Genomic DNA, 144,179 nt, shown 5'->3' with positions numbered 1-144,179 from the left:
CACTGGGTCCTCAGGGTTCATTCCAGAATATTTCCGTATTGAGTACCTTAATCTCTGCAGGAAAGCTGAGGGAGTCTCATCTTTCTCCTGTCTAACTTCAAAGGCTTTAGTCAAATTCTGTGACTTCGGAACTGCCTCTCTTATTCCTTTTAGAATCAGGTCTTACAATTCCCTCATTTCTTCTCTATACTCCGGGTTTTGGTTTCCCCACTGGGGGTCTTTGAGGGGAAACTTCACCTCTCCCTGTCCAGCATCCCCATCTCCAATCGGGTGTTCCCTGTCCCATATTTTAATAGCAGCTCCCCGTATAAGTCCCCTTTCTTCCCCAGAAAATAGTATATTCAAAATAGACATTAACTCAGCCCAGGTATACAGACTGGGCCCCAGAAAATGAACAATGTGTTCAGACAACCCCACCGGATCCTCAACCAAGACCTTCATTTCCTTTTTAAATGTTCTGACCTCCCCACTAGTGAGGGGGGCACTTACAAACCCAATCTCTTTGTCCCCTATGGGTACCTCCCGAATGGGATAAGTCATTACGTTCTTCCCCTTTTTCTTTTTTTTAAAAGAAATATTGCAATATTTCTAGCTCCCCATAACTTCAAACACCAATTCATCAATTCATGCTTGACTAACCTTTAAAGCCTGTTCCTAACTTATTAATATATTTATATATTTACGTTCATTTCTTCAGTATTTAATAGTTAAAATGCAAAATGCACACAGTCCCCAATTTTGCAATTCACTGTAATTATCCTGTTTTAGTCCTTTAATTTAGATCCAAAATTAGTTTTTTTAAATAGTCCTGACCGATCATTGCTCAATTACAATACTATAGGTCGTAAAGTAATCAGAGCTGCCTTAAAATAATTTGTCTACTCAAGTTTTTTTTAAAAAAAAACTTCTAATGCATGAACAATGGCTGAATCCAAGGTCACAGATATTAACCATAGAATTTTGCTTTTACTACAATCTAATGTTGAACTGAAACTTCAACTGTCCTCCATAAATCGCTTTTATGTAAAAATAAAAGAGATTAGGTAGAAACTGATAGTAAGGCAGTCATGATCTGTAAAAAGAACAGGAGTTATCATTCTTTTTTTTTCATAATCTCGATAGAATCCTTAACCTTAAAAGAAATCATGTTAAGTTTCCATAACAAAAATCAGATTCAAAACAGTCCTGGAACTCAAGCTCCAGGGAATAAAACACAAACATTCAATCACCAACAAACAAATGTTCACTCAAACCAAACCAAAGGGTTAAACTTCCTACCAGCTGTACAGCTCTTTACATTCTCTCTCTCTCGCTCACATTGACATATAAACTCAGATATTTACAAACCCAGTCTTCGTCCGATCTGTACTTTGGCCAGAAGACAGCGGGACGAAGAATGGATCCCTTAGTCCATACAAAGCAACAATATTTAATCATCTTTCTCCCTTGTACAAGTATTATTTTGCCAATTTCCACAACATCCTGCCCAAAGGACTTTCCGGAGGAATGTTGTAAGGGACCCCGCCTCCATTTCCATTGCCTTTTCCTTACTTTGTTTCCCCGGAGGCTTTTTCCCTACCCACAGCACAATCCATATTGAGTTCCTTCATTAGTCCCTTATTAACTACTAAAACTCAATCCCGGCCACCAAGGCAATACTTAAAAGTCAATTTTCTGACCTTGGTCTGTGTACAGAGTTGCCTGGCCCCTTTTTTCCGTATTGTCTATCGAGCTCCTATCACTGTCTGATTCAGATGTCTCACTTATAGGATTCACATCAGTCACCCAAGGGAGCAGACCAAACCGGGACACGAGACCGCACCTCAATGGGGAACGGGACGCGTCTTCCCAGTGTCCAAGGCCAACCACTCCCCCCGGTGATGGAAGAAAATCCCGGACACGAGCCCCCAATTGTGAGAAAAAAAAGCTCACTCACTTTAATAATTTCAGTCCGAGACCAAATATCTGAATCAGAGTCGTTTATTTGTACACCTATAGGTGGGTGCCTTGTCTAATTGCCAGGTAAGGCAATGACAAATTCACAGTTTACACCAAAAAACTCTTGCAATTTATACAGTTTTTTTCCCATATGTTTTCCTTATTCCATTGTTTGTTCCCTGCTTCGCTTACGTCACTCATTTCCTTAAGACTTATCCCACAACCTCTGTTTATCCTGTCTTGTCCGTGACAAACTCTTATCTCTGACTACCATAAGGGTGTTCGACGTCAGTCTACTGTAGGTCATTGATTAGGCATATCTTTTCTTCTATCAGCATCTATTTCTATCCAGAGGCCACTTTGACCTCTTTAATTAGGGTTTGTTCCTGTGTCTCCGTGCAAGTGGGGAAAACAGATGTTTTTCCTGTTTGCCCATACATCCACCATTGTTCTGTAATCACGTCTCATGCTAACATATCCTTTCTTTTTGCTGAATATATATTTTCTCCTTCCTGTTCTGTATCAGAATTTATAGTTGCAGAAATAACATTAATTCATTTATATCCCACTTGGGGAAGGAGAACAGTGGTGTTCCACACGGATCCAAGCCTGAAAGGGCTCTCCCTCCTCACTTGGAGTCACAGGCGAAAAACCCGTCCCATAATAACTGGAAGAGGAAAAGATGACCCAAAGACACTGCACAATCTGAACGTGCCTGCAACACATGCAAGTCAGGCGTCTCCATCCGAAAAAGGCTTTGGTACCACAACAGACAACAGATCACTGTCGTAGAGTGGCGAAACCACAGCGGAGGAGGGGGCAGAAACAACAGGAAATTGTTGCATAGCAAGACACTTAACTAGAACTAAAAAGAGGTAAAGAACAGCAACAGACAAAGGCAACAACAAGCACCATAAAACTCGCAAAAAAGCCAAGCTCAGGGAACCAAACCCCCCGAATGACCGACACACCAGACAACGAGTCAAAGACCCGATGCCTGGACCCCGTATTCTCCTTACGCTCCTTCCATATAGTCTGCAGCTGACCATCGCCTGAGTAAATATCTTTCCGGGCCAATATTATTGGGAGTAAAGGTACAGCAACATTTTCGAAACAACACATAAACCACACATTTCTGAGCCAAACTCCAGTCCAAAACCCGCCTGTTCTGACGCGCTGTCCGACTGGTCCTATCCAATTCCTCAACCAGTGCAGAGAGGGCATCTTCGAGTAATTAATAAATGTCTGGTGATTGTAAAGTATATAATTAATCCGCTTAGCATTCTTGCTAATCACTATGGCAGGCATAAGCAACTCCAAGCCCACGGCAATCGCATTCCTGGCCTTGAACACATTGGGGAGACCCCTTGGTTAACCTATACCAAAACGTGTGCTGCTGGATCAGGGACAATCCCCCGTTTCGGACGGTGCAGAGTCGGTTGTAATAGGGCATTGACACGACCAAGTGAGATCCACCCGCTGAAGCAAATGGATGGCATCTAATTGAGCAAAGGAGCCGAAAGTTTCAGGACTGGGGAGGGGGCCTCAGTGACCTCTCCCAACCAGTCCTCAGTCTCACAAGCAGGATAACGTTCTCCTTCAACAAAAGTATAATCGAACGTCTTCGAGGCGCATAACCCCCACAAGCCTCACTCACCGACTACACAAGGCAATGGAAAGGACTGATGGGCAGCAGCAAGCCTTCCAACCGTCGCAGCCGCTTCTCAGCCCTCACAAATCTCATCCTGGAGTCCGTCTGCGCACGTGGGAGCACCCTGTTACAGTGACAGAAATGGTATCATGCAGATCGACCCATCATTGTAACGGCCTCGTTACTGAAAAGGGACAACCTCCCTTCGGCTCATTCCATTTCCTCGGGAAAACACATGTACATACACCTGACCTCCAGCTCCAATAGGCCTCTCCCAGGTTCCAGACAATGTGTCCCGCAGTATTTCCTGTGTGTGGATTTACTCATGAATCATAATTAGTTGTTGCACCTACTACTTAAATTCAAATTCAAATCGCTCGATTCCAGGCCCGTCAGATGTACCCCTCCACTCAGACAATGGCATGGGTCCACTTGTCAGCATTTCATCATGCGGTTAGTTTGCATACCATAGCTCATTAGTGCCAACGGCAGCGCATCTACCAAGTTAAGATTGGTGCTCGCACAGATATTTTTCAACTTAGCCATTAAAGTACCGCTATTCTACTCCACCACACACTGCGACTAGGGACGATGCACACAGGCAAATCTTAAGCATAATCCGCAAGGTCTGCAGCACCAACTGAAAAATCTTCTGGACAAAGGCAGATCCATTATCCGAACTGATTCCACATGGTATGCCAAATCTTGGAATAAATTCAGTTGTTAAAAATATTGCCACAGCCCCTGTCCATGAATCTAGTGAAGGGGTCGCTTCTACCCATCTACTATATCGGTCAATAGCCACCAACATATATGTCTGCTTTCTCACCATTCTTATAATGTGCACATCGTCGACACCAAATGCTTAGATGACCCCTCAGGTCCAGGCATATGCCCATGTAGTGGTCGCTGACGCTTTCTGACATTTGTTTGAGCACAAACACCACATTGCAATAATATGTAAACCACCAAATCCCAGTAGTAATGTGACCAAACTCCATCCCTCATTATCTTCCTCAGCACTTCGCCTCGAGCACAGTGATCCAACTCATGTGCACTCTGAACAAAGAATGGTCAACAAAATGGTCGATGCCACCCAGAAACCTTCCTCTGTGCATCTCAGGTCATCCGGGTCTCGCCTGACCTCCCCCTCCTTTGACCCCACAACATTTGCTCAGCTAGGATTACCTCACCTTGCGTGATGTTGGCTGTGTTGGCTTTGCGGCACTCCGAGAACTGAAGCGCACCCAGCAACCAACCAAAAACCCTTCATCTGCTGCCTGATTACCGTTGACCACCAAATCACCACCTGTCTTGTGCACCGGACACTTTATAATTGCAAACGCTGCAGGCATCATCAATGTGGTCTACAACTCGGCAATCCGCTGACAATGTTGTTTAGGACCCCCATTGCTCCTCCAAAAACCCCTATGCTTACTTATCAACACAGCTACAGTCTATAAATGATGCGGGGTGACAACCTTACTGTGCCACCCTAAGCCTCATGGGGATTCTCGCCAAAAGTCTCTGTACAATGCAGCTCAGACTAACGTGGCTCAGCCAAAGGCAGTAAAGCTAAAGCATCTGTCCTTCCTTTCTCCCAAATCACCCAAGATAACCATCTATTTCCCCTATCCAATATACATTAACCATCCCGGCTCCCTGCAACGCCAACTGAGATCTCACTCTATCTGCACTACAAATTCTAACTTCAATAAAGCAACCCTTCCCAGCAATTTAATTAGCGTCCCATTTAATACTAAGAAAGGCAATGCGACTGACTTCCTATCAATTTGTAGATTTAATGGAGCTGTAAACATTGTCAACTGCAGATTACCAGGACCCTACAATCTACATATATTTACCCGGCATAGGGACGTGACCAGCATAGTGCGGTTGGACACAAATATATCTAACTCCAATATCTATCATCATAATTGTCAACCGTCCTTTTACATTAACGTGTAAAATTGTTTCTTGTTCAGCGTCCCGTGTCATCATCGGGTATAGCCCCTTCCCATTTGGGTTCTCTGGGCATTCCTAACACACGCACATGGATTTGCAGGCCCCGTCGGGCCAGTAGGGAACTGTGCCACGACAGCCGGAGCTTCCCGACTCATAGGTCTTCGCTGTGGCCAGGAGGTCTGGGTCCAATATGTACAACTTCTCTTCAAATTACCTAGTTGATTACACCCCCAGCACACTACTCTCGATCCTCTCTCAATCTGACTTCAAATTGTCCAACTGTTCCCTTTGCCCCCCCACCCCTCACCCCACAAACACCTCTCTGCATCTGTCCGTGGAGATCCCAGTTCTGTCTCGGCTGTTGATTAATTGTATGTTGCGTTTGATGTGTGACTTGTGGAAATGTCCCTCCAAAAACATTTGTTACCAGCACGGGATTCAGTGGCCCTTGCCAGATGGCTTTAGAGTATTCTCCCTGTGCCGGCATGGTGATAATTGCATTAGCGTCGACAAACCCAGATGTCAAAAGCAAGATGATCTCGCTTTTGCCTCTTTCTTTTTTTAAAGATCCTCAAGCTGTATCAACTAAACTTTCATTGTACTTCCTCCTGCTGTTCACCAGCCTCTTTTTGTCTTTCCAGAATCTTTCGAAAAAAAATGACTGCATGATCTCTATATTCCTGGCGGGTCATAGATATTAGGCCGACCATCTTCTTTCACTTAGATTTGATTTGAAGTGCATTGTCTCGGCAGTAGCAGTCCAGAACGTTGCAGTTAATAGTTGACGATCTTCCATAATGTGTTCTGTTTGAAACTTCCACTTTTTCAACTGGTTTGCCAAATAGGCTGCAAGGTATTCAGTGTCTCCCAAAGGGGCCCCACTCAAGGCTTTGGGAACAACCTGGGACAGATAACAGTCTAAGGGCCTGCCATAACCTTGTCTTACTCTATCAAGGGAGTAATCATAGGATTGCCCACAGTATTCTTCAGGTCAGTCCATTATCGATCTTAATTGTGGGAGCCCGACTACCTGTATTAGCAGTACCTTCAAATTTCCCAGCGCCAACAGCTGCCCTGTGGTTACGTATTCAAAGGGTCGAATCCATGTTCCTGTTCCATCACGTAAACTGGACAACACATTTCCTACCCTTTCGAGATCCTGGGTTTCCCAAGGAATGTAGAGCGGCTTACTTTTATAAACAATGACAGCATCTTACACTGGGGGAGCTTCTTTCCCTTCGTAAAATTGCGACATTGTGATTCCCCAACAGATACCAATTCCAAACTAACTTGTAGTTCCTCACATCACCCTGCCTGTATCGCTGGCTCCTCTGCTCACCTCCCCAATAACTCTCTCCCTGTCTCTGCACTACATTCCTGATATAACTTATATGTGCTTCAGAGTCATTTTGTTCTCTTAACATGCACAATGTCTGAGCTTCTATATCTTACAGAGAGGGGTGTGCCACAGAAAATAAAAACAACACGTGGAGTTTTGTCTGAATCACTTTAATCTATACTACTCCTCCCCCTGCATAGTTTTACTGTACAATCCTCAGCGTAGCCTCAAAATTTAATTTACCATCCTCTCTCGTTCTTTGGTTCGGAGAAACCCAGCAGCGGCTTTCTTAATGATTCTTCGTTCTCGAAAAAACTCCCTTATTCGACAGAATATAGTCCAAATTAACAGCAAAAGCCAACCATTTTCTTTTTTCATCTAACTCAGAAGAACTCCCGGTTTAACTGGGAAGTGCCCTGCAGCTGCAGCCTATTTGCAGAGGAAATTGTTTTTTTTCCCACTCCTGTCTGGGGTGCCAAATTTGTTGTGGAAGAATCACTCAGTGTTATATAAAAAATACCAGGAGACACAGAAAATTCTTCACGAAATTAAAATTTGATCTTGCAAAGCCAAATCTGTGGGAGCCAGCAAAATGTCTTCCTGGCTCCCCGCATGCTCTTTGTTGTCCAGCAACTGATACAATTGTTCTTCCCGAGCATATTGGAGAACGTTAGCATAAGCAATCATTCTGGCTTGCTTTATCTTTCTCAACTAATCATCGTCCGCCATACTGATTCCCTCCATCACACTTAACCTATCGCATTACAACACCGTCATTTTCAGCTCATGCCCCAATGATACAGATGCCCTATCAAAACGCATTACCATTATCCGTTACTTGTACCCTTATAGTGATCCCGGGCTTGCATTACAACATTAAGTTAACTGCATAACTGCCAGAGTATCTTCCATAAGTCTTGCTGAAAAAAAAGTTTTCCAATCTAAACTGTTCCTTTTTGGCTGCGTTTGGCCCATATACCTGTAAAGAATTACTATTTGGGTACACATCCAAATGGGGTTGAAACGTAAATGCATCTGCATTTACCAGTTCCTCTGTCAGGTCATTCAATATGGGGACCACTATCCGTGGTCCTACACCACTTGTTTAAATCTTTTACCCCTCACCTTAAAATTATGGTGAATTTTGAAAGGCTGAGCAGCATTGAATGGCTGAATAGCCGACTGTTGCTCCCATTTTCGAGATTTCTGTCAGAAGCATTAACCAGAATTCGTGCTCTTTTTATCCTTGATATTGTGCTGTTGGAAAGATGGGAAGCGTTGTCAACAGTATCACAAAATGTACTGCGTGTGAACTGACAGCTTAGCGCTCTCCTTCCCAGCTACGATTTCAGATAAAACCAATCATAATAAGGGCCGAGTTCAATCTTATCACCGCGCGATAATTTGCACTGCTTCCTTCTGCTTTCATTATATTATTCACAAATTTTGGATGTCTGATGTATTCAAGTCTAACTCTGCCTTTGCTAAAGCCAAGCAAAATTATTCTATTCTCACTGACAATTCACACAGTTCTCAGCACTGATAAACCAAAACTGCAATGTGACAGAGCTGCCTTATTCGACACAAAGCAAGTCAGACTTGTCTGTTCTCACGGTTTACGCAGAATTACTTGGTCCCATTTAGGAAACAAGTGAAGTTTCGGACAAAGACGCTTGTTTTGCAAGTCGAGTTGGTTGCACCGTTCGTATTACTCCCAACGCGCTCCCTGTTGGCAGAGTTCTACACGTTCCTTTTGTTTGAATTCTGTATTATTAGAAGGTGGAAGGGTCAATTATGATAAGACACTTTTATATGATGTTGGTGGTGGGTGGCGTGGTGGTGTTTTATTGAGATGTGCGAGGTAGGTTTTTCACGCAAAGGATTCTGAGTGCCTGGAACACGCTGACGGAGGAGGTAATGCAATCCAACACAATTGAAATACTTGAGCAAACTCATGAATAGGAAAGGAATAGAGGAATACGTATCACATTAGTGTGGGAACTTATAGTATGGTAAGGCAAAGTGCGTCAGCAAATATTTGCGAACTGTAGGGCTTGTTCATGTGCTGTATTGTTCTTTGTCTTATCTTCAGTAGTAAAGATACAGCAGCAGGGCGCTCGGTCCAACGTTTCTGCACTTGCCCTTCGAAAGCATAGCATGATTGAATGACAGTGTCCTTGCATTTCGCTAGCACAATACGTATCCATTTTTCGCAAATCTTCTTCCAATATCTCTTTTGAACTCCTCAATAGAGCGTACCTTCGATATACTCAGGGCCTGTGCATTCCTGTACAAAATTCCGTGGTTTGCAAGATAGATTGTTTTCTCCATTCATTTGTGTTGTTTTGCAATTACCTTTTATTCTGTATCTGACCCCATTTTCCCGGTTCTCTGTTCATTTGCAAACGGGAAGATATTTTTGCGGCACTCCGTGGACCACGTTCCTCATGAATTTGGCACTCCCCTGTCAAATCCAACAACCATCATCACTTCACCCCGACACTCCCCCTTTTACCTGTCTCTTGTCCATAGAAAGAAGTCTCGCATTCTGCAAACCACAGAAGTGAGGCTTTTCTTTTTAACCATGAAAACATTCGCAAAGCTCTTCGGCACTCTCTATCTCTCTAAAATGTTCATATGCAGCCCAGAGTGTGATGTCCAGAACTATAGGCTAAACCCCAGCTGAGAATGGAAGCTGCAGTGAAGACAATCAATAATGAAAAAGACTGGGGGTGGGGATGCGGAAACTGAATAGGATTATAAATACTGAATTTATCCACAGTTAATCACATCGCATGACCAGATATTTGTCCACCCGTGACCATAATGGACACAACATTTGATTTGCAGGTGCCGGTTTGAACTGGGACGGACAAGGTTAAACATTATGCAACATCAGGTTATGGTCCATCAAACGCAGACTCCTCCAGACCCACACATTCACGGCGTAACCTCTCTCACGCTCATTTCAAACGCACACGCCTGCACATCACACACAGACCCACACACGCACACTCTCACAGATCTACAAAACATTACACCCACTCACATAAGCACGCTATTTCACAGACAACCACACGCCCCTCACACACTCCAATATACACACGCCCACTGGCTACCCCCTGACACACATAAATAAATTTGTGGGGTGAATTTGCATTTGCAGCATTAAATTATATTTTGCTCAAGAACTGCAGAAATCCATGTAAGATTTTTAAAGTAAGTTTTTTTAAAAAATAATGTCGGTCTAACCTAACATTTGAACACGCACAGAATTTATCTTCCCACCTATAAAGCATTATCTGATCTGAAAAGGAAACCTATTGTTAAAAACTATCCTGAGAATTTAATTTTAAAACAAGTTCTGGGATTTAGATATGAAGGAACCGGAACAAAAAAGACGATTCTAAAAAAAAAACGAAAGAATTAACCGAAATTTGTATAATGTTATATTCCATAGCACTGAAATCCTGTTGCTAAAAATTCTGTGTCCTATGATTCTGATCCAGAAACACCTGATTAAGACGTAGCACTTCGAAAGCTTGTGCCTCCAAATAAACGTTCTGAACTATAATCTGATGTTGTCTGATTCTTAACTTTGTTCATCACAGTCCAACACCAGCACTTGGAAATCATGAGTGTCTGAAGCTTCTGTTCCGACGTAATCTACTCAGACAAAAAACACTTATTTTTGCACTATATTTGCGAACTAATCTGATGTTCATGTGTTATTCACTTATTGTTCCCACAGATAGATGATGAGCTATTGGATCATATTCAATCACAGATCATTAATTTCAATTCAGTGAAAGGTTTTCACACCTGATGGCGATTGTTCAGAAAATGAATAGCTTCAGAGGCAATTATTTAACAAGTCAACGTTAAATATGTCCTGTTTAACCGTCTAGGCATAAGAATCACGCAGAGCAGGAGAGCCACGGAACGAGGTGGCATGAGGCAATATGGACAAGGAGAGGGGGAGCAAGGATTGATTGATAACGACGCGAAAGTGCAGACTGAAGTAGCAAATAGAAAACGACACAAAGACGAGTATGGGCTGACGGGTAGGTGGAGAAGGGGAAAGGCAGCGACTGAGAAAGAAGAAATAAAAGGACAAAATACAGTAAGGCAGAAGTACACATACACTGTTGACATAGAGACAGAAAGGTGGAGAGAAAGAGGGATATAATTAAAGGAAGTGAGACGGAGACAGAGAGTACATTGAGATCAAAGCTGAGATAGAAATAAATGGAATAAAGGATGAGAGGACAGTATACAATCGTGGAATCAAAGAAACATCCCGTTTAGAAGAAGCCGTTTCGTGCCTGGATTCTGTACTGCTGTACTGCCAAAACAGGGAATGTGTTGGAAGAATTGAACGGGAGAGATGCAGAAAGAAATTTGAGAAAGAAATGATGGCAAAGATACATGCGAACAGCATTTTCAATTTCACTTTCCGGCTCCAGAACGTGCCAGAGTACTGCGGATGAATCGATTCTCTGTTGTATGTTTGTCAATGTTACAAGATCGCATGACCATTGTGCATTTCTCTCTCACTCTTATTCTCTTTCTATCAATATTTCTCACTTTCTCCTTCTATCTTATCATTTCTTCATTATAGGCCTTGAAATAAAACAGTTTGGACAAGTTCCTGGTCTCCTGCCCATTTTGGCGTCATTTATTTCAGTTGCTGCTGAGTGACATCCTTGGGCTACTTAATGATGTTCTTGACATCGATACAATTAATTGAAAACGAAGCGAAGAGCTGTTCACATGGGCTTCCATGAGAGGCTTTGAGTCAAGCGCAACCCAGGATTAGATTGGCAATAATTCACGAAACCGACTCTTCACTACATTATTGAAAACAGATTTGTCTGGGAAATGAATGATGGCTCAGACAGAGACTCCCAGCTAAAATCAATGAATTAATAAAAGCCGAAAATTAAATTCAACTTCAAAGAATCACCTTGGCAGGGACACTTTCAACATTCTCTAACTCGCATCAATTGTATTTCAATGGACAGTGTTGGAAAGGATATCAGACATATTGAAATATAAGAGGTTCTCCTTAATTCAGAAATGCATTTAAGTTATAAAACATGCGTAACACAGGTGAGTTAAAAATGTGCGATGGCGAGAGTTCTGTGATCCATGCCCATCAGATCAGAACCACAGTCTATGCACACCTCGTAGTGAGCTTCGGTTACAAAAATGGAAAGTGAATGAGAATCCTCATACTTCCCCATCCTGGATGCTGGGCGATCTCAGACCGTCAGTGACATACACAAGGCGTAAGTTCTTCTACAAATTTTTATTCATTGTCTTCCTTAGTTAGATCACATCTGGAACACTATATAGTTCTTGGCCTAATATCCGCAAGTTGCAGAACACTAGCAACATTGAGTGCAGTTCTTTTAGATTTACACTTCAGTTAAAAATGCATCATACCACTGACGATATAATGTACAGGTGTCGTTGTTGGACTGGGGGTGGAAAAACTTAAAAAGCTTACGACACGAGATTATAGTCAAATAGGTTTATTTGGAAGTGCAAGATTTCAGAGCGCTGTCTCGAAAAAAGCACACAATCTGTCGGCAGTTAGTTAATATGACATGTCAGAAATTCCAACTTTGGAAACAGAAACAGTCTCAATAAAGTTTGAAATAAAGCTGGTTTCTAGTATGACACCTTTAATTCATTGTCTGAGCCCAGCTGACACCTTTATTTTTTTATAAACGCTTAAGCTCTCTCGGGAATATGACTTGAACGAAGTTCTAAGATTCACATGTTAATGAATCGGAAACTGCAACCCATTGGAAGTGATTAAAGACTTAACAACAGTCTGAGTTTTTTTTTCATTGCGTACCAACAATTGTAAGACACTATGATGTTTTGCGAGAACTTCTGTGTCCTATTATCCTGCCCCACTAACTACCTGATGAAAGAGCAGTGCTCCGAAAGCTTGTACATCCAAATAAACCTGTCGGCCGATGAGCTAGTGCTGTGTGATTCTTTACCAATAACTTAAAATATGTTCATTTTCGTCCATGTTATTTTGCTTGTAACACAGATCGGACCCAGCTTCCCCTACTGTGAGACAACGTTGGACAACGGGACCTGACAGGGATGAAACATTCAATTTCAACATTTAGTATCTCCCTCAAATTCACCCTCCACTTTCTTGACCTTTGTCAGCTTGGTGAGTGAGGATATAATACGCTTGGGAAAATCCCGAGACGAACACGCCCCGCTGAACCTCACACTTCTATGTTCTCTTTTATTTGTCTCTGGTTGGTATGTGCTGCCAATGGGGGATGTTATCCCCAGGGACGGTGGTGGAGGTGATCAGTACATTGGTGTAAGGTATGATTCCCAGAGGATGTCTGTATGCGACCTACAAAATATCAGCTTGGGCAGGTATTTTTTCGGATATCCCGTCCCACCCAGACTACAGTGAGATAAAATAATCAAAGTTCAAAAGGAGAGATGGTCAAGAGGTGGTGATCAATGCAGTGAGTTTTATTCCCATCTTTCAGAAAGGAGAGAGCGAATGGATCGTGATATTGATCAATGGAGCATAGCCTGAATTCGAGAAATCAAAAGTGAGCCTCCTTCACAGTTTTAGTCAATTTTTTACTCGGAGGTGTTCCCGTTATGAAGCTCTTTTTTGACTCGCAGCACTTGAAAATCCAGAAACATCTGAAAGGAACCGTCTTCTCACCTTTATTGCATCGGTGCTGCCTGCAGCTCCCTGCTTGGCATCCTGTGAAATAGAAAGGAAGATATAGTCCATGCCATCGTTCAGGACTCTCGAGCATCTAGGCTGGTACCGACAACAGAAACATTTCAAATATTCCCTCTTGGAGATATCTAACTAATGGTTTAGTGATTGCAGCTGATTCCCGAGTTGTCGGGTTAACCAAAGTGCGGTAAAAACAATGAGTGCAGATGCTGGAAAGCAGAGTCTAGATTGGAGTGATGCTGGAAAAACACAACAGTTCAGGCAGCATTCGAGGAGCAGTAAAATCGACGTTTCGGGAAAAAGCCCTTCATCAGGAAGACAGGCAGAGAGCGTGAAGGGTGGAGAGGTAAGTGACTTAACTCTCCACCCTTCAGGCTCTCTGTCTGTATTCCTGATAAAGGGCTTTTGCCCGAAGCGTCGATTTTACTGCTCCTCGGATGCTGCCTGAACTGCTGTGCTTTTCCAGCACCACTCTAATATAGAGCCTAACCAACGTGTGTACGTATGTACAGTGCCTGACAGTAGTTTGGCCCTCGAGCTCGTCGTCACCAAGTGGTGAGAGGGGACAACTGTGTACAGTGCTCCAAGAGTGACCTCTCGAATGTGTATCGAGTCATAAAGTCAAAGAGATGTACAGCATGGAAACAGACACTTCGGTCGAATTCGTCCATGCTGACCAGATGTTCCATACCAATCTTGTCCCAACTGCTAGTATCCGGCCATATCCTTCCAAACCCGTCTTATTCATAAACCCATCCAGAAATCTTTCAAATGTTGCAATTGTGCTAGCCTCCACCACTTCATCTTGCAACTCTTTCCACGCACGCACCACCCACTGCATGAACAAGTTACCACTTAGTTCTCTATTATATCTTTCCCCTAACATCTAAACCCTATGCCCCCCATGGAAAAGACCTTGTCTATTTACCCTATCAAGATCCCTTATGATTTTATAAATTCCCATGACGTCGCGCCCCAGCCTGCGATGCTCCAGGAAAAAAAAACAGCCCGCGCCTATTCAACCTCTCCTTCGAGCTCAAAACCTCCAACCCTGGCAACGTCCTTGTAAATTTTGTTTTGAATGCTTTCAAGGTTCACAACATCCGTCCAGTAGGAAGGAGAACAGAATTACACGCAATATTCCAAAACTAGCCGAACCAATGTCCTGTACAGTGCAACATGACCTTACAATCCCTTTAATCAATACTCTGACCAATAAAGGAAAGCATACCATACGCCTTCTTCACTAACCTATCTACCTTTCACCCGACTTTCAAGAATTTATAAACCTGCATTTAAAGTTCTATTCTTTCAGCAACACTCCCGAGGACCTTATCATTAAGTGTATAAGTCGTGCTAACATTTGTTTTCCCAAAATGGAGCACATTCTAATTATATAAATTAAACAGCATCTGCCACTCCTCAGCCAAAAGACTCATCTGTTCAAGATTCCGTTATAATCCGAGGTCATCTTCTTCGCTGTTCACCACACCTCCAATTTTGGTGTCATTCGCAAACATACTAACTATAACTCTTAAATTCACATACAAATCATTTATATAAATGACGAAACATAGCTGACCCAACATCGATTATTGTGGCACTCCACTTGTCACAGGTCTCCAGTTTGAAAAACAGCCCTCCTCTATCTCATTCTGTCATCTCTCTTTGAGACAGTTCTGTATCCAATGGCGAGTTCTCCATGTCTTCCATAAAATCGAACCTTGCTAATCTTCTCCCATGGGTAACCTTGTCGAGTGCCTTACTGAAGTCCATATCTATCATGCCAACCGATGTGCACTCAGCAATCCTCTTTGTAATTTCGACAATGAACTCGATCAGGTTTGTACGACTGTAATTGTGCAAACTGCTGCAAGTGAGATGCAACCCAATCAGCAATATACTGCTTCGAGGAGCTGAGTGGACTGGTCCTCTTTACTGGAACGAATTGGTACATTGTTCACTGAAATACATTCTCATCTATCAGACCATAACAAATAGGAACAGGAGTAGGCTACTCCTTCCCTTAAGTCTGTTCGTGCAAGAAATCACGACTGATCCGACACACCTCATATCCAAGTACCTTCCCTTGCCACAGAGGCAGTCATTCTGTGAGTGATCAAAAATCTATCCCTCTTAGCCTTAATTGTAAATTTGGAAACTTGCTGGAAAGCTCTCCATGACAAGTAATTCGAAACCTGTGAGAGAAAATTTCCGCCCATATCGCAGTCTTAAATTGGTGCTCCTTCATTCTGAGGCTATGCTATCTGAACCTTGTCTATCTTTTGAGTGGATACGTCCCCTCTGCATTTACCCTCAAGACCGCTCTAAACATAATTCCTTATTTTACAATGAAATTACCTCCCATTGTTGTATATTCAAGTGAATAGAAGTCCACACTGAAATATTTCTGCGTGAGACAATACCTCCATGGCAAAGATAATCTCAGTGAACATTCTTTGAACTGCCTCTAGACAAATGATTGTCTTAAAACGAGAAATACAACCTTCTGAATACAGAGCGCTTACTCACTGCAGAATGGGCAGAGTCTGCATTAGCCTCAGGAAAACAAAAACAAAGAGTAGGACTTCCCTCGTTCTCCGCTTGCTGCTGGCGTATTCACAATGCAACGATTTAGGATCGAATGCTCTTTGGTATGAAATTCAAATGAGTGAAGTCGCAAATTATTTAAGATTGAATTTCGTAAAACCACGCACTGGAAGACGTCAATGGCCTCATCATGCACCTGGTGATGGGTTTGCAAGTACTTTTCAGAGACATATACTTACCGAATATAAACCTTGGAATCAGTCTTTCATCAGCAGTGATTGAATCGACAAGCACGAGAACGATGAGAAGCTAAAGCACTGCTTTAACCATTCTGCTGAGAAAGTCCTGAGAGTCCTGCAGGAATGATTGGAACACTGAGGCTGTGTATCAGAAAAGAGAGGCCGTTCTGTAGTTAATGATCACAGATGAACTTTGAGGATTGAATACAGCTTGTGCTCATTCTCAAAACAGTTCACTCACTGAAACAAAATCAAAGACTAAGTGTTTCTGCCAAGACAGTTATTTATTAGTGTAAAGAGACACTCAACTGTATTATGTGCGAAGTGTGAAGGTTTGAGTAAAATAACTGCATTGTCGAACTACTTTTCTGTAGTTATGGAAAGTATTTGGCGATTTCGTTTCCTGCTGACTCTGAGAAAATCACTCACGTTGCCAAAATATTGGGACCCAGATTCCCAGCAGCTTGTGAAAGTTTCAGACAGGATGGCAACAGTTTCTGCTTCACAGGTAAACTTTGAAAGAAATACTAACTTTTCAGAAGGAATGTTTGACCTTTTGTGTTGGTTTAATCTGAGGGCCATCACATCTCAGGCGTCTGTAAAGCTTCAGAAGTTCGGAGACGCACAGCATCAATAACTTGTACCAAGAAAGTGAACGTTCTGTTGCCAAAAATGCAGACGACATAACAATAGGTTGAAACCATGATCCTGCTAATGAGCAGAGCAGCTTTTATGGGCCAAATGGACGATATTTCTTCATGTCTTATTGTCTTTACCACGGTTGATAGAGGAAGTGAAACTTCATTTAAGACAATAGACAATTGACAATAGGTGCAGGAGTAGGCCATTCTGCCCTTCGAGCCTGCATCACCATTCAATATAATCATGGCTGATCATCCTTAATCAGTATCCTGTTCCTGCCTTATCTCCATTACCCTTGATTCCACAATCCTTGAGAGCTCTCTCCAACTCTTTCTTAAATGAATCCAGAACACCTATTAACTTTTACAGATTCATCATAGAATGCATTTTAACCAAATGGACTATGGCTCGGTATGCCAATTTCTGTGCCTGCATCGTAAGGAAACAATATGAATATTGTCCGCTGTCATGGAAAATCAACCATCATCATTAAAGATCACTCCCACTCCGGAAATAATCTCCGCAAACCACTTCTGTCAGGCAGAAGATACAAAAACTAAAACAGACAAAACAAACAGATTCTTCCTCGCAGTTACTAAACTTCTGAGAGGACCTCTCAAAGTTCAAGTCCACACTTTCATTTTAGCCCTAATTTTGTATTCCTCACTCTGTTCAATCACCCTCTGATCCTGGTGTATTTGTGTGTTTTTGGTGGCTGTATTTTGCCAGAGCAGCGAGGAGAGAAGGTGAAGTGAAGCGATGGGTGCGGGACGGGTTCGTTTTCTCGCTTAAAAAATAACTTATCAAGGGAGTCGGGCCTCCATTTTGCCAGAGCGGCGAAGTGAGAAGGTGAGGTGACGGTCGGGCTAACGGGAAGTTAAGGACTTAATTTATATTTGGGCAGTGGCTAAACCCGAGATACTACACTTGTAGTGTCTCTCTCCCGCTCCCCGTCCTCGACATAGAAGAAAAAGACTCTGGAATGTAAGGCTTTTATTTCTTTCTCATCTTTGTTTCATATATTTAAGTGCTTTGTTTTGTTTTAGTTTCTTAATATGAAGCTAAGCATACAATGGCATGGGATCTCAGACCGGTGGCATGTGCCTCTTGCCTGATTTGGGAGTGTCGGATCTTGTCCAAACGTTCCTGATTCTTACACTTGCAAGAAGTGTGTCCAACCGCAGCACTTGTTTCATCGCATGACGGCTCTGGAGCTGCGGATGGACTCACTGTGGAGCATCTGCGATGCTGAGGAGGTCGTGGGTAGGAAGTTTAGTGATCTGCCACACCGTAGGTTAGAATTGCTGAGGGAGAGAGTGAATGGGTGACCAAAAGAGAGAAGAAGAGTAGGAAGACAGTGCAGGATTCCCCTGCGGTCAACTCCCTCCAAAACAGGTATACCGTTCGGATACTGTTGGGGGAGATGGCTCACCAGAAGAGGGCAGCAGTTGTCAAGATCATGGCACCGTGGCAGGCACTGAAGTTCTGAAGGGCTCGGAAAAGACTCGTAGGGCCATAATCAGAGGGGGTTCTATTGTGAGTCGAGTATATAGGCGTTTCTGTGGCCGAAAACGGGACTGCCGGATGGTATGTTGCCTCACTGGTGCTCGAGTCAGGGATGTCACTAAGCAGCTGCAGAGCGTTCAAAAAGGGGAGCTTGAACAGCTAGTTTTCTTGATGCATATATGCAGCAACGATATAAGTAGAAACCGAGATGTGGTCCTGAAAGAAGAATTCAGTGTGCTAGGAGAGAAGTTTAGGAGGAGGACCTGAAATGTAGTGATCTCGGGATTACTACCAGTGCCACGTGCTCGCCAGAGTAGAAATGAAAAAATAGACAGGATGACCACGAAGCTTGAGAAATGGTGTCGGAGGGAGGGGTACTGATTTGTTGGGCATTGGGACCAGTTCTGGGGAAGGTAGGGCTATTAGAAAATGGACGGTCTACATCTGATTCAGACCAGAAGCAATGTCCTTGGGGAAGTTTTTGTTGTGCAAGGATTAAACTGATGTGGCAGGGGACTGGGAACCAGAAGTGAAAACAAGTCGGAAGCGAGGTGTAAACTGGGGACTGTATTAATTATGAAGATAAAATTAATGAAGTGAAGAATAGGCAGATAAGGACAAAGGAAGTGGTGGCCTGAAATGTATGGACTTTAATGCAAGGAGTATAGTTTGTTCGGCAGATAAACTTATGGCTTGGATTGGTGTCTGGGAGTATGGCGTTATTGCAATAACAGATACTTGGTTGAAGGAAGGGCATGATGATTGGGAAGTAAATGTTCCAGGATATAGACGCTTCAGACAGGACAGGGTGGGAATTTGAAGGGGAGTTGGAGTTATGCTGCTGGTCAGGGGCAATATCATGGCTGTACTTTAGGAGGACACTATGGAGCTCTTGAGTAGTGAGGCATTATGGGTGGAGTTGTGAAAAAAAGAAGGGAGCAGCTAAATTGTTTGGGCTGTATTACAGGCCTCCCAACAGTGAACGTGAGGTAGAAGAACACATTGGTAAACAGATGTCGAGGTAATAGGGGTGTGTTGGTGGGAGATTTTAATTTGCCCAACATTGACAGGGATACAATTAGCGTCAGAGGTCCGTATGGGGGAGAAGTAATAAGAAGGGTCCAGGAGAGCTTTCTAGAGCAGTTTGTCTATAGTCCGACAAGGGAAGGGGCCATACTGAACCTGGTAATGGGGAACGAGCCAGGACAGGTGGTAGAAGTTGCGGTGGAGGACTTCTTTGGGAACAGTGACCACAATTCTGTAAGTTTTAGAATAATCATAGAAAAGAAGAGAGTGGTCCTAAGGGAAGAGTACTAAACTGTTCCAAGGCCAATTATATCAAAATTAAGCAGGAACTCGGAAATGTGGATTGGACACAGCTATTTGCCGGGAAGTCCACATTTGAGATGAGGAAGGCTTTGAAGGATAGGTTAAAGATAGTGCAGGATAGGCATGTCCCTCTGAAGGCAAAGGATATGAAGGGCAATATTTGAAAAACGTGGATGAGAGGATAAATTGTTCGACTAGCCAAGAGGGAAAGGGGCGCATACATAAGGTCTAGGCAGCTAAGACAGAACGGGTCCTGGAGAAATATCGCAAGAGAGGACAAATCTTAACCAAGGAAGCAAGTGGACGAAAAAGGGTCATTAAATAGATTTAGCAAGCGGAATTAAGGAGAACCCAAAAGCATTTTATTCTTATATGAGAAGCAAGAGGTTAACCCGAGAAAGGATTGATCCACGAACGGATAATGATGGAAGTCTGTGTGTCGATACTGAGGGAGATTCTGAATGATTACTTTGCATCAGTGTTTACTGAAAAGAGGAAAATGATGAGTCTTGAGATGAGCAATAGAAGTTTGATTAGTCTGGATCACGTTGGCATAAATAGGGAAGATGTGTTGGGTAGGCTAAAGGTTATTAAGTTGGACAAATCCCCAGGACAGGATGGGATCTTACCAAGGTTGCGGAGGGAGACGAGAGATTAAATAGCTGGAGCTCTGATAGATATATTTGGGCATCCTTAAATACCGGTGAGTTGCCAGAGGACTGGAATGTTGCTCATATTGTTCTCCCATACAAGAAGGGTAGTAAGGAAATTACGGATAACTACAGACCAGTGACACTGACGTCGGTGGTGTGAAAGTTGCTGGAGAGAGTACCAAGGGATAGGATCTTTTTGTATTTCGCAAAGAATGGACTTATCAGGCAACATGGTTTTGTGTGGAGGAGATCGTGCCGTACCCACTTAATAAGTTGGTAGTGACCAAGTTGATAGATGAAGAAAGGGCTGTTGATGTCATATACATGGACTTTAGTAAGGCGTTTGATAAGGTTTCCCACGTTAGACTAATGAAGAAGGTGAAGTCACATGGTGTGCAGGGTCGCTTCGCTAGGTGGATAAAGAACTGGTTGAGCAACAGGAGACAGAGGGTAGTAGTTGAAGGGAGTTTTTCGAAATGGAGGAAGGTGTTCAGTGGTGTTCCACAGGAGTCAGTGTTGGGGCCTATGTTGTTTGTAATGTACATAAATGATTAGGAAGAGGGCACTGTTTGTATTATCAGTAAGTTTGCAGATGACACGAAGATTGGTGGAGGATCATAAAGCATAAGAGTCTATCAGAGAATACAGGGGGATATAATTAGACTGGAGAGTTGAGCGGACAAGTTGCAGATAGATTTCAATCCAGACAAATGTGAGGAGATATATTTGGGAAGACTAATACTAGAGCGAATTATACAATGAACGGAAGAGCCTTGGGAAAAGTTGATGGGCAGAGAGATCTGGAAGTGCAGGTCCATTGTACCCTGAAGTTTGCTGCACAGGTGGCTAGAGTGCTCAAGAAACATATTGTATGCTTGCCTTCATTGGACAGGATATTCATTATAAGAGCTGGCAAGTCATGATAAAATTGTACAAGATATTGGTTCCGCCGCATTTCGAATACTGTGTAAAGTTCTGGCCCCCACATTATCAAAAGGATTTGGACGCTTTGGAGAGGGTGCAGAGAAGGTTTACGACGAAGCTGCCTGGTATGGCAGGTGCCATCTGTGAAGAGAGTTTGAGTAGATTAGATTTATTTTCAGTAGAAAAATGAGGTTGGGGTTGTGCTGATTGAGGTTTACGAAATCATTAATGGTCTAGACAGAGTGGACAGCGACAAGCTTTTTCCCAGTGCGAAGGATTCAATAACAAGATGTCACGCTTTCAAAGTGAGTGGTGGGATGTTTACGGGGGATATACGCGGCAACTACTTCACACAGAGTGTGGTGGTCGTTTGGAACGCCTTGCCAGCAGAGGTAGTAGAGGCAGGCGCGGCAGATTCTTTTAAGATGCGTCTGGACAGATGCATGAGTAAGTGGGGAGCAGAGGGACACATACGCTTAGGAATTGGCCGACACGTTTAGACAGTACATTTGGATCGGGTCAGACTGGTGGGGGGGGCGGGGGTGGGGGGGGGGGGCGGCGAAGGTCCTGTCCCTGGGCTGTAAATTTTCTTTACTTTTTGTTCTTTGTATGACACGCACAACATCGCTCTTTCACTCTACTTATGTAGGTGTAACCGTAAAAATCAAATCAAATCAAAACTAACAAAATTCACTGAAGGCATCACTCTGCATTATAAACCAACCAGCGTGTCAACTAAGCACTGCAAGGCCAGCATCGGCACAAAAGCATTCTGAAGATAGAAGGCTGAAAGAGTGATCCATAAGACGAAGGGCAGGGTACAAGCAGGGTAAAATTATTGAGAAGGTAAAATGAGTAGTTTGTGGGACTCTAATGTGGAAGGAGAAAGGGAGAGATAGAGAGTAATTGACGAGATATTGTGAGATTGAGAGAGTGAAAACACAGGGGCAGCGAACTGGAGACGGCCAGATATTTAGAGGCAAGTAGGGGGTGGGAGAGAGACAGAGACAGAAGTAATGTGAGCTGCTGAGAAGGTTACAGATCAGGAAAGATGCAGCAATAAAATACATAACTGAAAGCACCTCTCAGAATTCCAGATCATCTCATTGACCTGGCATGCTCTTACAAGGTCCGTGCTGCCAACGTATTATTAAAGCAGATAAAGGCAGCCAACTTGCACGCAATCTACTCCCAATATTGATCTATTCGAGAAGGATTTGTTTGTGCAAAGATCTGTGTGGATAAGGGTGGGGTGCGGCGAGTTTACATGTCGATATCTGTTTTCAAGAATTGCTGTCGGTTTGGGGGTTCAGGAACTGGTAGATAAAACAATGGAAACTTGGAGATGTTAAGTCGAAAAATGAAGGAAGTTGCTTGAAATGTTGATGAGCTGGAAGCTGACGTGATAATGGAAGAAAGAAGCAGCGCGCCCTGGATAGTTGTAAGTATGTATGCAATCAGAAAAGAATGCCACAACAGAACCATCGGTGCAGGGAATTGACCGTTTTGGCATATTCTTCCAGCTACTTTGAAATAAAGAAATACATTATTATCTGCCCAATTGTAATGGTATTAAACACAGACACAGACTATTGCTGTTTTCCGCAATGCAATTGATGGCCTTAACTATCTGCAGCCATAACATAAAATGATTTCAATGTTAGTTTGATGCCTGGACGAGCTGAGTGGTCATCCAGTACTCCTCCCTCAAGTTCTGCACTATTTTCCGAACACTCTCGCCATACCTTATATAATTGAGCATTTTTGTCTCACCATGAATTCCCTTTTCCCAGTGCATTTTCTGGCAATAATCCTTCAGAGTATATGTCTCCTTATCCTTCAGCATTACAAACTGAAAGAATCCTGTATCCCTTAATAGTATAACCTATTCACTTACGACCTCTAGCCTATGTGGATATACATTATCTTTGCTGGTTTTCTTTTTATGAGCAGGTCTTCCACTTCGTTCTAAATTAACTTCTAATCATCTTGTACACTCTAACACAGTTGTCTCATTTCTCTTGAGCTGTTTGTTACGAGTTCAAAAAGACTCTCACTCTTATCCTGTTTTCCTACATATGGCTTTCGCCTCGGCCACCAACAGCGTGATTTTATGTGGTCCACGTTATTACATTGAAAACATCGCAGCCTGTACCTTCTTTGTCCCCTTCAAGGGTTTCCTTTTTTACCCTGTGGTAAGGTATCCGTATGATCTTCACTGAGATCTACATTTCCTTTTCTTCGTGAGTCTCTCTCTTTGCCCCAGTTTCTATCAATCGCGGATTTAAATTGATTGTTTGAAGCCAAATCGTGTTTTGTGGGTCAGCTCATATTCATCGGCCACTTCAGCTGCTAACTGCGCCGTTTTAACTCTCCACTCTTTCGCAAGTTTTTGCGCTGATTCAATAAGTGAATTTTTGAATTCCTGCAAAATACTTACCTCTCTCAGGGCATCGTAGGCTTGCTGGATTTTTAAAGCTCTTTTCCACCGCTCATAATTACACTGCTTGATCATTTGAAACGCAATAAAAGTTTGACCAGGGACCCTCCAAGATTCCTGAAACATCTCTGCAGGCTTCTTGTATAAGCTCATATGCATTTAAGATGGCGTTTTCACCACTTCATATTCTGCAGTTACTCCTCTGATAGTGATGCCACGAGTTTAGTAGCCGTATTTTGATCAAGGAAAACCACATTGCCACTGACCTCTGAATTTGTTTCGTGACATTTTCAAATGAAATGAAAAAGGCTTCGACATCCCTCTCAGAAAATTTCAGCAATACTTGAACATACTTCAGCAGTTTCTCACTCGGTTTTTACCCACTATGGGGTTCCTCACTCCCACTCTCGTCCTCACGATACTTGCTTTTAGACTCCATCTCCATCCTTTTGATCTGGCTTTCCTTTTTAAGTGTGAAGTTTTGAATTTCAATCTCTCTCGTTTCCTTTGACACCTGCTAAAGCCCTTTGTTCTTTTCCTTCTCTTATCTCCTAACCGTAACTCAACTGTTTTATTTCTGCTGCCCTTTCCTTCCCTCTCGCCTTGAGCTCAAGCTGCATCATTTGCAATTCAACTTTTGCAGTCTCCAAAGTTTCTGATGGTTTATCCAGCAAGTTTAGTTGCTGAGCTACTTCTTTAATCATTTATCCTTTACTCAAAAAATGAGGCAGCTCGAATCCCAGTTTGTCTGCGAATTGCAGCAGTCTGGCCATATTCACCTTTTGTAAAACGTCCAAAGTCACTGTGTCCAACTCTAGATAACACTTGGCGTACGCAAGTGCCAGTGTTGTTCCAATATTTGTCTATCCAACAAAATCAATACCCGAAATATAGAGACTGGTACCTACCACTTGCTGTTTCAAATCACGGACGCGCACCCAATCAGTTATGGACAAGGTCAGTCCATGCAACACATTATTCAGCAGCAAGCACACACTGTAACGTTGCAATTTGTTGAGGTAAGTATACAGTAAAAATCACCCAGCCTTAAAAAAGGACAAAATGTTGTTAACAAAATTACAGAACGTAACAAAAATAACAGAATATAGAATACCCATCGAACGCAGTCTATCCAAATGAGGCTTACTTATGCTGCTTCGAATGCACACAACACTCCCAATAAACACACACCTTAAAAAAGTGAGTAAAGCTGAAACAGAGGCACACACGTCAAATTACAAAAGGCAGCAGGACAGAGGGTTGAGCAAACTGTTTCCATTGCTGAACTGACTTAAATGAAACTTCAGCTTTTCGGACTAACGACTCATGTGTCTTTATGCAGGTCAATTCTAAAACATAAAGGCTTTAGCCTAAAGTCTTAGCTGCTTATACATGAACAAAACAAAAGGCCGCTGAGCACCATTTGATCTCTTTACCAAACCAGCCGTTTTGGCCCCCAGAATCAATGCAAACTGCCCTTTATCTAACAATGCCGTCACCTTATGATGCGTGCACAAGATCATAGGATGGCCCATCGTTCCGGAGGAGGCCTTCTCATGGGCAAAATGAGTCGTCACCAGCTCCTGGTAACGAGTGGATACCCCTGAACCACTCCATCAAGTATGTTGCTATAATATGCATTAGGTTGCTTAGCGATCCACTCCTCCCACGCCAAAGCCCGTCTCTTGTGCGAGTTCTGCAGCATAATAACCTGCCTGTCTGTTTAACACTTAAAGTTAGAAACGTTTCTCCAAATTAGGCAGACCCAACACCCGAACCGACTGCAATGCCTGCTGAAGAGTATTGAAAGGTGCTGCAGCGTCCTCATTCCACTGCAGCACACTCTGCAGACTCAGTTGACGTGACTCCATCATTATTTTCCTCAGAGGAGCCTAAATTCGACACACTCCTCAATCTAATCAGAGTTAAACTCTATCATCCACTAAATTGTCATCATCAATCCAACTTTCACAGGCGTGAGAGCCAGAATTGTTGCCGAAATCTGATCAGGTGTTATCACGTTACTTCACTTTGATATACGCCTACCCAAATCCTCAGTAAGCTGCTTACAGTATTGTAGCTTCTGCCTAGCCATCTTATGGCCAACACAGGCCAAGCTTTCCAGAATAGATGTGGTTTCACGCTCACCCTTGACTGTAAGAGCAAACTAACAAATCATAAACATACTGTATTAGTGTACTGTCCAATGGCAGACTCTCCAGATCCATCTTCAACACCTGAATAAATATATATGTGGCAACTGCTTATTCCCCTGTGGCGTAAGATTATGAGGATACTGCCTTGCCCTGTACATAAAAACGAACAAATATTGCCAGTGGAAGACTAAAGGCAGCTGGGCTCAAGTCAATCACTGAAAACCAATGTCCTTCCGGTAGTACATATGTTAGCAAAGAATGTGGGTTTGGAACAAATGCTAGCAAATCTTACACAATCTCATTAACTGCCATAAAATAATGTACAATGTTATTTAAATTTAGACTTTTCCACTTTTTGCAACAGGCCGCAAATGAGTATTACACGGGCTGCATGTTTCCCTAAATACTCCTGATTCCAACACTCCCTGTGCTGTTGTTGCCTCAGCTATCCAAGGATACTGAGATCTTGTTTTCAAAATTTCCCCCGGTTTTAATCTTATTTCCACTGGATTCGGTGATTTCACTCTCCCCACATCTGCACCATGTACCTAACGTGGGAAGGTGTGAGGCATATGCGGTTTAACACAAATATACGTAGCTCCAGTATCTATCGTCATAGGCCTCAACCGCCCTTCGACACTAACCTGGACAAAAGTATCATGTTCAGCTTCCTGCGTTATCATAGGATATTGCCCCTTCTCACTCGGGTTCTCTGGGCAATCCGGGCACATCATATACAGATTTACATGCTCCCTCGAGCCTGCAGGGATTTGTGTCAGGACAGCCGAACCTTAATGACTGATTGGTCCAACTTGGGACCAGGAGGGCAAGGGCCAGTAAGAGCAATTTCGTCTTAAATGGCATGGGTCACAAGACCCGAACACACAAGTCCTGATCCTCTCTGTATCTGACTTCTCGCCATACACTTTGCTCCACCCTCTCCCGCCCCCCCGCCCCCGCCCCAAAGTCCCATCTATGCAGTTAAATTCATTTTGCTCTTGGTATGGTAACTGTGGAAAAGTCCCTCCAAAAATGTTTATTATCTGATCAGCATTTTTTGGCCCTTGCCAGGTAGCTTTAGATGGTTCTTCCTGGAGCACTATATTACTCATCATATTGGCGACAATCACTCCAGTTGTCACCGGCAGCAGTGTTTTTTCTCTCTCTCTTTCTTTTTAAGTTCCTCGAGCTGCAGCAGTGTCAAATTTCTTTGCACTTCCTCCTGCTGTTCAACCAGCATCTTCTTGTCTTTCACACAAGTCTTTTGAACGTACGGATTGAATAACCTCGGAATCCTGGCGGGCCATGTAAGTCAGACCCTCAACTTCCTCTAATTTAGATTTGACTTGAGGGGAGATTGCTTCAACAAAGCAGTCCAGAACATTGTGTTCAACAGCTGACTCCCTTCCAGATTTTGTTCTGATTCAAGCCCCCACGTTTTCAACTGGTTTTCCAAATAAGCTGACGGGTTTTCAGTGTATCCCAGTGGATCCGCTGTTCAACCTTTAGGATCAATATTAGGGGTATAACAATCTCCACGTGCCCTAATGCATTCTGTCTGACTCGATCAAACCCAGCATCATCAAACACCGGATTATATACTACATTTTTCAAGCGTGCGCAGTTTATTATCTCTCTTAGTTGTGACAGTCCCATTACCTTTATTAGCAGTACCTTCAAATCCCCCAATGCCAAGAACCGTTCTGTGGTTTCGTCCTCAATGGCTGTAATTCACTTTCCTGCTCCATTATGTCAACTTCTCAACACATTTATCAGTTCTTCCAGATCCTGGGCTCCACAAGGAATGTATTGTGGCTGTCTTCACCCTTTTATGATCAAAGGCATTATGTTCCCAGGTGGGGTTTTATTGCCATTATTAAAGCTGCTACATTGTAAATTCTCATCAGAATCCACTTCAAACCATAATTCTATCTGTTGATATTCTTTTTTTCTGCTTGTTCTGTTCAGGCTCATTTTCCTGATCACAATACTGCCTCCTAATCTTTCCTTCCCCGGTCACTCCCCTATAACTCTCCGACTGTTTCTGCCTAACATCCCTGCTACGATTTAAGTATGTCTCCTAATCCCTTCCTTCTCTTAACCTGCATAGCTTCTGAATTTCCCCTCGCAATCTCTCTCTCTTTACAATCAATAGCTTCTAATTCTGTTGCCTCCTCGTCTGTTTCTCTAGTTTTTCTCTAGTTTTATTCTTAACACATTCTATTCAATGTAGGCTTTTTTCCCAATTCAATTTCCCATAGAGCTGGATTGCACAGCCCAATAAAGAACAGTGGGTTACATTCTGCCTACCTAAATAGCGGGGAGGGAGGTTTCCAAGTCTTCCATCGTGCGATATAAAACATGTCCCCTGCTGGGCGTCCATATATGAAGGCTCTTTATTCTGCACTGAGCACGGGGACATAGTCTCATCACCAGCCTTTGTGCACAGAAATTGCTTATTCTCCTCTCTGGCACCTCCATCAGTTGCAACTAATGCCTGACAAACTTTCTGCTACTCATCTCCTTCAACAGCTTGAAAGTTTCCACTTCTTCTTCCCACTTCGGTATTCTGTTCTTTGAATTATCCTATGTCTATAATTCTGAATTCATCCTTCCATTTCATCGCACATATTTACGTCAAAGGTACTCTCTTCGGCCATTTAGTTCATAAATCCATTGTTTTTCTTTCCCATTTTTCAGAAGACTTAACAGTATTATTTCATGCTCCTGGAAATAGCTTACTCAGTGTTTCAGTTTCAGTCCCTTTATTCATGCATTCATGCTGAGATACACACACACACATATACATACATACATCTCTCAGTGCAGCTTATCTATTATCTCTGTTCTCACAATGTTCCCTTATGTCTTACAAGTCGGTTCCTGCCTCGTCATTTATTACAGGTATTCCCGAACTCTACAACTTGCAATCTTCCCTTACCAATCTATCGGGAGAAAGTGAGGTCTGCAGATGCTGGAGATCAGAGCTGAAAATGTGTTGCTGGAAAAGCGCAGCAGGTCATGCAGCATCCAGGGAACAGGACAGTCGACGTTTCGGGCATAAGCCCTTCTTCAGGAATGAGGAAAGTTTGTCCAGCAGGCTAAGATAAAAGGTAGGGAGGAGGGACTTGGGGGAGGCGCGTCGGAAATGCGATAGATGGAAAGAGGTCAAGGTGAGGGTGATAGGTCAGACTGGGGTGGGGGCGGAGAGGTCAGAAAGTAGATTGCAGGTTAGGAAGGCGGTGCTGAGTTCGATGGATTTGACTGAGACAAGGTGGGGGGAGGGGAAATGAGGAAAGTGGTGAAATCCGAGTTCATCCCTTGTGGTTGGAGGGTTCCTAGGAGGAAGATGAGGCGCTTTCCTCCAACCGTCGTGTTGTTGTGGTCTGGCGATGGAGGAGTCCAAAGACCTGCATATCCTTGGTGAAGTGGGAGGGGGAGTTGAAGTGTTGAGCCACAGGGTGGTTGGGTGTTTTGGTCCGGGTGTCCCAGAGGTGTTCTCGGAAATGCTCCGCAAGTAGGCGGCCTGTCTCCCCAATATAGAGGAGGCCACATCGGGTGCAGAGGATGCAATAGACGATGTGTGTGGAGGTGCAGGTGAATCTGTGGTGGATATGGAAGATTCCTTTGGGGCCTTGGAGGGAGGTGAGCGGGAGGTGTGGGCGCAAGTCTTGCACCTCCTGCGCTTGCAGGGGAAGGTGCCAGGAGTGGAGGTTGGGTTGGTGGGGTGTGTGGATCTGACTAGGGAGTCACAGAGGGAGTGGTCTTTACGGAATGCTGATAGGGGAGGGGGGAAATATATCCTTGGTAGTGGGGTCCGTTTGGAGGTGGCGGAAATGACGGCGGATGATGCGCTGTACATGGAGATTGGTGGGGTGGTAGGTGAGGACCAGTGGGGTTCTGTCCTGGTGGCGGTTGGAGGGGCGGGGCTCAAGGGCAGAGGAGCGGGAAGTGGAAGAGATGCGGTGGAGGGCATCGTCAACTACGTCGGGGGAAAATTGCAGTCCTTGAAGAAGGAGGCCATCTGGGTTGTATGTTTTTTGGAACTGATCATCCTGGGAGCAGATGCGGCGGAGACGAAGGAATTCGGAGAATGGGATGACGTTTTTACAGGGGGCAGGGTGGGAGGAGGTGTAGTCCAGGTAGCTGTGTGAGTCGGTGGGTTTGCAGTAGATGTCCGTGTTGATTCGGTCGCCTGAGATAGAAATAGAAAGGTCGAGGAAGGGGAGGGAGGAATCTGAGACTGTCCAGGTGAATTTGAGGTCGGGGTGGAATGTGTTGGTGAAGTGGATGAAGTGGGAGCACGAGGCGGCGCCGATAACGTCATCGATGTCCCGGAGGAAAAGGTGGGGGATGGGGCCAGTGTAGTTGCGGAAGATGGACTGTTCCACATATCCTACGAAGAGGCAGGCATTTTCGTGCCCCCACCAAAACTCTTACAATAGCTGAAAAAATGTTGGAAACAGCAAACGCCTTTCATTCTTCTCCACAGTCAGTGCTGTCAGTAGGGTTCGACCAAGAGATAGGGAGCACGACACTGTGCAGTGCAGTTTCACAGAGGGAGAGGGAAACAAGAGCTATCCAAAGTGCTCAAAGTGTGTTCTAACCAATACTGAGAATAGAACTGTGCACTGTGCTAAAATGTGGCGAAATTGAGTGATATCGAGAGCAGAATTGCGCATAATGCTTTAGTGTGGTGTAACTGAGAAATATAGATAGCAGAATTGTGAACTGTTCTTTACATTTACTGCAGGTGAGTGATATTGATAGCAGAATTCTGCACTGCGCATTTTATGAGGTACAATTGAGAAATATTGAGAGCAGATATGTGCACTGTGCATTATATGTGTTGTAAGTCAGGGACATTGAGAGCATAATTGTGCATGCTGATTTCTGTATGGTGTAACTGACAGATATTGGGTGCAGAATTGTGCAGGCTTCCTTATATGTGGTGTAATAGAGAAATATTTAGAAAAGAAATGTGCACTGTGTTTTCAGTACGGTAAAAGTGAGGGATATCAAGTGCAGAATTATGCAGCTTGATATAAAGATATCAGCACTGATATATAACGTGGAGATGCATCGTTATGCCAAATGGAAATCAACTTTTCAATCGGCTAAATAAGAAAATTTAGTGTGGAGACGGGGTGACTTTTACCTGAGATATGATAATCCATCTGCTATGGCGACTTCTAAAACAATTACACGTGCTATCTAAACTTTGAAATTGCATCTTCCCAAGAGTTCTTGTGCTGTGTAAGAAAGCTATTTGACTTTTTTGAAATGTCCATGTTGTTCGTGTTAATTCTATACTTGGAACATCTTCTGAATACATCCATGGATAAGCCTCAATGATAAGAGAAACAAAACAATTTAACAGCTCTGGCGTAACAAGCTAGGTTTCAGTGTGGAACCTAAACTTTTCCTGTATGACCACGAGCTGGGATCATTTCAATTTGGAGATCAGAGCTGTGCAATGTTCTCCGACTGAGGTCAAACGATTGGGAGTAAAATACTGGGAGAACAGACCAGCTCATATTGAAGCAGGGATGTCTGGAAATCTCCCATGGTACATCACGGGAACATGTGAAACTAATTCTGGAACAGGGCTCAGGTATTGCATAAACATTACTTTGTTTCAATAAATGGCTTCAAGGCAGAGAGATAGAGAGCGAGAAATAGACAGCGAGAGACAGGGAGAGAGAGACGCAGAGACAGAGATAGTGACAGAGGGAAACAAAGATAATAAATAGAAGCAGCTAGAGATAGGGATAGAGATAGAGAGAAAGAGAGACAGAAAATGAAGATATGCAGAGACAGAGATAAGGATAGTGATAGAGACAAAGAGAGACCATAAAGTGAAGCAGAGATAGGGATAGAGATAGAGAGACATGGAGAGACAAACGGAGAGACTGAGAGCGGCAGAGATTAAAAAAGAGAGAGAAATAGAGAGATCGAGACAGAAAATGCGTGTTTGAGAAAATGTGTTTGAGAGAGACAGGTGAGGGGGGACAGTGTAAAGGAGATTTAAGGATCAAGTTTTCATTGTACTAGCTCCCTCTCAACTTAAACACATAGCCACTAGTATTAGACATTTTAACTCTGGGGGGAACATAACTGACAGTTAACTATCTATGCATCTCATGATTTGATAGACTTCGACCAAGTCTGCACGCGGCCTCTGCCCTCCAGGGAAAACATTTTTAAATGGAGTACAGGTGCCGGTATTGGACTGGGGTGGACAAAGTTAAAGAGTGGACAACACCAGCTTATAGTCTAAGAGATTGGTTTAGAAACTTTGTTTTCGAAGCGCTGCTCCTTTGTCTGTTCGCTCGTGTGGCAGGATCTTAGGATACAGAATCCATCGAATATGATCTAAGTATTTCCAAATACAACTGTTGGACTATAACTTGTGGTTGTGTGATGCTTAACTAAGTTTTTTCTGCCTCTCCTTCATCGTTCACTTCCTCTAATCCAGGCAACATCCGGGTAATCATCTCGCACATGCTCTCCATTGCGTTCACATCTTTGAATTAATTGTGGTGATCCACATTGAAAGCAACATTCTAGGTTTCGCTCAAGCAAACTCTTATAAAGCTACGACATGATATTCTACTTATTTTACTCAATTACCAGACCAAGATGCGATCCTGACATATTCCATCTTTACGACCTTATCAACTGTCATAGCTCCTTTCAGGGAGCTATTGACTTGAATCCCAAGATCCCTCCGTACATCAATGCTGCTCAGGTCCCTGTACACGTCTACATAATAATTGATCTCCCCAAAAGAGCAGCACCCCACGCTTACCGTCATTCGGCGTGTCGAAGGGTCAGAGATCGGGAGACTTGTAATCAGGAAATGAATCAGAGGTGTTGCGGAGAGGCCTAAGAGTGGAACTGAGGATGATCAGTTCTGCCACGATGTCCTTCAACAGGGGAAAGGATTAGATGGGCCAAACAGCCTATTTGTATTCCCTACACCTTATGATTAATGTACTGTACACAGCAGCTTCTCTGTGGGTGGGGGAGGTGGGTGGGGAGGGAGTGAAGGAGTTCTGAACGGAGATATGATTACAACGTCAAGGAAGCACCTGCAACGCAGATGGAGACCGTTCGGCCTGACTTGTCCATGCCAGCTCTGCAGGTGGGCAGTTAACCCAACGGCACTCCGTAACCTCTTCATCATTCCTTTCCAAATAATCTCTTCCAGGACGCTACTGTTCGACACCCCAACCCCATCGGGTAGGACCCTTGCTCTGTATTTCTGTCTCCTTTACCAATTTCCTGAGCCCTCGAGTTGTTCAAGATCCTGTTTAAGAAACCGAACACGCGGTGACACAGGAGTTAAGAGTAAGGAACTTTTTGATTGCGCTGCACGTTTTCACCTTAACAACTAAATGAGATGCGGCAGAAACAAGCCAAAGCAGCCTGAACAAAATAAAAGGCAGCACAGGCGAAAGGCGAAATGGCATCTTTGCCTTCTCCTCTATTCCCACACCCAGAGTGCTCCTTGCGATTTGCACTGACCTCTCAAATAATTGCGGCTTCGCAGTTCCCTGTCAGCAGTACTGAGCTGCGCCAGCATCAAAGCCCAAAAAAGCAAAATCGGAGATGTCCACATCATCAGGCTTGCTGCTCCGAGCAACAATTAGCAGGCTAGCATATGGCTGTTGTTTATATGGACTAGGCGAGTCTGCTGTGGTTAATAATAACCCATGTATGAACTAATACACACACACACACACACACACACACTCTCACACAAACGCATACACACAGAGATACACAAAGACACACATGCACAGACACACGCACACGCAGACGCACACACACTCACAGATACACACACACGTAGACACACAGAGAGACACACACACCAAGGCAAACACACCCCACAGTCACATACACACGGACACATACGGAGACACACACACCAACCCCACAAACACACATACAACACACAGAAACACACACACAGAAATGCACAGTGACACGCACCAAGAGACACAGACCCACCACCCACACAAACACAACACATCCCACATGCACACTCCTCCGCACCTACCCCCCAACACACTACCAACTCTCACAGACCACCACCCACCCACACTCACAAACACAAACACATCTTACCAACTCCCCCCACACATGCATACCCACACACAAACACCCACATGAACCCATACACGTGAACATATTCCCCACCCAACACACACAAACACACACGTCACACACACATACTTGCTTCCAGACATACACGCACCCCCACACACATACACCCCGCGCACACAGACACATACCCAGACACACTCTCACACATACGCTACCCCACACTCACACAAACACGAGCACACAGGCACATCACCCACAGAGACGCACATTTATCCAAAACCTTCTCCCACACTCACTGTCTCAAATACATGCAGAGACTGTTTTCTAACACTCACATACACAGTGGCTCACGCTTAGAGACTCTCGCTCCACATTCGTACATTCAAATACACATGCACAACTCTCTTCTCAATATCCAAACACTCGCATATACACCGATCCACTTGGAATGGCTGTCGACCCACTCACACACGCTCAGGCACACTCACCCACTTACACAGGTCATTCTCCCAAGTAATCACAGAATCATATACATTGAGAGCACCTCCTCCTTGGCACGCACTCACGTACACTCTCATATGCACACACATACCCAGCAGACGCTCCTCTCACCCTCAAACTCACACACTTATGCACACACACTCTCACACACACATACACAGAAACTTCACCCCCATGCACACGAACAAACATCGAATGACTGAGTCTCACCCGCACACATCTCAAAACACGGACAAATACGCAATCACGCACACTGTCACAGACACATACACACTCCTCCTATACACGCACACATACTGGCACACAGTTCCACAGTCCATCTCCCGCACACTCCATATATGCACAAGCATGCACACACACGGACACACACACACACACACACACTTACACATACGCTCTCAAATGCACTCTCACTCACACACATACACCAGCACCTCATACACCGACATTCCACACATTCACTTACACATATACTCTCATGCACACTTACACACAGACTCTCTTTCACTTAGACATTTACACAATTACGTAGACACTCCTCCCAACAAACGCTGAAACTCTCTCACAAATAAATATTGACACTCAAACACACACTGTCATACACACGTTCAGAGACACTGCAGCGACACGCACACACATACTGACACACATCTCCACATTCTCTGTCCCTCACACTCATATACTGAACAATACTGACACACATAGACCCATACTTACACAGATGCTTCTCCCATTGTCTCAAACGCACACTAACAATCTCCTCTTCTCACACACACACACACACACACACACACACACACACACACACACACACACACACACACACACACAATCTTACAAAGACGTTCTCACATTCATTCACACACACACCTGGTCCACCCTCTCTCACACATTCAAACGCAATTCCACAGAACGTTTCACATAGTTTCAAACACAAGCACGTACAGACACCCGTGGAAATACACTCCTCTCTCACCGAGACACATTCACATGCACACACACACTCACACACTCACAAGCACATTCACACGCACTTACATAGACCATCAACACACACCCACACACACTAAAACACACTTGCACAGACCCTTCTCCATCAATCACACACACCCACATACCTAAACAGACCTAAACGCTCACATATACGGACGCACACACATATCGACGTGTTTAAATACACCCCCAAAATGCACACAAACTCACAATCACACAGTCAGACACACGTACACAGAGCTTCTGATAGTCACACGCGCTTACACAGACCGTCTCCCATACTCACACTCACGACCTTACACACCTTCCTCCAATACACCCTCTCTCACACACACACAAACGGTGCTCGTCCATGCACTCTCACACACTTGCACAGACCACAGTCCACTCTCTGACACACTCACAAACACATTGAACCTTTCACAAAGTTTCGCATACTCTCACACACACGCACTTACACGACACTCCTCCCACACCAACATTCACATGCACACACATACACTGACACACACACAGACCGTCTCCCAATCACTCACTCAGACTTACGAAAACTCTCGTCACCTACTCATCCTCGCACACACTTACATAAATCCTCTCGCACACACTGACACATACACGTGTAAACTTGCACAAACTGTCCACCCACAACGCACTCACACACATTCACATATACACACACACAATCGCACTTCCTCACCTAAACCCATTCACACACATTGGAATAGACCATGTCCCCACACTCACTGAGAGACTCACATTCACACAGACTTGCATAAACCTTCTTCGGACACACATATACACATGCACTCACACACACATACATGCTCTCCAAAACACTGAACGTTCTTTCACACACACTTACATAGACATTCTCCGACAATCAGACTCTCTCACACAATCCCACGCGCACACGAACTTACAAGTACCATCTCTAACACACTCAAACAGACCTTCTCTCATGCACAAATGCACACTCACAAAATCATATACGCTCACACACTCACACTCACGCAGTCACAAACTTTCACATGTACCCAAACACTCACGCACACGCTTAAACATACCCTCTCCCACACTCACATTCACTCACTCTCATATACACGGATTGACAAATACACACACAAATGCAAACAGGCACATACACAAACTCTCCTCCCACACCTACATTCACGTGCACACACACTTACCCTGACCAACTCCCAAACACTCGCACTCACACAAACGTACACAAATTTTCGTCACCTACTCACGCTTGCAAACACTTAGTCAAATCCTCTCCCACACACTGACACACAGGCATATAAACCTGCTCAGAGCATCCGCCCACAACGCCTTCAAACACATTCACATATACAAATACACATTTGCACATACCTAAACACACTCATACACACTAGAAATGACCTTCTCCAAACACTCACAGAGACACATTCACATTCACACACACGTACACAAATCTTCCTCCCACACACATACGCACATGCACTCTCACTCACATACACACTCTCCAACACACTGACACTCTCTCTCTCTCACACGCACATTTACACAGACATTCTCCCACAATTAGATTCCCTCACACAATCCCACACACAAACAGGCACACAAACATACACAAACCATCTCCCTCACACAGTCCCTCACGCATGCACAAATACACCCTCTCAAAATCACATACGCTCTCACACACACCCAGTCACAAACACTCATATGTACACATAGACTCACGCACACGCTTAAACAGACCATATCCCACATTCACATTCAGTCACACTCATATGCACAGATACACAAATACGCACACACATGCAAACAGACCATTACACAAACTCTGCTCCTACACAATCACACTCACACGTACTCACACGCACTTACACACTCTCCAACACACTGACGCTCACACACACTCACAAACACACAGCCACTTGCGCAAACTTAGACAGACCGTCCATGGAATCACATTCTCTCTCACACACTCACATATACTTGGACAAACCTCCCTGACCGCACACACATATTATGTCGCACTGACATGCACACAAACTCTCACAGACACACTCACGCGCACTCACACTTGCACAACCCCTCCACCAATACTCGCACACTTACACACACACCTATAAAGGCCCTCATGCAAACGCACTCAAACACTCACTCACACACACTTAAACAGACCCTCCGTCCTCACTTGCATACACACACATTCAAGTACAGACCCTCTGCCAACCAATCACGCTGACACCCACGTAAACTGACACTCTTTCCATTCTCTGCCTCACACTTGCACTCAAACATACTTGTACAGACATTCCTCCCACATACACTCACACACTGTTACACAGAGCCTCTCCTACGCACACAGACAAACTCACATACACACACGCACTTACACAGAACCTCCACTTGCATATACACACTCACGCTCAATCACAAACACACAATCACCCACACTTAAAAAGACCCTCTTCAGACACACTCACACCCGAGCACACTCACACAAACTTAAGCATACCCTCTTCCACACACTATTACTCACACACCTACACACAATAACACACATTTACATTGATCTTCCTTCCAAACATTCACACTCAAACATACTCATGTACACTGGCACAGACTCCTCCCATGCACTCGCAGTCGCACACACGTAGACAGACACAACTAACTCATGCACAAAGTCACCAACACTTACTCAGATACTCGTCCACCCACTAACACTCTCACACATGGTCAGATAGATGCACTCACACTCACACAAACACATCTCTGGCGCTCACACAATCACACATTCGTACACCGAAACTCATTCCACACACACAATCACACACACTTACATAGACATTCTTCTGCACTCACACAGTCGCAAACACTTATATAGAAATTCCTTCCATACTCACACACATTTACACTCATCTGCACAGATATACCTGTCACAAAAGAAGAAACATACACAACTTTTTCCAAGCACTCGTACTATCTCTTTCTCACACATACACTCACATATATACACATGCCCAGTAACATGCACTTACACAGGTGCTACTTGAGTATTCACACGCTCACCCACATTTATACGGACACTCTCCCACAGACATTCACGCATACCCACATATACACTCGCTCACTCATACACACTGATAATGACGCACCTCTAGCACGCACACATTCACTGATACTACTCCCACCCCGCCTACACACGCATTTTGACAGACCTTCCTCCGACACTCACACAGTCACACACACTTTCACTGACACTTCTCCCACGCACGTACACACAACTACACTGACACTCCTCCCACACACACACTCTCACACAGTTACACAGACCTTCCTCTCACACTCACATAGACACTGAAACACACTTCCACATTTCTCTCCAATCCACACGCTTTGCACTACACTGACTTTTCTCTGACGCACGCACTCACTCACTCTTAAACAAACCTTCTTTCCACACTCACGTACACTTATGCACACATTCACTGTCCCTCTCCCACATATACACTTACACACAACTACACTGACCACAGTCTCACACACTCTCACACACTAATGTTTCACACATACTCACATTTACACATACCCTCAACCCACACTCACACATACATTTACAGACTTATGCATGCTCTCTCCCACATGCATACTCACGCAAACGTAGGCAGCCTTGCTTCTGTCATTCGTACACACACTCACACACTCACGAAAGCTTACAAAGACTCTGCTCCAATTCACTCTCACTCACACTCACACTCATTTGCATGCACATGGACAGTAAATCCCGACCACACACACATATATTTATTCTTCACCCACAGTAACACACAGAGACTCATACATCTATGCATGCTCTCTCTCTCACGCACACGCTCACACCCACTTACACAGATTCTCCTCCCACACGCACACTCCCACATAAACTAACACAGACGCTTTCCCACACGCACATTTGTATAGATCCTCTACCGACACACTGACACTGACATACAGTCATATAATCTGGCACACAATCTCTTCCCACGCACGCTTATACACTCACACATTCAAGAACACACAATCTTACACAGACACTGCAACCACACTCTCACACTCACACCCCTGTACAAACCCTATCCAACACGCACTCACAAAAATTCCTACTAACTTTGACAGATTTACCTCCTCCACTTGCACACACTCTCACCCACACTTACACAGACGCTCTACAACATACTCACTCGCATTCACTCACACACACTTGGAAATGCTATCTTCCACGCACTAACATATACTTATTGGGACTTTCCTCCACAACCTCACACTCACTCACACAGAACCTCTCCCACACACTGACACTCTCACGCACTCCCGCACACAAACAGACTTACACGGACCGACGTCCCATTCACCCACAAACACGCATGTACATTTCCATAGACTCTGGGCCCATACACACACATTCACATGTACACACACACACACACACACACACACACTTATACAAACCTTCCTCTCCCATTCACATACACTTACATGGTCCTTTCTCCTATACTCATTCACACGCACAGGTTCTCCAACCCCACGCACATACTCACATTTACATAGGCACACTTACACACTTCTCCCACATACAAACACTCAAACATACACACATATGCACATATTCAATTCCATCGAACCTTAACCAACACGCCTGCATGTACTCACACATACTCACAAATACATTGACCCATGATCACACAGTCACACACACTTACACTGTTCCTCTCGCCATACCGCACACACTCACGTAGACACTGTTACACACATTGACACAAATACCCACACACTCACACATACTTACTCAGACGCTCAACATTCGCCCAATCACTCACCCTCCCACTTGTACAGAACTCCCTCCGAAATTCATACAATCTCAGGCACTCATATTTACATACTCACATCCTCATACACACGTAACCATGCACACTCTTACACAGAAATTGCACACGCACACACTCACACACAAACACTCACATCCTAACGCACACTTGCACAGACCGTCCACAAACACAGATATTCACGCACAGTCACATACCCTTGCACAGACCTAAACCCCCACACGCACTCTCACATACTCACTCATGCAAATGCACACTCCCACACACTCACTCTGACACACTCTCCATCCACACTCAGATATTGGCACGTACAAATCTGTACATGCCGTCTCCCCCCCACACACTCACAGAGGTGCAAACACACGTCGTCAGAACCTCCTCCTGCACTCACACAAACACTTAGATAGACTCGCCCGACTCACAAATTCACACATACGTACACCGACGAACTTCCACACAAACGCAGTCGCACCCACTCACACATATTTAGACATACCTTCTCCCACACACACTCACAAACACTTCGGCAGACCCTATTCTGATGTACTCACATGTATGACAGAGACATGTCTCCAACATACTCACGCTCACACACACTGGCGCAGATCCTCTCCCACATACTGACACTCAAATTCACTCACACACTCACTCATACAAATATACACTCCCACACACTCACTCTGACACACACTCTCCATCTGCACTCAGATACTCTCACTATCACATCTGTACAAGCCCTCTACCACACATACACTCACAGAGATTTGAACACACGTAGGCAGAACCTCCTCCTGCACTCACACAAATACTTACATAGACTCGCCCCACGCACAAATTGACACATACATACACAGACGAACTTCGGCAAACACGTATTCGCACCTACTCACACACTTTTAGGCAGACCTTCTCCCTCCACACACACTCACAAACATTTAGTCAGACCCTAGTCTGATGCACTCACGTGTACTTACAGAGACCTTTCTCCCACTTACTCAAACTCATCTCACACACACTGACACAGAACCTCTCCACACTCACTGACACGCACACGCACTCACGCACACTCACACATTCACGTCAACTCACACAGATAGTCATCCTACACACCCATCACACTCACATACCCTTTCACAACTTCGTCCCATACACACTCTCATGTACACATGCACACTCACATATACCTTCCTCCCACATTCATACATAGTTACACAGATCTTCCTCCCACACTCACACACGTACACAGACCCTCCCGCCCACAAACAGACACTCATATGTACTCAGACGCATTTATACAGACGCTCTCCCACATGCACTCAAGCACACTCACATGTACCACATATTCACTTACATCGAACTTTAACCAACACACTTACACACGCTCACATAATCTCACAAACACTCACAATCACACAGTCACATACTTACACAGATCCTCTCCCAAACACACACTTACACAGACCCTCTGCTACACATTGAAACAAACACTCACACACCCACGCCAACTTACTCAGACTTACCACATACACACATTTACTCAACCATAGGAGAAAGTGAGGACTGCAGATGTTGGAGATCAGAGCTGAAACTGTGTTGCTGGAAAAGCGCAGCAGGTCAGGCAGTATACAAGGAGGAGGAGAATCGACGTTTCGGGCATGAGCCCTTCTTCAGGAATTCTTTTACTCAACCAAACACTTGCACAGAACCCTCTCACACATTCAAACACTCTCACAGACTCACATATCCACATGTAAAAACTCATACAAACAGACTCATACATACTCTTATACAGTCCTTCCACACACACTCTAACACACGTAGGCAGACCTGCCTTTATCCCTTGTTCACACACCCACACCCAGTTACACAGACTCTCCCTATCTCTCTCTCTCATACACACAAACACATACTTTCACTGAACCACTGAACCACACACACTTTGTCACAATCACATCCCATTAAATACACAGAAACTCACACAGGACCTCCTTCCACACTCACACACTCACATTCTCGAACACAGACCCTCTCCCACACACACATATACATAACAACATCGACCATTCTCCCAAACATGCCCTCACCACTCTTACACATAACCTGTCATCCACACACACACTCACATACACACATGCACGCACACACATACCCTCTCCCACACACAGTTACACAGGCCCTCCACCCACACACATATTCACCAACAATTACACACCTCCTCTCCAACACACTCATACTCACATATGCACACATACTCAAACCCAAACACTTCCACATTCTCACATCGCACACACACACACTTAGACACACTCAGATATACGTACAAATTCGCAAACGCAGAAAATCCTCCCACACACACGCTCACACACTTACACAAAACTTTCCCACACACACATTCAAACACACTCACATGTGCACGCACACTTACTCACACCAGCCTCCTACAGACACTCTGAGACACACTTGCATAGACCGTCCCCAACACTTACAGTGACATACACTTATACAACACTCTCCAACACGCACATGCACACTCACATTAAGACAGAACCTCCTCCCTTGCTCTCAGTGACACAGAACATTCTCCCATGTGTACACTCACACTCGCACACACTTACACGGACATGCTCTCTCTCTTATATACACACACACATACCCACATGCACACATGCACAGATCCTCTTCCACACGCACTGTCACGCACTCACATATATACACGCATTCACATACACCCACACTGACCCGCCTCCGACACACGGACTCACACTCATCTAATCTAAAACAGACACCCACACACGCAGTCACACGCGCACACCAACACCCATAGACACGCACATGAACACATATGCACAACCACACGAACACACACATTTACACACACAATCACACACGCCTACGCATAACTTCTCTCCAAAGCAAAGGCAAAATCTTACAGGAACACTCTCACACACACAAGCTGACAAATACTCACGTCTCCTTACAAAGATCCTCTTCCCACACACTCACACACAAAGAATCGCATATAAACATACACTGACACACACTGATGCCGACCCTCCTCCCACGCACAGAGACTCACATGTGCACAGATGCTGTCCACACACGACCATTGAGGAACACTCACATGTGCATATATTCATACACATTTACACAGTCCCTCCACTGAGACACATGGTCAGACACAGTTACACAGACCCCTCTCCCACACATGTCACACTAGCACACGATCACATATACACATACAATCAATCACACCGACAGAGACCCTCTTCACTCTCACTCACACTCACACACACTTGCACAGATGCTCTCCCACACACTTACAGATACTCACATGTAGCACGCAACCGCACACACTTGTACAGCTGCTCTATTGCACACTCATGCTTCTCACGTATCATACACATTCATACACAATCGCCCGGTCCCTCAACCGACACATTTATACTCACTTTCACAGACGCTCCTCTCACACACTCACACTCACACATTCGCATATACACACGCACACACACACTTACAGAGGCACTCCTTCTCGCACTCACATTCACAAGCACTCTGTCATGCTGACATACATACGCACACATAGTCACACATTCACACACAGTCACACATGCTTACACAGAATCTCACTCACACGCTGACAAACGCTTATGTAGACCCTCCTCCCACACAATCACACTCACACATGCTCACACACACGCACACTGACACAGAACCTCATTCACAGACTCACATTCACACAAACTGACATATAACTAAACATTCACATACACTTACACAGACTCTCATCCCACATACTCACACACTGACATGCACTCACATAAACACACACGCTCACACATTCTCACGCAGAACCTCCTCCGACCCACACACTCATACACACATACACAGACTCTGTCCCCACATGATCAAACACACTGACACAGACCCTCCTCCCACAGACTCACACTCACACACACTCACATGTACACAAGTTCACACACACTGACGTAGGCCCAGTCGATCAGAAATGCACACACAAAATCATACACACTGACACAGAGCTTCCAATCACAGACACACATTCGCATATGCTCACGTTAGCACACACACTCACACAGACCCTCGTACCGCAGGTTCACACTCTCACACACTTACAATATACACACATGCTCACACACAAACAAACGCTGAAACTCACTGATACCGACCCTGACCCTCACATACATAGTCACGTACGCTTACACAGACCTACCTCCAACACACTCATACTCATAAACACTGACACACAGACCTCCTGCCTATGCACTCACAAACATGCACGCAGACCTTCTTCGCATGCACTCACACAGACGCAAACACACACGTTCATACTCACTTACACAAACACTCTTTCACACACTCACTGACAAACTCTTATGCAGTCCCTCTCACTCACACACATAACATACACATTCACGCACACACTCACATGCGCATGCACTCTCCCACACACTTCTTCAGAGCCTCCTCCCATACAAGCATGCACATACACGCAGACATATAGATGCACTCTCACTCACTCTGACACATGCACACCCATTCTTATACACATGCACACATATGCACAAGCACTTACACGTATAGGCACGGTCTCTGTCTCTCACACACACTCACAAACACAGACACGTGCACACATACATGCACACAGACATATGCAAACACGCAGATACACAGGCATGCACACACGGACACAAATTCTTTCAAACAGTCTCCCTGTCTCTCATGCATAGTCTTCTAGCTCTGTATTGCAATCTCTCTGTGTCATGCACACAGTCCCTCTCTCTCTCCCTAACACTTAATCTCACAGTCTCTCTGTCTCTCTGACACAGTCCCTCTGTCTTACACACACTGACTCTGACACACATTCTCTCTGTCTGTCATTCAAGTCTCCCTCTCATACACTGTATGTTTCATAGACCACAGTCACCTCTGCCTCTCTCTAACACAGTTTCTCAGTCTCAGGCCCAGTCTCTGCCTCTTATACACAATTTGTCTGCCTGTCTGACACAATCTCGCTGTCTCTCATACACGGACTGTCTGCCTCAGACACACAGTCTCTCTCTCTCTCTCACACACACACACGCAGTCGCACTGTCTCTCACACACAGTCTCTCTGTCTCTCTTCTATCGTCTGTCTGTCTCTCTCACACACACTATCTCTCATAAACAGTGTCTCTATCACTCTCTGGTCTCTCTCTCTCACACACCATCTTTCTCTGTCACATACGCAAACACACAGTCTCTCTGTCTCGCACACAAAGTCTCTCTTTCTCACGTACACTGACTGTCTTTGTCTCTCTAATAAAATTTCTGTGTCTCACAGGCAATGAATCTCACACATAGTCTCTCTGCCCCTCTAACACAGTCTCTGTGTCTCACACACGCTATTTCTACCTCAAACACACAGTCTCCCTTTCTCACATATACAGTCTCTGTATCTCGCACACAGCCTCTCTCTCACACACACCTGCACAAATGCACATGTGCACACGTGCACACATACACAAACACAAATATTCTCTCTCACACACACACACACAGTCTGCCTTTCACCCCCATAGAGTCACACTCTCGCACAAAAACACGGCCTGTTTTTGTCTCTCTAACACAATCTCTCTGTCTCACACACACTGCCTGTCTCTCTGTCTCTTGCACAGTCTCCCTGTCTCTCTAACACAACCTCTCTGTCTCACACACACTCCCTGTCTCCCTCTCGCTCTCTCTCTGTCTCTCTCTCAAACACACACAGTTTCTCTGTCTCTATAACACAGTTTGTTTGTCTCTCGCACCCACACTTATCTTTCAGACTGAGAGTTCGAAACTTGATCAATCGCGCGAATAGAGAGACATATCGAGAGGAAGGAAAGTGAATGGGTGGAATTGTTGGACCAGGGATATTTCTACCTCAAGGACGAACAGGATGGAGGGGGCTGTAAGGTCGAATGATGTGGCTATTACTTCCAGACTTACGATATCCACATTCTCTCTTCCAGTTTGTCTGTACCTCCTCCTCATTTTTGTCTCTCCCTCTGTTTCCATATCTTAACAGCTGTCTGGATTCTTAAATATTTCTATCTTTGAGCCGTGGTTGAGTAGTAAAAAAATTCCCCTCTGAACTGAACTCCCTTATTCCCGGACACCAGCCAGTCTGAACTACGCCAGTGTAATTGTCAGGAACGAGCCATTTATGGATGTAATCCAGGAGGTCGCTGCCTTTCTGTGCGAATGCTCAAATACAGAGTGAGCAGTTGCCATCCAGGTTTCATATAGTCAATTGGAGAGGACGGTGATGCGGATAGATGGGAAAAACAATGAACAAATCAAGGGGACATTATTGAGTTGGAAGGTTGGATCTAGGAGATGGTCGGGTGAAGTGGAACATGGGAACCTGGTGAAATCCAAATTGATCCCTTGGGATTGGATGCACCTGAGGCGGAAGATGAGGAATTCTTCTTCCAAACGTTGGGTGGTTAGGGAGTGGCGATGAAGTATGCTCATGACCTGCATGTCCGTGGTAGAGTGGGAGGGCCAGTTGAAGTGTGAGACCAATGTGTGACGGGATTGATTGTTGCGGGTGTCGGATACGTGTTACTTGAATCGCTCCACAAGTTGGTGTCCAGTCTCAAAGACTTCTTTCACATTTGACAGAGATTTACCTTCAACTCCAATCCTACTTCACTACGGACGTGCAGTTCCTGGGCCTCAGCTATCTTTAAACCCAAACCATCCGAAGCCTGGAGGAAGAACGCCCCCTTTTCTGTCTTGAGACGCTCCAAAGCCAAGGAATCAATGGGATTTTCCATGTTTCCTGATTTCCGCTCTCTTCCACCTTATCCCAAATCGAACTCCTAATGATCGTCTCTCCGATTTATCTGTCTATGTGTGTGTGAGAGAGAGGGAGAGAGATAGAGAGAGAGAGAGAGCGAAGCTCTGGCGTGGAGAAGGGCCTTGTGTGTGTCTATGTGTGCAAGAGAGAGGGAGACTGATAATCAGTGGCTTGCAGAACAGTTTTAGGTCTCTGTGTGAGAGAGTGTGTTTAACCATTGCGATATTGTTTGAAAGCACAATTGATTGTTGTTTGTTAACTATGTGTGGCTTTTCCCCGGAGCTCGAGATGCGGGAGTGTTTTGCTTTTATTTTACACTGTAGGGATTTAAGAGTGTTTAATTGGAGATGTTATTCAAGAAACTATTAATGATGTAGTGCATTCTGCTGATGAAGCACTAGAGCAGTTTAGTCAATACGAATGTAATTGGTTGTTTTAATTCATTATCTGAAACGAAGCAAGTTTAGTGACTGATAGATTGGTAAGCGCTGAAAATGTGTTGCTGGAAAAGCGCAGCAGGTCAGGCAGCATCCAGGGAACAGGAGAGTCGACGTTTCGGGCATAGGCCCTTCTTCAGGAATGTGGAAGGTTTGTCCAGCAGGCTAAGATAAAAGGTAGGGAGGAGGGACTTGGGGGAGGGGCGTCGGAAATGCGATAGGTGGACCTCCCCCTCACTTCCCTCCAAGGCCCCAATGGAAACTTCCATATCCGCCACAGATTCACCTGCACCGCCACACACATCATCTATTGCATCCTCTGCACCCGATGTGGCCTCCTCTATATTGGGGAGACAGGCCGCCTACTTGCGGCGTGTTTCATAGAACACCTCTGGGACACCCGGACCAACAAACCCAACCACCCTGTGGCTCAACACTTCAACTCCCCCTCCCACTCCACCAAGGATATGCAGGTCTTTGGACTCCTCCATCGCCAGACCACAACAACACGACGGTTGGAGGAAGAGCGCCTCATCTTCCGCCTAGGAACCCTCCAACCACAAGGGATGAACTCGGATTTCACCAGTTTCCTCATTTCCCCTCTCCCCACCTTGTCTCTTAGTCTGAAATATAAGGACTCTGGACCACATCCCCATCACCGCGATCTTGCATTCAAAAGGCAGATAATCCTCTGAGAGAAGTACTTCTTTTTTTAACTTTATTCGTTAATTTGCTTGCCTATTTCTTTCCTGAGATGAGGCCCTTAGGTCCAGCACTCACCCACATAGCGAGACACTAACAAAGCTTTAACCCGGTCAAGCCACTTAAGAATCCTCTGCGTTTTGATTAGATCACCTCTCAATTTTCTGAACTCAATGGAAGAGAATCCAAAATTTACTCAGAGAATAGTAGGGGCGTGGAAAGCCCTGCTTACAACCAGTAATAGAGTCGCCAACTTTAAGGGTATTTACATGGGCATTGGATAGGCATACAGATGTGAATGAAGTAACGTAGGTTAGCTGGGCTTCAGATTGGTTTCACAGGTCGGCATCACATCGTAGGCCGAAGGGCCTATACTGCGCTGTAATCATCTATGTTCTATGTTCGAACTCGTTTCACCTTTGCTTTTAATATATGAGAAGAACAAGCTGCGAGAAAGGGTGAGAGAGGCTAAAGGAATGCAAGTGTCAGACACACTTGGAGAAGAGCAGGAGAGATAGAGAGAGAGAGCAAGAGACAAGAAAAGAGGGGGAAAAGAAGAGATGACGACGTGTGAGTGCAGAGGAGATGACGGGATTAATACGGATTGAAAGAAATTTCGGCATCGGTTACTGCCCCAGGATATCCCAGAGCTTTCTTTCGACAATTGAAAAGTTGTAAATATTGCAAATCCTGAAAGAAATCAGTATTTTCTTTTACCAGGGAGAATTCTCCAACTCCACTCCCATCAGTGCCCTGGAGTGTTAAAATACGGACGAGTTCAGTCGGCAGGAGTTACCCCAAACGTCTGGCCTGCTCTTGTAGCAATGAGTTTGGTGTAGCTGTTTCAGTTGCTTTCTGATCAAAGGTTACCTCCAGGGGTTTCCTTGTGTTGGAATCGGCAATGGGAATTCCATTGGATGTCAAGGTTTCTCTGTGCCTGTGTGTGTGTGTGTGTGTGTGTGTTTCTGTGTGTGTGTGTGTGTGTGTATGTTTGTGTGTGTGTGTGTGTGTGTGTGTGTGCGTGTGTGAAAGAGAGAGAGAGAGAGAGACTGTGTTACAGAGACTGGCAGACTGTGTGTGAGACAGTGAGGCTGTGAGTCAGAGTCAGTGTGTGTGAAACCAAGAGAGTGTGAGAGAGATAGTGAAAGTGTATGCGAGACAGAAACTCACACTCACCAATTTCTCTCTGATTAAAGCACCTAATACTTTGGGCCAGTTAGCATGGCAAATTTACCTAACCTGCTCATCTGGGAGGAAACCGGAACAGCCAGAGTACACGCATGCAGAAACAGGGAGAATGTGCAAACTCCATGCAGAACACCGTCCAAGGTTGGGATCGAATCCACACCTTTGCAACTATGAGTCAGCAGCTCTAACCAGCGAGCCACCGTGCTACCGTTGTGTGGGAGCCAGAGAGACTGTGTTCGAGTGACACAGAGATTGGCTGTGAGGGACAGTGTGGGTGCGAGAGACAAACAAACTGTGTTATAGAGACAGAGAAACTGTGTGTGTTTGAGAGAGAGACAGAGAGAGAGCGAGAGGGAGACAGGGAGTGTGTGTGAGACAGAGAGGTTGTGTTAGAGAGACAGGGAGACTGTGCAAGAGACAGAGAGACAGGCAGTGTGTGTGAGACAGAGAGATTGTGTTAGAGAGACAAGACAGGCTGTGTTTTTGTGCGAGAGTGTGACTCTATGTGGGAGACAGGCAGACTGTGTGTGTGTGTGAGAGAGAGAATATTTGTGTTTGTGTATGTGTGCACGTGTGCATGTGTGCATGTGTGTATGTGTGTGTGTGTGAGAGGCTGTGTGCAAGATACAGAGACTGTATATGTGAGAAAGGGAGACCGTGTGTTTGAGGTAGAAATAGCGTGTGTGAGACACAGAGACTGTGTTAGAGGGGCAGAGAGACTATGTGTGAGATTCATTGCCTGTGAGACACAGAAATTTTATTAGAGAGGCAAAGACAGTCAGGGTACGTGAGAAAGAGAGACTTTGTGCGAGACAGAGAAACTGTGTGTTTGCGTATGTGACAGAGAAAGATGGTGTGTGAGAGAGAGAGACCAGAGAGTGATAGAGACACTGTTTATGAGAGATAGTGTGTGTGAGAGAGACAGACAGACGATGTAAGAGAGACAGAGAGACTGTGTGTGAGAGACAGTGCGACTGTGTGTGTGTGTGTGTAAGAGAGAGAGAGAGAGACTGTGTATGAGAGACTGTGTGTATGAGGCAGACAGTCCGTCTACGAGAGACAGCGAGATTGTGTCAGACAGGCAGACAAATTGTGTATAAGAGGCAGAGACTGGGCCTGAAACTGAGAAACTGTGTTAGAGAGAGGCAGAGGTGACTGTGTGCGTGAGACAGAGGGAGACTATATGAAACATACTGTGTATGAGAGAGAGACTTGAATGACAGACAGAGAGAATGTGTGTCAGAGTCAGTGTGCGTCAGACAGAGGGACTGTGTCAGAGAGACAGAGAGACTGTTTGTGAGAGTCAGTGTTAGGGAGAGAGAGAGGGACTGTGTGCATGACACAGAGAGATTGCAATACAGAGCTAGAAGACTATGCATGAGAGACAGGGAGACTGTTTGAAAGAATTTGTGTCCGTGTGTGCATGCTTGTGTATCTGCGTGTTTGCATATGTCTGTGTGCATGTATGTGTGCACGAGTCTGTGTTTGTGAGTGTGTGTGAAAGACAGAGACCGTGCTTGTGCGTGTAAGTGCTTGTGCATATGTGTGCATGTGTATAAGAATGGGTGTGCATGTGTCAGAGTGAGTGAGAGTGCATCTATATGTCTGCGTGTATGTGCATGCTCGTATGGGAGGAGGCTCTGAAGAAGTGTGCGTGAGAGTGCATGCGCATGTGAGTGTGTGTGCGTGTGTGTGTGTTGTGTGTGTGAGTGAGAGGGACTCCATAAGAGTTTGTCAGTGAGTGTGTGAAAGAATGTTTGTGTAAGTGTGTATGAACGTGTGTGTGTGCATCTGTGTGAGTGCATGCGAAGAAGGTCTGCGTGAATGTTTGTGAGTGCATAGGCAGGAGGTCTGTGTGTCAATGTTTATGAGTATGAGTGTGTTGGAGGTAGGTCTGTGTAAGTGTACGTGACTATGCATGTGAGGGACAGGGTCGGTAGGAGTGAGTGTCAGCGTGTGTGTGTGTGTGAGTATGTGTGTATATTGTAAGTGTGTGAGAGTGTGAACCTGCGGTACGAGGGTCTGTGTGAGTGTGTGTGTTAACGTGAGCATATGCGAATGTGTGTCTGTGATTTGAAGCTCTGTGTCAGTGTGTATGATTTTGTGTGTGCATGTCTGTTCGACTGGGCCTATGTCAGTGTGTGTGAACGTGTGTACATGTGAGTGTGTGTGAGTGTGAGTCTGTGGGAGGAGTGTCTGTCTCAGTGTGTGTGATCATGTGGGGACAGAGTCTGTGTATGTGTATAAGAGTGTGTGGGTCGGAGGAGGGTCTGCGTAAGTATGTGTGAGCGTGTGTCTATGTGAGTGCATGTCAGTGTGTGAGTATGTGGGATGAAAGTCTGTGTAAGTGTATGTGAATGTTTAGATATATGTAAGTACGTGTGAATGTGAGTCTGTGAATGAGGTTCTGTGTCAGTGTGCGTGTGTGTGAACATGTGTGAGTGTGATTGCGTGGGAGGAGGGTCTGCATAAGTGTTTGTCGGCGTGTGAGTGAGATTCTGTGTAAGCATGTGTGACTGTGTGAATGTGTAGCTATGTGTGCGTATGTATGTCAGCATGACAGAGTGCTTGTGAATGTGAGTGCGAGAAGGAGTACCTCTGTAAGTATGTGTGTGCGTGTGTATATTCGAATGTGTGAGTGTGAGTGTGTGAGAGGAGCACATGTTAAAGTGTGTATAAGTGTGTCAGATGAGGGACTGGTCAAGTGTGTATGAATGTGTGTGATACATGAGCATGCATGAGTTTGCAATAGAGCAGCTGTGCAAGTGTGTGCGATTGCGTGCTACATGTGAGTATCTGTGAGTGTGTGGGAGAGCATCTGTGCAAATGTGTGTGAGTGTGAGTGAGAGTGAAGAGGGTCTCTGTCGGTGTGATTGATTGTATGCTTATATGTGATCGTGTGCTAGTTTGACGTGTGTGGGAAAGGGGTCTGTGTAACTGGGTTTGACCATGTGTCTCAGTGGAGGGACTGTGTAAATGTGTATGAATATATGCACATGTGAGTGTTCGTCAACTTTCGTGTGTGGACAGCATCTGTGCACATGCATGTGAGTGTCTGTGCGTGGGAGGAGGGTCGGCATCAGTGTGTGTCAGTGTATGTTTATATGCAATTCTCTGTGTGTGAGTGTGTGGAAAGAGGATCTTTGTAAGTATGCGTGAGTATTTGTCAGCTCGTGTGTGAGAGAGTGTTCCTGTAAGATTTTGCCTTTGCTTTGGAGAGAAGTTATGCATAGGCGTGTGTGATTGTGTGTGTATGTGTATGTGTTCGTGTGGTTGTTGGTGTGCGCGTGTGACTGCGTGTGGGTGTGTCTGTTTTAGTTTGGGTGAGTGTGAGTGCGTGTGTCGGAGGCGGGTCAGTGTGGGTGCATGTGAATGCGTGTATATATGTGAGTGCGTGACAGTGCGTGTGGAAGAGGATCTGTGCATGTGTGCATGTGGGTATGTGTGTGTGTATAAGAGAGAGAGCATGTCCGTGTAATTGTGTGCGAGTGTGAGTGTATACATGGGAGAATGTTCTGTGTCACTGAGAGCAAGGGAGGAGGTTCTGCCTTAATGTGAGTTTGAATGTGCGTGTGCGTGTTGGAGAGTGTTGTAAAAGTGTATGTCACTGTAAGAGTGGGGGACGGTCTATGCAAGTGTGTGTCAGAGTGTCTGTAGGAGGCCGGTGTGAGTAAGTGTGCGTGCACATGTGAGTGTGTTTGAATGTGTGTGTGGGAAAGTTTTGTGGAAGTGTGTGAGCGTGTGTGTGCGAGGATTTTCTGCTTTTGCGAATTTGTGCGTATATCTGAGTGTGTCTGAGTGTGAGTGTGTGCGAAGTGAGAATGTGGAAGTGTTTGGGTTTGAGTATGTGTGCATATGTGAGTGTGAGTGTGTTGGAGAGGAGTTGGGAAATTGTTGGTGAATATGTGTGTGGGTGGAGGGCCTATGTAACTGTGTGTGGGAGAGGGTATGTGTGTGTGTGCATGTGTTTATGTGAGTGTGTGTGTGGATGACAGGGTATGTGTAAGAGTGGTGAGGGCATGTTTGGGAGAATGGTCGATGTTGTTATGTATATGTGTGCGTGGGAGAGGGTCTGTGTTCGAGAATGCGAGTGTGTGAGTGTGGAAGGAAGTCCTGTGTGCGTTTCTGTGTATTTAATTGGATGTGATTGTGACAAAGAGTCAGCCTAAGTGTGTGTGGAGCAGTGGGTCAGTGAAAGTATGTGTTTGTGTTTATGAGAGAGAGAGAGAGAGAGATAGGGAGAGTCTGTGTAACTGGGTGTGGGTGTGTGAACAAGGGATGAAGGCAGGTCTGCCTACGTGTGTTTGAGTGTGTGTGGAAGGACTGTGTAAGAGTATGTATGAGTCTGTTTGTATGAGTTTGTACATGTGGATATGTGAGTCTGTGAGAGTGTTTGAATGTGTGAGAGGGTTCTGTGCAAGTGTATGGTTGAGTAAAAGAATTCCTGACGAAGGGCTCATGCCCGAAACGTCGATTCTCCTGCTCCTTGTATACTGCCTGACCTGCTGCGCTTTTCCAGCAACACAGTTTCAGCTCTGATCTCCAACATTTGCAGTCCTCACTTTCTCCTATGGTTGAGTAAATGTGTGTATGTGGTCCGTCTGAGTATGCTTGCGTGAGTGTGAGTGTTTGTGTCATTGTGTAGCAGAGGGTCTGTGTCAGTGTGTGTTTAGGAGAGGATCTGTATACGTATGTGTGACTGTGTGATTGTGACTGTTTGTGAGATTGTGTGAGCGTGTGTAAGTTTGTTGGTTAAAGTTCGATGTAAGTGAATATGTGGTACATGTGAGTGTGCTTGAGTGCATGTGGGAGAGCGTCTGTATAAATGCGTCTGAGTACGTATGAGTGTCTGTTTGTGGGCGGGAGGGTCTGTGTACGTGTGTGAGTGTGGGAGGAAGATCTGTGTAACTATGTGTGAATGTGGGAGGAAGGTATATGTGAGTGTGCATGTGGACATGAGAGTGTGTATGGAACAAAGTCGTGAAAGCTTATGTGAGTGTGATGGGTGTGTAGGATGATTATCTATGTGAGTTGACGTGAATGTGTGAGTGTGCGTGTGCGTGTGCGTGTCAGTGTGTATGGAGAGGTTCTGTGTCAGTGTGTGTGAGGTGAATGTGAGTAAGTGGGAGAAAGGTCTCTGTAAGTACACGTGAGTGCATCAGACTAGGGTCTGACTAAATGTTTGTGAGTGTGTGTGGAGGGAGAAGGTCTGCCTAAAAGTGTGTGAGTAGGTGCGAATGCGTGTTTGCCGAAGTTCGTCTGTGTATGTATGTGTCAATTTGTGCGTGGGGCGAGTTGATGTCAGTATTTGTGTGAGTGCAGGAGGAGGTACTGCCTACGTGTATTTAAATCTCTGTGAGTGTGTCTGTGGGAGAGGGCTTGTACAGATGTGATGGTGCGAGTATCTGAGTGTGGATGGAGAGTGTGTGTCAGAGTGAGTGTGTGGGAGTGTATATTTGTATGAGTGAGTGTGTGAGTGCATTTGAGTGTCAGTATGTGGGAGAGGATCTGCGCCAGTGTGTATGAGCGTGAGTATGTTGGAGAAATGTCTCTGTCATACATGTGAGTACATCAGAAGAGGGTTTGCCTAAGTGTTTGTGAGTTTGTGTGGAAGAAGGCATGTCTAAGTATGTGTGAGTGGGTGCGAGTGCGTTTGTGTGGAAGTTCGTCGGTGTATGTATGTGTGAATTTGTGAGTCGGGCGAGTCTATCTAAGTGTTTGTGTGAGTGCAGGAGGAGGTTTTGACGACGTGTATTTGCACCTCTGTGAGTGTGTGTGGGGGAGAGGGCATGTACAGATGTGTGCGTGCGAGTATCTGAGTGTGGATGGAGAGTGTGTCAGAGTGAGTGTGTGGGAGTGTGTATTTGCATGAGTGATTATGTGAGAGTGCGTGTGGGGGTTAGGTCTGTGCAAGGGTATGTGACTGTGCGTGAATATCTGTGTTTGTGGACGGTCTGTGCAAGTGTGCGTTAGGATGTGAGTGTTTGTGTGTGAGTGTGTGCGTGTGCAATTTCTGTGTAAGAGTGTGCATGGTTACGTGTGTATGAGGATGTGAGTATGTAAATATGAGTGCCTGAGATTGTATGAATTTCGGAGCGAGTTCTATACAAGTGGGAGCGTGAGTGATTGGGCGTATGTGGAACGTCTGAGTAAGTATGTGTGAGTGTGTGAGTATTTGTGTCAATGTGTGTAACAGTGTCTATGTGAGTGTGCGCGGTATGGCGAGAGGAACAGTGTAAGTGTGTGTGACTGCGTGATCATGGGTCAATGTATTTGTGAGTATGTGTGAGTACATGCAGGTGTGTGGGTTCAGGTTCGATGGAAGTGAATATGTGCACATGTGCGTATGTTTGACTGTTTGTATGGGGGAGAAGTGTGTAAGAGTGCCTCTGTACATGTGAGTATGTGTGTGGGGTCGGAGAACCTGTGTCTGTGCGTGTGAATGAGTATAGGAGAAAGGACCATGTAAGTGTGTGTGAATGGGAGAGGGAGGTTTGTACAAGTGTGTGTGTGTGTGTGTGTGTACAACTGAATATGTGTGTATAGGCCCGGAGTCTGTGAAAATGTACATGAGTGTTTGTGGGTGAATGGGACGTCGGTCTGTGTAAGTCTGTTTGAGTGCGGGAGTGCGTGTGTCAGTGTGTTGGAGAGGTTCTGTGTGAGTGAGTGTGAGGTTGTGGGAGGAAGGTCCCAATAAGTATATGTTAGTGCGTGGAGGATAGCATTTCTAAGTGTGTGTGAGTGAATGCGAGTGAGTTTGTTGTAAAGCGTCTGTGTAAGTGTGCGTGAGAGTGTGTGCGAGTGGAGGAGGTAAATCTGTCTAAGTTAGTAGGAATTTTTGTGAGTGCGTGTTGGATAGGGTTTGTATAGGGGTGTGAGTGTGAGAGTGTGGTTGCGTGTCTGTGTAAGATTGAGTGTATGGGATTCTGTGTTTTTGAATGTGTGAGTGTATAAGCGTGCGTGGGAAGAGATTGTGTGCAAGATTATATGACTGTATGTCAGTGTCAGTGTGTAGGTAGAGGGTCTGTACAAATGTGCGTGTGGGAAAGCGTCTGTATTAGTTAATGTGGGAGTGTGCGTGTGGGAGGAGAATCTGTGTAAGTGGGTGTGAGCGTGTGCGGGTGAGAGAGAGCATGCATAGATGTATGAGTCTCTGTGTGTTACTGTGGGTAAAGAATAAATATATGTGTGTGTGGTCGGGATTTACTGTGCATGTGCATGCAAATGAGTGTGAGTGTGAGTGAGAGTGAATTGGAGCAGAGTCTTTGTAAGTTTTCGTGAGTGTGTGAGTGTGTGTACGAATGACAGAAGCAAGGCTGCCTACGTTTACTTGAGTATGCATGTGGGAGAGAGCATGCATACGTCTGTAAATGTGTGTGTGAGTGTGGGTTGAGGGTATGTGTAATTATGAGTGTGTGTGAAACATTAGTGTGAGAGTGTGTGTGAGACTGTGGTCAGTGTAGTTGTGTGTAAGTGTATATGTGGGAGAGGGAGAGTGCATGCGTGCATAAGTGTACGTGAGTGTGGAAAGAAGGTTTGTTTAAGAGTGAGTGAGTGCGTGACGTCAGAGAAAAGTCAGTGTAGTTAAGTGAAAGCATGTGGATTGGAGAGAAATGTGGAAGTCTGTTTAAGTGTCTATGTGAGTGTGAGAGGAAGGTCTGTGTAAGTGTGTGAGAGTGTGTGTGTGGGAGGAGTGTCAGTGTAGTTGTGTGTACGTGTGTGGGAGAAGTGTCAGTGAAAGTGTGTGTGACTGTGTGAGTGTAGGAGGAAGGTCTGTCAAAATGCGTGTGTGTGCGGGGTGGGAGTAGTATCAGTCAACATCCATATGAACGTGTGAGTGCTTGAGGTGCGTCATTATAAGTGTGTATGAGTGAGCGAGTGTATGTGTGAGTATTCGTGAATGTGTGTGGGAGAGTGTCCATATAAATGTGGGTGAGCGTGTGACTCGAGTAGCACCTATGTAAGTGCATGTTACTGAGCATGTGTATATATGTGAGTGTATGTGTGAGAAAGAGATAGTACGAGTGCTTTGAGAACGTTGTGTATCTTCCTTCTATTGTGACAGGTATATCTGTGCAGATGAGTGTAAATGTGTGTGAGTATGGAAGGAATTTCTATATAAGTGTTTGCGACTGTGTGAGTGCAGAAGAATGTCTATGTAAGTGTGTGTGATTGTGTGTGTGGAATGAGTTTCTGTGTACGAATGTGTGATTGTGTGAATGTGTGAGCGGCAGAGATGTGTTTGTGTGAGTGTGAGTGTATATATCTGAGTATGTGTGAGGGTGTGAGTGGGTGGACGAGTATCTGAGTAAGTGTTGGTGACTTTGTGCATGAGGCAGTTGTGTCTGTCTACGTGTGTGCGAGTGCGAGTGCATGGGAGGAGTCTGTGCCAGTGTACATGAGTATGTTTGAGTGTGAATGTTTGGAAGGAAGACCAATGTAAATGTGTGTTATCGTGTGTAGGTGTGTGAGTAATAGTGTGTGGAAGAGGGTATGCGTAAGTTTGTGTGAGTGTGCTCGGGTGTGAGTGTGTCTGAAGAGGGTCTTTTTAAGTGTGGGTGATTGTGTGTTTGTGATTGAGCGTGAGTGTGTATATGCAAGTGGAGGTTCTGTGTAAGTGCGTGTGTGTATTTGAGTTTGTCTGTGTGCGTAGGAGAGGCTCTGTGTAACAGCGTGTGAGTGTATGTGGGAGGAATATCTGTACAAGTATGTTTGAGTGTAAGTGTGAGGCAGAGGGTGGGAGGAGTGTCAGTTTACGTGGGTGTCAGCGTGATTGGTTGGCAGAGGGTCGGTACTTGAATGTGTGTGTATGCAAGTAAGGAAGGACGGTCTGTTTAAGTGTGTGTGAGTGAGTGTTTGAGTGCGTTTGCATGAGGGCCTTTATAGGTGAAACTTTATTGCTGGAACAGCACAGCAGGAAGAAGGGCCTGTGCCCGAAACGTCGAATCTCCTGTTCCCTGGATGCTGCCTGACCTGCTGTGCTGTTCCAGCAATAAAGTTTCAACTTTGATCTCCAGCATCTGCAGACCTCACTTTCTCCTCGGCCTTTATAGGTGTGTGTGTAAGTGTGCGAGTATTGGTGGAGAGGTTGTGCAATTGTGAGTGCGCGTGAGTGTGTCTGTGAGAGTTTGTGTGCATGTCGGTGCGACATAATATGTGTGTGCGGTCAGGGAGGTTTGTCCAAGTATATGTGAGTGTGTGAGTGAGAATGTGATTCTATGGATGGTCTGTCTAAGTTTGCGCAAGTGGCTGTGTGTTTGTGAGTATGTGCGAGCGTCAGTGTGTTGGAGAGTGTGTAAGTGCGTGTGAGTGCGTGTGAGTGTGATTGTGGAGGAGCAGAGTTTGTGTAATGGTCTATTTGCATGTGTGTGCGTATTTGTGTATCTGTGCATAAAAGTGTGACTGAATGTGAATGTGGGATATGGTCTGTTTAAGCGTGTGCATGAGTGTACGTGTACATATGAGTGTTTGTGACTGGGTGGGTGTGAGAGCGTATGTGATTTTGAGAGCATGTATTTGTGCATGTGTGAGGGACGATGTGAGTGTGAGGCAGATGGTTTGTGTATGTTTGTGTGCCTGTTTGTGTGTGGGATAGTGTGAGAGCGTCTAATTTTGGGTGAATGTCTGTGTAAATGTGCGTGTGTGAGAGAGAGAGAGTGTCAGTGTGTTGGAGAGTGTGTATGTGAGTGAGAGTGCATGTGCGTATGTGTGTGGGAGGAAGATTTGTGTACGTGTGTGTGAATGTGAGTGTGTCTCTGTGAGTGTGTGGAGAAGGTCAGTTCTAGTGTGTATGAGTGTGTTTAGGTGTGTGCAAATGTGTATTTGTATATGTGAATGTGTTTGAAGGCGTTGTGGGCCGATGCTCTGAGCAGGTTTATAAGCGTGTGTGTCAGTGTGTGGGAGAGGATTTGTCTAAGTGTTTGCAAGCGTGAGTAGTTGAGGAACATTTGTGTACGTTTGTGTGAGTGCGAGTGTTTGGGAGTTGGTCAGGGTAAGTGTGTGCGCACGTGAATGTAGGTGTGGGAGGAGCGTTTGTGTCTGTGCCTGTTTGCATGTGTGTGTGTATTTGTGAATCTGTGTATATGAGAGTGAGTGAATGTGAGTGTGGGAGAGGGTATGTTTAAGCGTGTGCATGAGTGTATGGGTACATGTGAAAGTTTGAGACTGCGTGAGTGTGAGTGTGTGAGCGTATATGATTTTGTGAGTGTGCATTTGTGCATGAGAGAAGGTCTGTTTGAGTGTGTTGGAGAAGGTATGTGTAAGTGCGTGTGCACGTGGGATTGTCTGAGAGAATCTGATTGTGGGAGAATATCAATGTAAATGTGTGTGAAAGAATGTGTCAGTGTTTTGGAGAGCATGTATGTGTGTGTGTGAGTGCATGTGTATATGTGTGCGCGAAGAAGGTTTATGCAAATTTGTGTGAATGTGAGTCTCTCAGTGAGTGTGTGGACAGTGTCTATTCCAATGTGTGTGAATGGGTTTAGGTGAGGACGTGCGATTGTGTGTGTGTATATGTGAATGTGTGTGAGTGCGTTGTGGGTGGACAGTTTGTGCAAGTTTACACGTGTGTGTTTCCGAGTGTGGGAGAGGATTTGTGGAAGTGTGTGCGTGGATGAGTAGGTGACGAGAGTTTTCGTAAGTCTGAGTGAGTGATTGGGAGACGGTCTGTGTGTGTGTCAGTGTATGTGTGTGCATGTGAATGTTGGTGTGGGAGGAGTGTCGTGTAAGTGCGTGTGTGTGAGAGTATGTGAAACTTTGTGAAAGGTTCAATGTGTTTGTGAGTGTGTCAGAGAGTGGACTGGGTCTGTGCAAGTGTGTGAGTGCGTGGCAGAGCATCGTTTGTGTGTGTGAGAGAGAGGGTGTGTTGGAGGAAGGTGTGTGTGGTCGTGAGTGTGAGTACGGAGACGGTCTGTGTAAGCGCGTGCGACTATCAGAAGCTCTGTGTACGTGTGTCTGACTGTGCGATTGTGAGTTTGTGTGCACTTTGGGGGTGTATTTAAATACGTCAATATGTGTGTGCGTCCGTATATGTGAGCGTTAAGGTCTGTTTAGGTATGTGGGTGTGTGTGATTGATGGAGAAGGGTCTGTGCAAGTGTGTTTCAGTGTGTGTGGGTGTGTGTTTGATGGTCTATGTAAGTGCGTGTGAATGTGCTTGTGAGTGTGTCTCGGTGAGAGAGGAGTGTATTTCTAAGGGTGTCTGTACGTGCTTGTGTTTGAAAGTATGTGAAAGGTTCTGTGGAAATGCGTTTGAATGTGAGAATGTCTTTGTAAGACTGTGTGTGTGTGTGTGTGTGTGTGTGTGTGTGTGTGTGTGTGTGTGTGTGTGTGTGTGTGTGTGTGTGTGTGTGAGAGGAGGAGATGGTTAGTGTGCGTTTGAGACAATGGGAGAAGCATCTGTGTAAGTATGGGTCTATGTGTGTCAGTATTGTTCAGTATATGTGAGTGTGAGGGAGAGAGAATGTCGAAATGTGTGTCAGTATGTGTGTGCGTGTCGCTGCAGTGTCTCTGAATGTGTGTATGACAGTGTGTGGTTGAGTGTCAATATTTATTTGTGAGAGAGTTTCAGCGTTTGTTGGGAGGAGTGTCTGCGTAAGAGTGTGTAAATGTCTGAGTGAATGAGAGTCTGTGTGTAAGTGTGCATGAGAGTGTATGTGTAAGTGAATGTGTGGAATGTCGGTGTATGAGGTGCTGGTGTGTGTGTGAGTGAGAGTGCATTTGAGGAGCGTATGTGTAAGCGTGTGTGTCCGTGTGTGTGCATGCTTGTGCATATATGGAGTGTGCGGGAGATGGACTGTGGAACTGTGTGCCAGTATGTGTGAGTGTATAGGAGGAGTGTGTATGTGTCTGTGACTGTGTGTGTAAGTGCGTATTTGTCCGTGTTTTGACATGTGTGCGGGTGAGACTCAGTCATTCTATGTTTGTTCGTGTGCATGGGGGTGAAGTTTCTGTGTATGTGTGTGTGTGAGAGTGTGTGTGCATAAGTGTGTGAGTTTGAGGGTGAGAAGAGCGTCTGCTGAGTATGTGTGTGCATATGAGAGTGTACGTGAGTGCGTGCCAAGGAGGAGGTGCTATGTAAATGTATATGATCCTGTGATTGCTTGGGAGAATGACCTGTGTAAGTGGGTGAGTGTGCCTGAGCGTGTGTGAGTGGGTCGACAGCCATTCCAAGTGGATCGGTGTGTATGCGAGTGTTTGGATATAGAGAAGAGAGTTGTGCATGTGTATTTGAGTGTACGAATGTGGAGCGAGAGTCTCTAAGCGTGAGTCACTGTGTACGTGAGTGTTAGAAAACAGTCTCTGAATGTATTTGAGAGGGTGAGTACGGGAGAAGGTTTTGGATAAATGTGCGTCTCTATGGGAGATGTGTCTGTGTGCTCGTGTTTGTGCGAGTGTGGGGTAGCGTGTGTATGAGTGTGTATCTGGGTATGTGTCTGTGTGCGCGGGGTGTATGTGTGTTGGGGTGCGTGTGTGTCTGGAAGCAAGTATGTGTGTGTGACGTGTGTGTTTGTGTGTGTTGGGTGGGAAATATGTTCACGTGTATGGGTGAATGTGGGTCTTTGTTTTTGGGTATGCATGTGTGGGGGGTTTGGGCAAGGTGTGTTTGTGTTTGTGAGTGTGGTTGGGTGGTGGTGTGTGAGTTGGTTGTGTTGGGGGGTAGGCGCGGAGGAGTGTGCGTGTGGGATGTGTTGTGTTTGTGTGGGTGGTGGGTCTGTGTCTCTTGGTGTGTGTCTCTCTGCGTTTCTGTGTGTGTGTTTCTGTGTGGGGCATGTGTGTTTATGGGGTTGGTGTGTGTGTCTCGTATGTGTCCGTGTGTATGTGATTGTGGGGTGTGTTTGCCTTGGTGTGTGTGTCTCTCTGTGTGACTACGTGTGTGTGTATCTCTGTGTGCATGCGTCTGTGTGTATGTGTGTCTGTGCATGTGTGTCTTTGTGTATCTCTGTGTGTATGCGTTTGTGTGAGTGAGTGTTTGTGTGTATTAGTTCATACATGTGTGATTATTAACCACAGCAGACTCTCTGAGACAATATGAACAACAGCCATGTGCTAGCCTGCTCATTGTTGCTCGGAGCAGCAAGCCTGATGATGTGGACATCTCCGATTTTGCTTTTTTGGGCTTTGATGCTGGCGCAGCTCAGCACTGCTGACAGGGAACTGCGAAGACGCAATTATTTGGGAGGTCAGTGCAAATCGCAAGGAGCACTCTGGGTGTGGGAATAGAGGAGAAAGCGAAGATGCCATTCCGCCTTTCAGCCTGTGCTGCCTTTTATTTTCTTCAGGCTGCTTTGGCTTGTTTCTGCCGCATCTCATGTTAGTTGTTAAGGTGAAAACGTGCAGCGCAATCAAAACGTTCCTTACTCTTCTTTCCTGTGTCACCGTGTGTTCGGTTTCTTAAACAGGATCTTGAACAACTCAAGGGCTCAGGAAATTGGTAAAGGAGACAGAAATACAGAGCAAGGGTCCTACCCGATGGGGTTGGGGTGTCGAACAGTAGCGTCCTGGAAGAGATTATTTGGAAAGGAATGATGAAGAGGTTACGGAATGCCGCTGGGTGAACGGCCCACCTGCAGAGCTGGCATGGACAAGTCAGGCCGAACGGCCTCCATCTGCGTTGCAGGTGCTTCCGTGATGTTGTAATCATATCTCCGTTCAGAACTCCTTCACTCCCTCCCCACCCACCTCCCCCACCCACAGAGAAGCTGCTGTGAACAGTACATTAATCATAAGGTGTAGGGATTACAAATAGGCTGTTTGGCCCATCTAATCCTTTCCCCTGTTGAAGGACATCGTGGCAGAACTGATCATCCTCAGTTCCACTCTTAGGCCTCTCCGCAACACCTCTGATTCATTTCCTGATTACAAGTCTCCCAATCTCAGACACTTCGACACGCCGAATGACGGTAAGCGTGGGGTGCTGCTCTTTTGGGGGGATCAATTATTAAGTAGACGTGTACAGGGACCTGAACAGCATTAATGTACGGAGGGAACTTGGGATTCAAGTCAATAGCTCCCTGAAAGGAGTTCTGACAGTTGGTAAGGTCGTAAAAATGGAATATGTCAGGATCGCATCTTGGTCTGGTAATTGAGTAAAAGAAGCAGGATATCATGTTGTAGCTTTATAAGAATTTGCTTGAGCAAAACCTAGAATGTTGCTTTCAATTAATTCAAAGATGTGAACGCAATGGAGAGCATGCACGAGATGATTATCCGGATGTTGCCTGGATTAGAGGCAGTGAACTATGAAGGAGAGGCCAGAAAAAACTTAGTTAAACATCACACAACCACAAGTTATAGTCCAACAGTTGTATTTGGAAATACTTAGATCATATTCGATGGATTCTGTATCCTAAGATCCTGCCACACCAGCGAACTGACAAAGGAGCAGCGCTTCGAAAACAAGGTTTCTAAACCAACCTTTTAGACTCTAACCTGTTGTTGTCCACTCTTTAACTTTGTCCACCCCAGTCCAATCCAGCACCTGTACTCCATTTAATTTTTTTTTCCCTGGAGGGCGGAGGCCGCGGGCAGACTTGGTCGAAGTCTATCAAATCATGAGATGCATAGATAGTTAACTGTCAGTTATTTTCCCCCCAGAGTTAAAACATCTAATACTAGTGGCTATGTGTTTAAGTTGAGACGGAGCTAGTACAATGAAAATTTGATCCTTATATCTCCTTTACACTGTCCCCCCTCACCTGTCTCTCTCAAACACATTTTCTCAAACACGCATTTTCTGTCTCGATCTCTCTATTTCTCTCTCTTTTTTAATCTCTGCCGCTCTCAGTCTCTCCGTTTGTCTCTCCATGTCTCTCTATCTCTATCCCTATCTCTGCTTCACTTTATCATCTCTCTTTGTCTCTATCACTATCCTTATCTCTGTCTCTGCATATCTGCATTTTCTGTCTCTCTTTCTCTCTATCTCTATCCCTATCTCTAGCTGCTTCTATTTATAATCTTTGTTTCCCTCTGTCACTATCTCTGTCTCTGCGTCTCTCTCCCTGTCTCTCGTTGTCTATTTCTCGCTCTCTATCTCTCTGCCTTGAAGCCATTTCTTGAAGCAACGTAATGTTTATGCAATGCCTGAGCCCTGTTCCAGAATTAGTTTCACATGTTCCCGTGATGTACCATGGGAGATTTCCAGACATCCCTGCTTCAATATGAGCTGGTCTGTTCTCCCAGTATTTTACTCCCAATCGTTTGACCTCAGTCGGAGAACATTGCACAGCTCTGATCTCCAAATTGAAATGATCACAGCTCGTGGTCATACAGGAAAAGTTAAGGTTCCACACTGAAACCTAGCTTGTTACGCCAGAGCTGTTAAATTGTTTTGTTTCTCTTATCATTGAGGCTTATCCATGGATGTATTCAGAAGATGTTCCAAGTATACAATTAACACGAAGAACATGGACATTTCAAAAAAGTCAAATAGCTTTCTTACACAGCACAAGAACTCTTGGGAAGATGCAATTTCAAAGTTTAGATAGCACGTTTAATCATTTTAGAAGTCGCCATAGCAGATGGATTATCATATCTCAGGTAAAAGTCACCCCGTCTCCACACTAATTTTTCTTATTTAGCCGATTGAAAAGTTGGTTTCCATTTGGCATAACGATACATCTCCACGTTATGTATCAGTGCTGATATCTTTATATCAAGCTGCATAATTCTGCACTTGGTATCCCTCACTTTTACCGTACTGAAAACACAGTGCACATTTCTTTTCTAAATATTTCTCTATTACACCACACATAAGGAAGCCTGCACAATTCTGCACCCAATATCTGTCAGTTGCACCATACGGAAATCAGCATGCACAAGTATGCTCTCAATGTCCCTCACTTACAACACATATAATGCACAGTGCACATATCTGCTCTCAATATTTCTCAGTTGTTCCACATAAAATACGCAGTGCAGAATTCTGCTATCAATATCACTCACCTGCAGTAAATGTAAAGAACAGTTCACAATTCTGCTATCTATATTTCTCAGTTACACCACACTAAAGCATTGTGCGCAATTCTGCTCTCGATATCACTCAATTACGCCACATTTTAGCACAGTGCACAGTTCTATTCTCAGTGTCGGTTAGAACACACTTTGAGCACTTTGGATAGCTCTTGTTTACCTATCCCTCTGTGAAACTGCACTGCACAGTGTCGTGCTCTCTATCTCTTGGTCGAACCCTACTTACAGCACTGACTGTTGATAATAATGAAAGGCGTTTGCTGTTTCCCACGTTTCTTCAGCGATTGTAAGAGTTTGGGTGCAACTTGAAAACAAAGGCAGTGTGACAACAGTGAGACTACTCTCAATGGAATATGTGCCGGGAACAAGCACTGCTGTTGGCATAGCTGAGGAAGGAAAAACCGAATGTGTCGCAGGGTGAGGCATGACTGAGGTCCAACTGATGCTGTCTGCCCATTCTGAAATTTGGGCTCAGCTCAATCACGTAGACACGATAATATTTTGACCCACTGTTTTCTGAATAAAGGCAACAAAATTCATAGCATTGATCACTGGATATTTTATGTCTCTCATTACTCACTAGGATCTGGGTGTGCTCACACTGACCAGTAGTTAGGGGGCGTGGGTGGACAGTAGTTGGGAGGGGAATGCCGGAAAATGGGGGTGCATGTTCATATCTTGCACCTCCTACGTGGCAAAATCCCACATTCACCCATTGTTACCCTGTTCAGCTCCAAATGTAAGAATAGGATGGAGACAATCATCACGATGTCTGGGGATTTTCAGTCCTCTCAGAGGTGAGTGTTTAGGCATCTGAACACTGTTGGGCAGTCTATCCATGGTGTTTCAGGACTGTCAGAAGCACAGTGGTGAGGGAGCGGCCTCTGACGGAGGGTCCATGCTGAGGGACCACAGTGCCGTCAGAAAGTCAGTGCCAATGGAGCAACGCACTGCTGGATGGTCATTACTGAGGAAGGGGGCATTGACAGAGTCGGCTCTGTCAGACACGCTGTGTTCAGGAATAAGTCTCGATTAGAGGCTGAATGCTTGGGAAGCAGGCCCTGTCAGATGGTCAGTGCTGTGTGTTACAACACTATTGGAGGGACAATGCTGAGGACGTGGGCTCAGTCAGAAGTTCGATAGTGAGGCAGAGGGTGTTGTTGGTTGGTCAGTGCTTAGGTACAGTGTATTGGAGGGCTAGTGCTGTGGGAGCACTGAGCCGTGTGAGGGTCAGCATTGAGGGAGCGCCGTACCATTTGAAAATCAGTGATGAGCAAATGGGCATTGATGTAGCGGCCACTATTGGATGATCAGTGCTGCGGGACTGTTGCACTGTTGGAGGGTCAGAGATGAGGCAGTGGGTACTGTTGCATAGCCAGTGCTGATGGAGCGGGCACCGTCTGAGGGTCAGCGCTTAGGTTCCTCCCTACTGTCGCGGGCCAGTGTTTACTGGGTGCTGCACTGTCAGAGATTCAGTGCCGAAAGAATGGGTACTGTCAGAGGTTCAGTACTTCGGGACTGCCGCACAGTTGGACAGTCAGCACTGAGGATATGTTTCACTGTTGGAGAGTCAATGCTAAGGGTGTGTTGCACTGTCATAATCTCAATGCTGCAGGAGTGACGCACTATCGAGGGCCAGTTCGAAGAGAGCACTGCATTGTTGTAGTATCAGCAGTAAGGGACCGTGTACTATCGGAGCGTCAGCACTGAGTACAGATGGCACTGTTGGAACATCGGTGCTGTGGGACAGGGCATTGTCAGAGGGTCAGTGCTGAGGAAACATCGCACTGTTGCAGGTTTGGTGCTGAGGGAGTGGGCATTTTATAAGGGTCAGTGCTGAAGGAGTCGCGACCTGTTAGAGGGTCAGTGCTGAGGGGATGCTACACTGTCGGAGGGTTGTTGCTGATGGAGTGTTGCACTGTTTGAGGTTCGGTATTATGGGAGGGAGCATTGGCGGATTGTCAGCATTGAGGGAGTACTACTCTGTTGGAGGATCAGTGCTGAGGGCACGTTGCGCTCTCGGAGGGTCAGTGCTGAGGGAGTGATGCACTGTCAGAGGATCAGTTCGAAGGGAGCACTGCATTGTTGGAGGATCAGTACTATCGGACTGGGCACTGGCGGAGCGTCAGAACTGAGGAATATGGCACTGTTGGAGGGTCGCGGCTGTGAGAGTGGGCACTGTTGGATTGTCTGTGCTAAGAGAACATTGCACTGTCAGAGGGTCAGTGCTGTGGGGGAGCTGCTCTGTTGAAGGATCAGTGCTGCGGGAGCGCTGCACTATCAGAGGGTCAGGGCAGAGGGAACGCCAAACTGTCGGAGGCTAAGTGCTGAAAGAGCAGGAACAGCCAGAGGGTCAGTGCGAAGGGAGGTGCCACGGTCAGAAGGTCAGTATGGAGGGAACCATAAAGTTAGAGTGTTGCACTGTCGAAGAGTCAGAGCAGAGGGAGTGCCGAACATTCGAAACATCTGTGCTTCTTCACTATCGGACAGTCAGTGCTGAAGCGAATATCCCACAGACGTACGTGCAGTGCTAAAGGAGCGCCTCTCTGTTAGATGTTCAGTGCTGTGGGAGTGCGGCATTGTCAGAGAGTCCATGATGTGTGAGTGCGACACTGATCGATACTCAGTGCTGAGGGTTCTCCGCACTGTCAGAGTGCCAGTGTTCATGGAGAAGGCACTTTCAGAGGGTTCTTGATGAGGGATTGTGGCACTTTGCGTACAGCCCTAAGGCGATACCACCCTGTTGAAGTGTCTGTGGTGAGGGAGTGCTGCTGAGGGAGCTCCATACTGTTGGAGGGTCAGTGCTGAGGGAGTGTGGCCCTGTTAGATGGTCAGCCTGAGGGAATGACAATCTGTTGGATGGTGAGTGATGAGAGTGCCTCACTGTCCGAATATCTGTGTTGAGGGACAAACACGCTTTTGGATGACCAGTGTGGAGTGTGTTCCACGCTATCAAAGGGTGAGCGGTGACAGAGTAAGTATTGACGGAGGGTGAGCACTGAGGAAGTGTCCTATATTTGGAGGGTCGGTGCTGAGTGAGCATTATTCGAGGATAAATGTTGTGAGAGAATATGTTATGTTATGAGTTGTGAGAGCACCACATTTTCGAAGACTCGGTGGTGAGCCCCGCTGTATCGGAGTTTCAGTGATGAGGGATCTCCGCACTTTGGGAGGGTGAGTGCTCACGGAGCTGCACACTGTGGGAGTGTCAGGTCTGAGTGACCGTGACACTGTCGCAGGGTCAAAGCGGAATAATTGCCGCAGTGTTGCAGGTTTTGTGCCATGGTACTGTCAGACTGGCAAATTTTCAGTGCTGAGTGCTCTCTTGATTTTCAGAATGCCAGAGTTGAGGGACAGCGGAACCTGTCATTGGATCAGTGAAGCCCCAAACTGTTGGTTGGTCAGTGTTGAGCGAGCACCACACTGTCGGAGTGTCAGTGCTGAGGGAGCGCAGCACTGCTGCATGGTCAGTGTTGTGGAAGTGGGTACTCTTGAGCAGCCAGAGGTGTAGGTGTGGCTTCTTTCGGATGTTTAGCACTGAGGAGGTGGACACAATCAGACGGTCAGTGCTGAGGGAGTGCCGCACTCTCAGAAGCAAACGCTGAGTATCCCACTGTTGGGTGATCAGTATTGAGGAAATGCCTCATAGTCAGATGGTTAGTGTTGAGGGGTTTCCACAATGCCAAACAGACAGTGATGAGGGAGCTCTGCACTATTGGAAGTTTAATGCTGAAGGAGCTCCGCCTCGTCAAGGATTCATAGCGAAGGTCGCCAAGCACTATCGGAGGGTCATTGCTGGGGAAGCACAGGTTAGTGCTGAGAAAGTGTCGCACTGTCAGATGATCGGTGCTGAGGGAGGTCCGCTTTGTCAGAGATTCAGAGCTGAGGCAAATTCCCACTGTTAGATGGTCACTGCTGAGCTAGCAGCGCACAGTTGAAAGGAAAGAGTGGACGGAGGGTGCGCCTTTATGGGGTCAGTGTTAAGGGACCGCTGCACTTTTGGGGGGTCAGAACACAGAGAGAGCCACAGTGTTGGAGGGTCAGTGCTGAGGGAGTTCCCCACTATCAGTGGGTGAGGACTGATGGATCTGCGCACAGTCAGGGGCTCTGTACTGAGGGATCACACAGTATTGAGGGCCAGTGCTGTGGGAGCAGGCAATTCGGAGTGTCAGTGCTGATAGAGCGCTGCACTGTTGGAGGGTCAGTGCTGAGGAAACGTAAGTTAGTCCGAGGCTCAGTGCTGAGTGACTGCTGCATTGACGCAGGGTCAGGCTGAGGGAGTGTGGCTGAGTTGGAGGGCCAGCGCTGAGGGAGTGTCGCACTATTGGACGATCAGTCGTGAAGATGCGTGTCACTGTCAGCGGGTCAGTGAAGGGCGAACGCGGCTCTGTCATTGATTCAGTGCTGAGGCTGCTTCGCTCTTTTGCAGGGACTGTCCCACTGTTGTCGGGTCAGTGCTGTGGGAGTGCCACACTCTCGAGCACTTCCGCACAGTTTGAGTGTCAGTGGTGCGGCAACGTGGGACTTTTTGAGGACTGAGGGAGTTGACACTGTTTGGGAGACGATTTGTAGCTCGGGTGCTCGTTGTTGTGGTTCTGTTCGCCGAGCTGGGAATTTGTGTTGCAGACGTTTCTTCCCATCTCTAGGTGACATTCTCAGTGCTTGGGAGCCTCCTGTGAAGCGCTTCTGTGATGTTTCCTCCGGCATTGATAGTGATTTGTACCTGCCGCTTTCGGTTGTCAGTTCCAGCTGGACACTATCACACCGTATGTGCTGAGGATGTCTGCACTTTCGGAGTGTCAGCGTTGAGGGAAGTGCAATCTTGCAGGGTCAGTATTGATGAATTGACACACGGTCGAAGAGTCAGTGCTGAGTCAGTGGGCACTGCTGGATGGTCAGCGTTAATGCAGCGCCACACTGTAGGACTGTCACTGCTGAAGAATTGCCGGACTACCGGACGGTCTTTGCTGAGGCAATGGGCACTGTTGGACGGCCAGCTAAGGGCACACCACACTGGATGACGGGTCATACTGAGGTAATACGGCACTGCCAGAGGGTCAGTGCAGAGATAGTGTCCAACATTGGTGTGACAGTGCTGAGGGAACTCCATATTGTCCGAGGTCCAGCGCTGAAGGGGCTCACATGGTCAGATAATCAGGGCTGAGGGCGTGCCGTACTGTTGGATGGTCAATGCTGAGTGTGTTTCGCAGTGTCGGAGGGTCAGTGCTAGGGAGTTCGACGCTATCAGATGATCAATGCTGATGCAGCTGCACAAAGTTGGAGTTCAGTGCGGAGAAAGCACCATACTGTTGGAGGGTCAGCTTTAAGGGAGTAGGCACTGCCAGAGCATCAGCACTGGTAGCGTCCACACAGTCGTGGTGCCAGTGCTGAGCTAGTGCCACACTGTCGGAGGTTAGTACTGATGGAACTTTGCATTTTTGGAGGGTCAGTGCTGAGGGAGCACGCACTGTCAACGGTCAGTGCTGTGGAAATGCATACTTTGTAGGGTCAGTGCTGATGAGCGTTGCACTGCCAGAGGGTCACTGCTGTGGGAGTGCCACACTGTCGGACGATCATTGCTGAAGAATTACGCACTGTCGGAGGGTCTGTGCTGAGGCAGAAGGCACTGTTGGACGGTCAGCGCTTAGGGCGCACAACACTAGATGAGGGATCACGCTGAGGTAGAATGATACTGTCAGAGGGTCAGTTCTGAGAAAGTGTTCCACAGTTGGTGGGGCAGTGCTGAACGAACTCGGCATTATCTGAGTCCCAGTGCTGATGGGGCTCACACAGTCGGACGGTCAGTGTTGAGGGCGTGTCATAACGTCGGAGGGTCAGTACTGAGGGAGCTCTGCACTTTTGAAGACTCAGTGCTGAGGGAGTTCTGCACTTTCGGAGGGTCAGTGCTAAGGTAGTGCCACAGTGTTGGAGGATCAGCACGGGGCAGTGTCACACTTTCGGAGTGACAGAGCTGAGAAAGTGCCACACAGTCGGAGTTTCAGCGCTGAAGGAACTGCGTATTGTCTGAGGGTCAGCATTGACGGATTGTGCTGAGGGAACACTACACTGGCGGAGGCTCAGTGCTGAGGGAGCTCCACTGTGTTGGAGGGTCAGCACTGAGGGAGTGCCCTACTGTCGGAGTGTCAGTGCTGAGGGAGTGCAGCACTGTTGGAGTTTCAGAATTAAGGAAGTGCTGCACTATCGGAGTTTCAACGCTAAGGGAACGCTGCATTATCGGAGTGTCAGTGTTGAGGGAGCTCTGCACTGTCTGAGGGTCAGCATTGACGGAGGTTGCATTGTTGGAGAGTCAGTGATGAGAGAGCTCCACTCTGTTGGAGTTTCAGCACTGAGTGAGTGCTGCACTGTTCGACGTTTAGTGCTGAGGGAGTGGAAACTGTCGGAGGCTCAGTGCTGAGGTAGTGACACACTGTCGCAGGGTAAGCGTTGGGGAACTGCCACACTGCCGGCGTGTCAGTGCTGAGGGATTCAGAACTGTCGAAAGTCCATTGATGAGGCAATGGGCACTGTTGGTGTGTCCGCGCTGAGGGAATATGCATTTTCGGATGGTCAGCGCTGAGGATGTAGTTCCTTACCCGATCAAAGGATCATTGCTGTGGAAGCTCCACGCTATTGGGGGGACTGTGCTTTGAAGGAAGTGAATCTATTTCGTTCTTTACCGTAGCGGGCTGACGATGCTGGGTTGCTGAATACATTCAAGGCTGAGAAAGTGAGAGACTTTTAATGAGTGAGGGAATTGTGGTTTAAGGGGAAAGACAGGAAAGCTGCAGGAGAGGTTAGTCAAATCAACTGTGGTCCCATTAGATTGTGCAATTGACTTGATGGGTTGAATGGCTACTTCTGCTCCTGTGGTGGGAGATATTCTCTGGATCGCTGTCTACCAGGAGCACCTGCAGTCATTTCGCTCTGTGGATAGCACTGCTGCCTTCCAGCGACAGGCACATTCGTTCTATTCTAGTCTCTGGGAACTGTCGGTGTGGAGTGTGCACATTATCCCTGTATCGGTGTGGGTTATCTCCGGGTGCTCCAGTTTCCTCTCACAGTCCAAAGATGTGCAGGTTCAGGTGGACTGGCATTGGGAAGTTTACCCACAATGTCACAGTGATGTGCAGGCTGGATGGATTAACTCTGCAAAAATATAGGCCGGAATGCAGCTTGGAGCATCAGTGTAGAGTCGATGGGCGAAATGGTTAAAGACATTGGAGGAGAAGATAGGCCATTCAGCCCATCGAAACCACTCCACCATTCACCCGTGTCTGATTGGATTTTCTACCCCATTCTACTGTCATCTCCCCATGTCCCTTGACCCCTTATATGGTCAAAATCTTTCTATCTCTGTATATGACCTGATCTCCACAGCCCTCCGTGGTAATGAATTCCATAGATACGCAACTCTGTGGCTGAAGAAAATCTCATAATCGCCGTCTAAATATCTTCGCTTTATTCGAAGGCTGTGCCCTCGGATACTAGTCTCTCATACAAATGAAAACATCTTCCCAACATTCACTCTGTCCAGGAAATTCAGCATTCTGCTTCTCCACCGAAGAGATTCTAAACAGAAATCTTCAAATACCTATTTATTTGACGTCCTGTGATATTGGGGAGAATGATCAGCAGTTTGACCGAGTGATGGAGGAGGTGCAAATTCGGCAGAGTCTCTGAAATGCCGACGCAGTGAGTTGTAACAAGCATGGGTTGTATCAAAGTGTGAGTACAGATGTTAATGATTTTAAAGGGAACACGGATTCAGCCTGTCAAGTTCCTTACTCCAAGGAACGATGGCACTCTCATCGTCTTCTAGTGGGGCTGTTAGGTTCAGATAAACTCAGATGCACGGTGTTAGGACAGTTCTTGTACAGAATCGCTCCTCACAATATCCGGGCACTGAACTGCAACACCCAAGGTGATACCTCACACAAGGGCGGTGTACTTTATAGTAAAGAAGGGGAAGCAGGGGATATAGTCCTGACGTCTGTATCAGGAAAGTGTTCCACATGAAAAACTACTGAAAAACGATCAGTGGGAGCAGAATCCGGAAGAAAAAACTGCAAAATCGGTGTGAACAGTGTCGACAAAGAAACCAGACAGCTGCAGTGAGAAGGTGAGAGAGAGAGAGAGAGACAGAGACAGAGAGAGAGATTAAGAGCAAGAGACAGTGTATTTGAACGTCAGAGGGAGGATTGGAGAGAGAGTGAGAGAGGCGGAAAGAGACAGACAGCGACACGGGGAGCACGACAGATAGAGACAGAAAGGCAAAAAGTTTGAGAGAGTAAGAAACGGGAGGGGAAGAATGAGAGACACAAATTATAAGGAAGGCAGAGAGAGTTCAGGCGTCACGTGAAATGGAGTGACTCAGATTCTTACACAGTGACTCAGCCCGAGAGGAGAAAGAGAGAAAGAGTCAGTGTGGGTAAGAGTGATAAGCGACAGTGAAAGAGATGAGAGAATGAGATATGCATGCAGAAATAAATATAGATGTAGACGGAGTGAGAGTAACAGCAGGGGTGACAGAATAGCAGTGAAAGAAAAAAGACAAATAGAGCAATATATGAGAAAGAGCAGACAGTATGATAGAAATGAGTGAGTGAATGGCCGAGAGACAGGAACATAAGAACTGAGTAGGATATACATGGGGAAGCAGTGAGGGAGTGAGTGGGACAGTAGAATGACAGAGAGAGTGAGAAAAATGAGAATTTGTGAGACAGTGAGGCAGGGGTTCAGGCACCGTAAGAGAGATAAAGACAGCGACAAACAGAGGGAGTGAGCAAGAAAAGAGGCAGACGGAAGGTGACAGAAAGACCGAGAGTGGGAAACATATGAATGATGGAGTGAAAGCGAAATAGAAGTAAAATTGAGAGAATAAGGTCAAGACAGAAACAAAGTGAGTGACAGAGAAAGACGCTGGGAGACTTTGCCGATATTAACAGTCTGATATTTCCTGCTCTCTTCCTTTGACCATGTTGGAGGGCTCCGCTTCACACTTCTCCCTTGAGGTTTGGCGGTTGGAAACCATTTCCGTGGAACTCGGATTGCAAACGGTGTCAGATACGCTCTGCCGTCTCCAGGTTCAGAGCCGCTGAGTAGAAGATGAAGGGAGTATTCGTCCTCCTCCTTTAACTCCTGGCCCTGGCTCTGTCGAGAACTGACCTTTTGCCACGGAGACATTTCATCCACCAAGGTCAGTCGCTAACGCGTGGGGCGTGCGTGCGGTGGCTTGTCGAGAGGCTGGTTCTCAAATTGGTAGAACACTGCTGGCTCAAGTTGATTCCACACTGCCCCACTGGCCGCAGTCACCGTACATTCCCTGTCAGTCTGCCCTCTGACAGTGCCTCCTCTTTGCTTGGCACTGAGGTTTGAAGACTAGAAAAACAGATAGACAGACAGAGAGAAAAAACAAACACACAGTGAGACCCAGAAACATGTTACTTAAGAGCAGGTGTCGGCTGACGGCCCCTCTATATGCTGACAGCCGGCCCTCTCACTCAACGTAAATTTCCCACTTGCAACCCTCACCCCTTGATTCCTTTAAAATAATTTTTAAACTCTTTCTCTTGAGCCTCAGCACAAGTCTCTGTGACACCCGTGCAGTCACCCATATTTACTGCCAGATCCTATCTTTGAGGCAGTGCCCGTGTGAGTAGATAGCAATCATTGAATTCGATGTCTGCGTTGAAGCCGGAGAACAGAGCAATTCGGAGATACAGGTTTGTCGGAAGCTGTGTGGAGTATGTTTCGAGGTTTATTTTCTGGGCGTGGTGGTAGACTGCCAATGCCTCGCATCCCCACATTCCCGAACGTAGAAAACAAGATGCAGAGTCAAAAAGCATTTCATGGGCGTTTGTTTGCAGAGTAATGTTGCAAGTGCGCGATCCCCCTGATCCGATTCGCTCCCACTCTTCATTGTTCAGGTGAGATATGGCCATCGCTTCACCGTTGATAATCCCGATGTGGTGCACAAGTGAGTTTAGAGGAATCCCAGCTAATCCCAGACCTCGCTGGTTTCGTTCGCACAGACTGGAGCCAAATGTGAGGTGGTGAGAGGCCTGTGCGTAAAGCAACCAAGTTGAGAGGACGAGCTGAAGATCATAACCAAGTGCAACCAGGCACCCTCTGTTGCTGAGCGAAGGAGTTGGTGATGTTGGCTTTACTGATGGCCCAGACGCTCTCCATCTTCCATGTGTGAGATTGCAATGGCATAGATGTGGTGGAACGGGGAGATGGGAGTCGCATCTCCCGACCATTCCCTTCCACACTTCTTCGCTTGACACTGAAGCCTCCTACAGCCTAATGACCCCGCCCTCTGTCAAAGCGGCAATATATATTGAGGACAGTGTTTGTCAATCGGTCTCTCCTTCTGCCTCAGTGTCTTGTTCATCCATTCTGAACTCTCAGAGGTGGGGAGAGATTGGGTATATGCACACAGGCAGACACAGAGACACACACAGACACAAAGAGATGTTCACACACGGAGACACACACAGATGCACACCCACACCCACACATACACACATACATAAACTCCACCACATACACACCCGTACACACGCTCACACACCCACCGCCATACACAGATACCCACATCCACACATACCCACGCAACGACATACACACACCCCCCGAACTCACATCAAACCACACCACCCAAGCCCACATACATTTACACTCTCCCACACCCACCCACACACACAGACACACACAGGCACATACACTCACGCATGAACACACACACTCACGCAAACACTCACCCATAGTCACACACACACGTGCATCCACCAACCACACGCACTCACCTACATACATATCCACATACGCATACACTCGCACACACACTCACTCACGCAGGCATCCACACACACATAGACATACGCACACACCCATAGACACTCACACACACCAAAACACACCCACATATACACAGACACAAATACACACACTCACACACATACACACAGACACTCACACACCACAGGGAAACATACACACACACCTCTCAAACCGACACGCATCTACCCACATACATACTCAAACATACACAAACAGAAGCCTTTATACATACAGACACACAGAGACCCATCCCGATACATACACTCCACAACAGGTGTGCGCACATCCACCCACACACTCACAGAATTCTACATGCTCCTGCACACGCAAAAACAACACATACAACCGTACATACACGCACACACAGACACACCCACACATGCAAACGTACTAAACACATCCATGCACAGCCACACAATCACACAAATCCTCATCCCCACACACCCTTATATACACCCACACTTTCACCTACACACACTGACACAACCACGCACACACACCCTACACACTCACAAACATTACATACACACCCACACACACCCACACACCTACATATCCAGCCAATCCAACACACATCCACCCACACAATTTCACCGCCCACACACTCACAAACACACAACAGTTGTAACCGTGGTGTAGACTTAATCGAATTTATCCCACAAATACTATATGTTAGATTGAGATACAAAGGGACGAAGGATAGATCTGTGGCAGCAGTCGTTTTGGTTACTCCATTGAAAATGATCATGTCATTTATTTTATCAAAATCTTCGACACTTGGATTGATAGTTTTCCATCTGGAACGAACTTTTTCTCTAATCCTGAAACTACGATTTGCTGATGGAACAAAGGCACAGATAAACCATCATCCTCTTTCATGTCAGTACACGTTTGACAGATTGAATGGGCACTCCCTGGGCCAATCATTACTTAAACAGATTGAGCACTCAGAGATGTAAACGGTAAAAGAAAAAAAAACACCTTCTGTTGGTAACAAAAGTTTCCACCGGCATCAAGGTTGCAAGGATCAAGAGCAGGTTTTCTCACCTTATACTAACCTCCTCGGACTAGCAGTTAGATGAGTGGAGCACGGTCCCCCTCTGTACGAGATTTCAGATTATTCAATAAGGAATAGTCCCACAGGCCCTCTGCGGATTGTGCCCCAACTATGGTCACATAAATGGAACAGTCCAGTGGGCCGCTCTTCACTGACTCAAATGAGAATTGTTCTGCATTGCAGCGAAATATTCAGCTCACCATGAAGAATTACAGATACCCATCCCATTTTTTCTTTCTTATGGATTGGCCCACGCTTAGTGATGCAGACATGGAGTTCTCCCTGTTGCCTTGGCACCATTAGTTACCGGGTCAGCAGCAAAGTGAGCGCAGCTCTTCCACTTATTACAATGGGGAATGTTTGAGGGAGCTTTCAGTGTACAAATCAGTTGCTATGAGCAATGAAAGCACTTTATAAATAGTTTTATTGTTCAGAACTCTGTATTGTCATTGTCCCGTCTTGTATACCAGGTTAAACTCGACCTCGTGTTCTATTTCCTTCCTTTTTCAGAGTTGTCTCGCTCTCCCTCTCTCTCCCGTACTCACCCTCTCTTCATTTTCCTCACACTATCCATCTCTATACTGTTTCTCTCTATTTCGGATTATTCCCTTCCTCCATTACTTTTCTCAATCCCCTGTCTCCCTCCCCTTACCAAACATTTAATATCTCCCTTTTATATTCACTGTTTTCCTTGATTACTCCAGTTGTCTCTCCTTCCTCCGCCCCCATCTCCAGTTTCCTCTCATGCTTTCACTGTGTACTCTTGAGTCGGCTTTGTGTGTGAGGGTAAACGTCTGTTCTATGTGAGAATCTGTGCGTGCATATCTGCTTTCTCTTGCCATGGCGACACATAACGTTTCACAATAAGTAATAGATTGAGCATTGGAAAGTGCAATTGCAGTTAGATGGGGTAGTGAGGGCTGCGTTTGGAATTTCCTGCCTGGGTCAGTGCATTTGTTAAAGCAGTTGGGAGGTCATGTTTCGGCTGTACAGGACACTCTGTAGGCGAACTTTGGAAGATGGTGTGTAATTTTGATTTCTTTCCTATCGGACGAATGTTGTGAATCTTAAAAGGGTTCAGAAAAGATTTACAGGATATTGCTAGGATTGAAGGGTTTGAGGTAGAGGGGGAGGCTGAATCTGCTAAGGCTATTTTCCCTGAATCGTCAGGAACTGAGGGGTGGATTATAGACTTTTGTAAAACTATGACGGCATTGGATCGAGTAAATAGGCAATGCCTTTTCTCCAGAATGGGGTGTCCAAACAAGAGGGCAGAGGTTTATCGTGGGAGTAACAACATTTAAAGGAACCATTTCACATAGGATGTGGTGCATCTTTGGAATGAGCTGCCAGAGGACGATTTGGACTGAAGGGTCTGTTTCCATGTTGTACACCTCTATGACTCGGTGATTCTATGGATCCATGATATTGAACACAGCATCCAGAGCGAATAAACAGTCAATATCCACTTCTAATGCAATGTCCCCATAAACAGACAATGAGTGATTGGTGCATACTCAGCACCAGCTCACCCTTTTGAAATTCACTGAAGGATATCAGACAGGATAGTGACTGACAACAGGACAGTTTCATTTCAATGGTAAATACTTAACAAACCGGCAATGGCTGTACACGAGTAGCCTGTGCTAAATTTGGCAAGGAACCTTTGCGTCATACAATTGCCAGGCCATCTCCATCTTCATAAAACACTGTCGAATCACTGCCTTTTGATAGTCAATGGCGATACCATGACTGATACCGCCCGCCCGCGTGCTCCACATCTGTCCACTTCCTGGGGATTACCAGTGAGAGCGAATCACCTGATTGCCTCATGGCATTCAATGGTATTACCACCATCGGTTTATCGAATTCCCTGACGATTATCACGCTGGTGATTACCATGGAAACACAATCTAAACATTGCCCTTTGAAGTTCAATGTTATCACCATCACAAATGCCGCCCATACTGCAATATCTTCGGTGTTTACATTGAGAGGGAATCTGACGATAGTCCCTTGATATTCAATAGCATTGCCATCGCTGAGCTGCGTCACGATTCAAAACCTGGGGGATTACCATTGAACAGAAATTGAACTGGAGTCACCAAGTCAATAGAGTCGTGTATGGGCAGGTCGGAGGGTGGATAATTTGCAGTTATTGAATGACCTCCTGAGTCTCCCTAAAGCTGGTCCACCATCGATAAGGCTAAGTCAGGAATGTGATGAAATACTTTCCAGTTGGCTGAATAAGTGCAACTCCAAGAATACTACACACAGTCAACATTATCGCAGAGAAGTCAGCCCGCCTGGTTGACACCAGATTCAAGAAACACTCCTGAAACCGACCCTGTTGGTTCGAGGTAAATGGAAATTGAAATTGCTGGAAATCTCTGCAGAATGGTACTATGTGCGAAGGAGAAAGAGAACGAATGTTCCACAGGTTTTCCCTCCCTCCACCTTAAAGGCACAGTAGCAGCAATGTGTGTCAACTACAAAACACACTGCACAAATTATCTAACCATCCTCAGTCAGCACCTCCCAAACAAATGACCGTTTCCATCCAGAAGGAGAAGGGCAACGGATGTACGTGAACACCACACCCTGCACGTTGCCCTTCAAGCCACTCGCTATCCTGACTTGGAAATATATTCGCCATTCCTTCATGACTGCAGGGTCAAAATCGTTGAAATCCCTCTGTAATGGCTCTATGGAATCTATCAGCAGCACATGGAACACAGCATTTCATGAAGGCACCTCACGACTACCTTCTCAAGGGCAAATTAGGAATGGCGATAAATGCAAGATCCACGCGTGAATAAAATAAAATTATCATTTACACTACGGTAGATCGGTAAGGCGGCCTTTGTGTGTCGTCGCAGGAGATGGGGGAGATACTGACCGAGTATTTTGCATCAATGTTTACTGTGGAAATGGATACAGAAGATATAGAAAGTAGCGAAATAAATGGTGACATCTGGAAAAATGTCCATTTTCCAAATGAGGAAGTGCTGGACGTCTTGAATTGCATAAAAGTTGATAAGTCCCAGGACCTTTTCAGGTGTAACGTAGAACTCTGCGGGAAGCTGGGGAAGTGATGGCTGATCCACTTGCTGAGATATTCATATTATCAACAGTCATAGCTGAAGTGCTGGAAGGCTGGAGGTTGGCGAACATGGTGTCACTGTTTATGAAAGGCTGTAAGGTCAATGCAGGGAACTGTATTTCAGTGAGCCTGACACTCGGAGTTTGGCAAGTTGAAGGAGGGAATCCTGACGGATATGACGTACATGTATTTGGAAAGGCAGGCATTGATCAGGAAAAGCCAACATGGCTTTGAGTGTGGGAAACCATGTTACATAAAATTAATTCAGTTTTTTGAAGAAGTAACAAAGAGGATTGATATGGGCAGAACAGTAGATGTGATCTACAGGGACTTCAGTCAGGCGTTCGACAAGATTCCACATGGGAGACTGGATAGCAAGATTCGATCTCATGGAATAAAGGGGGAACTAGCCATTTCGGTACAGAACTGGCTCAAAGGGAGAAGACAGATTGTGGTCGTGGAGAGTTGTTTTTCAGACTGGAAGCATGTTAACAGTGGAGCGCCACAGGATCAGTGTTGGGTCCATTACATTTCGACATTTCCTTCAATGATTTGGATGTGAGCATAAGAGAGATAGGTAGTAAGTTTGCTCTTAACACCAAAATTGGAGGTGTAGTGGATAGTGCCGAAGGTTACCTCAGATTACAACGGGATCGAAATGAGATGGATCAATAGGCTGAGAAGTGGCAGATGGAGTTTAATTTAGTTTAATGCTTAATTTTAGTTTAATGTTGCGGCTAAATAGATAAAGTCTTTTCCCTCTGGTCGGGGAGACCAGAACTAGAGGGCATAGGTTTAGGGTGAGAGGGGAAAGATATAAATGAGACCTGAGGGTCAACGTTTTCCAAGCAGAGTATGGAATGAGCTGCCAGAAGATGTGTTGGAGGCTGGTACAATTGCAACATTTAAGATTGCATCTGGATGTGTATATGAATAGGAAGGGTTTGGAGGGATGTGGGCCGGGTGCTGGCAGGTGGGACTAGATTGGGTTGGGATACCTTGTCGGTATGGATGGGTTGGGCCAAATGATCTGTTTCCATGCTGTACATCTCTATGACTGTATGACTCTAGATAAATGTATGTTGCTGCATTGTGGGAAAGTAAATCATAGCAGGACCTATGCACTTAATTGCCAGGTCCAAGCGAGTGCTGCTGAACTAAGAGACCTTGGAGTGCAGGCTTCTAGTGTTTTAAAAGTGGAGTCACAGATAGATAGGAGAGTGAAGAAGGCGTTTGCTATGCTTTCTTTTATTGGTCAGAGTACTGAGTACAGGGTTTGGGAGGTATTGTTGCGGCATTAAAGAACACTGGTAGGACACTTCTGGAATATAGTTGTCAATTCTGGTCTCCTTCTTCCTATGACAAGGAAGTTGTGAAACTTCAAAGTGTTCAGAAAAGATTTACGAAGACTTTGCCAGGTTGGAGATTTTGTGGTATAGGGAGAAGTTGAATACGATGGTGCTCTTTTCCCCAGAGCGCCGAAGGCTGAGGGGTTATCTTACGGAGTTTTATAAAATCATGAGAGCGTGGATAGAATAAATAGACAAACTGTTTTCTCTGGGTCGGGGAAGACTAGAACTCGAGGGCATGGGTTTAGGTTGAAAGGGGAAAGGTTACAAAAAGAGCGAAGGGACAAAATATTCACAAAGAGGGTGGTACATGTATGGAATGTGTTGTCAGAGGAAGTGGTGGAGGCTAGTACAATTGCAACATTTAATAATCATCTGAATGGATATACATATAGGAAGGATTTGAAGGGATGTGGGCCGGGTGATGGCAGTTGGGAGTAGATCGGGTTGTGATATTTAACCAGCATGGACGAGTTGGACCGAAGGCTCTGTTCTCATGAGTCCATCTTTATGACTCTATGACTCTATTTAAGTATCTAAAGCGTTTGGATATATCAGGGAAACAGAGAGAGCGATTTTGAATGAAAAATGGGAAAACAGAGAGAGAACCAACTAGTAAAACTTCAAGATAGAGGAAGGGAGATAGAACGGGAAAAAAAATACAGATTGGAAAAGGGTGTGGAAAGGGGAGGAAGGACAGAAAGAGAGAGATTCAGACAGAGGTAAGGAGGGAGATAGCGGTAGTTAGGGAGAGAAAGAGCGTTGCAAACAGAGAGTGAAGGAGTTAACAGGGAGATCAAGAGAAACGAGAAAACAGAGAACATCGATATGAATGGTGGAACTGTGACTTGGGGCAGCAATAAATTGTTCGTGAGGTGTGAGACTGTTGCAGTAGTGGCAGAAAGGAGTACACAGCAAGATCTAACAATCAACCTCTGGTCATGATAGCATAATCTGTTCCACTGATGCTATTCTGTGTGTAAGTATTAAATGCTGGCTGAAAGCAACACGGAAAATCAGCACAGGAGTTAGGATGCACTCCGGTCGATGCACGTTAACGATCCATGGTGAAGGGTACCTTGTTTGGTTTGCGATGAGAACCCTTGTCGTGCTCTGATAGTCAGACGCTGCAAGTGGCATCAATTGGAGCAAGCTATTTCCGTAATTCTTCCTCCATCCTAGAGCACAATCCAAAGTGAAGGTTTTAAGCTAATTTTGAAATTTATAAATTCAGCGAAATCGGCTTGAACATACAACGGTTGAGCTCTGCCAAACTGAACCACTTAATGTGGAAAGGAATTTACTTTCTGTTCTCGATGACCAATTCACTGGGGTCCATGATCTCAGAGTCTAGGCATTGGTCAGTGGATGACTGATGTCTCTTGTTGGGGATACCACATTTTCGACTGGGCATGGTGAATGGGGACAGAAAAGCACGAAGTGAAACACATGGAGCAGTGTGTAAATTGGTGGTCATAGCTTCACAGTTATGAGGAAACAACATATGCCTTTCTCTCCTGCAGCATCAAATATCCTTTTCCCTTCTGACTAGGAGGGAAGGTGAAAGGGAAATGCAGAGTTGCATTACCATTAAGTCAGCCTTTGGACTGGAGAGTAATTCCCCTCCTGCTGCTGAGGGACTTTCGCACTTTCCCGATAGACCACCACACAAGCTCAGAATTAGATGCTTTTCACAGTCGTGTGGGATTGTGGGAGGAGAGACTGCCATTAATCTATGCATTACGCAGAGTTCCTCCATCAGCTCGAAACGTTGCAGCACACCTCTAAAATCTGTACAATTTGAAAGTGGACCAACTGACTCAGAGGGTAACAAAATGAGAAATTTCCAGAGAAACTCAGCAGGCCTGGCAGCACCTCTATTCAGAAAAATCCCCACAGCTGCGTGGATTTCCTTCGCGTGCTCTGGTTTCTTTCCCCAGTCAAATATGTGCAGGTTAGGTGAATTGGCAACGCTGAATTGCCCGTAAGTTCTAGGGTCATATAGGTTAAGTGCATTTGTCATGGGAAATATATTTGCCGGGTAATGGATTGTGTCGGGATGGGGTACTCATCAGAGGTTTGGTGTGCGCTCGTTGGGTATCATTGTTTGGTTCAACACTGTAGCATTTCTATGAATACAGAGATAAGGCTTCGGAGACACAACAACAAAAATGATCTGTTCCCCTACCACGGACGCTCAGAGCAACAATGTGTACCACGTGCATGATAAATTCCACAGATGCACCAAATCTCCTTGGCGATCTCTTTACAAGGCCAAGGTGAGGTGGACTGCCAGAGGTCCGGCAGGGGATGGTCTGAGGGGAATACACATCAGAAATATACGACCCAGTGTTCAAAGACATTGTGAATAAGTTGAACTCCACTGGCGTCATATAGATGCCCAGATTGGAGATTCCAGATCTGTCCTGAATCGACTCCATTTATCACAATGACTGTACTCAACAACAGAACTGTATACTCAGTGTGGCGGCAATATTTCATCTTCACCAGGACTGTGTGGTCTTCATTACTAACAATAGTGATGTGGACAGATGTGCGCGAGGCAGCAAGATTTGTTCGAAGGAAGTCAAGGACATTATTTCCCTTCCTGCTGCTTCCCTCGCCAGGAATTGCAGGAAGACTTTGGCTTGCAAACCTCGATCAATTCGACTCGTCATTGGAGAAACCGAGACTTTCAGGATGAAGGCGGTTCAAATCCGAAAGCCAAAATGAAATTAGAGTGCTCAATCCTTTCCAACAGTTTATCATTTTCGCGTTATGTAGTGGAGGAAAAGACCATCGGATGAGAATGGCACAGTTGGAACGACAAGATATAAATTAAATTCTGACCTCCACTCCCTCCAATCAAAGGAACAAAAGAAACTCGATCATGGACAACAGGCAATGCAATGAATTTTATTGATACGATCTAGAATGCAGTAAGTCGGGGTGATTGGATACACATTATTGAATACTGTCGATCTATAGGAAGAATCGTTTGGAACAGTTGCTGCCTCAGACGAGTCTGACTTCAGATTTATTTACTAAACATCAATTTTCCCTTGCAGCAGTATAGCCCAATTTCACAAATCCCACTGTAAGGGATTGCATGTGGAAGACAAGGAGATCGCTTGCAAGTTCCCCTCTGGAGTGCATAAGAGATGAAGAAATCTGTAAAACAGAAAGAATACTTAAGTGATGTCTCCAGCCAGGGCAATTTGCCCTCCGTGTGTTATCAATCCAAACAACATGGCGACCAGAAATGTATCCAGTGCTGCCAGTGTGATCCAATCCAGGAGATGGACTCCAGATCTGTTCACAGTAATCCCAATATGGGCTTACCAAGGGATGTAAAGATGATAACAGTGCCCAAAGCTCTCAGTGGTGTATTATCAAGGGAGAAAGAGACGAGAACTGTCTGCCCGTCCTCAATGAATCTCGGTGAGTTGGTCTTCGGAGCGTTGGTGTGTACTTCTTGCGTCGAAGGGCCTGCTTCAACAGAGTCGGGGTTCTATTAAAATAATATTGTCAGTGAGACATATTGAGACAGGGACTGTGCACTGTGCTGCGTCTTTCATCGAAATGAGGCATATAGAGTCGAGAACTATGTACAGTGTGGTCTTGCAAGGGAGATTGGTACTATATCTATGTTTAGTGGACCACTTATAATCTCACTAAAGGAAATGGCGGCAAGAACTGTGCACAATGCTTCCAGTTTGGACTAAGTAAGGGATATAGAGGCCAGACAAGTGCGCGTTGCGCCTACTGTGACTAAAAGAAGCGACGTGCTCTCAGTGTCTTGTGACTGAGGTATAAGCAGCCTAGAAGGGTTCGCAGTGTTGTCAAGTTGACTTGCCAAGGGAGATCACAGGTATCGTTGTGCACAGTGTTCGAAACAGTGTTGCACGGTAGGCTATAGTGATCAGAACTGTGCACAGTGATCCCAGTGTGACTTAACCAATGGATGTGTCGATCAGCTTTGTGCACAGCTCTATGGAAAGGAAAAAAAGGAGATATACGAGCACTTTACCAGAACATTTTGTAACGTGATTCAATATAAGGACTCTTTGAGATAATTGATTGCATTTATACGGAGCACATTCCACATCTCTGAGCTCAGGCAACTGAATAAAATCCCAAAAAGGATATATAGTCTGATCTCTTGAAATTCAACAGAATTAGAGGTGTATGAATATCTGAATTAGCCGGGTATGAGTATCGGGAAGTGTTGTCGAGACTGAAGGATATGGCAGAGATTGAGAGGGGCGTTTCAAATAAATATTTGAAAACATTTCCCTATTCAACGTGTCAAAGAGGCAGCTAAGGACATCTCCTTGGTGAATAGTTGTTGAGAGTAGATAATTAGCACATTAAATCAAACAGTTTTTCGAAAATTATCCGAAATGAGACCATAACATCATTTCAGAACAGGGATGAATGAGAAACTTGGCTGATTGAAAGAAGACACACAAAAAAATCAAAATTCAAATGCAAATCAGCACACGCTTGAGGAGCTCGTGGTGCTATTTCTGATACAGATGTACTAACCGGGAAGGAAGAACTTTGGTCTCGATTCTCCATCCACACTGATGGGCTCGACAAGCACCAGGACGATGAGGAACAAAAGGAGTTATTTCATCTTTCTCTAGACAGTATTTCAGAGTCATGGTGAGGTGACTGGAACACGGATGCTCTCCATAAGAAATGAAAGAGTATACTGAAGCTAATGATCAAATATCAAACTTGAGGATTGGATCCACGCTGTGTTCATTATAAAGGCATTTTACTACCTAATACCAAATATAGCTGGAATCCAAAATGAAGCGTTTCTGTCGATCAGTTATTTCTCAGTGAACGGAGAAACCTAACTGTTTACGAATTGACCTGGCGAAGGTTCACAGGAAACATGCACACTGGATATGTAGGGTTTTCTTAAGTTAAGGAAAATATTTGGCCGAAAGTTCCTTCTGCTGGCTCTTTCAGTTTTCCCGCAAAGAACTAATAGTGACATACTGGGCCGGATGGCTAAACTTTTTCTGTACTTAATTGCATTGATCACTTCACACCTTTGAACGTTATTACACAATCGCATATAGAAGCACTGAGGGCTGATGCATTAGTGAAACATGTCATGTAACATTAAACACAAACAAAATGAAATGGATCAAACCACATTTCTGCCTGAGATCTGAGAACCTCAGCGACGTGCATGATATTCCGAAAGAACATAGTGATAGTTGACGTTTAGTCACTGCTCCCTGTTGCTGCTGGTTTTGGTGAGTGAACTGTCCCTTTAACTGTGCCAACGTGGGGTCAAACTCAATAAGCATGTGCTCAGTATAAAACACAGTGTGCTTTGCTCGTTAATAAATAGCTTCTGCTCTCGAGGTGGCCACTTTTTCTGTGAGGAGAAGAGGAAAGAATTAGGAAGGTGATGCCTTTTCTCTTTGGGTGCCTGGCCCTGGTGTTGGTACAGCCTTTTATTGCTGCTGGAGTTGTGTCCTTGCTTGATTTTGCGGAGCATGAGTGTACCTCACCGTGCACTATTGGTGGAACATGCTGGGAAAGAGAAGATGCCATTCAGGTCCTCACACCTGTGCAAATGCAACATCAACGTGGTTGATATACCTTCATACCCCCCGATGTTCTCTGTTTCTTCCAGAGCATAAGGGCATAAGATGTAGGAGCAGAATTTAGGACATTAAGCCCGTCGAGTCTGCTCCTCTATTCAATCATGGCTGATAAGTTTACACATCCATGTTTTCGCTTTCTTTGGATCCTCTTAATACTCAAGTAACTATGCATCTCATTGTAAAATATAATATGATGACACCACCTTGAATTCTTCTGTTAATTAAATCAAATACCCAGAAAAGTTCAACTTGGCTCATCATCTTTTAAAATATGAGTTAGAGGGAACTTCCAAAATCCACTATTTAATGTAAATAATTTCAATTTATTGTTTAACACTAAAAGTAAATATTAAACTACAACTCCACACACCCCCTCCCCATAACTGTTTATTATCTGCCTCCAAATCGATAACAATATGCCTTTCCAATAAAACAATGAATAAAATTACGTCAACTTAATCTGAAAACAATACAGTGGCTGTCGTTTTTGTTGTCATTCTTCGTTCGGCTGAAATCATCCTGGGTCGTCTTCTTAGTTTTCCTGCGAATACGTCTCATACAAAAAGCGACCTTTAATAGGGTGTGTTTCAAAATGCAGTTTTCTGGCTGACTTTCAAATCGCCTGCTTTTTAATATGCTCAACATCAGATCGTTAAATTGGTTCAATGTTGGAAAAACCATTCATTCAGACTTGATTGGACTTTACTACTCTGAGGCGTATTTTAACTGATAGGTTGATTTCGAATTATTCTCAAATCAATATTTGGCACTTATTGAGTCATAGAGTCACAGGGATGTACAGCATGGAAACAGACCCTTAGGTCCAACCAGTCCATGCCGACAGATATTCCAACACAATCTCGTCCCACATGACAGAACCCGGCCAATATCCCTCCAAACACTTCCTCTTCATATACCCATTCAAAAGCCTCTAAAATGTTGCGATTGTACCAGCCTCCACCACATTTTTGGCAGTTCATTCCATACACATACCATCCTCTGTGTGAAAACGTTGTCACTTAGGTCTCTTTTATATCATTCCCCTCTCACCCTAAACCTATGCCCTCTAGTTCTGGGCTCCCCGACACCAGGAAAATACTTTGTCTATTTACCCAATCCATGCCCTTCTTAATTTTGTAAACCTCTACAGGGTCATCCCTCAGCCTCCGATGCTGCAGGGAAAATATTCCCAGCCTGTTCAGCCTCTTCCGATAGTTCAAATCTCCAACACTGGCAACATCCTTGTAAATCTTTTCTGAACGCTTCCAAGTTTCAAAAACATCTTAATTTTTCACCACATCCTTGTTCATTACTTGTCAATAAAATGTGTTCGTACTTTAACTGAGTCTTCCTCGCTTTTTGACGACTTGTTTCTCATAATTCACGTGTAACAAAAACACTTCCTTAATGTATGCTGCCGGCAACACAATCTGGTGCATTCCCACCCATTTCCCCTATGTACTAACATGTCGTGGTTGCTATTTTCGTCATAAGAATCTATCTTTAAGGTAAAATCCCTCAGGAATAATGCTGATTTTTTTTTCTGTGATACACACAAACATACACAGACACAAAAACACACACCCGCGCGCACACACAGACATACACGCGCACACACACACCTTTCATTGAGTGGTTTTTCTCATGTAAGTCCAATAGCCTTTAAGGCCTTAACACTTCTGTCTCACTCTTTGCCTGTTCAGATTTTTCCTGCAACGTTATATTCAGCAGTGTGTCCGCTAACACTCACATCCTTCATCTTTCTCTTTAGTTTTTGCTTCGTACTGTGACTTATTATTGTTGGATCTTCATAGTACACATTTGGAAAAATTGCACGATCTCCACTTCTCCCAATTTCTGTCCCTCATAGGATGAATTTCTTGCCGAAATGTGAACTTTGCATCATGCACCAATGCATATTCATTTGTCATCCCTGCTGTTCTTCTCATTTCTTGAACTTTCTGTTCATTCACTTGAATTCGTATCACCTCTGAATGTGAAATTTTAAGTTTTTCCAGAAGAATTAATTATCTTAGATCCTCCTAGTTCCTATCTATTTTGAAGATCTGCACCCTTCTATGAAAGTTACTATGTTTAGCTCTTTCGAACCCAAAGTAAGACAGACCTGGTTCCTTCTTTATGTTTCTGAACCACTTTCTATTGGCTGTTGGCATCAATTCATAATCACTCAAAGTAGCCTGTTTGACATCTGCATAATCATTTGACCCCTCATCAGAGAGCGCTGAAAATACCTCATTATCTCTGGCTCCCAGCATAGAATAAACCAGCATTATCCACATGTCCTCTGACCACTTCATCTGCCTAGTCACTTTTTAAAATGAAATAAACAAGACTTTGGCGTCTTTCTCATAAAATTGCGGCAATGATTTAGCATATTTTTGTACATCACTACTTTCTCTGATCACGTCCACCCCGTTAGCATGTTTTTCCTGACTCATTCAAAACTTCTGAAGTTCATATTCTCTCTACCAAACTCTTCCTTCTCTCTCCCTTTGCTCATCTAAGAAACGTCTCCCTTCCTTCACTCTCTCTCTGTTTCTTTGTCTTCTAAGTCCATTTGCCTCAATTACAACTTACACTTTTCTAATGCAATTGCACGGGCCTATTTTTGTTATACACGTAAGTGCTTGACTAACTCCATTACGGATTCAGATTTCCTTTTGTGCCTGATTAGACCCAAGCTTAACCTATTTTCTAATTCTAAAAGTCTGGCCTTCTTCTGTCTGTTAAAACTTGCTTGCCAAATTTGGGAATCATCTTCAAAACTTGGAAAATCTCTGGCAATCTTTGGACACATTTCTCTACTTCTAATTTAACCAACCACAAGTAATCGAAATTTAACAAATAATTCACCTGCGTTTTATTTCCACATGTCGGACACTCGTAGGCAATCTTTTAAATCTGCTGGGATTTTTCACTTCCCAAATATGTTCAAATCTGTCCAAGCCTCAGGCTGGATCTGTCAACACCCGCGCAAGCCACGGACCCAAACCCCGAAACTGTTATGACACGGTGGTGAACCCTTCTGTAATTTAACCAAACATCCAGAAATACCCATCTCCCCTCGTAATGTGTTAAAATATGAATGACACGGAACTCCCAAATTCCAACATTTAAACAAAATGATATGAATATATTCTTTAACTTTAGAAGTAAACAGGAAAACAACAACCAGGTACCACTCTAATCACATCCACACCCATTAACTGCTTATTATCTGCTTCCAAATTTATAATAATGTACTTTTGCAATAAAACACTGATTAAAATTACAGCAACATAATTACAAAACCATACAGAAGCAGTCGTATTTGCTGTCTTTCTTCATTTGGCAAGCGTTTTTCCCTGAGTCGTCTTCTGTCTTTTACTGTGAATATATATCTTATGGAAAGATACATTTGATAACGAGTATTTCAAATGGTAGTTGCTCTCGTTGACTTTCAAACTGCTTTCCTTTTTTTATTCCCACGTAACTGGATCGTATCATTAGTTCAGTGCTAGCAAAACAATAAATGCAAACTTGATTGGGTTTAGTCTGGGAGCATAATTTAACCTGATTTTTGAAATCCGTTTTTTTTTGCCAGAACAGCCAATTGTTACATATTTCCAATTTTCAATTGCATAATGACATTGCTACTTAATCATAAGACCGCGGCCTTTAAGCTCTCATTACAAAACAGCATTCACTCTCTCTTAAAGGGGCAGTACACACCTTAAACTTCAGATCAATACTCAATGCCCTGGCCTCCACAGCATTCTGTTGCAATGAATTCCATTGAATCACTACTGTCTGGCTGAGGAAGTTTCTACTAATCTCTGTTTGCTTAAGCTCAAACATCCTCCTACCATTCCCAGATTTGACCCAATTCACATGTTGTGGAGGGCCTTCAGCATCCAGGGACGTGATATGTAAATATCTACCAGTTACACGATCCACCGACCTCTCCTTCTTGAAAACTGCCTCTGATGTGTGACCCTTTAGCAGAGCAGTTGGTCTCTTGCTCCTAATATTTGTTCCAGTGTTTCAGTATAAAAATTATCTTTCATACTTTCCCACAACAGATCATTTGAGACATTATAATGAAATCAACAACAATTCAATTTGTGTTAATCTCTTTTTGTCCACTCATACCTCATGTGACTTGGGTCGCGCACTCTGGGTGAACTGTCCACCATTCTGCGCTTTCCCTACTTTGATAGTCCCGGGAAGAGCAATGTGCACTTCTGTGGTCCCATTCTACTTAGGGCAAAACACACTGGGAGCAGTGTGCATTCCTCAGGTTCCAATATTCTCAGTTCACAACATGCATTGGACAGGACACACAGGAGACACTCTGCATTCTTCCGGTCCCAAATATATTATGCAGAACACAGCAGGGGCACTGGCGACACCTCAGACCCTAATCTACATCGGGCAGAAGACACTGGGAGCACTGTGCACTCCTCACCTCTCAAAATCAACTGTGCAGTCGTATCCCTCAGGAAGATTTTGGAGCATCACGTCCAACAGTGCATGAGAAACCAAATAATTTTCATTGTTGGGACGTGACATTTGCTGCACTAAGTAATGAGTGGCACAACACAGAAAGTGCCAAACTCCCTGCCCACATAGCGTGGTCCCACTAATCGTCTCAGCTATGGTGATAGTGATGTCTGTGACTCTTATACATCGAGTGACTCTTGTACATCGAGTGGAACCGGACCCTCTTGACCCATTGATTTCAGTGTAAGTTGAATAAAGCTTACTGCATTAAATAGTGCCTCTCGATGGTCGTTACTTTCTGAATCGGATCGACGTCTTTCTGTATGAAAGGAGAGGGGCAGCACAGAGATTCTAACGGCTACTTTGAAATGTTTTAGCTCTAATAGTCCCCGTAGTGGAATCATACTTTTCACCCAATGCTTTGGCCTCGTTTGTCACCATCTGTGGGGATGTTATGTTTCAGAGCAAACTTCCTACACAATACCGTCTATATCATCCCCTCAACTGAGGAAGATCAACGTTTCCTTTGAGTTAATTGATTGCAGGTCTCAGTGACTGAACTGTCCCTATGACAGATTCGAGTTGGAGTAAGCCCTCTGCGCACATGTGTGTTGTGTGTTTGTGTGTGTATACGCTTGCGCATGAGCACGCGTGTGTTTATCTGCATGTTAGTGAGATCAAGATAATGAATAAGAGAAAATAAAGAGCTTCTGTCTTCCATTGAACACAAGTGGCACCGAAGAGCTCAACACAGTGACAAAAGCCCTGTTTTTTCTCATTTGATCCTGTTGTCGATGCCACCCATTACTGTTGGAAGAGGAATGAGTGTAAGTAACTTTACTGAAACTGAGTATATCTCTTTCGTTACAGGGACTGACAATGATGAAGAAATGGAGAACATGCAACACTCCCATATCCTGTGGTGACATTCAGGTAAATAACGGTTAAATGTGTGTCCTGTCCTGACAAATAATCTTTGCTCAATAACACTTAAACGCAAGCATAATACAAGTCACCAATTACGGTGTTGAAATTTCCAAAGTGTTTGTTTCATCATCCAGCCGATCTTCATATCCACTAAAGAGTTTAATGCACCTGTCATATATCTGTTGATACTGCTCCTTGAGCAAGGTTGCATTTCTCTTGTTTTTTTTTACGAGTGTTGTAAAATGCAAAGGTTTGTATTTGTCTGATTAAGGGTCTTTGCTAATGGTTATCAGATACTGTCCAAAGCTCCCAGCAGGAAAAACGTTATTTGATGTTTTCAAACACTTGTACAATGAAAAGGGAGAGGGCAGTTCTTCAAGTTCATGGCTGCTTCAGATTTGCTTTAGGTTTTAGCTGGGAATCCAAAGAAAATTTGCAGTGAAAATAATGTCAGTGCAGATTCTCTCTCCGACAGCTCTCCTGCAAGAACCTGCGTTTGAATTTATTTTTCTTTTGCCAGTAGTACATATTAAGGGAATGTTGCTGGAATTTCCAACTTTATCATTAAGCTGCGATAGATTCGTTTGTGTTTTCAGATAGGTTAAAATATTCAATATTCTGTTATTTTCTTTTGTGCTTTACTTGGTAGTCTGTATGAAAAATCTGTTTTATTTAAAAATGTGTGGTTTGACCAGCTGTATCACTCCTTCTTTAAATACCACAATTTTCCCTCAGACGTGATTGATGATGCCCTCCAGCGCTTCTCACCCACTTTCTGCAGCTCCGACCCCGAACCAAACCATCCAAACACCCCACTAACTTCTGAATGCATCGCATCATTCTTCACGATTTCTGCCACCTCCAAACGGATCCCACCGTCAGAAATGTTTTCCCTCTCGACCCTTAGTGGGTTTCCATAAAGATTGTTGCCTCTGCTATACCCTTGTCATTCCCCGCCCCACGCCAACCTCCCCTCCTAGAACCTTCTCCTGCTACCTCAGTTTTTTGGAAAACCTGCAACTTAACCTCTCCCATCACCTCCGTCCATGCTCCAAAGGAGCCTTTAGCATCCATCAAAGTTTCACCTGCACTTCTACAAATGTCATTTGCTGTATCTATTGCTCCAGATGCGGTCTCCTCTACATTTGTGAGACAGGATGCCTACTCGCACAGCCCTTCAGAAACATCTCCACGGTGTCCACAACAACGAACCCCAGCACTTCCAGTTGAACAGTTCAACTCCAATTCCTAATTCACCGATGTTATGCGGGTTCTGGAACTCCTCCGTCGTCACTCCCTAACCACCCTACTTCTGGAGGATGAACGCCTCATCTTTCACCTCGGGACCATCCAACCGCATGGCATCAATGTTCATTTCACCAGTTTCATCATTTCCCCGCCACACCTCATCCCAGATCTAGCCTTCCAACTCGTCCCCATACTCATAACCTGACGACCTGTTCATCTTCCTTCTCACTATCCTCTCCACACTTCCCTCTGTCCTATAACCGCTACTTTAATCTCCATTCACCTATCGCACTCTCAGCTAACGTCCTCCAAGAACCAACCCCTTCCATTTATCTCTCCACCCACGGACTCCCAGCATTATTCATGATGAAGGGATTTTTTTTTACCCGAACCTTCGACTCTCCTGCTCCTCGCATGTTGCCTGACCTGCTGTACCTTCCAGCACCACACGCACGACTGTAATGTCTAGCATCTGCAGTCCTCATTTTCACTCCTGGTATTTACTGGCCTACCTTCCTGAAATGTATTGAGCGTTCGGGCCTGGTCCATAATAAACATTTCCCATTTTCTGTTGATGTTAGGCATGAATTAAATGCATCTTTATTTCCAATCTCTCCCCTGAATCTGTCTCCTGTTTCTGCAATTCCCTGCATTTCGATAACCACTGTTCTGAAAGAAAAGTCTCATATGGTGGTACTGTTGTTTGAGTGGGTTGGACAAGATCCGAAGACACAAGGGCGTAATCCAACAGTTTTATTTGAAATCGCAAGCTTCCAGAGCCCTGCTCCTTCGTCGAGTGAAGTGCCTTCAGCTCTTCAGTCCCTGAACTCATGAGTAAAGTACAACTGACATTCTTCAGATAACAAAGCAGCACAATCAACAAACCGACGCTGCAAATTTGACGACAGGACGGAACGAAGGACTGACAACGCTTCAAGACTGACATTTCAATCATTTTGGGGATTTGTTTTCTAAGTGGAAAATGATCCTTGTCGCAGATGTCATAGTCAGTAAGTCATAGTGCTCCACTACCCTGGCTGAAGATGTGAAAGTGTGTCGTTATCCAAACAAGTAAAGAGCTGATAGGCTCTCAAGAAAGATCAACAGAAACAAAGCTGGACGATTTGATCTTATTCATACACCGATTCGGGTGTCACTGGCTGGAACTAATATGAATTAGTTCTCTTTTACTGCCCCTTCAGAAGGTGCTGAGCTGTCTTCTTGAACAGTTGCAGTCAATGTGTTGTAGGGATTGTTCCATTAGGGAGGCAGTTCCAGAATATTTTCTCGCGGCTCTGAAGGATCGGTGATATATTTCCAAGTTGGAATGGTGAATAATTTCGAGGGGAATTTAGAGGTGGAGTTATTCATATGTATCTGCCATTCTTATCCTTCGATATAGAAGTGGTCGTGTATTTTTGAAAATACTATCTGAAGATATTTGGCGAATTCTTGCTGAAACTGAGCATTGGTGATGTAGGGAAAGATGCTTGTGAATGTGTTTCCGAAACATTTGGGTTGCTTTGTCCTGAATGTTGTCAAGCTTCTTGTCTGATATTGGAGCTGCACTCACCCAGGCAAATGGGGAATTTTCCATGATACTCCTGACTTATGCCTTGTTGATTGGCAGCGAAAGATTGACTGTACAATTCTCTATTTCTAACCTGAGCTTCTAGCCACTCTACTGATATTGCAAGTCGAGTTTATACAGACTGCTGCAACTGAGCGCAGAGATGTGTTTAAAATCAGATCATCCATGATCTTACCGAATGGTAGAGCAGGCGTGTCATGACCTTGCTCATACGTTCGAATGGGTAGCTTACTCTGGGAAACGAAGGGGAGGTTTGAGAGACGAGATTGAGATGATATAGATGGACAGTCTCCACAAAATAAGTGATGCAACGTTTGATACGTGGCAGTAAGGTATATGGAGAGGTATGGTTGTGAGTGAGAGGATCCGGCGAAAAGTGATATCATCTTGTGCTAAAGGCGTGGCTATAAAATGTGTATTGTGTGATGATTCCTAATTCGTAATAGATAGAAACAGAGGCACAGCGCTGTATAAGTAGCTGGAACAATAGAAGCGTGTGCCCAGGTCTCACAGGTTAGGATTTCAACATTTTTTGAGGTGTTATATTCAGCAGTAGAAAAGATCGTTCACCTATTCCCGTTCACAGCCATTAGCTGGTGCTTCTTTGCCTGCGGCAGGCAGAGCATGGGAGGAAATCTGACATCTAAATGTGCGTTTTTGACAAGGGATGTGACTATGGCATGTGACTATAGCGGAACAGTTCATCAGTAATATTTACTGCATTCAATATTCTGTTAAATCTTCCAACGGGTTAAAGTTATTCTCAGCTCTTCATTCGGGCGTTGCCTTTTAACCATAGTGTTTGAATAAATGGTGTTTTGCTTAATGTTGAGTTATTTGTCCAAGAAATTCGCATCTGGAACACGGCAGCGTTCATTTGCCCCCAAATAAGGAAACCGCCCGGTTTAGACAACAATCTTAAACTACTTTGAGATGGTCTAGTATGGTCTGGACCATAACAATCCCTTTGGGAGACTAGGAGTTACACTACATCAGCCCGAGGCAAGGCCATTAAAAAATACACTATTTCAAATCTATCGCCCACCATCAATCCTCCAACTACTGGATAGGCCCGGAAGCAGTGAACCATTCTTACCTGTAATGGGTAATGTTCACACCGCATCAGATCAAACTTCCTCAACAACCTAAGGGACAATTGTTTTCAAGTTCGCAATTAATTGTATTTGAAGGTTCTGAAGACGAAGTCCCTCCCATCTCTTCAAAAAAAAACAGAATCCGTGGAAGTCAGGCCGATGATCGCAAACTACGCAAGTTGCAGAAACCCTGCATTGAGAATCATGCAAACTGCAACTGAAAGACAGCATTGATCTCAAAATTACATTCTCTTCTATGTTGTCAAAATTAAAAATCAAACAACACTGGGTTATTGTTCAACAGATTTCTTTTAAATGCACCTATTGCACTATAACCTGGTGCTTTGTGATTTACAACTTTATCTACCTCCACATCATGTTTTCCATGTTGGCCGTTGTAGAATGCGAAGGTTCCTAAGGCAGCGAACATAACGTTTGGTTCAGTCACAACGGCTACCTTTGCAAAAGACGTCCAACATATGGAACAGTTCTCCAGCAGAGAGATTGGGCACAGCTTAATTCCAGTCAAGATACAATTCAAGACCAATGATTCAAGGAAAACATGAAATTTAGAAGGATTGGGAATGTTTCAGAGCAAGCGAATTTGTTACTTCAGAGAGTCAGTGGGATACAGGTGGTGGTGATGCAAGAGATAAACATATACACTGAAAGTGCCGATGCTAACTCTGGTGTCAAGACTAAAATACGTGTGGCGATCTTGTGTCACGTCACGGTTCTGAAATAAGTATGTCATTCACGATTCTATTTATCCAATCTGAGTTTGTCGAAAATTAATGGGAAAATGCTTAATTTGTATCATCCTCCTATCTAACCCTGAAGAACATTAATCAGTTTTATAATCCTGTATTGTACTCCCTCACAGTATCGTCACAGTATCCTTCCAATACCTGAAAACAAAGGCTGATAGCGTGTTTGTTTTCATTGGAAGAGGCAAATTGAATAAGGATAGACAAGTTAAGCTGCAATTTTATAAAGTTTGGCTGACTCACACTTGTAATATTGCGTACAGTTCTTTTCTCCGTACTACCAGAAAACTTTGCCGAGGAAACAGAATCGTTTTACGGGCATTTTGGCTAATATAGGCAATTTTAACTATGAAGAAAGTTAGCATATTCTGGATTTGTTTTCAATGGAATACAGGAGTTTGAGGGGCGATCTGATAGATGTTGATAAAACAGCGAATGGCATGGATTGTGTGGAATTTAATACGCTTTTTCCCAGATTTGAGAGGTCATTTACAAAGGGACTCAGTTTTAAGGGGTTGGAAAAGGTGTGGTGGGATGGCAGCCGGGATTAGTTTGGGGGTCGTGGCAGTTTTAAAAGAGATCTGCAAAGTAATCATTCTTGCAAAGGGTGTTGACTGCCTGGACCATGCTGCCAGAGGAACTGGTGGAAGCAGGTACAACAGCAGCATTCCAAAAGCAAATGGAAAAATGCATGATTAGGAAGGGAAAGGAGAAATACGGAAACAATAAGTGAAGACAACTCTAGCGTGGAAATGTAAAAGTGTTGGCACAGGCTTGGGGGTGCGTGTGGAGGGGGGGGGGGGGGGGGGGGGGCTGTTCCTGTGCTGCATTGTTCTTTGCAATTGGATAAAATTGGCTATTGAGACAGAAGTTTAAAATAAGGCAGGAAGGATACAGAGAGCACGATGGAAAGATGGACAGATGGGGAGATGGTGAACAATCATGGCGAGGAAGGCAGGAAGGAAGAAGAGATACAGATGTCCTGAGGAATAGACACAAAGAGAGCATCAGGCAAATTGGAGAGCAGAATGATTCTAGAGAGTGATAATGGGCACGAGTGCAGGCAGGTTGAATGGTGCTTCCTTTTGTTTTGAAACCAGAGTCGGCAGACAGATCGAAAATTGCCAATCAGCCTGTGTTAGAACATTGGACAAACCAGTTAATTCAGCCACATGCTGCTTCATCGCTGCAAAAATTGCAGTTTTCTGGATTGATCGATTAAATTAGTGTTTTTCTATTGATTTGGTGATATTTAGCACAACCTGCACCTGCTGTCTGAACGTAGTCTGGGTCATGGCATTCATCGCAGGCTCTGTGCAGCAGCTGACGATCGGCAGCAAGAAGCCCTATCCTGACACAAAGTAATGACATTGACTATCATTCAGAATCATACATCCGGTAGCACAAAATATCACTGTCAATGTTGACAGTGCCAGGTCAAAATTGTACGCAATCACAAACAGTCAGATGTTTTTATTCTTGGAATTGCCTTTCAGTTTCTCTCTGACTCTCTCCATTGCTGTAAGACTGTAACCTCATTCTTGTTTTCCCGGTCATTAAACTGTTTCTCATGTTAAAGAAAAGCGAAGCATAATCCGGAGAGATGTAGCTTTGGTGTTAGAATATGCTGAAGTCTCTCAACTGTGACCCAGACACGAGAATACTGAACAACAATTGTAACATCGCAAAACCAGAGGATTTGTGAAACTGAGTGAATGCACTTCCGAAATGCAGTACATTGACATCTTCAAACTAAAACTCTCCCACATACCACTCCCTCAGAGTACTTCGGGTGATTTACCCAGTCATGATTGAAGCTCCTTACAGCAAAACTGATTGATCAGCGCGTGAGCCAGTTTCTTCCTGCAGCATATTGCACATGGTCCTCAATGTCAGCAAGTATTTCGATTGCAATGGAATCGAAGGAAATAACATCAAGGTTTCTACCTGAGCCCCGATATAGCTAGAAAGATAGAATTGCAATTAAGACAAATAAAAACACTGGCAGCTTCCCGATGTTGCCATAGGAAAGAGGAGTATTTCCACACTAAACGTCTGTGTGCAATTGCCAGAGTATTATTTGTGCCCTTTCGTCCGAGTTATTTACATAAGTGCTCTGGCTGCAGATGAGAGTAATTTAGAAACTATAAAAACTGTAACAAACCTAGAAGATGACATTTCTTAGAAACTTGCTGCCTGCAGGAAGTTACCTGCCTGTCTATCCTCTGTCAGTCTATTTGTGAATGCAATTGACATACTTCTGAACTCTGTGACTCAGAACCGTTTTCGTGCTCTGAATAGAAAAAACATATAATTGATTTTGCACGAGTGTAAGGCCAGCACAAAGATGAATGGTCTTAATGCAACACAGTGAGATCATGCTCTGTGCTACAGAATGCGAAAGAAATTCGACAGAATTCCCAGCATTTCTGGAGAGATATAAACATTTTGTACTGACTAACCCTTCTTCAGCACAATTCTCATTGGGGAATTTGAACTCAATGAGACAGAGGCGGGAAGGTTGGTGTCGGGGTCGGGGTGGGCTTTAATAGTAAATATCTTGAATTATGGAACACTGTTGAAAAACGTACCGTTGATTTTGAGTGGGAGCAGCGGCCGAGTTGAGGTGAACCCGGGAGACTACAGCTAAGGTAAGAGTTTTTTTCAAAATTACTTACCTGTAGCGGGCATCGGTGTTTTTGTTTTCTCTCTCCTTCACAGAAAGAGCGGGAGCAGCAGAGGAAGTGACGGCAAGCAGAGGGGCAGCCGAGACCCGGAAGCAGTTAGTGTAAGCTTAGCTGGGTTAGTTTTTTCCCCCTTTAAAAGCGTGAAGGAGAGGAACCCGAGGCACTACACGGGTAGTGCCTCCCACCCGCCCTCCTCCTCTAACCTAATAATAACATCTGTTGTGGTAAGTAGGTAAGTGCTGAATTTTGCTTGTATTATTTAGACACAGTTTTTGTTTAAACAGTTAGCTTTAGAGGGATGGCAGTGAAGGCAGTGCAATGTTCCTCCTGCAACATGTATGAGGTGAGGGATACCATCGACGTCCCTGCCGATTACACTTGCAGGAAGTGCACCCATCTCCAGCTCCTCCAAGACCGTGTTAGGGAACTGGAGCTGGAGTTGGATGAACTTCGGATCATTCGGGAGGCAGAGGGGGTCATAGATCAGAGTTATAGGGAAGTAGTAACTCCAAAGATGGCAGATAGATGGGTGACAGTGAGGGGGACTGGGAGGAAGCAGCCAGTGCAGGGACCTCCTGCGGCCATTCCCCTCAAGAACAAGTATACCGTTTTGGATACTTGTGGGGGGGATGACTTACCAGGGGTAAGTAACGGGGCTCAGGTCTCTGGCACGGAGCCTGTCCCCGTTCCTCAGAAGGGAAGGGTGAAGAAGAGCAGAGCAGTAGTAATTGGGGACTCGATAGTTCGTGGCACAGATAGGCGGTTTTGTGGGAACGAGAGAGACTCACGTTTGGTATGTTGCCTCCCAGGTGCAAGGGTACGTGATGTCTCTGATCGTGTTTTCCGGGTCCTGGAGGGGGAGGGGGAGCAACCCGAAGTCGTGGTCCACATTGGCACCAACGACATAGGTAGGAGGAGTGCTGAGGATGTTAGACAGGCTTTCAGGGAGCTAGGTTGGAAGCTTGGAGTTAGAACAAACAGAGTTGTTGTCTCTGGTTTGTTACCCGTGCCACGTGATAGAGATTCGAGGAATAGGGAGAGAGAACAATTAAATGCGTGGCTTCAGGGATGGTGCAGGAGGGAGGGGTTCCAGTTTTTGGATAACTGGGGTTCTTTCTGGGGACGGTGGGACCTCTATAAACAGGATGGTCTACACCTGAACCTGAGGGGAACCAGTATCCTTGGGGGGAGGTTTGCTAGTGCTCTTGGGGGGGGTTTAAACTAACTCGGCAGGGGCATGGGAACCCAGATTGTAGCTTCAGGGTGCAGGGCCTGGAGTGTAGGGAGGTGAGGAACATGGCATCAATTTCCAAGGAGGGTGCCTGTAAACAGGGAAGTGGCTTGAAGTGTGTATACTTCAATGCAAGAAGTATACGAAATAAGGTAGGTGAACTTGCAGCGTTGCTTGGTACCTGGGACTTCGATGTTGTGGCTATTACGGAGACATGGCTAGAACAGGGACAGGATTGGCTGTTGCAGGTTCCGGGATTTAAATGTTTTAGTAGGGTCAGAGGTGGGGGTAAAAGAGGGGGAGGTGTGGCATTGCTTGTCAAAGATAGTATTACAGCGGTGGAAAGGACGATGGATGAGGACTTGCCATCTGAGGTAGTTTGGGCTGAGGTTAGGAATAGGAAAGGTGAGGTCACCCTGTTAGGAGTCTTTTACAGGCCTCCTAATAGTCCTAGAATCATTGAAGAAAGGATTGGGAAGGTGATTCAGGAGATGAGTGACAGTAATAGGGTGGTTGTTATGGGGGACTTTAACTTTCCTGATATTGATTGGGAAAGCTATAGCTCAAGTTCGTTAGATGGGTCAGTGTTTGTTCAATGTGTGCAGGAGAGTTTCCTGACACAATATGTAGACAGGCCAACAAGAGGTGAGGCCATACTGGATTTGGTTCTGGGTAACGAACCAGGCCAGGTGTTAGAATTAGAGGTAGGTGAGCACTTTGGGGATAGTGACCATAATTCGGTGATTTTTACACTCGTGATGGAGAGGGATAAGTGTGTACTACAGGGCAAGAATTATAGCTGGGGTAAGGGAAATTATGATGCGGTGAGGCATGACTTAGGATGTGTGGCTTGGAAAAGTAGACTCCAAGGCAAGAGTGTAAATGATATGTGGAACTTGTTCAAGGGGCAACTATTGAGTGTCCTTGATAATTATGTACCTGTCAGGCAGGAAGGAAAGGGTCGTGCGAGGGAGCCGTGGTTTAATAAGGAATTGGAATCCCTTGTTAAATGGAAGAGGGCGGCCTATCTCAAGATGAGACGTGAAGGTTCAATTGGGGCGATTGAGAGTTATAGGGTAGCCAGGAAGGACCTGAAGAGAGAGCTAAAAGCAGCAAGGAGGGGACATGAAAGGTCCTTAGTAGATAGGATTAGGGAAAACCCTAAGGCTTTCTATAGGTATGTTAGGAATAAAAGAATGACTAGGGTAGGAATAGGTCCAGTCAAGGATAGTAGGGGGAAGTTGCGTGTGGAGGCGGAAGAGATTGGGGAGACACTGAATGAATACTTTTCTTCAGTATTCACTCAGGAACAGGGCATTGTTGTCGATGAGAATACTGAGGCACAAATAAGTAGAATGGATGGCTTTGAGGTATGAAGAGAAGAGGTGTTGGAAATCCTGGAAAAGGTGAAAATAGATAAGTCCCCTGGGCCTGATGGCATTTATCCTAGGATTCTCTGGGAAGCAAGGGAGGAGATTGCAGAGCCATTGGCCTTGATTTTTATGTCCTCTTTGTCTACAGGAGTAGTCCCAGAAGACTGGAGGATAGCAAATGTGGTTCCCTTGTTCAAAAAGGGGAGTAGGGATAGCCCTAGTAACTATAGGCCGGTGAGTCTCACTTCTGTTGTGGGCAAAGTCTTAGAGAGAATTGTAAGGGATAGGATTTGTGCACATCTAGATAGGAATAATGTGATCAAGGATAGTCAGCATGGTTTTGTGAAGGGCAAGTCGTGCCTCACAAACCTTATTGAATTCTTTGAAAAGGTGACGAAGGAGGTTGATGAAGGGAAAGCGGTAGATGTGGTATATATGGATTTTAGTAAGGCGTTTGATAAGGTTCCCCATGGTAGGCTACTGCAGAAAATACGGAGATATGGCATTGAGGGTGAGTTGGAGGTATGGATTAGGAATTGGCTGGATGGAAGAAGACAGAGGGTAGTAGTTGATGGCAAAGTTTCTTCATGGAGTGCCGTCACTAGCGGTGTTCGCAAGGATCTGTTTTGGGACCGTTGCTGTTTGTCATTTTTATAAATGACCTGGAAGAGGGGTTAGAAGGTTGGGTGAGCAAGTTTGCGGATGATACGAAAGTCGGAGGAGTTGTTGACAGTGAGGAAGCATGTGGCAGGTTACAGCAGGATATAGAGAAGCTGCAGAGCTGGGCAGAAAGGTGGCAGATGGAATTCAATGTAGCTAAGTGCGAGGTGATTCACTTTGGGAAGAATAACAAAAAGATGGGGTACTGGGCTAATGGTCGGATACTTGGTAGTGTGGATGAGCAGAGGGATCTTGGTGTCCATGTACACAGATCTCTGAAAGTTGCCACCCAGGTAAATAGTGCGGTGAGGAAGGCATATGGCGTACTGGCTTTTATTGGTAGAGGAATTGAGTTCCGGAGTCCTGAGGTCATGATGCAGTTGTATAAGACTCTGGTACGGCCGCATCTGGAATATTGTGTGCAGTTTTGGTCGCCATACTATAGGAAGGATGTGGAGGCATTGGAACGGGTGCAGAGGAGGTTTACCAGGATGTTGCCTGGTATGGAAGGAAAATCGTATGAGGAAAGACTGAGGCACTTGGGGCTGTTTTCACTAGAGAAAAGAAGGTTTAGGGGTGACTTGATTGAGGTGTACAAGATGATTAGGGGGTTAGATAGGGTCGACAGTATGAACCTTTTCCCGCGTATTGAGTCGGGTATTACAAGGGGGCATAGCTTTAAATTAAGGGGGGGTAGATATAGGACTGATGTTAGGGGTAGGTTCTTCACTCAGCGAGTCGTTAGTTCATGGAATGCCCTGCCAGTAACAGTGGTGGACTCTCCCTCTTTATGGGCATTTAAGAGGGCATTGGATAGGTATATGGAGGATAGTGGGTTAGTGTAGTTTAGGTGGGCTTGGATCGGCGCAACATCGAGGGCCCAAGGGCCTGTACTGCGCTGTATTCTTCTATGTTCTATGTGTCTCATATCATTTGTGGAAACTGTCGTCTTAATTTGTCTTTTCTGCCTGTGACATTGGACCCACATGAGCGTCGTTAACTCTTATAGAGTGATAGAGTCATAGAGAAGTATAACATGGAAACAGACCCTTCGGTCCAACTCGTCCATGCCGACCAGATATCCCAACCTAATCTAGTCCCACCTGCCAGCACCCGGACCATATCCCTCCAAACCCTTCCCATTCATATACCCATCCAAATGCCTCTTAAATGTTGCAATTGTACCAGCCTCCACCCCATCCTCCGGCAGCTCATTCCATACATGTACCAAGTTCTGCGTGAAAAAGTTGCCCCTTAGGTCTGTTTTATATCTTTCCCCACTCACGCTAAACCTATGTCCTCTAGTTCTGGATTCCCCGACCCCAGGGAAAAGACTTTGTCTATTTATCCTATCATGCCCCTCACAAGTTTGTAAACCTCTATTAGGTCACCCCTCAGCCTCCGACGCTCTCGGGAAAACAGCCCCAGCCTGTTCAGCCTCTCTCTGTATCTCAGATCCTCCAACCCTGGCAACATCCTTGTAAATCTTTTCTGAACCCTTTCAAGTTTCACAAATTCTTTAAGATAGGAAGGAGACCTGAATTGCACGCAATATTCCAACAGTGGCCCAACCAATATACGGTACAGCCACAACGTGACCTCACAACTCCTGTACTCAATACTCTGACCAAGAAAGGAAAGCATGCTAAACCACTCCTTCACTATCCTATCTACCTGCCACTCCATTTTCAAGGAGCTAGGAACCTGCAGTCCATGGTCACTTTGCTCAGCAACACTCCCTGGGACCTTACCATTAAGTGTATAAGTCCTGCTAAGATTTGCTTTCCCAAAATGCAGCACCTCGTAAATATCTGAATTAATCTCCATCTGCCACTTATCTGCCTATTGGCCCATCTGGTCAAGATACTGTTGTAATCTTTTGGTCAACAAAGTCTAGTCCAGACAGTGAAACTAATTTCTGTAAATGTTTTCTTCTGAAAATTGTGTCTTAATGGGATTGGCTGATTTGCTCCAAGGAACACATTTGCAGACTTCAATTGCCTGCTGATAGTTGTAAAAGAATCAATGTTTCTACATATCTGTTCGAAAATATCTTCGTTACCTTTCATTTCAAATCATGTGAGAGATGCTGTTTGGTGCAATATTTAGCTGTCTAGAAGTGTATGTGTCCAAACGTTTGGCTAAACTTGCTGTTTCTCTATATTGCTTTGAGAATTGTCTCCAGCTATTTTGTACTCCCGTTATCATCCATACGCTAAGGGCAGAGGAGAATTGATCACTTTTCACTCCCTCAAAACTTGCCTCAAATTTCAGGAAACATATCAATGTTCAACCCAGTTTTAACTCTATCGTTACAGGTAGAGGCTACACATCATCTAAAAATAACGATCTATGACTGCGCAGTGGAGTATGGGTACAATGTGGTTTTGCCGTTCAGAACTGGTGTTCTCGTGGCTCCTCATCAACCCTTCACTCTTATATTTTAGGCAACTGTTCGTTAGTAAACACAGACCTGATTTCTGCTTTTATTGCAGAATGTAGTTTATGGTAATGGGATGACTGGATTTCAGGAGTTTGCTGGTCATACTGCATCCAATTCATTTTCATAGTCACCCATTCTCTTTCTCCGATGTTCCTGGCAGATAAAGTCAAGATGACCAAGGATCACATTGTGAGTTTTTTAAAAGCTGCATGCGATTTTCAAATTATGAGATTAAGCGCCTCAAAGGAAGAAAACAACATTTTTTTCTCACAGAATGGAAGCGTACACCGCTAAAGAAAAGGAAATGGTCTCAAAATACTACTTATTTATATCTCTGCCGATCCAGCAGGGCATATTTAGTTACACTGACGCTTTCTGTTTTTATAACTAAATAATTAATATCAATTCTATTTTATATGAAGTGTTTATGATTTTGCATTTGAGTTGCAGTTAACTTACATCAAACTTACATTTTAATTTTGCTATGCAAAATGACTCATTTAGTGCATTCTGATATCATTTATTTCACAATTTACACAGAGAAAACACAATAAGATACTCAACCATTCTGAAGAAGAGTCACTTTTCATTAAAACGTTAATGCATTTTTATCTCCTCGTTAAAGTGCCAGACGTGTTGATTTTGTCCATTAGTTTTACGTTTTCATAATGCCACGAAAGATGCCGCTGTACAAATCATAATTCGCAAGAGACTGCAGTTTGATTGATTGCGATACGCAATTTGTAAGGAACATCCAAGACCGAAGACGTGAGCTGGAAGATCGATAGGCTATGTGTGGATTGTTTCCGAATGACGCCTTTAGTCGTGTGAAGAGTCCTGTCAAATTTGTTCATTGATACGCACTCTCCCATTTTGTGCCAACATCCTGAAATATTCTCATCAAGCGCCCGATAGAATTGTCAAGACATGTGGATATACATTACTGAAGTTTATGATCCAATGAAATGTGATTTATGGTTTCATATAGATGTTCTCGATTTCAATGGGAGCAATAGAATCCTCTGTTTTTCATTCGATGCTCAAATTCATTAACATTAGCGTATCTGAGGTCTCTGACTGCAGGGTGTGCTGTATTCACTGAACGAGATTGTCTTTATTCAACAAATAATTGGGAAAACAGAAAACATTGTCTACAGTAAAGGTGCTCTGCGAAGGCCAATAATTGTGAAAGGAGAAAGAATCATGTTTCATTTCACCAGAAAAAATGGAGTTTTTAAAGGGAGAAAGACGTTAAAGTAAAACATTATTGGTTAAACTATTTCTCGACTGAATTCAATTTGTAAACGTCTATTAAAAGTATCTCCGAATTAATACACACGGAGATTTTGCCATATTTTTCAACTCTGCTCTGAATTTGTGATGTGTCGCTACATAAATGCAAGGGTTTACAAAGCAACTAAAATACTTCAGGATACCTCCCACTTCACTGGCGATAAATTCAGAGTTGGCGAACTTGCCTTTATAATAAACGGTGCTAGTTATTTTGGTAAGACCTAAACTCACAGCATTTGTCAACCAGAGCAAGAGAAAACTTACTGATATTGAGAATAATAAAATGATGGACTTTCTGCGGTTCTCCATTTCTGAGTCACTTTGCTTCGCAGTCTTGCAGCTCCGGAGTTCAGAGCGGATTCGATTCGCCAGTACAATACGTTGGACGGTTAACGAATTACACAAGGCAATCAGAGCGAATGGAATCCAAATGACACAGGCAGTGTAAAACCAGACATAACCTACACCTGCAGAAGAGGAAAAAAATGCTTCCCGTGACCGGCAGCCCCATTGCACATTGTTAATAATTTTCTCAGGTTCATAAGCAAACAAAACTGGCACTTCCTTCAGTACAATAACAACCGTGATCGTTATGACCAGAGTGACTGCAGTTCTCTTTGTGCAATATTTTGCTTGAAGTTTCTGGCAGCAGATCACGACAAATCGGTCAAATGTGAAAGAAACAATGCACCAAACAGATAAATCGGGAGTGACAGCGAACATGTATGTAATGACTCTGCAAACAGGCGTGTGGGACAAAAATGACAAAGAAAAGTGGTAACTGAAGATGTGATAGAGTATTATATTATTAATCAGGACGAGTAGATCTGTTGTTGCCATGGCCAACATGTAAACAGTGATACATTTGGAAAGACCGCATTTTTTTCGTGAGAGAATCCAAATTGTGGCGAAGTTCGCTATGAAAAGAAAAACAAAAGAGCAGTGAATATCATAACAAAGCCTAATTTCTGCAAATTCGTTACTATCAAAGATTAGCCCGGAAGAAATTGGAAAGTTGACTCAATACACAAATATGTAGAAAGAGAGATGACAGGGTTCAACACAGATAAATTATATTGACTCATCAGGCTGTCTTATGGGACGGTGGTAGTTCCCGTTCCCCCGAGAGCGACAAACACTGGGTCACATCCCGCCTGCTTCAGACGTTTCTCAAAATATCTTTGAACGTGTTGATTCGGAAAAACTGGTTCAACATACCAACTCACCAGGAATAGCGACTGCTGCAAATAGTGGATAATAAATTTCTTTCACCAGCAGAATTGCAGGCTTACCCATTTTGTATGAGAATGATAGATTACTGTCGACCGTGTAGTACTCTGAGTATCCACAGCCGTGGCAATGGAGGAAAGCTATATTTATATGTGCATCATTTCTCTGGGGAACCAGTCAATTGCATTAGTCACAGTTATTTAACAAATACAATCAGGGAGGTTTATTTGGCTGAAACAGTGGATTGTAATAAGCAATAATTTCAAATGGGAAGAAATGTCTTGTTTCTTCCTACTGAAGCAGCAATGAGAATATTTCTCAGTTGGAAATTTCTCAACTGCACATTCTGCACATTTTATTTGGGAAGCTGCAAAGCATGGGCAAAATGATAAATGAGATTGGGAGACAGTGATTTTTAAAAAATGCAAATCAAATCATCAGAATACATTCAGTTACCCATTAAGACTGATTGTAAACGTTTAGGCCCTGAGCAACTATCAAGAGGCGGTGAGACACCCTATATATCAAACACTCAGTTGTTAGCTGATTGGAATGGACAAACACAAGAATTTTAATAAAGTGTTCCTGGTGCACAGAAGAAGGCGATATATCCCAGAGAACAGGAATATCGCCAGTTTTTTGGAAATACTGAGACCGACTTGTCTGAGTGAATATACGGAGCAAGAACGACCACCGAAGTGAGAGATTCTCTCGTTGAAGGAAATGGAAGAGATACGATAGCTAAAAGCGTTTGGATCTGACACAGATTAAAGAGATGTAATGCACTATGAGATGGATTTGGGACATCAGACGTAAGCCACTGATATTGGTAGTGTATTCCAATTGAGCAATATTCTCATTGCTGCTTCAGTAGGAAGAAACAAGACATTTCTTCCCATTTGAAATTATTGCTTATTACAATCCACTGTTTCAGCCAAAAAAAACTTCCCTGATTGTTGGGGAGACAGGCTGCCTACTTGCAGAATGTGTCTGAGAACACCTCTGGGACACCCGGACCAACCAACTCAACCACCCCGTAGCCCAACACTTTAACTCCCCCTCCCACTCCACCAAGGACATGCAGGTCCTTGGACTCCTCCATCGCCAGACCATTGCAAAACGACGGTTGGAGGAAGAGCGCCTCATCTTCTGCCTGGGAACCCTCCAACCAGAAGGGACGAACTCGGATTTCTCCAGTTTCCTCATTTCCCCTCACCCCACCTTGTCTCAGTCAAATCCCTCGAACTCAGCACCGCCTTCCTAACCTGCAATCATCTTCCTGACCTCTCCGCCCTCACCCCACTCCGGCCTATCACCCTCACCTTGACCTCCCTCCACCTATCGCATTTCCAAAGCCCTCCAAGTCCCTCCTCCCTACCTTTTATCTTAGCCTGCTGGACACACTTTCCTCATTCCTGAAGAAGGGCTTATGCCCGAAACGTCGATTCTCCTGTTCCTTGGATGCTGCCTGACCTGCTGCGCTTTTCCAGCAACACATTTTCAGCTCTGACCTCCAGCATCTGCAGCCCTCACTTTCTCTCCATGTGTTGTGGACTAGGCCAGATGCCCTCAAAACATTTTGCGGCCTGCACCCTATTTTTTCTCTAGTTCTTCTAAGCAGATATAGGTTGGATATACTAGGAGTAATGCAGCTGGACCATCCACTGAATTTTGAACGATAAATAATGTATTTGCAAGATTACCAAATAATAGGCAAACAAAGCAGAACGGAATGAAAAATGCCTGATTGGATCTGGACACCCAACAGACTATCCCAATTTAAGGGAGCTGGTACAAATACCCGCAACGATCTCTTTGAACACCTCATTACAAAAGAAAGAACACACAACAAAGTTTTGTTTTTCAGGAGAGATTACAGATAGAGGGAGGATCAGCATGGACCTGCTTCTTTGGGTCCAGCAGCTTCATAACTGTCTGCTTGCAAGAACAAAAAGTCAAACGAGAGTTCAGCTGAGTTCGGAGAACTGGCCACTTCTCTTTCATTGGGCAAGTGTATTTTTTTTAACTTGATTGCCTTTTGTCAGAGGAAGTATCAATTAGCTATAAACACATTGGCCCTAATATCCTTTAAACCTAGACACCCGGGAACTTGTGTATTTCCTACCTCTCTGAGAAAAGACAAGGGAAACATAACCTTGTTAAAGTAGCAGCATCATCACACATGTCGTCGCTCATGGATTCTGATATACCGGTTCACCTGCATGCCAATTCCTTTCGGCAAGAATCCTCTCCTTGTCCCTCAAACTAGTTCACCCACTTCCAACACTCGACCTGCACCTGGACCCACTATCTCTGACCTTTCATCAGGTGTTGACCTGTTCATTGCGATCTGTTAATATCACATTAGTCGCCTCAAGTTCTCTGATCCCCATTCCACATTCCAGCCTATCTCCCTCTGAACTGACTGTATTCCGTGCTCTCAGATCCAACCTTGACTGTGTTATTAAGATTGTCACTAAGAGTGGTCCTGCTGTTGACTGGTCTTCTGAACAAGCATTGCACCTGTTCAGCGTTAGCTTTTGGATACATTCTGCTATCTCAATCTGGACGGTGAATCCACCATGGAACATCAGGCCATAGTGTCCACAACGGTCACTAAAATTATTTTATACTGTGATCTCCTGTCCATTGCCTCCACGCTCATAGTCCATCAACCCCGCACAAGCCCGCTTCTGCCTCTTTCCTCAAATTCACAAACTCTCCAGAACATCTGTGGTTTCTGGCCATGCTTGCTTCCCAGAACACATCTGTTCCAAATTTGATTCAATATTTTTCTCCTTTTCTTCGGTTCAATCCGCGAGTCCGCTGTCGCTTTACTCCAATTTTATAATTTCCAGCACCTGCGCTTCAGCCAGCTTCTCTTTAGTGGGACATGCAATGCCTTAACCGCTCAACCCATATTTCGGTGGACTGAGGGCGGACCACACCTTCTTGTACAAAGAACCCCATCCACCACGCCTCTCCTCTTCTGGTCCCCTTGCCCTCATCCTGAACAACTGCTCTTTTAACTCCAATTACCTTCTTCAGATCGGGGAGGAGTGGTGGCCATTGGTTTCTGTGTGTTACCAAATGCAGCCTGTCTCTATGTGAGCGACATGAGCATTCCTTATTCCGGTCCAACTACGGTCGCCTCTCACAAACTTTTCTCTCGGACATCGATCAGTACCGGTTCACTCTCTCATTCGGAATTGTAAAGGTTTATCTATTTCCCCTCCAATTCCTACCATCTCTCACTTCCAGCTGAACCACCTCTGACCTGGTCCTTTCCCTTCCTATTCTATTTACATTTATGACGATAGATTATTCACTAATATCAAATATAAGCCCACTGACTCGCACAATTACCTTAACTATATATCCTCACTCTCTGCTTTCGACAAAGATTCTATTCCATTCACCAAGTTCCTCCATCTCTGTCGTATTTTTTCTAATGATGCCACCTTCGACAAGGAAGCCTTAAGGGGTGTGAACCTTTATCCTCAACCAAGAATAACGCAACACTCCAGCTTCCAGAGCCCCCAGCTCGATCCGGCTCCTTTCTCTCACTTCAATCCCACCATATCTGTACCTGCCCTACAGGACCTATAGGGTTTGCCTTGACCTCACTCACCAGCATCAACATCCAGAGGAGCGCTCACCGCCGTTTGCGGCACGCCAGCGGGTTGTCACTATGCGTTACATGTTCCCAACCCGTCCATTGTCAGCCTTCGACAAGGACACTCCTTTCGAGGGGTAACTGTGTCGTGGTGTTGTCACTTTTTTCCGGTCATTTTGTCCTTTTTTGAAAAGGAGGGTTCGTGAAAGCAGGAGTGCCGTGGGGACTAGCCAGAGCCAAGATTAACACTGGCTGGGGAGAGGCCAGTTCTCCCATTTCAGGTTAGTTCTAGTTTGGTTCAGCTGTGGCCGTCGCAAGATGCTGAAGCACTGGATTGGTTGTAGACTTCAGCAGATCGTCCCTGAATGAATTTCCTTGAAATCTCTTTGGAAGTTACTCCCTCCTACCTGAAAGAATCAGTGTTTGAATTTGCCTTTTTGCCTAGTGTATTTTTATGGGGTGATATTGGATTACTATATTTCCCCAGTTAAGTTACACTATCGGCTCTGAAAACTATTCTAACAGTTAAGTTATTCAAAATTCGAATTTTTCTAGTTCGTGCTTCAATTGTAGCCATTGAATACGTTTTGTTTTGCTGAACGCTGTATGTTTTGCCTAGCAGCATCATTCGTGGAATATTAATTGTCGCATCCACGTTTAAAATGAGAAAAGTTAGGTTAAATTCTTAAATATTTTTGAGGGTGTCAAGCCTAGTCCACAACTACTCCTTCTTCACTCCCAACCCGACTTCACAGTCTCATGTCACATTCATAAACAGAATATGTAACTCCTGTCTGCTTTCCTGCTCACTCCTGACCATCCAAGGTCCCAGACATGGTTTTGCCTGCACTCACTCTGTCCTATTGCATTCAATGCTCGCCATGTCCTGCCTCGGCACTGAGGAAACTGAACCACAGACGATGTGACTGCTGCATAGAAAAAATACGTTGAAAAAACATGACACTGTGTCAAGTCACTTCAACAATTCACCGTCTCAGGCTCAATGCAGAGAGGGTTAGCTCAAGCTGGATACTCTGCACCTCATTTTCCCATTCGGAATCCTGCAGCTGAATATCCAGTTCAACAGCTTTAGCGGAAGAGCACCTTCTCGCATGCGTTTCGCCAAACCAAAACACCTGGTGAAGTCATCACTTTGATTGATGCCGCACACTAGGAGAAGTTGAGGATAGGAATGCTACAGATCAGAGTCGAGAGAGGGGTGGTGGAAAAACGCAGTCGGTCAGACAGAATTGGAAGAGCAGGAGAATTGAAGTTTCGAGCATAACACCTTCATCAGTAATACACTCTCCATTGTCAGCCACAATGTGACAACGATGTTGCTTTAAGAGAAAATGTTGGACTGGTTTCTTTCCAGAGAGAAGTTGAACGGGAAATTCAGACCTGACCAATGAAGACCATTCGAGGAAACAGCTTGTGAAGATTTAAGTGTTTCTTTGAAGTTGGAACAATGTAACAGCGGGGTGCGTCGCAGCCCATGATTTCTAGTTTCTTTCTGGTTTTTATGTATACATTTCGGCGGAACAAATGCGGCCTCAAAACAGACGGGAAATTCAGTGAATGTCTGTCAGCTGCCTCTCTCCATAAATTTTCACATGAACTTCTTCTGTTACATTCTGTGCCTGAATTTTCGTTTCTTTTCCATGGGGGAGTGTTTACAGAATGTTTCTCCCTTGGAACAGTTAATTATTCGTAATTTCTGCATCTATAATTCTGTTAAGTTTTTCAATCGAGTTCAGTTGTGCAAAATCCTCTCTTCTTGGTCGCCTTTTAACAACAATGTTTAAGTAAATTGCGTTTTATTTAACATCAAGTAGTTTGAGCAGTCGCATTGCAGCTGGAACAGCCGCTTTAAGACGAGAATACATCTGTGCTAACTTCCTAAAAGAAAAAATGATGTCTGGCCCATGACATCATTCGTAGTTATTCATTCTCCAAGCAAACCTGTAAAAGCCCTTTTTTCTCTCTCTCTCTTTATCTATTGTTGTGGTCCAGACCAGACCACCTCAAAACATTTCAACAATGTTGCCCAGACATTAACATTTCCAGTTGTTTGTAGCAGGCTGTCCCAAGTGTGATGCAGCTGGCCCAGCCAGTCGGGTTTAAACAAAACAGAATATATTTACAGAATACCAAACGAATCAGGAACAAATCAGAAAAGAATATAAAATAACATCCTGTCTGGAGACCTAATCGACTCCATCACAACTTCATGATGCTGTTCCAAGGACTTGCACCATCCTCATAGACATTTCCTTGACAGAAAAAAAGGCAAACTCAAGAAGGATTATTACAGCAGTCATGTCAGAGGCGGAGACAGAGGATCAGCATGCAGCTATTTCCTTGTGTTCCAGCTGAAAATTGGCCAAAAAATTCAAACAAACTGCTTTCTACGAACCTGAGTTCGGAGAACCGATCACTCGCCTTTCATAGTGCAATATAGGAAGTACTCAAAGGCTTTTTATCCTGTCGATATTTCCTGATACATCGGAACCTCTGCCTTTATGACACTTCTGAAAAAAAATCTCAAGGACAACACAATGTTGTCAAAGCGGCAGCTTCGACACACTGTCTCCATGAATCATTTACTCTCACCCTATCTTACATTACACGCCTCGAAAACATCATGTGCATAAACAGAAATCATTTTCCTGGATGCCATCAGTGGTAATGAAGGGACTTTGGACAATAAGATTAATTCTGATTGCTCTCCAACACTTTTGAAGAGTACTTCCTTCATTTGTTCTGAGCACTCACCTTTCACGTCATTGTGGGGCACTCTTGTCAAGATACAAGATTGTAACGTGTGAAGTGGAACGGAAGAACCATAGAGTTTAGGTGCAAGGATCTCTGAATGTGTGGTCACGTGTAGGAACGGCAGTAAAGAAGTCATTTGGCAAACTGGCCTACATCAGTAACGGTCTTTATAATACAAATTGAGAATTTATGCTTTAGTTGCGCACGATGTTGGTGATGGCCCCACTGGGTGTATTGTGTTCAGTCTTGGAGACCTTGCTGTCGGAAGGATGTTACTAAATTGGAAACAGTACAGAAAAGACTTATAGTAATGTTGCCAGCACACAAGTGTCTGAGTTATAGGGAAAGCTTGGATAACCCCAAGCATATCAATTTAGAGCTCAGGAGATTGAGGTGAGATCTTATAGAAGTGTAAAAGATCATGTAAGGCATGGATAGGGTAAATGTACTTCGTTGCTTTCCGAGCATCGAGTAATCGAGGACTAGCGGTTAGGTTAAGCTTAGACGAAAAATAATCAAATAAAAACGGAAATGCAACCTTTTTGCTTTGAAGAAGGTCTGCATCTCGAATGAGCTGCCAACGAACGTGAAGGAAGCAGGTACAGTAACAACATTTAAAAGGCATTTGGACAAATACATGGATAAAAAAAAGGTTTAGAGAGATACGGTGAGTGCAGGGAAATGGTGTTGGAATTGATGGACATCTTGTTCAGCATGGGCGAGTTTGGGCCAAAAGACCTATCTCTATGTAGCAGAACTCAATGACTCGATGAATGGCAGTACCATGAAATAATACTAACTCTTAAACACGATTTATTCAGAGGTAAGTCTACTACTAACGCTATATTCAGTGTATTAGTTTCAGTCCTGGTAAATAAGAAACAGCGGACCATGAACAAACTGCTTGATATTTCGAGTCCCAGTCGTCCTTCAGCAATACCAGAACTGAATTCCCAACTCTACCCTGTCTGCAGCTAAACATTATCGAGACCGTTAGTGAACTGAACCAGATTAGCTCACCGTTGAATAACCTGAAAGATACAAAACTCCACCACCCACTAGCAAAGCAATTCCCAAACTCGAACAATTCTTTGCGAGAAATGAATTCTCCTGAACGTATTCTTAATAAAATGACGACGTGGAGGCAGCCAGCAGAACTAAATTGGCTGCCTCCATCAGTTTGAAGGACAGTCAAACTGAAAACTTCAATGAACCCCAAAACTGGCTTTACATGAGACACTAAGACATGTCCTTACCTATAGTTAATGTGAACGTGAGGGTGGTCGACAATCTCCACCTCTTCATTTAAAAGGGTTACTCTCACATCCAGTAAAGTATGTTTCATTCATTCCTCTTACAACAGTGTCTGCCTATCTCACCGTGTCTCTAAGGGACTCGACAGAGAAAGATGAAAGCATTGCTTTTGCTGCTGATCGACCCGGTTCTTGTCGAGTCCATCACCACTGATAGGGAATGGAGACCAAGATTTTTGTTTCCTGGTTCGGGCATCTCTGTGAAAACAATCCGCAAGTGCAGGATATACTGTTTTTCAACTGAGTTTTGATCGATTTTATGAGCCTTAATTCAATTAGATTTGTGCTGAATTTAGTGAACACCGTTCAAAATTAAAAATTGTCACCTGAATTTTGAAACCAATCAAGGAACTGCTCAATGTAATTTTCTAAGGTGTCCAATGTTAAATGCTATCCGCCAAGGAGCTGCCCTCAGTTACCTTATTCAAACGTTGAACAGGGAAAGGTTTTCAAATTTCACTTTGATTCGCCTCTTCAGATCTGTGCCATTTCCTCCAGTCCCAACCCCACCCCAGCAAATAAAAACACTTCCATGTACCCATACCACTGTATTTCAGATGAATTCAAAAGGATTAGCACTGTGCCCATTGGTGGGAGTTTCCTCAGCTGCCTAGGTGAAAAGCTGGGGAATACCAGCTGTGAAAAGAATCAACTCACTCGTTCCTTTCCGCCGACCTTAATATAAAACTCTGTGGAATTGTATTTTAACCACGCGTCCACCTTCTTCTGTTTCTCCACATTAAGTTGCCACTGGGGTTCCCATGTTGCATGATTGAATATAGACGTCCAAAATCTGATTTCATTTGTGTCAATCTGACGTTTACAATTTCTTGTTGCGAACAAAGCATAGATGAAACCCCGTTGGAGGAGGGTGTTTGCGCATGAGGAGATTGAAATTGATCTCCTGTGGTTAGAAGGGAACCACACTCCATTCCAAACGCTGGGCTTATCGGGGACAGGACACGGTGGATGGCGCTCTTATCCTCCCTCCCGTCTCGAGGGGAGATATTTTAAAGAGGCCGCATGAGAGAGAGACAACTAGTGGTTATCCTTAAGTATGCAGCTGTGGCCCAAAGACACACACAGTTTCAAATGTTTCCCTTGTGTTTTTCGTGAGCCATAATGATGTGGGCACGCAAGAACAGCCATTACTCACTTATTCAGCAGCAAGGAGACTCTGAGAGCAGGTACTCCATCGTGTGCTGTTCATTCAGATTTGCAAGGTCGGATCCATTCACATCCATTTGATCAATGTGACTGCACCCAACCTTTAAGCATTTTGGCGAATCTCCCTCAATGTATGCCTTTAAAAATTGAATACAAGCCTTCTTTTTGATTTGTGTTGTTTATGAAGGAAGGATGTACAAAACGAATGTGCCATCAGATGCCGCTGGCAGAGGCTGGCTGTCAGACCTCGACAAATTTTCTCAGATCAGACCAAACGAGGCAGCCTTCAGGATGGACGCTCAAACTGCATCAAGCTGAGTACATCCGGTGCTTTCGCCAATTTTTTGTATTTCGTTTTGACTTTGGATAGCATTTACACACCGAAAGGCATCAGTGGAAGTGATTGCTCCACCATGACCATATTGTTGATTGTGGGATTTTGCAGTGAATCCACCTGTTCTACCGTTCCCACAGTAATACGTTGTTATCCCAAGTCACAGGAGGAAAGTATCCTTTTCATTCATCGTTTCCCTGGTTGCAGTTTTTTGCTTTCTCCTGATCATCCCCATTCGCCCCGTCATCATCTATTTTTCTATCCCTTTTTCTCCCTGCCTCTGCATCTCTATCTCTATCTATGATCACATCACTTTCTCAAATTCTCTCTCACTATCTTCTTCTCCCACCTTCCCCACTTTTCTTCTCTTAATTTTGATTATATCTTTCGTTCTGTATTCTTCTGTCTTCCGCAGTTTCACGAGTTGGTTCATCAGTTCATTCATCCCTTTCTCTCACACTGTCACTAAATTCTTCTCTATCTATCTGATGTATCCAGCTGCCTCAGATGTTTAAATGCTTATTTGGTTTTATTTACACGTTGGTCCAGCATTTATGATCATTTCATAATTGCCCTTTGAGAAGGCAGTAATGAGCTGTCTTCTTGAAGCGATGAATCAATGTGCAGTCAGTAGACTGAAAGAACCGGTACAGAGGGGATTCCGAGATTTTGAACGAGTAACACTGAAGGGATGGTAAAAATATTTCCAGGACAGGGCGGTAAGTACTTGGAATGGAACTTGCAGAGATAGTGTTCCCATTATCTGCTGTCTTTGCCCTTGTACATAGTCGTGGGATGATGCTTTTGATGAATCTTCATAGAATTTCTGCACGGCATCTTTTAGGAGAGAATACATAAAGCGGTGGATACTTGTGGATGCGGACCGAAGCATTCCGTCTCTTTTATCTAAACGTCTGGTGCCAAAGGTGAATAGGTTTGTTTGTTCAATATCAATTTCCCTTTTAATTTATCTTGGACAAAGAGAACTGGTTTCAAGGAGATTTGTAGTTGTAGTATCAATCAGGCAGGCTACTTTATCCCGAAAGGTGTTGAGGATCTCGAGCTTTATTGGAGCTGCACCCATTCAGGCAAGTGAGGAGTGTTCTGTCGCATTTCTGACTTGTGCATATTCGAAGATGACTCACGACGACCTTATGCTCAATTCTCCTGCTCCAGATAGAACTGGAGACAGGGATAGACTAAAATATAAAAAGAATGTAGAGACACAGTGAGAGAGAGAGAAAGCGATAGAGAATAAAGGAGAGACACAGAGCGAGAGACAAAAGACAGAGAGAGAAATTGACAAAAAGAGATGGACACGAGGGGATTCTGAAATTTGATATCAGCATAGCTGATGGCTTATTAGCAACTTGGTAAAAATGCTACAGTGCACATCAGGCCAAAATTGGAGGAGCACAGATATCTTGATATGGATTTCAGGCGGAGCAGGTAGGGAGCTCCGGAGCTCTGAAAGGAATTGCAAACGTGTCTGCACTTTACTCAAAAGGTCTTCAGGTGGGAGTATGTAGATGCTCCCACCTGAAGACATATGGTGTTTAAGAGAGCTCTTTGTTGGGACAGCGTTTCAGAATAATAGATATCTTATTTTAACACATGAAACTCAAGACAGTCTGCTGTGGTTAATCATCACCATGTATTTAAGGAATTACACAAAACAACACAAACACAAACACACACACTCACACACACACAGATACAGACACAGCCACGTGCACATACACACACATCCATTCATACACACACACATACAAATATGAACACTACACGCAGAACGATACACACAAATACACACACAAGCACATATCCCCACACACAGCAGCACACGCACACACATCCACAGGCAAATACACGCACCTACACACACAAGCACTCTCACATACACACATACGCATTTACACACACAATCAAACAAACACACCCATCTACATACACAAATACACCCACACACACAATAAGGTAAACCGACACACACACCCCGACACGCTTGCACACGCACTCAGCCAACCACATGCACACACTCGCTTCCACATCTCCAGGTCCATACGCACATATAAACATAAAACAATATGACCTACGCATATAGATACACAAACAGACGTAGCCACACACATCCAACCACACACACACACTTACATACCCATGCACACGCCCCTCACACACATCCCCTCACTCACACACACACAATCCCACACACGCACGCATGCAGCCACTTACACACTCAGACACTCCCATCAACACATCAATTTTCCAATCCACACACACACTTTGCACGCACATACAATCTCCCTCTCACACCCACACACAAGAGCACAGACATATGCACACAGACACACACACCCATTAAAACATAAGCACACAAACGCATTAGCATCAACACACACACCTACATCCACACACAAACCCACACATGCGCACCTACATATACCGACACCCACACACCCACAGCCTCTCAAACACGCATACACACGCCCACACAAACTGACACAAACGCACACCCACAGACATGCACACACCCACAAACACACAGATGCACACCCACTCCCACACGCCCTGACACACACACATTCACACACTCACACACAAACTACGATGCACACTCCCACACACGGACATTCGCATGTCCTCCCACCCATACTCACAAAAACACACACACAAATGTTTGGTACATTAAAATGATAGCTAAATCACTGAGGCTAGGTAGGATTGGAGACAAACGGTAAATTGGCTCTGAAGCCACATTTATTTTCTTTCAGCACGACTATGCAAATATATTATTTTTATCTCTCTTACTCTCTCTCTCTCTTACACATTCTTATCGCTCTCAACCTCCCCCCCCTCTCACTCTCACCCGCACACGCAGTTTGATTTGCACTCCGGCTCAGTCGTAAATGCAACTGTCACAAACACAACCACATACATTTAGATACGCAATCTCTCCCACTTGGTCGCAGACATACATTTTCTCTCTCCCGCACTCACATGCCGATTCTTATTCTTCCTCACGCTTAAACATATTCTTTATCTATCGTTCCCCCACATACACATATGTACAGACGCACACAATCTCATGCAGACAATCATACGTGCACGGATATTATTTCTCTTATCTCTCTCAAACGTATCCTTTCTCCCTCTTACACCGAAATACGTTCTTTATCTTTCACTCTCTTACATATACACATTGACACGTACACTCTTACACTTACACCCACTACTTCATATTTGCAGAGACACGTTCTCTTACACACACCTGTATTGCCTTTCTCAAATAAACATTCGCTCCCACTCTCATATACATGCTACCTAGCCCCACACACGTACGCACTGACACGTTCAACATCTTATGTCGACTAGCTCATACTTGCATTCGCGTACTCACATATGAATTGCTTCTCTGTTACGAAGTACATCTGTCTCACATGCGCAAACATTCTCGGTCACACACACGCATCCTCTTGTGCACACAATCTCTCTGTCAAACACATTCTCTCTCACACGTAGTTACTCTTTGTTTCACACACAGATTCGCTCTCGCTGTCGCATACACACACATTTTCTGTCTTACACACAGATTGGAAACATTGTCTTCCAATGGCATTAGTATTGCTGGCTTCTATACTGTCAACTTTCCAGGGTTAACTCCTGATCAGAAATAAACTAAATCAATAAGGTGCTACAAGAGCAGATCAGAAACTGTGTACAATATAACAAGTAACTGACATGCTTACTCACTTTCCTCTCCACAGGCAAAGCCTGTCCACTATCGTGAAAGCATAATTGCAGAGTGTAATGGGAAACCTCCCAGCTTGTTTGAATGGATATGAATTCAACAGCACACGATAGGTTCGCCACAATACTGATTTAGATCTCTTGCCAATACAATCCATTTCTTTTTTTCTACTGGTTATTGAATCCTCCACCATTTAACATGCTTGGAAGCTCGAATTGAAGAGGAGTTGAAGAGGTCACCCTGGTATCCAGGAACAACGCTGGTCATAGTGACCAATCTCACCAAAAATAGACATCGAGTCGTTTTTTCACTGATGTTTCCTTTTCAGAATTTGCAACACTAACATCAATTCAAATGCCTTATCAGTACTGTTAGACATCCTGAGACTACGTAAAATTCTTTTACTTCGTACATATCCCACCATTTTCTCTACCCACACGTTTCAAGCAGTCTGAAGGGTTTGGAACGATATGGGCCAGTTGCTGGAAGGTGGGACTAGTTGGGGTTGGGATATCTAGTCGGCATGGACGGGTTGGATCGAAGGGTATGTTTCCATGCTGTGCATCTCTCTGACTCTATGACTACGACTCTCTCTCTCTTTTATCTCTTTATCCCTGTCCATCTCTCCAGCAATTTTCAACTTGATTCACTATTCCCTTTCGTTTGCTTGTCCCACACTGGCTTCCAGTGTGTCCTTCCCAACTCTTAGCAACAAAAGTTAAAAATGTTGGTGCTGTAATCAGTGAAGTTTAGAAGAATGAGATGTCATCTTATTGAAACAAAAATAATTCTGCCGGAGCTTGACAGGGCAAAATCTTAGAGGATGTTTCTACTTCCTGGGAGAGTTTAGGAGTAGAAGACATAGTCTTAGAACAAAGACCCGCAACTTTAAGACTGAAATAAATTTTCTGCAATTTGCTCTGAGTGTTGAGAGACATTTGAACTCGTTGTGGTGCGGTGGGAGTGTGCGGGCAGAAACCTTTTACATATTTAAGACAGAGAAAGATAGGTTCTTCAACAATCAGGCAATCAAGAGAAATCTAGGTAGGAACGGAAAGCAGACGTGAGGAATTTCGGATCAGCCGTGTTCCTATTAAAATGTCGAGTGCTTTATTTCTAACAGGTGTATGGACTCCTCTTTCACTCATGCTATTTATCCATCTATTTCCTTCCCTTGCTCCATCTCCAGGGCTTCACTAGCGTCCAGGTGGTTAAATATTGGTAAATGTTAGCCGTTGTTTTGTTGTTAAATATTTCCCTCTGAAGATGAAGTGCCTGATCACGAGTGGCCTCCAGACTGGAACACATCAGCACAGTTTAAATGAACGAGCTGTCCCATAATGTGAGTCTCACAGTCTTTCTGTGTGGACAATAACAGATTCGCAAATGCAGAGTCACTAATTATCATCACCTTAAATTGTTCAGTGTCTGAAGTGAAGGATGGAGATTGCTTCTGCGTTACATTATCTGCAAAGCAGACAAAGCTGCCAATCTGTGTCAATCACAGAGATTTTGACTGCTGTTCACGTGACCTCTGAAGTGGCTGAGGCGGGTACATTAACAACATTTAAAAGACAAATACTTAGAAATGAAAGCTTCAGAAGATTATCGGTGAAGTGCATGGAAATTGGGTTCACATGAAGGAAACATCCGGTCCGCGTCGACCAATTTGGGCCAACGGGCCTTTCTCCGTGCTGTAGGACTCTATGACTCATTGACGAGTGTTCAGCAAGTCCTTTCCACCGTTAGCAGACCTTTCAATTCGCCTTGGCCTCAGTGCACACAGATATGTAGAACCCAAGATAGGGAAGGATACTGATTGTCCTCTGCACAAAAGGGAGCGTTTTTCTGACTGTGGCATCCCTGGACAAAACCGGTGTCAATTGCATTGGAGACTTTGGAGCGGAGCCATGATGATAGTGTTGTGGGTATGAACAATCCTTTCATATATTAAAGTGAAACTGAGGACAAAAGCAGAAATTGCTTTTCGGAGTAATGCTGGGGAGGCTGTATAGTGCGTTTTGCAGACGGTACACATGCTACCACCGCATGTCGGTGGTGGAGGGAGTGAATATTAATGGTGGTGTTTAGTGGTCCGTCTCGCAAGAGGCTGTTATTTTTTACTGGAAGAAGTTGAACTTCTTGAGTGTTTCTATCATACAGACAAGTAGGGAACATTTCATCACACCCCAGACAAGTGCCTTGCCAATAGTAACCAGGCTGTAGGAAATTGTGAAGTGTGCAGCTCAGAAAATGACGTGCACACTGCAGAATTTTCAATCTCTGACTTGCTCTTATGGTTACTGCACAAATGTATCTGGGCCAGTCTGTTTCTGGTCGATGATGAACCCAATAATCTTGACTCAATTATGGTTATAATATTGAACATCACGTGGTGATGATTAAAATCTCTCTCAATTAACACCCGCAGGATATTAACAGTGTGGATACAATGATGGCGATGCCATTGAACATCAATGAATAATGGTTAAATTGTCTACTATTGGAGATAATTATTACCCAGCATTTTTGTGATGTGAATTTTACTAGCCAGTTTTCAGACCAAGCCTAAATATTGTACATGTGTGGTACTTTTTGACACAGATTGCTTCAGTATCTAAGGAGTCCCGAATGATGCTGTACATTGTGCAATCATTGGCGAACACCCCTTTTTGATCTTATGATGGATGCAAGGGCATTGATGAAGCAGCTGAAGGTGGTTGGCCTTGCACATCACTCTTGGTTACTCCCACAGAGACGTTCCTCGAAATGGTATTTTGGCCTTCAGAGCGAGAGGATTTAAGTACATAGGAGGGATGTCTTGCTGCGTTTGCACATGGCCTTGGTTGAATGGCATCTGCAATACCGCGGTTAACCGTTAAACTGGTGGGATCAACAGTTGACCCCAGCCCAAAAGCACTGATTTTACTACTGAACCGCCCGATCTATTCATGTGATGCCAGACCCACAGCACCTTTGTCTACATTGACCTGCTCTGGTTCTGCACGTGACTGTGGACCGAAAACACTGGTTATCACTGACCTGCAGCGTCTTTACGTCGGATTGCAGTTGAATCCTGCACAAGAGCACTTGTCGTTATCACTGATGTTCTGTGTCCCTGTACATGACTTCAGGCTCACAGGTTCGTGTTTGCCTCTGACGTGTCCTCTCTCTGCATGCAACAACTGACCAACTGCACTCTGCTTACCACTGGCCGCTATATACCACATGTAATTCCTGACCAACAGTGTTGTGTTATCAATGACCGTTCTGTCTCTGTTTGTGAATCTAGACCCAAAGAATGCGGTTAGCACTATCTGGCTTTCTCTATGCCTTACTCCAGACACACAGCACCATTGCTGCTAATTCCTTGCTCTATCGCTGCATGTTACTCATGACCAACTGCACTCTGATTATCAGTGACCTCCACTTTGGATGCATGTGACCCTAAACCCACTGTGGTTGCCATTGTCTTGCTGTGTCTCTACATCGTATTGCAGGCCAACCACAGTCTGGCAATCACTGACCTGTTCTGTTTCTTCATGTTAGCCCAGTTTCAAAGAACTCTGTTTAACACTAACCTGCTACATCTTCTCACGCGACTCCAGACATAAAGCACTGCAATAAGAATGAGACGTTGATTTGTTTCAATTTCACTTACTTATTGTTGCGTGTACCTCAGTACAGTAAAAAGCTTTGTTTAATCGCAGTAAAGCCAGGACATAGACAGCAAGGACATACAGTTCAGAGGGTGAGAATATAATTGAGGCATTTAGAGGTTATAGAGGCTGCACTAGGCAGTATCAATATTCGGATGATTTGAATTCCTTCATCAGTCTGATAACGTGTGGCAAGCAGTATACTTTGCCTGAAGATGCTAGTGCGTGTGTTTTCAGACTTCTGTATCTTCTCTCTAACGAAAGAGGTTGTAGGAGATCATCACTCGGGTTCGATGGGTCTTTGGTAATATTGGCAACGTTTCTGCGGCAGTAAGCTGCGTAAATGTAGTCTTTGCATTGATGGCTGGCTTCCGTGACGGTCTGGGATGTTCACATCACCTTCTGTAGTTTCCTACGATCCTGGGAAGAGCAGTTGCTGTACCGGGACGTTAGCACTCGGGCATTCTGCTATCAGTGGTACATCGATACAAGTTGGTGAGAGTCCTAATGGGCATGCGAAACATGGAACAAGAGGCGGTTGTTGTGCCTTCTTGACCGTCACATCTACGTCGGAAACCCAGGAGATGATGTCATTTGTCGTCGCTCTGATGAGCTTGATGCTCTCCACAATTTCACCTCACCTCCATTGACGTTGATCGAGTATGTTTTCTTCATTTCTTTCCAGAACAAGGAGCGAAGATAATTTACAGCCCAGGAATAGGCCCTTCGTTTCACCAATTCTGAGCCGATACTAGTGTCCTGTCTAATCATGTCGGTCAATTCCTAAGCATTTTTATCCCTCTGCTCCTTATATACTTATGCAACTGTCCAGACGCATCTTAATTTAATCTACCGTGCCTGCCTCTACCACCTCTGCTGGCAACGCGTTCCAAACGCCCACCACCCTCTGTGTGAAGTACTTGCAGCGTGTATCCCCCTTAAACTCGCCAACTCTCACCTTGTAAACATGATCTCTCTTTATTGAATCCTTCACCCTGGAAAAAAAAACTTGTTTCAATCCACGCTGTCTATTCCCTTCATGATTTTATAAACCTCAATGAGGTCCCCAATCAGTCTCCTTTTTTCAAGTGAAAATAGACCTAATCTACTCAACCTCTCTTCATATATAGCACTCTCCAAACCAGATAACAATCTCGTAAACGTTCTGTGCACCCTCTCCAAAGCGTCCACATCCTTTTGCTACTGTGGCGACCAGAACTGTACACAATATTCTAAATGCGTCAAAACCAATGTCTTGTACAATTTTAAATGACTTGCCAGCTCTTATACTCAATACCCCGTCCAATGAAGGAAAGCATACTGTATGCCTTCTTGACCACTCTATCCACCTGTGCAGCAACCTTCAGGGAACAATGGACCTTCACTCCCAGTTCTCTCTGCCCATCAACTTTTCCCAAGGCTCTTCCATTCATTGCATAATTCTGTCCAGAATTAAACTTGCCTAAATACCTCACCTCACATTTGTCTGAATTGAAAGGCATGTGCCACTTTTCCGCCCAACTCTCCAGTCTATCTGTGTTCTCCAGTATTCTCTGACAGTCCCTTATGCTTTCTGCTACTCCACCTATCTTTGTGTCATCTGCAAACTTGCTGATCATACCAACTGTGTCCTCTTCCAGATCATTTATGTATATTACAAACAACAATGGCCCCAGTACTCAACCCCGTGGAACACCACTGGTCACCTTTCGCCATTTCGAGAAACTCCCTACAACTACTACCCTCTGCTTCCTGTTGGTCAACCAGTTCTTTATCCACCTAGCGAGAACAACTTGCACACCATGTGACTTCACATTCTCCATTAGTCTACAATGGGGAACCTTATCAAACACCTGACTAAAGTCCATGTATATGGTATCAACAGCCCTTCCTTCATCTAACAACTTGGTCAAGAAGAACTTTATTAAGTTGGTAAGGCACGATCTCGCCGCAATAAACCATGTTGCCTATCACTGATAAGCTCATTCTTTTCTAAATATAAGTAGATCCTATCTCTCAGTACTCTCTCCAGCAACTTCCCGACCACCAACGTCAGGCTCACTGGTCTGTAGTTACCCGGAATATCCCTACTACCCTTCTTATACAGAGGGACAACATTAGCAATCTTCCAGCCCTTCGGCACCTTACCTATATTTAAGGATGCCACAAAAATATCTGTCAGGGCACTGGCTATTTCCTCTCTCGCCTCCCTCAGCAAAATGGGATAGATCCCATCTGGTCCTATGGATTTGTCCAACTGAATAACTTCTTGCATACCCAACACATCTTCCCTACTTATGCCAACGTAATTCAGACTAATAAAACGTCTACCTCTAATCTCAAGATTCAACATGTTCCTCTCCTTAGTGAACACTGATGCAAAGTAATCATTCAGAACCTCACCCATTCTTTCAGGTTCAGCACACAGCCTTCCTGCATTATATTTTAGTGAACCAATCCTTTCATTAGTTAACCGCTTGCTTCTTATATAAGAATAAAATGCTTTGGGATTTTCCTTAATTCTGCTTGCTAAACTTCTGAAGTCAATGAACAGTTGTTTACTTTTGCCATAGTTGAGAGAGAGAGAGAGAAGATGTTATCACCACCTCACCAAGACCTCTATCTCCTTTCTGAATTTGGACTCATCGTTGTCAGAGATCAGTCCTATCACAGTAGTGTCGTTAGCAAACCTGCAGATTGCGTTCCTTTGGAATTACAAAGTCTACGGCGTACAGAGAGTACAGTAGAGGGCTGAGGTTGCATCCCTGGTGAGCTCCAATATTGAATGTTAACGTCAACGAGGAGCTGTTGTCGATATTCGCTGATTGACGTCTGTCAGTCAGGACGTTGAGTATCCCGCACAATGAATGTGCTTTCTCAGTTACTGGGATGTTAGTGATCTTCTTGAAGCAGTTGTGGGCTTCGGCTTGTAGGAGGAGAGGTAGAAGATGTAATTGAATTGCTTCGCCAAATGGTCCACACAGGAACAGAGTGCTTGAATGGGATCACCATCTGGGTCAATCACTTTCTTTGGTTAACTCTGAGGAAGACTGATCTGACTTCTCAATGGTGATGAAGAGAACAAATGCGTCTGGAGTCTTGGGGCAGGCATCACCATAGTGCTGACATTGTGCTCAAACTGGGCTTAGAAACATTGTCGACGTCAAGAGGGACGTGTCTTTGTCGTCTTACTTGCTCTGTTTCTTTTTCTACACTGTAATGCAGCTTAGTAATTGCCACAGGCGTCTGGAGACTATTTGGCTCACTTGGGCCTCTAATGTGATCTGGTACTGAATGACAGCAACCCTGCTGGCTTTGCAGGGGTCATTGCTGGACATCCTGTGTAGGTGTATGTCATGGGACCTCAATGCTGATCTTCACTCAGAAGTGGATTCCCTGGTTCAGCGAAGGTTTCGGACGGGAGAACTGGATTGACATATTTTGCTGCACAGTCCTCCAAACATTTGCCCATTGAAGTCCATGGCGGTGGCTGCTTCTGGTCTCGGATTTTCGCCGATTTCTTGAATGCAGACCCGACCACCGATTCCAAGAACTCCCGGAGATGGTTTTCGACTGCTTCAGACCAGGTTCCTCCTTCACAAAATCGTTTCAGCTTGTGCTTGAAAACTGGGAGGAGGAACACAGTGGTGTTAAGTGGGGGGTATGGAGAGGTAGGTTGACTCTACATAGAACTCCAAACTCACAGCACTGTCTTTTCTGCTGACCTGCTCTGTACATATATGTGACTCCATGCTGGCAACATGATGGTTCATATTAACCTGCTCTGTCCTACATGGGATTCCAGAGCTACAGTAATGAGGGGGACAGTGATATGCTCTGTGCCTGCGTGTAACTCCATACCCACTTCACAACATTTTAGTTTGACTTGCTCTGACCTTAACATGTGACCACAGAACCACTTCAGACAGTTCTGAGCAAGGGTAATTCAACCTGAAAAGTTAACTTGACTTCTCTCCACAGATGCTGCAGAATCCGTTGAGCTTCTCCAGTCATTTATGTGTTCATGATCTAATTAGTTTGGTGAGACTGCCCTCGAGGGCTGAGTGACCTACTGTTGCTGTTGTTTTCTGTGTTCGTATTACTTCATGGAACATGACTAGCGCCCTCTCCTACCGCTATGTAATGTTTGTAACATGAAGTTTCATAATGCGACTTCTGCACGCTAAGTGGTACAATCACTTCCTGATGCATGCCAAACCTGGAAGTCATTTCCCTCCATGTTTGTACAATGTGGATGAAAATTGACGTGATTCATGGTCTCTTGGTGTTCGGCAAGCAAGCAGAGAGAATTTGGTTTCCTGCTCTGTCCCAGCACGAATCCCAATTTCCATCCGAATCTTTTGAACTCAGCTGTGAGGCAGTGGAGATTCTCAGAAATATTGCGTCAACCGACCTGTGAGTGGCATAAGATGGCCTCTACAACCCAAACTAAGGGTGTATAATGATGGAGTGAATTTGACTGTGGGCTATCGTTTCTGTGTGTTTGAGCACAGAATAATGTAGCCAGGATTTCTCGGAGAGCTTTTTCAGCCCATCAAGTCCACAATATGAAACACTATTCAAAATATATACCAGCCCCAGATCCAAAAACTTGACTTTTGATTTGAATGTGGATTATCCAATGGCCTTTTAAAGACTATGAGGTGCCCTGCCTCAGGTGTCCTCCAGACCACCAAGTTGAAAACGCTTCTCCACAACTCGCCTCCAGTCTTTTGATTGAGTGTTAATCCACAGACCCAGATAACGTTTTGGGAACCTGGGTTCGCATCGTACTGCGGCAGATAGAGGAAATTGAAATAAAATATGTAAAGAAATGTGGACTTAACATGCGGAGGCGAAGCTTGAGTCCACTGTCGATTGTCAGAAAAACGAAAGTTATTCACTAATGTCCTTTAAGGAAAGAAAGTGTCATCTTTACGTGGCCTGGCCTGCATGTGGCTCCAGACATACAGAAATGCAGTTAACACCTAACTGGCATCTAGTTGGGCAATACATGCTGCCTAATCAGCGATGCTCTCACCCTGTGAATAAAATCTTCTTCGACGTTTCAAATACACATAGTGTCTGTTTGTCAGTGACCATTCGACGATGGCGTGTAGTCGTTTTTTGTTTACTCTCTCCGTGCCTCTCTTGACCTTATACTCCACAAACAGGCATCCCCAGTAACTTCGCTGCTCCAAAGCAAATAACGCAGGTGCATCCAGGCTCTCTTCACAGCTACATTGCTCCATATAACACAGAAATCAGGAACTGATTCTTTTTCACGCATGTCTGTGCCAAATGTATACCATCTGCCTGCACAGGCAGTGTGTAGCTGAATTCACTGCCTGGTCACATGTTTGTCGAAATGACTCTTCATCCTTGCTATCGTTTTTATTTCCAACGTCGCCCCTGGCAGTGTGGTCCAGATACTTGCCACTCTCTGTGTCAAAACGTTTCCTAACACATTTCCTTTCCACTTTTTCCCTTTGAACATATGTAGCCGGCTAAGAAGCTTATTCATATGTCAATTAGTCTGGATGCAGGTTTTCTCACGGAGCTGGAATTTTCGTTTCCTGACGTTACATCAGATGAGACTGCAGGTGAAGCACAGGTGGCATGGACCGCTTTCTATTTATTTGTTTAGGTTTCTTTGGGCTGGTATTGTCATTTCCTGCGTGGAAGACATTTCCGTGGTGATGCCCTTCCAGTTCTTTTCTCAGGTGTTGGTAAATGGGATCCAAGTCAATGTGTTTATTCATACTTCCGGTTCTTATCCCATGCTTCCAGGATTTCTCGTGCTTGGATGTTGGGTCTGTCAGTATATTTAAAGCTGTGACAAAGTAAGTTTAATCAGGGTGGGGTATACGAGAGTTATGTGGAAAAGTCAGAAAACTCGAGTTAGGGTGACCTGAATAGTCACGATCTCATGGAGTCCCAGTGCCGTCTCGAGGAGCATCATTAGCGTGAAGATCCTCTTTGGGTTAGTGAGAACAAACTACACAAAATACTCCAGGTATGGTCTTGCCAACGCCCTGCATAACTTCAGTGATTCATCCCAAATTCCCCTTGCAATTAAGGCGAACATATCATTTGCCATCCACATGGCTTGCTAAATAACAAGCAGTAAATAAAAATTTGATTCCAAGCATCCTGCGGTAGAGGGTCAGACTGGATAGTGACTGGTTCGATTTCAGAGGAAATTTCGAACAAAATTTTTAAGCACACACCAAAAACGTTTCACTATTGTGTTATGGAGCAGGTCAGAACCCATCAAGATATTTCAAGGAAGTAGCCCAGACCCTAAATTTGCTATTTATTTCAGCAGGTGTAGACAAGATATTCCAGGAGTGATGCTGTTGACACAAACACATAGTTTTAAGCCAATCAGAATTAATTTGGAAGATTAATGAGTGAAACACAAACAATACAGAACAGAGTACAGAATGACTTCACCGATATGAAAACTGAACAGGTTACCCAACGTAATGATATGGCAAATTAGTGCAACAATCCCCATAAACACGGCCTTGGGACAAAAGAAGAAAATTAAACACAGGGTGCACGGAGGGAGAGGCAGATAGGTTCAGCATAGAACATCTTCTTCCACATAGCTGTTTCTTTGACCAGCAGCCTCCAAACTGAGGTACTAATTGCTCTGAAGAGCCAGACTTCTAAAACCCAAACCACAACAAATACAACATAGCAGTGTTGAAGGACGAATATCGTCAGACTTCGGAGACAACTGGTGGTGGTTTATCCTCCCAGTCACCACACCTCAGAGAAGGGGAGATAATGAGAAGATCGAACCAGCAAATAATTAATGGGTCTGAGCAAGGAAGTGAACATCCAGTCCCAAACATTGTAGATGGCCGAACGGTAAATGGAATGCAATGTTGTGAGCAGGATCAAAACCGTTTTATGAAATATATTAATTCCTCAAGTCAGTGGGCACAATATTGACAAATGCTGAAAATGTGTTGCTGGAACAGCGCAGCAGGTCAGGCAGCACCCAGGGAATAGGAGAATCGACGTTTCGGGCATAAGCCCTTCTTCAGGAAGGGCTTATGTCAGAAGCGTCGATTCTCCTGTTCCCTGGATGCTGCCTGACCTGCTGCGCTTTTCCAGCAACACATTTTCAGCTCTGATCTCCAGCATCTGCAGACCTCACTTTCTCCACAATATTGACAAATATTGTATAACGTTGAAACTTTAATGTCTTCGTTTTGAAAGGAAGTACAAAAGAACAGATTATTGTTTAAATGAAGAAAACTGCAAAAGAATGGTTCTAGGGAGGATTTGTTACCGAAACACAAATTATCGGCACTGAGTGGCAACATGCAATCGCAAAGGAGAATGAAATGTTGACCATTTATTCAAGGTGTTGAATTATCAGAAAAAGAAATTCTGACTGAAACTATTGAAGATGCTGGAGAGACGATGGAAAGTATTGAACAGTTTTGTTTTTCCCGAATTGAAGGCAAAGTGGCATTTTATCGGAGGCAGTTCAGAGAAGGTCCACTAGGATGATTTCCGGTTTGAAGAGAGTATCTCATTCACAAAGCAGAAATCTATTGAGATGTATTCACTGAAGTTTTCGAGAATGAGGGTTTTGTTAACTGAAACGCACATGATTCTGAAGCGTGCTTGAAACGGTAAATGCTGGTAGGAGGTTTTCCTTCATGGCGGAATTGAGGCCCAGACGGTCAGAGTAAATAAGCATCAATTTAGCCAGAGATGAGGACGAATTTCTTCTCTCAGAAGGTTGTGAATATATGGAACTCGGTGTCATAGAGAGCTATGCTTGTGAGAATCGTTGTTTACATTTGAGACTGACACAGATAGACTCTTAATCAGTCGAAGAATCTCGGGTTACAGAGAAGACAAGAAAGTGGATGATTGTAATTTTGGAACAGAGACAATCCTGTTGAATAGCAGAACAGATTTGTTCGGCAGAACAGCCTCCTCCTCGTAGTGTCTGATTATAATTTAATTTTTCTCACCCACTCCTTCCATAATGAAGCTTTCACCGTTCAGACAGGAACAAATTTAACATTTAGAAAACTATAGACCTTGAGGAAAACCTGAGGGGAGATGGGGGAGAGGGCGGGGATAGGTGTTGTGGTTGGGCTTAGGCTTGGAGGAAAGGCAAGAATTAGGAAGGCAAATTAAACCTGTTCACCACTCTCTAATCAGTAAGATCCAGTGTGATCACTATATTGTGATCAGACAAGTTATTCAGTCATATGTGGTCACTCAACAGTGTTCAGTTGCTAGATTGTTGGTATAAATACAACGCTTTATCAGTTGAACGTCTGATGTTTGAATATTGAGAAGTGCAGAACATGTGTACCGACTACAGTAAAATAACATCTCAAGTGATAAATTGTGTACAGTTTCAGGTAATTAGTATATGGACACTCGACAGTATGCATGCATTATATGTATTGATGACATGATTCAATGTCTACATTGTGGGAGACTGATCACTTAGCTGTGTGTATGGAAAACACAAGGGCAGAATGTGACACTGGATTTTTTACAGTCTTTACCATCGGAGAATGAAGCTTTTGTTGAGTTCTGGCAGACGGAAAGGAGATTTGTAACCGGTGAGGGACTCAACCAACGATAATAGGCAGTCTGCCGAGGGCTCTAATGGTAACATGGAAGTGTCCAGAATGTTTCTCCAGGATAGCTGAGTTCATACATTTGCAGAGTCATAGATCACGGCGGTAGACAGTTTGGCCTCAACTGCTCCACGCCAATCAAATGTCAATCAACGTTGACTCCATTTCCCGGCACTTATCCAATATCCTGCGAAACGTTTCCGAACCATGTATTGGTTGAAATGTATTTTAAATATTGTTAATGTACCCGCCCAGCCACTTCTGCTGTCTGCTCATTTCATTCATTCCATTCCTTATGCTAACCACCCTCTCTTTAAAAGGTTATCTCTCAGGTTTCCTTTTATTTGTTCCCCGCTAAACTTAAATTCATGCCATCTCAACTTTCGTTGGCAAACCGTGTGTAAAACGCTAGGTGCATTCACCCTCTATATGTTTCTCAAGACTTCTGCACTTCTAATAAACACCCCTTAAGGCTCCACAATTTGCCATGAAAATCCTACCTTGATTTGACACTCCATAAATGCAAGACCTCACGTATATCTGTACTACGTTGCATGTGTCATTTCTCAGCCCGTTTCCCCAGCTTTTCAAGGTCCTGCTGCAATTTCTGTTCAACGTTCTCGTATATCTTGTTACCGTCTGTTCTAGTATCAACTGCAAACTTACACACACGCCTTGTGCAATCTTATCCAAATTGATAGACATAAAAATATCAATGGCCTCAGAATCGACCCGTGACGCACTCCACGAATCACAGGCCTCCAGTCCGATACACATCCACCCCTATTAGGCACTGCTTTCAATCACAAAGCCAATTGTGTATCCAATTTGCCAACACCCCAGATTCCATCCGAACTTACCTTCCAGACCAGCCTACCATGTGGACCAAAGGCCTTCCGAAATTCAAATAGGATATGTCGACCGCCCCGCTCTCAATAACCTTCCTGCTCCTTTCATCAATGAGCTGCAACAAATTTGTGAGTCATGATATCACAAGCAAAAAAAGAGCAATGCTGAAGCTTTATAATCAAACCCTGTATTTCCAAATGCTTGTATATCTTATCTCAGAATTTTATCAACTAACTTATCTACCACAGATGGTCGACTTAGTGGCCTTTCTTTCCATGGACGTTGTTTGCAGGCCTTCTTGAATAAGGGCAAAAACGTTGCTATTCTCCTGTCTTCCGTGACCCCACCCATGGTTAATAATGATGCAAAAATGTCAGCTCGGGCTCTCACAACCTCTCTATCATCTTACAGGTTTCTGATATAGATAAGCCAAGAAGAGGCGAGGTCACACTCGATTTGGTACTTCGTAATGAAACAGACAGACGTTAGATTTGGAGGCAGGTAAGCAATTTGATGAGAGTGACCACAATTGTGTTGCGTTTCCTTTAGTGATGGTAAGAGATAGGTATATACCGCAAGGCATGAGATATAGCTTGGCGAAAGACAATTATGATGCGACGAAGCAAGGTTGAGCGAAAGAAACTGCAGGGTGTGGGCACAATTCAAATGTGGAGCTTGTTCCAGGAACAGCTACGGCGTGTCCTTAATAAGTAAGTGAGGATTGGGTGGAGCGAGGGAGACATAGTTTCTGAAAGAAGTTGGATCTTTTTCCAAGAGGAAGAAGGAGGCATAATTAAAGACGACACGTGAAGGCTTTGTAAGGGCGCTTGAGAATTTCAAGTTAACCAGGATCGACATGAAGAAGAACCATAAGGGGACAAGAGAATCTTTGACAGGTCAAAAAAAAACAACGCTTTTGAGAGCTATGCAGAAATAAAAGAATGGCAAGGTTTACATTATAGGCAGTCAAGGGTGGTCCTTGGAAGTTGTGTTTGGGGTTTGAGGAGATGGGAGAGGCGCTAAATGTATATTTTTCGTTAGTCTGCACACAGGAAAAGAATAGGTTTGGCGAGGAGAATAACGAGATGCAGGATATTAGACTAGACGGGCCTGAGGTTCAAAAGGAGGAGGTGTAAGCAATTGTATAAGGTGTGAAAAGAAAAAACGTCCCTTGGACCGAATGGAATTTATTCAAGAATTCTCTGTAAAGGTAGAGAGGGGATTGCAGAAAATGTGACTTTGGCCTTTCTCTCGTCATTCTTTACAGGAATAGTGCCAGGAGACTGGAGGATAGTACATTTTGTCCCGTTGATCAAGAAGGGAAGTAGAAATAACCATGGAAATTACCTCACTTCGGTTATGGGAAAAGTGTTAGAAAGGGTTATAAGAGATAGTACTTCTCATCATCTGGAAATAAACATTTTGATTAGGGAGTCAGTACGGTATTGTAAAGTGTTCGTCGTGCCTCACAAACGTAATTGAGTTATTTCAGAAGGTGACCAAACAGGTGGATGAGGGTAAAGCAGTTAATGCAGTGTATATAATTTCAGTAAAGCGTTTGATAAGGTTCTCTGCGATAGGCTATTGCACAAAATACGGAGACAAGGGATTGAGGATGATTTATCGGTTTGGTCAAATACTGCTTAGCTGAACTAAGACAGAGCTGCGTTAGTTGATTTGAAATGTTCAGTTACTACCTCAATGATCTGTTACGGGGCAAGTGCCGTTTATCATTTTTATAAATGAGCTGGATGAAAGCGTAGAAGAATGGTTAGTGAAGTTGTGAATTCCACTTATGTCAGTGGAGTAGTGGTCAGTGCCAAAGGATGTTGAAGGTTCCAGACAGACGCAGGTAAGCCACAGAACTATGCTGAGAGATGGCAAATGGAGTTCAACACAGAAAAGTGTGCGGCGATTTCCTTTGGATGGAGTAGCATGAATAAGTAGTACTGGGCTAATGGTGTGATGCTTCGTAGTGTGGATGATCAGAGAGATTTAAGTGTCCATGTCTATATATCTATATGCGCCACACAGGTTGATAGGAACACTAAGAATTCGTACGGAATGTCAGCTTTTATTGATAGTGGGACTGAGCTTCTGAGCCAAAAGGTCATTTTGCAGCTGTTCAAAACACTGGTACGGACGCACAAGCAGTATTGCATACAGTTCTAGTCGCTGCATTATAGGATGGATGTGGAAACATTGGAAAGGGGACAGAAGACAATTACGAGGATGGTTCCTGATATGGAGGGAAGGTCTTACGGGGAAAGTCTGACGGCCTTGAGGCTGTTTTCGTTAGAGAGAAGAAGATTCGCAGGTGATGTATTTGAGACAAAGAACATGAGTAGAAGACTGGATATTTTGGGCAATGAGAGTATTTCCTCGGATGGTGATGGCGAGCACGAGGGGACAGAGATTGAAATTTGAGAGGTGTTGATATAGGACAGATGTCAAAAGTATTTTTTAGACACAATTTAGAAAGGGCGTGGAACTCCCTGCGTGCAGCAGTCATCAATTCACCAAACGTAAGGACATTTAATAGTCATTGGATAAACAATGGATGACAACGCAATAGTCACAGTTGCATGGACTTCAGATTGGTTTCCCAGATCGGTGCAAGATCGAGTGCTGAAGAACTGTACTGCGCTGTGGCATTCTGTACTCTTGAATATACCTGCTCAAGACCAGAGGATTTTTTCAACTTTATATATTCTAATGCATCAAAGATCTCCTCTACTGTGATATGGATTTTGCCAATAATAACAGCAAACGCTTCCCTAAGTTCCCACGTTTTAATACCTTTCTCCACTGCACACAGAAAGGGGAAATATTCATGGAAGTCATCGTTAATTTTCCCGCAGATCTGAAATTCATGATCGCTTTGTTTTTGAGGGGCTGTATTTTCTCTCTCGCTGTTGATTTTTTTTTCCTTTGGTATACTTCAACCACCCCTTTGAATTCACCCTAAAATTCTCAGCCATGTCAATCTCGTGCCGCCGTTTCGTCCAACTGATGTTCTTCTTCACTGAACTTCTGTATTCTCTGTATTGCTTCAGAGATTCCATTGATCCCAGGTGCCTGTGCCTGATATATACATCCGTCTTTTTTTCAGTTCAAAGCCAAGATATTAATTGTCATCCTGGGTTCCATATTCTTGCCCATCTTTGCCCTTCACCCGCAGAGGAACAGGTAGGCCTTGAACTCGAACTATCTCAGTTTGGAAGTCTTCCAACTTGCCGGACGTCCTTTTGCTTGCAACAAAACATTCTAATCAACTCCTGCAAGATCGCTTTTAATTCCATGAAAGTTTACCTTGCCTCAATTTAGAACTTGAACTGTAGACCAGTTTTGTCCCGCTCTCTAGTTACTATAAAATTAATAGAACTATGGTCAGTCGCGCCAATGTGCTCGGCCACTGTCATCTCCATCATCTCACACATCTCCTCATGAAACCGCGGAAGCACAAAACCAACGTTAAAATGGCAGCAATGTTTTCTTTGTAATTAATAATGGCTGCTCATTGTTGAGACCATCGTTTCATTGATGAGACCATCGGGAAAGCAGCTACAGTCTCTCTTTATATCCACTAGAAGTCTGCAGAGAGTGATGTGCTTTGATCTTCGAGGCTGAGTGATTTGTCCCTTGTCTTTTCCTGCTCGATCTGCTGTGACATTCCTTTCTGATCACATATCGACTTCCAGGGCTACATAGCATGTCTGATTAAGCTTCCAGCTGTAGTTCTCTTGGCATGTTCCAGACAACCAAACTTGGAAGCATTTTCCACAAATCCAAAAAATCCGCATTTTGTCTCAGGTCCAATTGGTACATCACTACCAGTGACTGAATCTCACTCAACCTCAAACACTTCCGAGAAGAGACCTCGAGACATTCCTCAAGTTCTCTGGCACCAATAATAAACTCCCGACCAGATCAGCCAATACTTCACTGCTGACCTTGGGAGCTGACTGTGAAAATTGCATGATTTCTCTCCCCGATTAAAATATTGCATTAATAATTAGTTATTACACGTCTATCCAACATTCTTAGACACCTTAAGATTCATTCCCTCTCAGCCCTCCTCAGTATTTCACAAAATCATTCTACGTTTGTTTCTGTATTTGATTCCAATGCTCCTCCTTGTCTTATTTCTGTCTATTGGCATTTGCGAACATTCTTTCACCTTTCCACAATCATGTCATTGCTATTGTGTCAAGTTTGAGGCTGGGTCACTGTTTGTCGATTTTACATTCCGAATGATGTCAACAATGAAGATTTGATTTGGTCATCTGCCGAGGTAGAGATCATAAGGAATAGGCACCACCATTTTTATCGTAGACTGTCTAGAATGCAGAGTTAGAGTAGCGTCTCTGCTGGTGTGAGCATCTGGGTGTGTTTGTCAGTGATGTATGGGCGAATGTGCATGTGTCACTGTCATTGGTGACTTCATGTGTGGATATGTCAGTGTATGTTGACGGTCCTGCGTTTGAATCGACACTTGTGCTTGTTACTGTTTGACTCATAAGTGAAATGCTTCACATATGCATCATGGACTTTTTCGTGTTGTGGACTTTGCAGTTATGCATCACAAGATAGTCTGCTTTGTCACATGAGGAAGTTTCATCTTCCAAGTAGGTTGTACTGCAGCAGAATATCAGCAGAGGATGAAAACTGTCCAGTTCATAAATGTTGGATTCTTGGTAATGGTGCAGAGCCGATACAATGTGGCGTTGTGTGACGCATACAAGGTCAGACAGCACCCAATACACACGAGGGTTGACGTTTCTTGCAGAAAACTTCAACAGTACCATGGTGTGGGGGGGGGGGGTCACTTAGAAATGTACAATAGGTTTGTTGCTTCGGGGAAAGTAGGTGGGATGACGATAGGTGGACAAAGGTGGAGCTGATTGTGTTAGGTCCGTAGGAAGGGTGGACCGGTTAGGTGGGATGAAGAATGAATGGGTAGGGCAGGCCAGTAAGATAACTTCGAGTCAGAGATTTGAAGTTAGGATGAGGCAGTGGGAGAAGGATTTGGAAACTTGTGAACTCAATATTGAGGTCATGTGCTTATAGATCCCCGAAGCAGAAGAATGACATGTACCTCCTCTAGTTTGTGGGTCGCCTTCTTTAGGCGGTGATGAGGCCCAAACTAGGCACATCATCGAGGGTGGTAAAATGGTTGCCCACCATTAGCGTCTGTAGCCTGGGCCCGTCGAGATTGTGCTCATATCCATGAACCCTAACTCACTGTTTTGAAACGTCAGTAAAGTTGACTAGTGCATTTCTAACATTCCATAACATGTGTCTAATTTCAGATTGTGACAATTATGAGCCATGCTGCTATTGGGGGACAATAGTCTGAAATGGCATAGACAGTGTCACCACTGTCATCGCCATAACAGCCAGCTTCATTGAATCGCTGTTGAGAGACAAGACATAATGCACCGCTACCAACTCTTGAGTATGACTTGAGGGATAATAGACAATACGTTCCAAACGCATGTTCACTTCCTTCTGGAAGGGCAAGCGTGTCAGATAGATGGGAGCACTTCAAAATAGTACTCCAAGCCACTCACCATCTTGACTTCGAAATACATCTGCCATTCCATAACTATCGCCATGTCCAAATCCTGAAATTTCTACACTGACAGTTGGCTATGGGTCAGTCTATAGCGTTCGGACTGCAGCAGCTCAAGAAGGAGCTCAATGCTTCTGCCGCACCCGCCCCGCACCAATCCCCATAACCTGCTCTGTAAAACGTGTTAAATAGTGAAAACATTCTGAAGTAGAATCAGGAGAAATGGAAAAATCGGAGTCAGGATATGTTAGAGGAACTCGATTCTGACCGAGGCCCGAAAATAATTAACACCAGTTGATGACACAAAAAAGCAGAGATGGTTATCTTTTGTTGGCTCATGTTTGTTTCGTGAAACTGAATGAACACATTTCCGAAATCTGGGAGTTACATATCTTCACTCGGAAACCATTCAATATGTCACTCAACAAATTATGATTTATAACGCTTCATAGAGTCTTTCCAGTCATTTGCCCATTCAGGATTGATCACGCATCAAGAAATCCGATTTCCGAGCGCTTGGGTCAACATCTCCCCAGAGTGTACCGCACCAACTTCTTGGTTCCAGCAAACACAGTCAATTATAAATCATCACCTCAAAGTTGCCAATGTTCACATTGCAACGTAAGGCACTGGATAGCTGACAAAAGAGAATTAACGTTAAAAATTCACGAATATGTGACAACATCTCAAGCGAATGAGGATTAAAAGGATCATTTGTATTCAAGGTGTATATTTGTACTTGTCAGAGTTTTCACGGTGCCCTTTCTTCCAAATGACTTACATAAATGATTTAATTTACTTTGCTTAAGTTGTTGTACGGTGCATTGAAGACCAAACATTCACGTGCACTGATACATACAAACTGACACCCACCACAGACATACACACTCAGTCAGCCACCGTCGCACACATGAATGCACGCAAACACTGCACACTGATAATGCACTTAAACAACCAGAGAGAGCCATACACTCCTTCATTCATTCAATGTCCCACCAAAAGACACACTCAGACGTACACAAAATTGAAACACTCAATAAAAGGCATGTATATAAACACACAGAAACAGATATAGAAGAACAGACAGTTGCTCTACTAACATTATTTGCATTAACTTAAACACAATCAGGTGCGTTTCGGTTTGCTTGAAGCAGCAGATGGAATGAAAAGAATTGAAAAGGAAATGAAATCTAATGCATACCGACTGAAGGAGCAATGGGATTGCTTCTCATATGAATCAGCCCGTCACTGCGCGGCTAACTTCTTTGGCCTGAAAATTATCTGAAATTTAATTGCAATTTCCCAATCTCTTTAAGGCCAAAGCTCTCTGAGACGTCTACACTCTTACGTTTCTTGCATTTTGAGAGTCTCCCACATTGTTGGCCACTTTTGTTTCCGATCTGCTAAGCATCGTATTTGCCTGCATGCAGGTGGCCAAGCTGGTCTTTATTTTATCAAATGCTGAGGTTCTTTAGGTTTCATCACCTTTTCCTGTGCCTCTGGATAATTTGTGTATTTTTACCAAGCTTTTTTGTATGATGTACTTTGCTCATCAGTAATAGTGTCACAGGTGCAGAAAGGGAGATCGTCGAGGTGGGATCTCTGCATAGTATGCATGGGTGCAAATCAGAAATAGGAAACACCCAATCACTTTATTGGGACATTTTTGCAGCCCCAACCCCCCCTCCCACCAATACCAGCGGAGACACGGAGGAGCAGATTGGATTGTAGATATTTGGAAAGTGCAGACATAACAGGGTTGTTGTCACAGGTGACGCTAACTTCTCTAATATTGTTTGGAACCTCTTTCGTTCAGTTAGTTTGAATTGAGCACTTTTTGTCACGTGTGCCCACGAAGGGTTTCTCGTGCAATATGTATATAGACCGAGGAGATGGCAGGCCATATTGGATTTGGTGCTTGGCAACAAACCATACAAGTTATGAGTTATCTCTGTGGTCGAACATTGTGATAATAGTGGTCACAAATCTATAATCGTTTCTATACTCCTGGAGAATGGTAGGAACAGACGTTATGGAAAGTATTTAGTTGGAGGAGGGGGAAATTTGGCATGAACTGGGGTTGCCGAATTGGGGTTAAATGGATTTATCCCACCGAGGCAATGAAGTGATGTTAGTTGAAATAACATTGGCTGACAAGGAATGTGAAACATCTAGTAAAAAGGAAGAAGCAAGCTTACTTAACGTCAAGGATCAGGCAGGCCTTCAGAGGATGAAAATAAAGCCAGGAAGGAACTGGAGAGTGGAATGATGATATGTATCAGATACAATGAGGAAAAGCTTTATCGGATAGAATTAAGCAAATCCTAAGTCTTTCTACACTTATATGAGGAACAATAGGACGACTAAACTGACGGTAGTGTCGATCAGGGATACTGAAGGGTGCTTTGCACCTGTAGTTAGACGAAGTAGGGGAGGTCCATAATAAATACTTTACTTCAGCATTCCCTCCTGGGAGGGACTTAACATTTCTGAAGACTGCGTGAAACAGACCGATATGGTAAAATACTTTGAAGTTCGGAAGGAGGATGGACTGAAAACTTTGAAATAAGTGAGGATTGCTAGATTGTCTGGGCCAGATGGGATATATCATGGGTTAACCATCTAAAGCCTGGGAAGAGATTTCTGCTGCTTTGGTGATGATCTCTGCCGCCGGCTCTGTCCATTGGAGTAGTGCCAAATGATTGGTGGGTGGAAAAAGTTATTCACTTGTTCAAAGAAGTGAGTAGGGATAATTCTGGGAATAACAGAACAGGTAGACTAAGTCAGCTGTGGGCGACGTACTGGAGAGTTTTCTTAGAGATAGGAATTATAATTACTTGGAAAAGTATATTTGATTGGAGATTGTAAGAACCGTGTTGTGCGGGTCAGGTCTCGCCTCTCAAATTTTATTGAATTCTTTAAAGATGTGACAAAATATTTTGATTAAGGTAGAGCAGTGGATGTGTTGTACATGGATTTTAACAAAGCGTTTTATGAGTTTCCCCATGGTAGCCTCAGTCCGAAACTTGGAATGGATTGAATGCAGGAATACCTTTTAATCTGGGTACAGAATTAGCTAGCCCACAAAAGACAGAGCGTGGTCTTCTATGGAAAGTATTCAGCGTGGAGCTCGTTGACAAGTGGTGTTCCCCTGGGATTGTTTCTGCTGTATGTGAATTTTATAAATTACTTGGATGATGGAATGAAAAGGCGCATGTCGGAGACATTCAGTTCATTGACTTAAAGACCACAAATGAGGATCGAGGTGAAATTGGCAAGCGGGTTATTCACACAAAATGATATCATTGAAGAGAAATCGACAAGGCGAACACAGAACTGATTCTCTGCATGGATGGCCAGAATTCTATTCCCAGAACTGAAGGCGCAGACATGCCTGATAGGGGTAGAACGCAATGGTAATAATTGTAAAGAATTACAGTACAATGGTGCAACCTGTAAAGTGGTCAAGTCATCAATAATCCGAATGGAAGTGAATTAAGCGCCCGGCAGTTCAATTCATTTGTAATCAACACTGGAGATTCCAGCCTTCTCCGTGAGTTGGTGAGAATGTCTTCTCGAGGATTCTTCATTGTACTTCCCATCCGTGCGAATATGTGTAAATGTCACTTTTCATTGAATTCAGGTGTATCCATTACGGTTATAAAGTGTGCAAAGTCTTCCAGCATTCCTCACTGATAAGCACACATACAGACATACCGAGAGACGTATAAATCGCGATAAACACACAAAAGCAGACACACACATGCTAATTTATAGAGAGAGACATAGATGGAGAAAT

This window comes from Chiloscyllium plagiosum, unplaced genomic scaffold (genome assembly GCF_037043375.1).
Source record: "Chiloscyllium plagiosum isolate Xiang-an unplaced genomic scaffold, Cpla_swu_hap1 HiC_scaffold_41, whole genome shotgun sequence".
NCBI classification, from domain to species: domain Eukaryota; kingdom Metazoa; phylum Chordata; class Chondrichthyes; order Orectolobiformes; family Hemiscylliidae; genus Chiloscyllium; species Chiloscyllium plagiosum.
This window is presented reverse-complemented; position numbering follows the sequence as displayed.